This window comes from Lygodium microphyllum, chromosome 23 (assembly GCF_053477565.2).
Source record: "Lygodium microphyllum isolate KBCC chromosome 23, Lygodium_microphyllum_v1.1.10, whole genome shotgun sequence".
In the NCBI taxonomy this organism is placed as follows: domain Eukaryota; kingdom Viridiplantae; phylum Streptophyta; class Polypodiopsida; order Schizaeales; family Lygodiaceae; genus Lygodium; species Lygodium microphyllum.
This window is the reverse complement of record NC_141157.1, coordinates 30,875,387-31,019,565: the sequence shown is the minus strand read 5'-3', so window position 1 is coordinate 31,019,565 and position 144,179 is coordinate 30,875,387. Positions and strand designations below refer to the sequence as shown.

Sequence of the window (144,179 nt, the reverse complement as noted above, 5' to 3'; positions counted from 1 at the left end):
GCCCTATGATTCCACAAAAGCATTTTGATATATGCAATGGTATCACTATTTAAAAGATCTAACTTTTACTTGAACCTTGTGTTTTTCTAGGCATGTTGTTATCTAAGATAGGGACGATGCAATTATATCAGCTTGTAGATGTTGACATTGTTCATGTATGGATGTGCTATTATCATATAGATAGGATTCATGAAATAGTATCATGTTGAAATGTTGTGATTGAAAGTTGGTTATGGAAATGGAACTACTATTTGGTAGACATGCTTGTGCCTCAATATGGCTAATCATGGATGTGATTGAAGAGTTGTGGATGTGATTAAAGAGGAATTGGATTATGTAAATGAAGAAGAAGGGAGATTGACATTGTACTCCCCCCTTAAGTCTTGGCAAGGTTGACTTTATCATCCAACCTATTATTATCGTCTAGAGTGTGAGATCACTAGCTAGAGAATGACATCAAATGTTATGAGTAAGGTTCCCTCCTACAATAGCACTGGACTAGATGGGGGCTTTGTTTGTGTTGATGTTACCCCACTTGCCTAAGATGGGAGAATAAATCCTTAATAGGCATGGTATATGGGTGCCAAAGAGACCTTGATTCTAGAAAGGTGTAAGGATGAGGAACTCCAAAGGTGGCCATAATATCCAATGGAAAATATTAGTCTCAAACTCGAGCTTTGCTAACTTACACAAAAATTACTTAAATGTTTTGAAATTATTCTTTTCAAATGTTTTTGTATTGTGCCTAAAGGTATCCAATGAACCTTGTGTAACGAGCTAATTTACAAATATGCTTTTATGCGTCTTTGCAATGTGGTAGGGTCTTAACTAAATAACTAAAAATATCAAGTGCATGGGTGAAAAGTGGATGGATAGTCATCATGACAACATTGTCCTACGAATGGGTGGACTTGATCAGTTAGGTGGTTTCTTAATAGAAATTATAGGAAGAGCTAAACGTGACTGTCTAAGGTTAATGTGTAGAACCCAACTTGTTTTAGGGGACTGAAGTGAGATTATTCCAAGGCAAAGGGGTCGATGCTTAGCCCCCCTCATCTCTCACTCTATTTGAACCAAGTGCCACACTATCTTTTTCTTGGTCTTAATCAATTGCAAAGTGACATTTAGGCACTAGAGACTAATAGGTCATAGATCCCTTCAAGACGATCCTAATGGATCAAGGCCATGATGTTTCACTATGAAGTAGACTCTAAAGTCACCTAACCAACTATTTTTGTGAACCCAAAGGGGTCTAAAAGGTGCTACTCATCAGGAAAGATATCTAAGTGACTACTAAACATCCAAACCATGGCTAGGTACATCACATATAGTTATCAAAGTGAAGACTATTGGTGCATTGGCTAATACCAAAGAACTTGAGTAGATTGAATCATACCTCAAAAAAAAAATTCTTTCAAGATGAGGATATATTGAACTTTCCACCTCTCTCTTAATCATTCTCACCTTTGAAATCAAGTCACCATTGAATAGCAACCCCCTCCCCCAAAATCCTCATCCTTGTTTATGCTTCAATAGACTACCCACCTATACCACACAAGAGTCTCCCCCCTTGCTCAATGTGGTTAACCTCCTCATCTACTATTTCACAAATACACCTTACCCCATCCTCATGAAGAGCACATAGTCTTAAACAAGACCCCCCTCCCAAATTTGATTGATTTAAAATAATAATGTTATTAGATGTGTTCTCCACTTTATAAAGAGAATACCCCCTCTGAAAGACATGGTCATCCTAGAACAACCGTGAGGCTAGAGGAGGGTAGGGGGAAAGGGGGGGGGGGGGGGGGGGGGGGGGGGGGGCGCTAGAGGCATAGAAATAAAGAACGGATAAAGAAGAGAAGAGATGATGAGTCTATAACTTGAAGTTCCATGTGCAATGGTAGTCCTCTTTCCCATCATCTCCACCACTCTCTTAATCATTCTCACCTTTCCACCCAACTTTCCACTCAATCCAATGGCCCTAGTAACCCCCATCAATTCTTATGCATGTGAGACGAAGTGTTTATAGCAACCTTGTGCCAAGAGATGCCTAACATCCAACAACTTAAGTATGATCATTTATCATAATTATAGGTACTATCCTACATATTACTACTATTTGGACATTAGATAGAATGAATACTTTTTTAATGTAAATTGACATACCATAGACATGTTTAGAGTAGGGATTAAAAGGATGCATATGGAAAATTAAGTCAAATGATAGGCAAAAGTAAGATCATTTCTAGATAATGATAATAATACCACCATAAGGTGTAATCCTAAGATAAAAAAGTGTACTCCTTAGGTATATCGATAACAACCCTAGAGAGTAGATGGTCCCCCCCAACATTATCTCTAGGAAAAGCCTTCAAATTTTCCAGAGTAGGGCTAAAATGAGGGAAAGAGACCAAGGAGACTTATGTTGGGTCCCTTATTTCCAACCAAATCATCTTGATAGACTATTAAGAGATCACTCATAATTATAGACGGTTTTCTTGACAAGTTCCTTGTGCTAGCTTGATGGAATCCTATGCAAATATAGGGATCATGCAATGGTATCCTTGGAATAATTGAGATAGGGAGATGTAATGATTTCTTAAACTGTATCCTATGATTATATGAAAGGATTAACGCAATGGTGTCACTATTTAAAAGATATAATGTTTACTCGAATCATACCTTGTGCTTATCTAGGTGTGTTCTTATCTAAGATAGGAATAGTGGATGTGATTAAAGAAGAATTGGATTTTGTAAACAAAGAAGTTGGGGGTAAAGGCACATGTGCTGTAGTGGGAGCTCATGCTCAACCGCCAAGACCCACGGACCGCTTATTGCTTCAAGCGTTTCAAGCGAGCTCTAATGGCTATCTCTCACCTAGTTGACGCACCGTCGATCCTACGAGTGTAGTGATCTTACCTTGATGTCGATGTGAGTAGCCTCCTCCCTCGCACACCTCGGTAGCTCCACGATTCTTGATGCTAGCTCAAGCATCCTCAAGCCTCCTCCATCTCCAAGCTCCATCCTCCATAGTCGTGCGAGCGAAAAAAGAGAAGAGATGAGAAGAAGAGAAGAGGAGATGGTGAAGAGCTTCACCCTCTTGATCCCTCACTCCCACACACTCACTCCCTCACACTCTCACACTCCCTCTCTCAAGAGCACACACAAGCAAGAAGAAGAGAAGAAGAGAAGAAGAAGAGAGCTCTTGTTAGCCACACACCAAAGAATGAGCTTCCATTCACTTTTTGAACTTTATATACAAACCCTAAAATCCCATGGACACCCATCCCCTTTTTTACATGACCGGCCATTGTGGCAATGTCTTTTTTCCATTTTCCTCTTCTAGCCTTATGCCTCTAGTCTATGCCCGTCTAATATTTTACAATTGGCATAGGAGGGAGCCTGGCACTCTTTTACAAGAGTTTTCTAAGTTTTTTGAGGCGCCTTTCATTTAAGATTGCGCCTTTGGTCTCGGCTTAGCTTCTAGAGGTCGCCTACATGTCTTTGCTCTTCTTCCATGCTTTTTTCGCTTTTTCCTTCATTTTCTGCCATTTTTTGCCATCTCGACTTGGGGTTAACATTACCCCCCTCCAAGACGAGTGCTAGTCCCATAGCACTTCTGTGTTGTTGTAGGGTGGTAGGCACTTGGGCAATGATGGTATAAAGGGAAGGGCCACATGTAGATTCAGGTGCGTGTGGAAGCTGATGTTTATCAAGGAAGCCGGATGGATAGCGAGTGGTTGACAAGGGCCTCCAAAGTTGGTGGTTTGCCACTTGTGTGATGCCTGAAAGGAGAAGGTGCAGTGCTCTTCCTAAGGGGAGTGTCTACTTTACTGTTGTAGTGCAGTGTGCTCGTGCTAGTGGAATGGGGAGGTGGGTCTACTAACCGCAGTCAAGCCTGCGTGATGTCCCACACTTGAGGATCCCATTTGTGTTAAGGGAGGTGCGGTGCAAGTGGCTTAGGGTGACAGGTCTAACCATAGGCGAGTGTTAGATCCCTAGGTATGTCCTGCCCTTGATATGCCCTAAGCATGAAGTGGGAAAGAAAAAAGGGCTAGGGGGTTAGGAGCGGAGCCGGCCGACCGAAGCCACAGGGCATGCCTAACTTGAGAACCCCTAGGTATAGTGATAGTGCTCTATGTGGTGTTTAAGTGCTTCTGCAACAAGTGAGTGCTCGTGTGCTTTTCCTTTCCTGTTATTCTTTTTTTTTTTAAAGTTGCAGTTGTGAAATGACAGCCAGGCCTAATTGTCTTCATCTGAATGAGGAGGGGAAGGGGGTCGGATAGATTTGCTCAAAAACTGGTAGCTCTGCATGTATCCTTTCAGATTCATGCGGACGTGGAGAGAAGTGGTGGAGAGGAAAGGGTGATTGCATCTAGTGAATTGGCTTTCATTCATATCTTCTAGGAGGGCTAGGCAAAAAGAGGGGAGGAGACTAGCCCTCATCATAAGACGAGCCATGGAGTCAATAGCGTTAGGGTCAAAGAAGAGGGGAGGTAGGCCGCACTCTTATGGAGTCGGGTCCTGCTTAAGGAGAAGCTTAAGTAACCTAAGATAATTACATGTTGTTACAAAGGCGGGGTCAGGGCATGAGGAGAAATCCACAAGAAAGTGTGTCATAGAATCATCTAGGCTTTCAGAGGTAAAGAGAAGGGCATGCTCGAAGGATACTACATTAGAGTTATAAATAATAGGGAAGTCATACTGCCCGTGGAGGGTGGCATCAAAATCCACACCTACCCTTCGAGGGTATGCCATGTAGGTGGGGTTGTTCCACTCGAATGGCAGGGTGTTACAAAACGCCATCCAGGCAAGCATACTGATGTTGCATACTCACCTCCTCCATAGGGGTTGGCTTTTGTAGCCCTGTACAGTGTGTGGGACTTCAAAAACTTTGTTCTACCAGTAATCAGCCACTTCTGTGCCCCAGGAGGTCGGGGTTTTTTCTCGCTCTTCTAGCCATCTTTGCCCCAACCGGCCACCAATCGTGATCACCTCATCCATCACCTTGAGCGGCAAGACCCTCCGCATACTATTGGGTAGGAGAAAACTAAAGGTGAATGAATCCTTTCCTTGTTCTTGTATCTCCCACAGCACCAATTCTGCGTGGAATCCCACGGGGATATCATCAAGGCAAGGTGGGAGGGGTGCGGATGGCAGCACGACTGATTTGGCTCTCAACTGTTTCCTGGCTTCCTCTACTAGCTTTCTGCCTCTTTCCCTAGATGCGGCTTGTCTTTCCGCAGATGGGTCCTCTTGTGGTGGCTCTTAAGATTGCGGCGAGGGGGGTTGTGGGACTACATCCTCCCTGAATCGGTTCATGTCGATCTCAAGTTCTGCTTCCTCCCCCTGCCATTCTCCCTGTGGTGCTTCCTCTTAGAATCCGAAGGCGTCGATTTCCTGGGGGGTTAGGCCGGCTAGCAATAGGTATTTCTGTTGCTCATCCAAGCTCAGCCTAACCTCCGCAGGTAGGGGTGGCATCTGCAATCCAGCATGTAAGGCTCTGCGTGCGATGCTGAGCTTTCTTTGCGTCACCTCCAACAACTCTTCTTGTGCTGAGTGGGTGATGTCCATGATGGTGTCGAGGAAGGCTTTTTGTTGGGCACCGAAGGCCACTTGGGCAGCTTCTGCCTTGCTCTCTACAATGATTTTCTCCTTCTCTACCAGAGCAAGGTACTGTGCCAGTGTCTTCACCCTCTTTTCATTGTGCACAGCCCACTTCTCTACTCTTTTGTTCATTTCTTCCATGCTCTCTCCTTGCTTTAGGGTTAGTATCATGAGTTTCTGCTCTTGGTCCTCCAACTCCCCGACCAGCCTCCCTTGCTCTTCTTTTTCAGAGTTTAGTTGATCTGTCAAGCGCTCAATTTCCTCTTGCTGCTCCTCTATGTCTTGTTTTCTCTCCTCATCTCTGGCATTCAGCTCAGCCACAAGCACATCAACCTGAGCAGATTTCGTAACGAGCTCCTGGTATTGCACTATCAGGAGCTTGTGCTCTCTTTGCATCTTTACTAGCTCCTGTGTTTCGTTTTCAAGCTGCTGTCTCCAGTGCTCCTCCCTATCATCCTTAGCCTTCATTTCTTGTTTGAGATCTGCGATCTCCCTTTGTTGCATGGCTATCATCCTCATTTTATCCAACTAGAAGGCGGCTACTGATTCCTTCTCACCTCCCAACTTAGCCACGGCTATCTTGCGCTCCTCCTTAGCTTTCTCCAATTGGGAGAGTATCTCGACGACATACTCGTCGTAGTTAGCCGATGGCATCATCGTTGTGTGGACGGGTGAGGTTGAGGCTTCTACCTTCTGCCTTTTAGGATCTTGCCTAGATTCCGCATCAGTAGCTGGCCTCTTTTGTCCTATGGCCGTGGTTCCTGTGCTCTGTCCCTGGGCCATCTCTTTGTTGATGAAGTATTGCATCCATACCACAAAATTTGACACGTCGGCACTGGTCAGGATGCTAGGGGTGATGGCAGTGGGTTCAGTGGAAGGCACCAGGAGGGTAGGAATTGGATGAATTGGGGCCTTGCCCTTGCCCTCAGTGACTGCAGGCGGTATGATCTCTGGCACATGTGTGCTAGACCCTAGCCTTTCTTCTCTCTGTGGGCTCCAGTTCCCCAATTCATTAGCTCGGCTTTGTTGCTCAATGGACCAGCATGTGGCTTCAGCCAGGTCCTCTTCCTCCTTCCTTCTTAGTTCTTCCTCTTCCTCATCCGCCTTTCTTCTCTTTTCCTTCTCCGCTTTTCTCTGCTCTTCCTTCTTTTTCTATTTTTCTTCTTTTTCCTTTCTTTTCTTCTCCTCTACTTCCTGTTTCGATGCCTTCTTTGCTTTCTGTAATTCTTCTTTTTCCTTCTCTTCCTCCTGTCTCTTCTTCCTCTCTCTCTCCTTGGCCTCTTTTAGGGACTCTTTCTTTGCCCTTTCCAAGTCTTCTCTCTCCTTCTTTCTACCTTCGTCATCCTTCTTCTTTCTCTGTGTTGTCTTCTTCTTGGGCTTCTTGGTTGTCTTTTTGCTTGTCTGTCCTTCCCCTTCTTCCTCTGTCTCAGTTCTATCGGTGGACCTATCCTTGTCCTGGTGAGGAGGTGACCTCTCTGGCGTTTCTCCTTCTCCTTCTTCTGCATCCTGTGCTTCCTTCACTGCCTCCTGGATGAGCGCAGTCAAGACACCTCCATACCTGATGAAGGAGGCTTTGGAGGAGGCTTTCTTTCTTTTTGTAGCTTTAGAGGCTGGAGATTCTCCTCCTACTGGCACACTTCCTAGGGCCAATGCTTTGGTTGCCTAGTCGATCATTTTTTGCACGTACCCGTTCTAGCCTACTTCGTCTAGGGTATGGGCTGCTACATTCTCCAGCACAGGTACGCTAATTCGATGCATCAATGAATTGTAGCGCTGGCTGGAGAAGAGCACATGTATCAGCTTAGCTTGCATCCTGGCTTCTGCGTTGGGGATATCTTGGATGCTTATGGTGTCATTTGTGAGCACATCTTCCTTCTTCATTTTAAGCATGGCATAAACATCCCTTTTCTGTTTCCTCTCCGTCTTTGGCTCCAACCCCAAAGCCTTCTCCACCAAGGTTGGGTCTAAGTGGACCTGTACCTACTTTTCATCTTCTCCTCTACCCACCATCATAGTACCACATTCTCGATCTAGGTTGTACGTTCTGAGGAACTCCATGTACTTCAGGTGGTCCGGCTCCTATGAGAACTTTTCAAGATACTTCATGAGGTTGCATTGTTCAACCACCCTCCTAGCTGCTTCCTCCTTGGCCACCACAACCTCTATGTTGTGGATGGTTCAAAATTTAAGCTGGCTGAAGACGCGGTTCTCTAGATGGATGTGGTATTGCTCCCTTTCCTCGTTTGTGAACGGGAGTCGATGGGCGCGGTCTTACTGCAACATTTTATGCTCCTGCCATAAATCGTAACTTTTATTAGTGCTTTCCACATATTAATTCGCTGATTGCTGGAAAAAAAAAACTCTATGCTTTTTGAATGAATTCATTAAGAAGCAATGTAGATTTTCCTTTTTAAACTTGGACTTTTTGCCCTTTACTTCAAAGTTTTCATGCCCATTTTCCTACCCCATCCGTTTTTTCATAATACATGTTTATGTTTTTCACTGATTTTACTTTGATTTATCCCCTTTGATTCATTTCTCATCTGATTCATTTCACCTTACCCCCTCCCCTTCCTACTTGAGAAGAATCCTTCCTAGGATTGAGGGTCAAAAGGTCAAGGGCTTTCGGCATGGTGGTGTAGGAGTTACTTGTGAAGGAGCCAAGTATAGAAATTTGGATTGTATTCCAATTGAGCTTCGCGGTCCAAATCAAAGGGTTGAATTCCCACGTGCGTGATGTATGTGAGAATATCTGTGAGGAAGTCACCAGAGTCGACACGGCTAGCAATGTGTAACTCTTCCTCAGTCAACAAGCGATCGAGGTAGGGGTGTCCTTTGATGTGTTCTTCCATGGGTCAGCCACGAAGAGTGGTTAACACTCTATACGAGGTGGGCCCGACGTAAGTGGGATCATACTCTATTGTTTTGATGGTGTGGCGTTGCTCAGCGTTGGTCATTATGCGACATCTTTCAACTTCCCATTACAACCTAAGAGCATACCATTGCCTCAAGAAGGGTGATCCAGTATCAGCGAGTTACGATAACTCTGTGATTTATTGGTTGGTGATAGCAGAAGTGGTTCGTGGATCGTATGACATGATAAGGCGTTGTTTGATGGCTTGCTCCTTGGAGATTTCACTGTTAAGCAACTCAGCAGCGGAGCGAGAAGCTTTTGTGAACGCGAATTCAAAGGTTTCCCAAGAGCAATGCATATTTTGCACTTCAGTTGCAAAGGGTTCTTCTAATAGACCTAAGTCTAAGTGGTCGTAGCTTAGCGCGTGTGACACAAAAGTATCATCTAGTCTTTTAATACAATCCACCACGTCATCCCCGGTGTCCTCAGCGAGGTCAGCGGCTAGCTCTAAAAAGGATTTTCGTTCATAGGAGGGCGTAAGGCCAACAGGTGGTTGAGGTTTGACAGAACAAGAACTTTTGACAACGAAGATGGGCGGTTGGGAGGGTTCGTGATTTTGTGGTTGGGCCACTTGGATGTTGAGTGGATTAGGAGCAGCCACGATGGATGGGCTGCTGCATTCAGGTTGGAGTTGGGGAGGTGGATTGACTTCGGTGGGTGATGACTCTTGTGACGGAGCCTGCGGTTCGGGCCGGTAGGCTTGTGGGACTCTCTTGGGCTTAGTCATGGATGAGGCGAATGGTTGTGGTTCAGGAGAGCACTGCGGCTTGTGGTTTTGAGGGTTTAGGGAATGTGGTTTGATCAAGTTTGAGGGCGGTGTATGAATGGTGCCTTTGGCTGTGTGGGCCTTAGTGATCTAGAGCCAAGTATTTCCCTCATAGTAGCCTTGCGCATGTAAGAGGGCTTTAGGGACCCATCTTTGCTTGATCATGCCGCGCTTTCTGTGACTGCGTCTTGGCTTCCTAGGGTTAGAGTTTTTGGTCTTATGAGGATAGAAGTATCGACTCCTAGGTGGCGGTTGTGGCTACTTGGGCTTCCATTGAAATCTAGGCTATTGAGCCTAATGCTTTGCTACTGTGGGCTATGATTCCTGAATTCTGGGAGGTGGTAGCCACACACTACCCCCCTCCGTAGATTTGGTCATGGAGAATTCAATCGGTGGCTTTGCGGACGGTGATGAAGTCGCACAGCCCTTGCTGAAAGCTGTGACAATGCGAACGTTGCCTATTGCGAGGTGGATGCGCTGCAACTCATAATCAACATTGCAATGAGTCTGCTTTTTGAAAGTGTGCCCCAACAACGACTCCGTGCCTGCGTCTTTAGCATTTGGCAACACGTAAAAAATCATTGTGACAGTCTAATACTCAATAGAAATGTCTACTTTGCACTTGCCGAGGAGTGCGTAGGAATGGGCCCCATAGGGGCTTAATTTAGCATTCGTGGGCTGAAGTGGTGGTCTGCCAAGTTTGGTCTGATGATCGTGGGTTAGGACATTGAAGTCTGCTCCCTCACATCGATCAGAGCATTGAAAGCGAAGGTTTGTTTTGCAGTGACCGTTATATGGAGGTATGTGGGCTATACGACTTCCTCATCCTCATCATCAATCTTCATGATTGTGGCCACTCGTACTTTGATAGGCGGTTCTAACATCGGGGGCTCGTGTAAAGGATGGGTGGGAGGGTAGTACTTCTTGACACAACTGCCATTAAAGAAGCCTATTCCCTCATCGTCTAAGGTTTCGAGTTCGACATTGCCTGTGCGGCTAATCGCACGAACTTTGAAGGGTCCAAGGCCTCGAAATTTCATTTTTTGTTTATGTCCCTTAACGGAGTAGAGGAGCACTAAGTCACCCTGTTCAAAGTCATGCTGCTTGACATGCTTCTCAAACCAACTCTTGCGACGGGCCTTCTCACATATAAGTGCATGGGTGGCTAGAAGACGGGTCTCTAATAGGCGTTCAAGCTCAACCAGGCATTGCGTCCATGCCTCCTTCCCTTCCCATCGTTCTTGAAGGGCTATTCTCAGGCTAGGAACAAAGAATTCTAAGGGTAGGATTGTTTTTGTTCCATAGGTCAGCCAGAACGGGGTTTGGGATCGATAGCCGTTTTATAAGCTGTAGGGTAAGCCCACAAAACCGCCATAAGTTTGTTGTCCCAGTCGCTACATGAGGCTGAGACTACTTTGGTCAGGACATTGACGAGAATCTTATTCGTGGATTCTACCTAACCGTTCGCCTGAGGATAGTATGGTGATGATTTACGATGGATAATGAGAAAGGTGGACATGAGATGCACTATCACTTCGTTGATGAAGTGTGTGCCTTGGTCACTGACCAGTTCGATGGGGCAGCCAAATCACGAGATCACTTGCTCCCATAAGAACTTGGCAGTCGTCCTAACGTCATTTTTATGTGTGTCTCTTGCCTCTACCCATTTTGTGAAGTAATCCGTGGCCACAATGATGTACTTGGCTTGTGAGTACTGCGCTGCAGGACTAATGGGTCCTATGAAGTCGATTCCCCATTTTTCGAAGGGTTGTCGAGCAATAATTGGGGTCAGCTCCATCTGATCCTTGCGAATCAGGACTTTTGTCTGCTGGCACTCATCACAATGCTTGACGAATCACGTGGCATCGTGGAAAAGCATGGGCCACCATAGTTGAGACTGCAACACCTTCCGTGCTGTCGTGTCTCCGCTAAAATGTCCTCCCCCAATGCCATTGTGTGCCTCTGAGAGCACATCGTGCATCTCATGCTCACATACGTATCTATGCAACAATCCGTCTTGCCCCATCCTATAGAGTTGTCCTACAATCAGCTGATAGGACTGGATCTTAAGGATCAAGTGCCTAAGTCGGGCTTTTTCTATTGATCGCTCAGGTAGTCCATGCTCAAGCACTTGGACTATGTCATCCGCCCAATATGGCGTTAGATTAGACTTAAATAAATCTCTCTCGCTGGACAGGTGGAATAGATGGGCATCGGGTAATTCATCAACGATGCCTTGTCCAGCGGTTTCTCCCGTGGAAATGCGTGACATATGGTCAGCCATGTAGTGCTGTTTTCCTTTCCGCACAACCACGGAGAAATCGAATTCCAAGAGTAGAAGGAGCCATCGAGCTATGCATCCTGTAGCACAAGGTTTGTTTACTAGATAGAGCAGGGCTTGATGGTCCACGAAAAAGATGAAGGGTGTGGCCAATAGATAATGTCGGAATTTCTTCACAGCGAACACCATGGCAATTTACTCTCTTTCTGTTGTCGAGTAGTTCATTTTCGTCTTAGTGAGTTGTCTGCTAGCAAAGCTCATTGGATAATCTAAGTTGTGCTCACCAAGTTGGCACAACATTGCCCCCACAGCAAACTTAGAAGCATCAATGTGCACGTGGAAGGTAATGGTCCAATCTGGGGCTCGTAGAATTGGTGCTGTGGTTAGAGCCTTTTTCAATACTTCGTATGCTCATTGGCATGCCTCGGTCCAATCAACATCTTATACAATGGTCTGGCGATCAACACATAGTTCAGTACAAACCGCCGATAGTACCCCGTATGGCCTAAGAAGCATTGAACTCCCTTGTAATTAATTGGGGGTGGAAGGTCAACAATAACCCTGACTTTTGAGAAGTCAGTGGCAATGCCGTTCTTCAACACTACGTGCCCTAAGATGCATCCGTGCTTTACCCAAAGCTGGCACTTTAAGGGGTTCAAGGAGAGACGATATAAGTGACACCTTCAAAGTCTATGCAGAGGTTGTCTAAGTGTCCGATCCATGTTGAATGGACACACAGGTCATTGACAAAGACTTCTAAATCCTTACAAAGCATGTCCTTAAAGATGGTGCACAGGAGGCGTTGGAAAGTGGCAGGGGCATTAGTTAACCCGAAGGGCATGACTATGTAAGCAAAGACGCCCCACTCAGTAGCAAAGGCGGTCTTGTGCCGTCCGCAGGATGCACTTGCACCTGGTTGTACCCTGAGAAGCCGTCCAGAAAACTGTAGGCTTCCTTGCCTGCCACCCTCTCAAGCATGTGCTCGGTGTACGGAAATGGATAGTTATCCCTCTTCGTAACAGCGTTCACCTTCTTGTAATTGACATACACTCAGATTTTTCCATTCTTTTTCATCACGATGACTATGGGTGATATCCAGTCTATGTGCTCAATTTCGTAAATGAATCCCGCTCTCATCAGCTTGTCAATTTCCTCTTTGACAGCATGAGCGTGTTTTGGATTCATAGGGTACAGTCACTACTTGACTAATGTTGCATCTGGCATCATGGGTATGTTGTGAGTCACGACACTTGGATCTACCCCCTTAAGCTCTTCCAAGGACCAGGCGAATACGTCTATGTACTCTTGCAAGAGAGCAACAAGACTAATTTCTTCTTCCTCAGTCAAGTAGTCAGCAATGAAGGCTGGTCGGGGTGTTTCCCCTTCCTAGACCAAATTCACCTCCTTGACCTTGGCTGATCCCTCGATCGGTTCGTTGGTTTGTCCTTGACATTTGGCACCTAATAGAACTACTACCCTATCCCCTTTTTTGAATTTCGTAAAGTGCTTAGGGAGGTCCTGCGGTTTTCGTTGTTCTTTCGTTCGCGTATCCCTGGGTTGTTTTACCTTTTTCTGCCTTAACCGTCTGTGCCTCAGGTGGACGGGTAGGTCCCCTGGCGGCCTAGGGATTTTTGGATCACTATCCAAACTAACCTCCGACTCAGAGTCAAACTCCCCATCCTCGCTAGAAGAGGTAGTCTCCCCTGGTGGATGCAGTTCAGATGGTGATTCTGTCCTAAGGACTCATGTCATCCCTGGCTGGGCTAAGCCTGCTTGTTCAAGGTCTATTGCTCCTATGTGTTCCAACCAGGCGCGGTCACATTCCCTGTGCATGACCCCTCGCTCTATCCTAAAGATATTTCTTTTCTGCAGCTTGGAGTCTGATCGTATTTGCTCTATTTCTTATCCTTCAGTGTCGTATTCTACAGTATCTACTTCACCCTCAGTTCCATCACTGAAGGATTGGCAGTCTTCGTATTCGTCATTAGAATCCCCTTCATCAGACTGCTCAGCATCTCTTAGGGCTTGGTACACCTCTTGTCGTTGGTCAGGGAGTAGGGCTCAGTTATACATGAGGTTTAAGTCATGCACCCTGGTCTATTGCCACTTGGATTCACCTAAGAGATCCCGTAGTGGTTTGAAGTTTGTAGCTGAATTGCCAGCGAGCTTGTCTGTCAAGTATTCCAACATCTCCTTGAGTTCCCTTTTGTTAGTTGGGACTTGGAAGTTGACACGCTTAGGCTTTCCCCGAAGGGTTCCTGCCATCATGCAGACTGGTACGGAGAGTGTGTCACTAGGCTTGCCGATCATTTTGATGGCTTGCTCATACGCCTCATGATCTGAGAATGGCAGGTCGATTGTAGCAAGAACGTGCATCCAATCCCGCTCATTCTCTGGGCATGGGATATACTTGGTCAAGGGCCCGTAGGACTCCTTGATCTGAGTGTCACCCTTGAGCATAGCAGAGATGGCGTCTAGGTCGACTGGTGAGGTCTTCCAAGTATCCATCTCTATCCTTACAGCATCCGTTCTATTGCCAAGGAAGATCAAGCCATTACCCCAATCTTCGATGACTCTAGCGTTGCGCATCCAGGGTTGGCCTAGTAGGATATCGTAGTCCACTCCTTCATGACTATAAAGTCAACAGAGAACTGGATGCCTGCAATCTTCACTATCCAATTCTTAAGTACCCCGAATGGATTTACTCTCATACCATTTGCTAGTGTGACATTAAACCTAGTAGTTTCAACAGGCGGGTTTCCCCAAGTCTGAAGCACTGCGTGGCTAAGCACACTAACCCCAGCTCCCGTGTCTACGATTCCCTTTATTGTTGTGTCACCTAGGGCTAGGACCGATAAGACTGCGTGCGTCTCAAAACCTTCCTAGAAGGCATTGACGTGCAAGGATTTAGGCACAGAGTGCAGCGTCAAACTCGGTATTTGTGTTTCTGTGTCATGGTCTTGAGGGTCTGTCGTGACCTACCCTCGTGACCCTTCGACCCACTGCTTAAGATCTTGCCATAGGGTAGGATGGTGCCTAAGCAGATCTCCCAGGCTAAGTGTCACAGGGGTAGTCACTAGCGTGGTCAGGAGATCGTTGGATACTCGTCTCTCCCCTAGCCTGGATTATCCTGGCCAATGGCCGTAACTGATCTGCGGCTCTGCAGCATCAAGGCTTGGTCTTAGCGGCACTACTTGTGGTGCGATTGCTTCTGTCGACTTAGGTTGAGGCAGTGATATTGGCGTGATTACACTGGAGAGATCATTGATCTCGTCCTCTATGATGGGCTCAACGTCCTTGAGATGCTCTTGAGCCTCCTTCACCTTTTCTATGGCCTCTAACTGTCACTTCGAATGCGGGTATTCCCCTACCTTAGCGCTTCCCTTTTCGGCCGTCTTAGGGGCTGAAGTCTCTGACTCTACGTCTGAAACCTTCTTTCCAGCAAGAAGAGTCGCAGCACTCTCGATTTTTAGTGCGACCTTAGCTTCCAATCTCTTCTTTTTCCACCTGTGGATTTTCTTCCTTGTCGAGGCTGCGTCAAGATTGCTAGGTCCTGGCAAAGAGATGCCGGCCTGTTTCATTTGGGCTCAGGTCATGACCCGCAATGGGATAGGTGTGGCCTCCCCATCGAGGTTTTCGACACCAAACAACCCCAATGGGACAGATGGTACGTTGGCTGAGCTAGACGATGGCTTTCGCTTTGGGCAATCTATGAAGAGATGGGTAATTTTGCACTCTGCGCACCTTTTGTCAACCTTGTCTGTGTTTTGCTGCTCTCTTTCAGGGCAGCGTGATGAGACATGACCAAGTTGACCACAAGTCCAACAGATGATTGGATCATGCGTCTGCCCTCCTAGGCCTCTACCTCGTCCTCTTCCTAACGCCATCACTGGCACGGGTCGATAGTCCATGAGGACAGCGTTGCCCTCTGTTGAGATGACAAGCTTTACAGATGTGGACATTGATGATGGACCGCCTGGTTAGATGGATCCACACGTCAACACTTAGCACGTCGGTGGTCATTATGACTCTCACATGGCCATTGACTCATTACTTATTATATTCAGGTTGTTACATCTATTTACAGCTGGCATAGTTATAGCGTCAGTCGACTAGTGTAGTCGGTTATGCATTGTTTGACTTAATAGGCCACTTTCCTTTATGTTGTATCTTATCTATACTTTGTGTACATTGTAAAGTGTGTGGAAGAAGAAGAAGAAATCAGCAAGAAAACGTTTTGGCATCCATCTCTCTTCTTGTCTCTTGAGTGAACTTCTCCTTGTGCATTCTGTGTGTGTTCGGTGCAGCATCTTGAGTAAGTCTCCCCACCACGCGATTCTTGACACCCTCTTCGTCATGCGAGACGTAAGGGTATATGTAAGTTTCTTCCTCACTTGGCTCTTCCATGTAGTGGACTGGAGCATCACTCGGTGCATGGGTCACGTAAGGACCATGCGGTCTAGGGATGCCCATAGGATTTATTTCCATCCTAGGAACAGCTGGCTTCATATCGTTAGGCGCGGGAAGGGCCAATGGGGCTCCCCTTCCAAAGAATGTCTGCGGCCTGTTCGTTAGGTAAGATTGGCCGTAGGGTTGCGAGTACGGAAGTCTTCTTGGTAATCTACAATGTGCGACGTCATGGCCAAACCTACCGCAGTTAGCACAAGGTCTTGACCTAGGGTCTTGACACTCGGCCGATAAGTGGTTTCTACCACAGTACATGCATTGGACATGCGGGCACGTTGGTCGTCTCAACATGTCTTGCAACTTGGCTGATTCCATCTTGACATCAGCCAAGCCTTGGTTTGTCTCGGTGGCCTTCCCCTTATCTTGGAATGATGGGATTGATCACTCACTAGAGGCTGACGCTCTCTCTGAACCTCGCGAGTTGGCCTCCTCTACGTTCGAGCTCCTAGAGCTCCGCTCTTTCAGCTGATCATCGACTCTGATGGCTTCCTCAAACACTCTAGCTACCGCATCTCGCTGTAAGCTTGAATTGCCTGCCAAAGCCTTAAATAACTCCTCGTCTCGAATTCCGCTGATGAATACAGTCGAAACTGCTCTTTCAGTCGGTCGCTCGCCTAGAGGGATTCTCTTGAAGAGACTCCTCACATGGGTTATGTAGTCACGGATATCCTCCTTCTCTTTCTGCTTGACGTTCATCAAGTGTACCAGTAGGTTATCAGAGTATTCGGGCTCGGCGAATCTCTTGATGAAGAGATCCTTGAGGCCATTGAAGTTGGCTTGCTCTACAGCATCCAGGCTCGTATACCATGTCCTACCCTTGCCGCCTAGGCAAATCCCGAACGCTTGCGAGTGTTGAGTTAGGTCGTTGAGGCCATTGGCTTCGCAGACTTGCTCAAACTGCTCAGCAAAGCTGTATGGGTCGTCATGGGGCTGGTACTTGTCGAGTTGCTTGGCAACGATCGGTATTTTGGACTGGCTCTTTGAGCCTTGGTTCACCCCTAGTCCTGCGAGTAGCGATGTCGCTAGTGCCGCGGCACTTTGTTCTACAGCCGTGTTATCTAGCAGTCACTTCATGAGAAGCTCGCTCAACGTCAAGTCGCCCTCTAGGGCTCTCTCGTGATCTGTTCAGTTCCTACCTGCTAAGTTTAACACTCGCTACACCTCACGCAACTCCGTACTTTGCCTTTGCTTCTAGCCTGCTGATCCCTATTGTATTCGACTATGCCTTGCAATGCTTTATGGGCTAGCTTTCTCTCCTCTTCTAGATCTGTGATGATAGCATCTGCTATCCTACCGCGGTGCTCATACCGGGCGTGTGCGTCGTAACTACTTAGCAACTCTACTGAATAGCATCTGGGAAGACATTCAAATTGAGTTCCTCATTAGACCAGCGGTCTGAGCTTTCCTCTGCCATTGTCGAGTTGTCTTGCTCCACCAAGCTGTTGATCAAGTTCAGTAGACTCGTTAAATCCACGTCGTCGGCGCCCCTTGCTTGGTCCTAATCTACGCTTTGATGGTTTGTCTATGTCTTGGGTCCTCTCCTATTGGTGGGTTCCTTGAGTGGTTTATCTAAGTGAGTTCCTTTAGTTATTGAATACAAACCTCAATTTATGATTACTCAGTGCCTGTGTCGTTTCTCGTGCACTTGTGCTCAATCAGGCTTTCAGCTTTCTTAAGTGTACTTCAAGTGTGTAAATTCAATGTGAGTGCAACAAGCAATTCCTCAGTGTCTTACGCACTCTCGCTTGTTTCGGGCCTGATAGCCTTGTAGATCGATTTTCTGGCCATTTTGTTAGGGTTTAGGGTTTTTCTCGCATGTCGCCTTGTTCGTTTTCGGTCAGTTAGGTTTTGCAGCTCAGCGGTTCACGTCTAAGTCCTTGGGTCTTGCAACTGCCTACTTCTAGCCGCTAAGCGGCTGTGCGCTACGATTTTTTCCTATTACGTGTGCCAGAATCAAGTTCTGAGCAGCCGAAGGGTCTCGACAGTTTGCGCTGTTGGGTATTAGCCGGGTCAGATTAAATTTCTGAAAATTTTGATAAAAAGTTGCACTTGGACCAACCGGTCCGAATTGCAGGGTCTGAGTAGGTCACTCGGACGAGCCGAGGCCGAGGGCCGAGGGCCGAGGGCCGAATTTCAAGGTTTGACTCGAAAAATTTTGATTCAGACGACCGAATGGCAAATTCAGACAAGGTGATTCGGACAGGCCGAGGGCCGAATTTGAGGCTCGAACGGGTCGTTCGGATGGGCTGAGCCCAAATGTACCACGTGGCCAAAAGTTTGACTCGAACAGTTTGGGCCGACTAGGGTTTGGGCCGAGTGGGCCAAGGGCCGATTCTGGGACTCGGCCCAGAAAAGGCCAGTCAGAAGGGCCGAGTGCGGCACGTGTAAATAGCGCGAACACAAATCTGATCGATTCACAAGATATAAGTAAGCACAATGGCCATGCACTTCCAAATCCTATCTAGGGGAGTAGAGGGAGAGATTCATATACTTGAATGGGCCGGTAAGCGCGTCGGTGATGCGATCGAATCGATGCGGGCTAGAGCTCTCTCTCTCTCTCTCTCTCTCTCTCTCTCTCTCTCTCTCTCTCTCTCTCTCTCTCTCTCTCTCTCTCTCTCTCTCTCTCTCTCTCTCTCTCTCTCTCTCTCTCTCTCTCTCTCTCTCTCTCTCTCTCTCTCTCTCTCTCTCTCTCTCTCACATTGAAATGGCACAAATGAGCTCTCCCTTGGCCTCCTGGCTCTTATACCCCTTCCCAAGTGTGGTGTTGATGCCTCCAATCACTCACTTGCTGATCTTAGGCATCACTAGCGAGCATTTTACCCATTTTTGCACGATTTTTGCCATGTTTTGCCCTGTTTTGAAACATTAAACCCTATCCTTATCCAATTCGATTTCCTAATTCTAACCTACGCTAAATGCAACAAAAATCGAAGGCAAAAAACTGAAATAAAATCTCCATGTTTTTCAATCATCAAACAACCAAAATATCCCAAAATGCTTACTTGTTTTGAAGATCAAAAATACCCAACTTCCTACCTATCTCAAGCTCCGTTTCGGGGATGAATCCCCTACTTCGATGCTCGATATGAGGCACACAAGTGCTCAAGCTTAAATCCGTTGGTCCCGGCACAACGGAACCAAAATGTAGTGGGAGCTCATGCTCAACCGCCAAGACCCACGGACCGCTTATTGCTTCAAGCGTTTCAAGCGAGCTCTAATGGCTATCTCTCACCTAGCCAACGCACCGTCGATCCTACGAGTGTAGTGAGCTTACCTTGATGTCGATGTGAGTAGCCTCCTCCCTTGCACGCCTCGGTAGCTCCACGATTCTTGATGCTAGCTCAAGCATCCTCAAGCCTCTTCCATCTCCAAGCTCCATCCTCCATAGCCGTGCGAACAAGAAAAGAGAAGAGATGAGAAGAAGAGAAGAGGAGATGGTGAAGAGCTTCACCCTCTTGATCCCTCACTCCCACACACTCACTTCCTCACACTCTCACACTCCCTCTCTCAAGAGCACACACAAGCAAGAAGAAGAGAAGAAGAGAAGAAGAAGAGAGCTCTTGTTAGCCACACACCAAAGAATGAGCTTCCATTCAATTTTTGAACTTTATATACAAACCCTAAGATCCCATGGGCACCCATTCTCTTTTTTACATGACCGGCCATTGGGGCAAGGTCTTTTTTCCATTTCCCTCTTCTAGCCTCATGCCTCTAGCCCATGCCCATCTAATATTTTACAATTGGCACAGGAGGGAGCCTGGCGTTCTTTTACAAGAATTTTCCAAGTTTTTTGAGGTGCCTTTCATTTAAGATTGCGCCTTTGGTCTCGGCTTAGCTTTTAGAGATCGCATGCGTGTCTTTGCTCTTCTTCCATGTTTTTTCCGCTTTTTCCTTCTTTTTCCACCATCTCGACTTGGGGTTAACATGTGCCTACACTGCCCTGTATTTACTATACACATCATGATCGCACACATGTACACTATAGTTGGTGGGTGCCCATCATTATCTCTTTATTCTTTATTCTTTCAATTACTATTGAATAAGGGTAGATCAATCACACATTGTGACTATTGAACCTCCCACATATTGTCTCCCCCTCTCTCTCTCTCTTGCTCTTTGCTCCATCTATAATAACTCTTGCTTTTGCTTGTGTGTTTCCACTCGGGCTCTACCTTTTAGCTAGTTTTAGAACAAGCATTCGAGAAGCTTATTCATCACTTGCTTTGGCTCGATTTCAAAGCTTTAGCTCAAGGTTTCATGGCAACCATTGTTTCTTCCTCTCGAGGTGTACATTAAGTCTTCCCTTCTCCTAGCTTATTCGAGATTGCTCTCGACTTGTCAAAGAGCTTTCTAGGCTTATATGATCCTTCTCCCAGCTTATTCGAGATTGCTCTCGGCTTGTCAAAGAGCTTTCTAGGCTTAGATGATCCTTGATGAGTGCTTATTGAGCTGAGAAGTAGCCATGCTATCCATTTTGAGTGGACACAGAGCAGGCTATGGAAGTTTCACCATACTTTCATATTTTTTCTATAACTTTTGCATATGATATTAAATTTAGGTATCTATAGCTAGAAACGAAGAGTACAATGAGAGCTACAAATCTAAGTACTCACAAAGTTGATTCACTGCAATTTCCAAATCTCTATTTTACACAAAATAGAAAAACTTTCGTTTGGATAGGAAGTATTTGATTGGTTTATGTTCTATTGATGCTTATGGGGAATGTTTGCAATGCTTGAATGATGAAGGCTTTTGGCCTGAATAGAGCTTAATTAGCTAAGACATTGAAGTGTTTATTACTGTAATAACAGTTTGGACAGCAAGCATACAACAATGAGCTTCATGCTTTGAATGTCTATTATACATACATTGTATTTCAAGTATGCTACATGTCCATGGCGATGTCTAACTTTGATGTATGAGCCCGGATATGGTTATGACATGCTTTGGAACTTGGATTTGAGCTACATTTGATCTACTTGGGGTTTGGTCAATTGCTTTGAGCTTTTGTACTTACTCACTTATAGGTATTAAAGCTTCATTGGATACGTATGCTCTCTGATGCATTTGTAAGTGCTTGGGCTTCCTAGATGCTTTGATGTATATGTCTTGAGATTTGCTTGCTTAGTTTGCATTTTGAGATTTGCCAATGATAGTCGTTGGTATCGATGATCGATGCTTAGGTACTACTAGTTGCATTCTTTGTATCTTGGTTGCTACTCGAGTATCTCTAGCAATGGGAGCCTTCTTTCTTGGCTATTTTCCCATAGCTGGCTTGATGCACTACTATAATGACAATTTTCAACTTGGAGAGCAAACATTGTACTTTAATAGAGTTGATGGACAGCTTTATACTTTGGTATTCCCACCTATTTTGGTTGAGTTTTGGGGGCTGATTTGCTATCATTTACAACATCCCATTCTCTTGGATTTTGCATTGGTATACTATCATTATGGCTAGTTCTTTGAATGATAGTACTATTTTGAATATTGAATATCTTAATGGCACAAATTTCACCTATTTGAAGACACAAATAGAGCAGGTAATGTTCAAAAGAAGCAAGTTAGGCCATTGAAAACTAAGAGTATAAATCTCAAAGGCATGGATCACGATTGTTGGGATGAGTTGGATGAGCTATGTAAATCCACCCTTATACTATCATTGTCTAAACATGTTTATTTCAATGTTGTTGCACCTAAGGATAATGCCTAGCAATGATGGGAAAAGATATGCAATCTTTATGATAAGCAAAGTCGTTCATCGCAAATGTATTGGTTGAAACAACTTATGAGCCTTCGCATGAAGGAAGGGACTAATGTATCCACACTTTTGAATGAAATTCATTTGATTTTCAACCAATTGACCTCATAGAGCATTGAGTTCAAGGATAATCTACATCCCTTGTTCTTGCTTGTGACACTTCCTAATTCATATGGGACACTTTTCATGCAGCCATGTGTGTTAATATCCCTAAGGATGGCTTGAAACTCTAGGATGTTGAGGGTGCTTTATTCATAGACAAGATAAACATAAAGAATGTGGATGTAGTCCACACTTCTCACACATTGACTGTTAGGGGTAGACATGATGGTAAGAGCGGTAATGGCCACCATGGTAGAGACTCACAAAGGTCTCAATCTCGAGGGTAGTCTTACAATAAGTCCTGTGGTTGTAAGTCCTCTCTGATATGTCATTATTGTGGGAAGCATGGTCATATTCAATCGCAATGTCATAATATGTGCAATGATAATACAAAGAGAAATGCAAGAGTAAAGCATAGGAAAAGTTTGAGGGATCACAACATTGTCCCTAGCAAGTCCAATGTAAAGATTGAAGAGTGCAGCTTGAGTCAGATGATATATACATCTTGGTAGCTTCCTCTCTTGACACTTCTCAATTAACTTATACTTTGTTCACATATTCTCAGTGTTGGTTGCTTGATTATGAGGCTTCCTTTCATGTTACCTTGCATATGGATTGGTTTCAGTCCTATTGCACCATGACAGGTTCTATGAGATACGCTACCTTGCATAGGGATCGATTTCAATCCTATTGTAGAATGATAGGTTCTATGAAACTGGGAAATGAGTCCTATCATAGTATGATAGGTTTTGTGATATAGATTACCTTGCATAGGGATTAGTTTTAGTCCTATCATAGCATGACAAGTTCTGTGAGACTCGGATTGGATATTATTGGCATTGCATGTCTTGCTCTAGGTGCCAAGGCTAGTAGCCTCTATCTTTTATTTGTATCCAGATCTCTTGTTTTGGATGTGGTTAATATACCACATGTATCTTTATGGCATCATTGCCTTGGTCACATGTTTCGAAAGGAAATGAAAACGCTTACTCGTTTGCAACATCTTCCACCTCTTGATTCCAAATGTTTTTATTCTTGTGATCATTGTCTTTATGGCAAGAAGACTTGCAATTCTCATAAGAAGTTTGGCGTTACGCACTTGGGTGAGCCTCTGGATCTTGTGCATTCTGATGTATGTGGTCCCATGTCCTATCCATCATTGGGTGGCACGAAGTACTTTGTTAAGTTCATTAATGATTATTTGCATAAGGTCTGGGCATATCCTATTAAGAAAAATTAAATCTCTTAATATCTATCTTTTAGCATTGGCTTGCTCTTGTTGAGAACCACTCTAGGTATAGGCTAAAATGCCTAAGGCCTAACAATGGGAGTGAGTATGTGTCTAAAGCAGTTAAGCAATTTTATGAGAGGGATATTAATTATTAGTTGACTTCCATGTACATCCCACCCTAGAATGGTATTGCAAAGCACATGAACAAGACCATTCAGGAAAGAGTCCGCAATACACTTAGTCAGGTAGGCCTACTGTAGCATTTTTGGACTGAGGCAATTATTGATGCCATGCATTTAATAAATAGATACCGATGCACTACTATTGTTGTTAGGTTCTAGAGAAGGTGTGGTCTAGAAACCTTCCTCATATGTGCATCTTAAAGACTTTGGATGTGAGGCTTTCTACCATGTATCCTAGGACAAATGCAATAAGTTGGATCATAAGTCAGTGAAATGCATCTTTCTTGGTTATAGAGATGCAAATGAGATGGGGTATTACATATGGAAACCACAAGCTTAAATCTTATCCACGCAATCATAATGTTTTTTTCCATGAGAAGAAAATGCATGAGCAACATGAGCATGTAATCAAGGTATGCATGTTGGTCTTTCAAGAGCGGCCTTCTATTATTGTATTGCCACCTAGATAGCATGTACCTAGTGTTCCAATGGCCCATGATCATGACGTTAGATAGGATGTACAAGCCCCACTACTTTTTTTGAGATTGTCTACTAGAGGTAGACGTTAGCCTAATCGCTTTGTGCCCTTGATGGACTATGTTATGGTAACAAATTCCAATGAATCCCTTATGAGGAGGCCATGCATAGAGGTGATAGTCACTCTTAGGAGAGGACCATGCAGTTTTAGTTTGATTCACTGCAAAAAAAACATACATGGGATTTGGTTCCTTTGCCTAGTGGGACACATGCATTGCCATGCAAGTGGGTGTACAAGTTGGAGAGTACCCCTGGATGCCCTAAGCCAACATACAAGGCTAGATTGGTTACTAAGGTTTAAGCAAGAGCATGGTGTTGACTTTGATGAATTCTTTTCTCATGTAGTCAAGATGACTACACTACGATTAGTTTTGGCTTTGGTTATGCAGTTAGATCTAGACCTTTATCACATGGATGTCAAAAAGACTTTTATGTATGTGGTCTTGCATGACGATATCTATATGCAATAGCCTGAGGGCTTCATGGAGAAGGACAAAAAACATGTAGTGTGCAAGTTGAGAAAGAGCCTTTACAGCCTCAAGTAGGCACCTAAAGAATGGTACCATAAGTTCAATGCTTTCATGTATTCACATGGATATACTCGTAGTGATATGGATCCATGTTTATACACAAAGAGAAGGCCCATGATGGTAGCCTTGTTATCTTGGTATTTTATGTTGATGATATGTTGATTGCTAGGAGAGCTCACGATGAGCTAGATGCTTTGAGACTCAGCTGAAGAAGAGCTTTGAGATGAAGGACATGGCGCAAGCCTCATGTATTCTTGATATGCACATCATGTGTGATCGCTCTAAGGGATTCCTTTACGTGTCATACTAGTCGTGCATAGAGAAGCTACTTGAAGGATTCCATATATGGGATGTTAAGCCTATTGGATGTCCTTTACCTTCCAAAGTGAAGGTTAGTCATGTTGATTATCCACAATCACATGAGCAGAAGGCCAAGATGGCCAAGATCCCTTCTACATCTATAGTGGACAATTTGATGTATGCCATGATAGCCGCTAGCTGTGACATAGCATTTGTAATGGGACTTGTGCACACTATATGGCTACATCTAGCTGGCAACATTGGGACGTTGAGAAGGATATCATGAGGTACCCGAAAGACACTGCAAATATGTACATTTGCTATGGTGACCAAGATACTACAATCATGGGTCACACTGACTCCAACTATGCAGACCATGCAGGCAGTACGAAGTTGACCTCTGGATATGTCTTCATCTTTGATGGACGTATTATTTCTTGGATGTCTAGGGTATAGAAATGCATGGCCTTGTTTAGTAATACTGAGGCAAAGTATATTGCATCCCCATTGATGCTTGCAAGCCCTATAGTTAGGCCCAGACAGTGGTATTACTATTACTCCTAAACTACATTTGGATTCTATAAGTGCTATTCTATTGGCCAAGAATCCAGCCTTCCATATGCGAAGACAAAGCACATTGAGATGCACTATCACTTCATCACGGAGGTGGACAAGGATAAGTCTACTAAGCTTGTCAAGATCTCAATCAATGAGAATCTTGCATATCTACTCACTAAAAGTCTCTCAACATAACCTTCTGCCTTCCTTAGGAAGATAATGGGTGTAGGATGAGATGATGTCTATTCCTCATCCTATTGTACTTTATGTACATTTGGACTTTGTCACTTTTCTTGTTCTCTTCTCACTCGAGGTGCATTCGTCTTTAAGTGGGAGGTTGTTGGGGAAAAAGATGCATGTGCCTACGCCACCCTGTATTTACTACACGTACCATGACTGCACAACTGTACACTACAAGTGGTAGGCGCCCATCACTGACACCTTTTTGTTTATTCTTTCAGTGACTATTGAATAAGGGAAGGTCATTCACACATTGTGACTGTTGGAGTTCCCATATACGGTGTCTCTCTCTTGCTCTCTTGCTCCATCTGCCATAGCTCTTGCTTTGCTCTTCCTTCTGCATGTGTGCTTTCACTCAAGCTCTACCTTTCAAAAAAATATGTGAGACTAGCATTGTACTCTCCCCTTGAGTCTTTCTAGGATTTGCTTTATCATCTAATCATTTATTACTATCAAAAGTTTGAGATTGTTACCTAGAGGATGAGGTCAAATGTTACAAATGAAGGTTCCCTCCTACATTTGCATGGGGCTAGATGGGGGCTTTGGTCACATTAACATTAAACCCCGCTTGCCTAAGATAAGAGAAGAAATCCTCGACGAGTACAATGTATGGACACCAAATATACATGTTTTCATTACTAGATGAGCTAACCCAAGAGAAACAACCTTGCATAAAGTGTTTGTAGAATTAATCCCATGCAAATACCCTTTTGTCCAAAGTTTTCAATTAAAACCAAAACTACTCGAGCTCAAATACACAAGAAAATTACCATACAAAATCGATAACCTAATACTTTTTTCAACTTTTGCAACTCCCACAAACCAAAAACTTCATATAACTCTACCATCATAATAGCTTACTATGTCAACAAAACTTTCCATGATAAAGAAATTGCCTTAGATGAAGTATACAAAAGCATGCAATGTCACTTTTCTAATCCATAGCTCAATATTCACAACACTATCCCAAGTATGAATAATATTATATGCATATTTGTTTGCAATTAAACAAGCACAATTTTCAACATGACATAAGAGTTGAAAATGAAAAGCAATAACTAAAACAATTTGTAAATAAGCAATTATAACCAAACATAAATCACATCCAAATGCATTGTGCACTCATTACACTAAGCACATGAATATTACAACCATACAAGATTTTCTTAAAACAATAGCTATCTAAACTTTCCAATTCTAAATGAGACACACATGCTAAAACTCAAGCACCGGCTCTCACAACAACAGAATTCTAATATTCAAGCAACCATGTGGCATACATCTTCTTACACAATAAAATAATCATTCTAACCCAATACATCACAACAAACACTTCTATAAATAATAGCCACTACATTCAAGCACCATAAGAATGAAAGAAACACGGTAATAAGAGTTTCTTATAGTAAATCTCATTGACTTTAACTTTTATTTCTCACAAGAACTACAAAAAGAACTAGCAACCAAAGAAAGAAAAAAAGTCCCATGTTGGTAGTAGGAGATTTCAACAAGCAAACCCTGCACAAAGTATACATGAACTCATGTTCCATTTGAAAATAAATAATCTTACTACCATACCAAACACTAAACAAAAACTAGAATGTACATAGTCAATAACAACCACACAACAAAAACTAGAAACATACATGCCCAATGACAAAATAGTAAAAGTTATGTAAAACCTCGAACACAAAAAATAACACGCAACAAATGAACCAGATACAATACCACAAGCTACATTCAAACAAACAAGCATCCAAGATACCTACCAAACTTTGCTACATAGCATACAAGTAATGTCAGGGTCTAGACATAAATGGCACAAGTCCACATGAGTTCATGTGAACCAAGTCTAAACAACAAGAAACAAGCACCCTAAAATTTCCAACCATACAGCCTATATAAAACCTTCAACAAGAAGAAACACCCTGAAAGGGCAATGCTCATGTGGACTTGTGAACTCTTATTTGTGGAACCTAAGGTGCCCTAGACATAAATGGCTCTAGAGATTAATGTGTACATTGTTAGGGAGTCTTCCATGCCTTTCATTTGCATATCTGAAAACTATGGTAACTACTTCAATGAAACTAAGTCACCCCTTTATCCTTAATATTCAAGTGTGCACCAACCAATGTTCTTTGATATTAGGATGGTGATGTTGGTAACCATGATGGTGATAATGGTAATGACAATAATGACAACTATAGAATAAGTTTCTATATACCTATTTACCAATTGATAACTGTTGAATTACAATGTGGGCACAAATGCCACATAGATTTTGTATGATATGTGTCATTTACATTTAAATGTGAATAGCAAAGGTAAGCATGGCCAATATTATGGTTGCACCAACTATTTTAGATGCCATGATGGCCAATTATCATCAATCAAGCATTGACAAGTTTGCAAGTGATTATTTTAGTAACATAGGTTTCAAAAGATGAGAGCCATCTCCTTCCATACAAAAATTAATGTTAGTATGACAATGGAAGACTCGTTGGACAACCTAATAAATCCAAAGAAGTTACCTAGGAATGGAGAATGGTTTCGACATGAACATAATCAAATGACATGAGGCCCCCCCTCCCCTCTATGTTTGAGCCTATGCCCAAAGCCAAGAGTCCCCATATATGCATGTCATGTTTCTACCATAGTTATGGAGCTTTGGACAATATTAAACAGTAGTTGTGTATGACATTACTTTCATTATACATGTATTGAGCTTGTTTAAGATGGATACACATTATAACTATATGTTCCATATATGTTGTATGGCCCTGCTAAATAAATGTTTGGGATGTAGAAGTGGAGCCATAATCCATCATCATGCTTAAAAAGATTATCACTAAAGACGAAGTCACAAAGTTATCTTTATGTTGCTATCCTTTAAAGCAATTATGTTTTTAACTTTGCTAGAGCAATTAAATGAATCAATGGAAATTATTGATTCACCAAATATTATACGACTCATAACCCAAACTTCATATTTTTCTAATAGAATTGCAAATTAGATTCAATAGTTCACCATCCAATACTATCCTCTTAGCCAACAAGCCCTTGCATACCTTTTGTATAAACAAGAGGACCATGGATGCTTCTTGTTCAGCCTATGTCAAACACTATAACTAATTCAAATCGGCATTTCATTGAACATGAATACTCATCATCTAACCCAATTTTCAAGATTTTGATTTGTCAATCTTGTCAATTTGGCAAAAACAAATTGGGAGTTCATAGTCATTTCTTTATTATTACTTTTGATTTATGAATGTAAATATTTGTTAATCGTTAATAAGCCTCTTTTATCCATTTTTTCAAGGTTTCAATTTGTTATTTATTGTTGGGTTGCCAAAAATAGATTGGGTGTCATCTCTTTATTCATTCCTTCTAGTTTATCCATACAAGATGGCTCTTTGTCCATGCAATGCTTAAATGCCTTTGTTTTATTATCTTCAACTTTAACTTTTCACAAAATATCCCTTTTACACTTCAAAAGGTCTAATCCATGTTATATTCTTTTCCTTTTGTGATGTTTCATGTATGAGAAGTGCATCAAGTGTATGGAAGGCCTTTTGACTAGGATACAAGGTTAAGCCCTATATATATCATATTAGCACATCTTAAAGTAGAAAATGTGGTTTTAAAGGACTCACTTGCCAAAGCATTTACACACTTGGCAAGCATCAAAGAGTGAAACCTACTAATGGAGATGACTGCAATTAACACAAAGATTGAATATGAAATCATTTTGGTCCTCTTGTTTATCTACAAACGAGCTAATATCCGTTGTTGAGCCGTCGAGGACCACACACAGGAAAGAAGACACCCACCTCTCTCTCTCTCTCTCTCTCTCTCTCTCTCTCTCTCTCTCTCTCTCTCTCAACCAAAAAGAGAAAAAAAACTAGGACAAAGAAAGAGCACATGCCAACCTTATCATTTTGGTTATAAACTCAAAGCTAAGAAAATAATCTATGAAAAATGGTTAAACTTCATGCCTTCCAAATAGTTGATTGGAAGAACACGAGGAAATAGAAGATCGAGAGCATCAAAAATGTCTTATAAGCTTGAGATCAAGCTATGTGATGTACCACTATCACATAGATTTGATAGGGTATTTCCATGCTCTAGTTAGGAAAAGAGGAACAATCAGACAATCCTAGGATATGCTGATAAGGAAAGATTTCAACTCCCAGATAAGCAGAGTGCTTCAAAAGAGCCATTATAGATAGCAAACAAGATGAAACCAGCTGGAGTTCAAACAAAAGTGACAAACAAATGACAAGTCTGAAATATGGTGACAAGAAAGATAAAATCTCAGCTATGTGACAATCAATGTGTTTCAAAAGAAAAAAAACCATAGAAAGCAAACGAGCTGAAACCAGCTCAACTCAAAGCCAAATGAAATTGCAAACACAAAGCAGAACCAATGTTCCATTCCGCAAGCAAGTTCCAGATGAAGCAAGCTTTGTGATGCTAGATATGAACAAGTTTACTAATAGTGAAACCTCTTGCAACATTTGAAAGTCAAACATCAATAGTTTCAGATAGTCTAATGTAGATTCAGCTACAACAAGATGCTTGTTCATAACTCCTCTCCATGCCCCATGTATGAAAAAAAACTCCTTTCACTTTTTCACTTTTGATGAATGCTGGTCTTCTCTCTGACTGCAATTGCTCGAACTTTCGCATATAGCATGTTCTTGTTCTGGATTCTATATTACACTACTTGACCACTGAACTTAAAAAATTGAGGTCAATTTTTGGACTCAGACTCACATACAATCTTTTGATCTTCCTACCCTGTGGCAGTCTATATGATCTACTAACTTTGAATAGGATATATGAGCCTTGAACACACTTCACACCTCCACTATGTTAGTTTTTAAACTGAAGCTAACTTCACAGAGAAACTAGTGTTACAAAACCCAGAAAAAGCACTGGCAGAAGGAATGTGCACGTTCCCACTTGCCATTGGCAGCAACTGGCACCTGCCTGCTTGTAACATCAGATGCATCAGCCAAATCTAGCAGGAGTGAGTATACATTACTCAGAAGTCAAATCTGGCATAAAGAATACACGGCACTCCTGTTCTAATCTGCAAAAGGTTCCCCGTATATCATTGCAGTTGAAAAAATCTGGTATGGATAACCTTTGATATAGGACTGTTATAAAGATTCCTACATATCATCAGTCAGATCCGGCATGAAGAACATACTAAATCCTTTGATAGAGGACTGATGGAAAGAATCCCCATACACCATCACAGGTTGAAAAATTGGCAGTCAATGGTCCACATGTAAAGATGTGTGAAGTTACTTTTGATTTTGGACAACAGCAAAGAAGAGGAGCAGCTCTTACTGATACAATGTAAAAACCTAGTCCAATATAAATTAGATGAAATGAGGGGACAATACTTGGTGAAAATATGTCTTCATCTACAAGTCCTCCTTGCAATTGCAAAGAGTCTTTGGTGCATTTCAGCCGAGCAGCGAGTGAGAGTTCGGGGACTCTCCTGATCTGAAGCGTCATTCCAATTAGCTCTTCAACCAGTCAAAAAAGCTGAGACTTGGAGATAATCTTGTTAAGGGAATGTCTTTTGAACATCTTTGCAACCAGTTTGACACAGCCTCAGAGAAAGTATGGTACACCAGCTCGCGGTGCCATCATTGCAGTGTTCTCCTCTGTTTCATTAAAGAACTTGATATTCCTTTCCTGCATCATTAGGGATTCACAAGCAACTCAAGATCTATACAGAACACCCTTCAAACAAAAGCTACCATGGATTTTACATAGCAACAACACTGACCATCTTTTCATCGAAACTCAATATTGAGGCAACATTTCCACACCTATAGCAATAATTTGGGGCTGACCACACCTAGAACAATGGAAAAAGGCACAATTAAAATAAGAGACCTAGGCAGCTTTGTTTGGAATACTATAAAGCAGTATCTTAGGAGGCATCATACCGTTACAAGTCCTTTATCAGGAAACATGTACTTTAAGCCTTCCTGCACAAGCTGGTGTGCGCGGCAAATGAGATCTAGCCCATTGATGTGGTTGAACTGCAAGCATTTAAACCTCAATGTCATGTCCATGAGACTGAAAGCATACCATTGGCAAAAATTTCATCACCTCAAAATCACCTCTGAAGTTACTCTTGCCCCAAAAAGCCATCCAGCACCGCGAGGACTAACAGCCCAAGTCTCAATGTCCTCAGGATCACTCCACATAAGGTCACAAAATGGACCCTCATGGGGTATCTCACACTGCCGTTCTATTACCCTAATCTGTGCCAGAACAAAAACAGCCCTTAGGTTTTCGTTTCATAAGATATAAAGCACCAAAAACAATGTGCACATAGATCAACAGATAGACAAGACAGACAGAGAACATTACCTGATCAATGGTACGAATATCAGGTGAAAGACCTCCATGAACACACAGAACCTGCACAGCAGTTAATCCTTAGAGTGCAGTATATACTTCAATCACCAACTACTGATGTCACCTACCAACTTGCAATAATTCATGAAAGAACAATGATAACAGATCGTTGAATCACCCAGTTATGGCCCCCCGCTAATTTGATTTTTTGAAAACAACGATAGAACGGATTCACCATTGACTGCTTGAACTGTAAGCTCACTGAAGGACATCACAACCCATACAAGGCTCTTATGCTCTATTTGATTCACTAAACTTGAGAAACTAATACTACATTTTGTGTGGCATGTTTCGCGAGTGCAGCTGATCAAAAATCTTGTAGCTCAACAAGGTGTTTGAAACCCAAAGTAAAGTCCAAATTCTCGTTATGCATTTTATGTGCTTCCTGCAAAAAATACTGTCCATGTTTTGGAGTATGGAATCAGCTCCTGATTGTCATAAATGACAACAAGCAGAACTAAACAGGGGCATAATGAGCTGAACACAAGCTGAATGTAAAACATGTGTGCAAGACAGAAATGAGGCAAAATGATGTAGCACAAACTTAGCTCACTCACAAAAATGACAAGGTGCCTCCTCTCCTCCCAAAAAGACAAAAGTGCAAGGACCCAGTAACTATGTGTCATTCTCTCAGAGCATCAAGCTCCTCCTGTAAAACATGCCTCCATTGGTCATGCACAAGAGCCTCCCCAATAGTAGCAGGCTCTCTATCCTCCACAATATGGCCCATCATTCCATAAATACACAGTCAATCCAAACAATCTCCTAGCTGCTCTAGAGAATGCCACAATGCACCTTACAGTTTCTTAGGAATAGATAATACACAAGGATACTTAAACCACCTGTTCATTCTGATACTTGTATGTACTGTCTTATAACTCACAATCCTCAATCAGCTGCTCCAAACACAATGACAGTGGAAAAGGTAGGCACAATGGTGAAGGAGGCCTCTACATTACAGAACACAAAGGCAGGGTGTGGGGTGCAAAGGGGGATGACCCAAAAGAATCCAAAGATGCTTCTGTGGAACTAGATCCCATAAAGAATGACTGGTAGAAGGGGCACCCATAAATTATAATCCTCATGGAATACAGTATTCCTACTGTCAAAAATGTTACCTCTATCCATATCATCAAATCTATTATCCTTGGTTACAAGGAGGGTTCTCATGGAACATAGCATCCATACTAGCAAGAATATAACATCTAACCATTTCAGAAGTCAGCTTACATGGTTGTGCAACTGTAACCACTTTGGACAAATTTCTCCATCTTAACCTTCAGTCCAGCATCACATCCAAAGCATTGAAAATGCAACCAAAGAGCAAACTCCCTTTGGGACTAAGGATATCACCAAAATCATGAAAAGTAGACTTACCACCAAGATCACATCCAGTTACCTTTAAGTTGATGGGCAATCTATCTCTCCACCTGTCATGAGGACATGAAATTTTATTGCTTTGATGGACACATTTGCACATGTAAGATGCAAGTTAATTGTTCTGGTGTGGGACCCAAGACCCCAAGATATCAGTAGGTGTCAAAGACAAAAGTTGTAATAAGTTATGCCTAACAGGTACTAGGTGGTACCTGCTATCAGATTTGGGCGTAGACCAATTTATTGGCCACTAATGTCAGTGGTAATATTAGAGATTAGGCATTAATTAATTAATTAATTAATTAATGCTAATCTAAGGGTCAATAATTGCTCAAGATACTTGGAAGACAAATTGCCTAGCCAATTTAATTATTGGGCTAGTTAAATTAATTTTTTGAATACTAAAATCATTATTAAATCAGTTTTCAGAATTAATGTTTTGAAAATTAATTTAATAAGCTGGACAATGTTGAAAATGGGATTAGAAAACTGCCACTTGGCAAAACTTGCCCATGCAAGTGGAAAAAACGTTTTAAGGGGCTGGTGGAAGTCTGTTCCAACCATTTTGAGAGAGGAGGATGCTGTTAGAGAGCAAGGCAAGGCTATTGATGTAATTTGCAACCACCAAGGATCAGTCCTACAGCATATAACAGCAATTTGGAACCCTCCAAGGGCAATTAACAACAGCCCAAGGTCCTTCTGGTGTACATAATAGGGACAATCTTTCTGGTGGTCCTACGCTCTAGGTGACAGCTTTCATGGCTGTTTGAGCAGGGCAGCAGTAGTTTTTCTGCATTTCTCATGATGATACTCTAAAATTTCTCTCTCTACAACATTCTCTCTCATCCCTTAACCATCTCTCAAGTTATCTCAGCACTTTTCAACAATTTGAATCATCAAAGGTAGAGATATTGAAAAATCTTTGTTGTAGATCCTAATTTACCGTAGAAATTAGGATTTGATGACCACCTTGGGAAGCATGCTCAGAATTGAAGGCCTAGGACTTGAATTCCAACAACTAAAATTGAGGAATTTCAAGTAAATTCAAGAGGAAGGTGTTAGAGATCATAGCCTGCTTTGGAGGGCAACTGCACAGTCAGTCGGACTGCCACGTGGCAGTCCGACTGCCTGCAGCCCAGTCGGCTGCATTTAATGCAGCCGACTTATTCCAGGCTGCGCCCTATTTTCTGGCGCCCCAGTTCATGGCAGTTTTCGACTATTTATAGTCGACGTTTCCAGCAGTCTGGTGACTCTTCTCTGTCGCAGATTACAGACCGGTGCCGTGCAGATTTCTGTCTCTGTTCACAAATTTCAGACAGCAGACAGTGCAGACTGCAGCAGACTTCGAAGTGGACAGCAGGTCGCATCGTCGAGGTGGAGACACGCAGTCCAGCGCACTGCGCCCGTGTATATCTTTGTATTCAGCATTCTATATACAGCAGATCTTCATCGTCCACTGTCTCTTTCTCTCCCTTCTCTCTCTGCGTTCTCTCTCTCTCAGTCCTACGCTTCCGCACCGCTGCACTCTAACATGGTATCAGAGCAGTGTTTGAGGGCTGACTGAGCGCAGAATCAACCTGAAGAGGAGTTTCCATCGCGACACAAATTTGCGTTTTTTGCGTTTAAGGGCAAACAGGAGGGCTGCGCCTTGGAACAAGGCTGAAACGAGTGTGGGCGCACAGGAAAGGAGTACAGGTGGTGGATTTGCTGCTGTTTACTGCTGTTTGACGCGGAGGAAGTTTGAGTTTTCAACCTAAAAGTGCAGGTTTTGCTTTTTCATCGCCTCCGGCGGGTGAAGAAGCTTCGGGACGCGGAAGAGCCTTAGCAGGCTGAGTTTACCCAGTCAGAGGGGGCTGCTTTTGCGTTTGAGAAGGCATTGCAGGTGAAGATGTCTACAGAGATGGACTTGGAGTTCCAGACGATTATGGACCGGAAGGTGCCTATCTTACCGGCTCTTCCTTCAAATCAGAAGCTCGACGGAGATAACTACCGCATTTGGCGCGTAATGATGTTGGCCATCCTGGAGTCCTATGATCTGGCAGAGTTGGTACAGGAGGATATTGACCGGCCTTCGGTAAGAGATGAGTCCAAACTCTCTTCCGATGCTCGTACGGAGTTGGCCAGGGCCCAGTCTCATTGGGACAAACTGAATGCCAGGATTCGATCCTTTCTCTTTCTATCATGCACTACAGTCGTGATCGCTCACATCGAGCACTTGACGGAGGCTCGTGAGATATGGCTGGAGCTTGATCAAATGTACAATCGGATGACCCTGATGAAGAGGGTTTCTTTGGAGGTACAGATACGGACCTTGTCCGTAAATAAGTCTTCTTCGCTAAGGGAACACATTAACAAGCTAAAGCAGCTACAGATGCAGGTTCAGAATGCGGGGAAGCCGATTTCCTCCGAAGACATGGCGATTACACTATTGTCCCAGTTGCCGCCACGATTCGGTACATTTTACTCTGCCCTTATTGCTTCGGGGCGAGAGTCTACTCTTCGCTGGGAAGAGTTGGTTCCTATGGTCTTGGACCAAGAGGAATAGTTAAAGGGACAGAATGCTTCCAAGACGGAGGCGTTGACAGGTCAAGCCTCTCAGAAGAAGGGGAAGGACCAAAAGAAGAAGAAGGGGGATAACAAATCCAAGAAGGACAAGGAGAAGGACAAGGACAAAGACTCCACATGTTATATTTGTGGAAAGACTGGCCATTGGAAGAAGGATTGCCCTGACAAAGACACGAAGGACACCAAGAAGAAGGATACCAAGGATTCTGGAGCGGTGGCTGCACCCTCATCAGCTGCATTTCTACATCTAGTTGTCATTGAGGGCGCTTCACCAAATGCTTCTGATGCTGCGATGACGGCTCCCCAAGCTCGAGAGTGGATTGTTGATAGTGGTGCCTCACGGCACATGACTCCTTCATCAGATGGTGTTGCCCAGCTGCGACCTTCGCGTGGGCAGGTTCTCATTGGGGACAACTCTTCAGTTTCTATTGCAGGTCGGGGTAAGATGCAGCTTATTCCGGATGGACGAGGTGGCACCCATACCTCAGAGGTTTTGCATGTACCAGGATTAGGGTACCATCTCCTTTCAGTTCATAAGATTTGCTCCCTTGGTCTTTTGGTGGAGTTTGACAATTCTACTGTGCGAGTCCTTGATCGTGAATCGAGGAAGGTTCTATCATCTGGATATGAGGAGAACGGCATTTACAAACTGAAGTCTTCCACTGCCCTCTCTACTCTTCTTCTTACTTCACAATCACAGTCTGAGTTATGGCATGCTCGGTTTGGTCACCTGAACTATGACTATCTTCGGAGGGCGTCACGTGGACAACTTGTTCGAGGGTTGCCGGATATAGTGGTGAGCCAGCAGCCATGTGTCTCCTGCATACGGGGGAAGCAGGATAGAGATGCCATTCCCCACACCGCTTCGCGGCGGTCTACTTCACCGATGGAGCTAGTATCTACGGATCTATGTGGCCCTATGAGGAATGAGTCCCTGCGTGGGAGCTCGTACTTCATGTTGATCGTGGATGACTACAGCAGGATGATATGGGCCTACTTTTTGGCACTAAAGTCAGAAGCTTTCTCGCACTTCAAGGATTGGCTTCTCTTTGAGGAGAACCGATCAGGCCGGAAGTTGAAGACCTTGCGATCCGACAAGGGAGGTGAATTTGTGTCTAATGAATTTGCTCGGTTTTGTGCAGATAGAGGAATTCACCAGGAGTTTGCCAATACCAATACTCCTCAAGAAAATGGTATTCTAGAACGGAAGAACTGCAGTGTGATCGAGATGGCGCGCACCATGATGGAGCACCGACAGACCCCTCAAGTTCTGTGGACCAAGGTTGTGGCTACTGCAGTCCACATCCTTAATCGATCCCCTACTTCGGCCGTGGAAGGGATGACTCCATTTGAGGCTTATTTTGGGACAAAGCCAGATGTTTCTTACTTTCGAGTCTTTGGGTGTGATGCCTATGTTCACATTCCCAAGGCTCACCGTGATAAATTTGAAGCGGCTTCCCGAAAACAGGTATTTGTTGGCTACAGCTCCCAGTCCCAAGGCTACCGACTGTATGATCCCGTCAAGCGGGATGTCTATACTAGCCGTGATGTGCGGTTTGTAGAGGTTCCGGCTACTTTAACGGGTGAGGAGCATCCCGTTCTTGGAGATCCAGGGGAGAGTTGGGCTCCTTCTACAGTTCCACTGGAGCCCGTGCCTTTTGATTATGATTCTGTTTCTGACACAGAGTCTACTGTTCCACCGGACCCTTCTGAGGAACTATCCCCGGTGGACATTCCAGAGTCTTCTGCTGATGGAGAACGACGAGGGGAGGTTTGGCCTCCTCCTCGCTGGGCCCGTGACACACTCCGTGATTCAGGGATCGAGGGGGTTCCTGAGGAGTGGGGACCGCAGGATGGTCCGCGGCGGTCACGGAGACACCAGGCGCATTCTTCGGAGCTTGTTTGCTCCAATTATTGTTTGATGTCCCGTGTTATGCAAGACCGAGAGCCCACCTCCGTGAAGGAGGCTTTACAGTCCGCCCCATGGAAGAAAGCTATGGAAGCTGAGTTGGAGGCTATTGAGAGAAATGGCACTTGGTCACTTGTGCCACGCCCCCCGAAGAAGAAGGTGATTGGAGTCAAGTGGGTCTTCAAGACCAAATATCTCAGTGATGGTACTTTGGATAAGCACAAGGCTCGCCTTGTTGCTAAGGGTTTTGCCCAACGCCCAGGGATTGACTATCATGACACCTTTGCCCCCACAGCTCGTATGGCAACCATTAGAGCTGTTCTTGCTTTGGCTGGCCATAGGAGATGGCCTGTTTATCAGTTGGATGTGAAGTCGGCCTTCCTGAATGGTGATTTGAAGGAGGAGATCTACGTTGAGCAGCCTCTTGGCTTTGGTTCTTCAGATGGGAAATTCTACAGGTTGCAGAAGGCCCTGTATGGCCTCAAGCAAGCCCCGCGAGCTTGGAACGAGAAGATTGATTCGTTCCTCCAGTCTCAGTTGGGATATCGGCGGTCCAAGGCCGATCCGCAGCTGTATGTTCACACTTCCGAGGATGGTTGTGTGCTGTTTGTATTATATGTTGATGATTTGATTGTCACAGGTGATGATGCACAGCAGGTCCAGGAGACAAAGTCAGCTTTACATCGGACATTCGAGATGATGGATTTGGGGCTACTCCATTTCTTTTTAGGCCATGAGATTTATCAGTCTCAGAGGGGGATTTTTCTCTCCCAACAGAGATATGTACAGGAGCTCTTGGTGTCTTTTGAGATGGAAGATTGTCGGGCCCTCTCTACTCCTATGGATCCGAACTGGAAGGCCACTTCCCATCCAGCTTCTCCTTTGGCGGATGCGTCCCGCTATCAACAATTGATAGGGTCCTTGATTTGGCTTCTCAACACCAGGGTTGATCTATGTTTTGTTGTTGGGCTCTTGGCAGGGTTCATGAGTGAACCTAAGACGGTGCATTGGCAGGCTGCTCAGAGGATACTTCGGTATCTGAGGGGGACGTCTGATTTAGGGATTCATTACCCCGCAGGGACAGATGGGTCAGATCTTGTACTTGCCGGTTGGAGTGACTCGGATTGGGCCGGTGACGTGGACCACAGGCGGTCTACAACAGGTTACTGCTTTACTTTGGGTGCAGGTGTTATTTCATGGAGTAGCAAGAAGCAGCCCACGGTAGCCCTTTCGTCTATTGAGGCGGAGTATCGGGCCGCGTCTTCCACCACATGCGAGGTTGTGTGGCTTTGGAGATTGTTGGAGAAGCTTGGGTGCCCCCAGACTCGTCCTACATTGCTGCGATGTGACAATGAGAGTTGCATTGCCTTGCCAAGGAACCCTGTTTTTCATGCCCGGACGAAGCACATTGAGATTCAGTACCACTTCATCCGAGAAAAGCTTTTGGATGAGACCATCACTGTGGAGTATTGCAAGACGGAGGACAATCTTGCGGATTTGTTTACGAAGGCGCTTCCTCAGGCTCTACTTCGACAACATTCCAGATCCCTCAGGCTTCTGCCCTGTCCAGGCTCTGAGAGGGGTGTTAGAGATCATAGCCTGCTTTGGAGGGCAGCTGCACAGTCAGTCGGACTGTACAGTCGGACTGCCACGTGGCAGTCCGACTGCCTGCAGCCCAGTTGGCTGCATTTAATGCAGCCGACTTATTCCAGGCTGCGCCCTATTTTCTGGCACCCCAGTTCATGGCAGTTTTCGACTATTTATAGTCGACGTTTCCAGCAGTCAGGTGACTCTTCTCTGTCGCAGATTACAGACCGGTGCCGTGCAGATTTCTGTCTCTGTTCACAGATTTCAGACAGCAGACAGTGCAGACTGCAGCAAACTTCGAGGTGGACAACAGGTCGCATCGTCGAGGTGGAGACACGCAGTCCAGCGCACTGCGCCCGTGTATATCTTTGTATTCAGCATTCTATATACAGCAGATCTTCATCGTCCACTGTCTCTTTCTCTCCCTTCTCTCTCTGCGTTCTCTCTCTCTCAGTCCTACGCTTCCGCACCGCTGCACTCTGACAGAAGGCCAGCCAATATTAGACTTGAGGCTAAATTTGTCTTTCAAGGAGCAAGGTAAAGCCAATTCCCGAGCAAACCAAGGAGTAAATTGGTTTGGAGGCTTGCTCATTAGTTTTGACGGCAATGAGCTCTTGGATTAGCACAGGAGATCAAAGGATCTCAATCGTACTCCATCCATTTGCAATAAAAGTTGAATAAATACTACAAGAGACACCAATTTTCGGACCAACAAGCTATCTATTATCCAAGATTAAGTGGTAACCTTTGTATTTTCAATTTACATGAATTTTATGCTTGCTGTAATTAGTGCTTAATCAAGTTATTTACCATCCTATCCGAGGAGAAAAGCTGGTTTCATGGTTCCGTTGTCGGGATAACATTAATACCCTCAAATTGATGGGCCCAAGCCACCCGATTGAAGGTTAGAAGCATTGCTCTAGTGTTGAAATTGTATTCAATTGAGCATTACAACAAGAATGTATATAGATACTGAGATGAGATCAAGCAAAAATAATGTCTCTCAATCTGAAAATTCACAAAGTGTTGGGAAAAATGCAATGCCTCATCTTAGACAAGGCACGTAGCATGGGCAACAAGCTGAGAATGGGGGAATTGGACAAGAGATGGGTCCTTCTAGGTCTCTTGAAGATGATGACCAGCAAAAGGAAGAGGAATTTGATGACTAGTTTAAAGATCGGCTAAGGACAGCACCTAAAATGCTTATGCAATTGACAAATGCTTCTTAGTTCATGTGCTTTTTGAACCCTTAAAGAAGGATAGCAAAAGGCAAGAAGAGGAAATCGACTTCAATAGCTTTAGGACAGCAAGATGCACCGAAGGAAGAGTCAATACAATAGCATGGTGTTCCAAACGTGGGTAGTGAGCATAAGTAAATGATGCTAGTGGGGCACCTGATGCATATGCAAGGCCGACTTGGAAGTGCCGATCCAATGTTTTTTGGACAACAAGGAATGCATGCAATTATGGAACAACCATGTTACTTTGGTGGTGGCACTAGTTTCAACGCTATGGTGGATCAGGACCGCATATGAGGATATATAACACAACTCCTTATGGTATGCAGCTACCAATGCATGTTTTGAAAGGACCAATGGATAGGAGTATGGCTGGTAATATGCATAATCCCATGTAAAGCAATGTTGGCATGATGTTAGGGCACAATGTGGCAAGTTTGGCAATGCATATATGCAGCCCACTGTGTTTGGGACTCATCGTATTAATGTTGGTCATGCAAATGCTCCATATAGTGCTGGTCATTAGGAAAAAATGCAGCTAGTAATGCATGCAATGTATGGAAAAATGTATTTTGATATGGTTGGTAGTATGCAAATTTCCATGCACGATCACATTGCAATGGTTCAAAGTATACAAACAAGAATGTTTCCTAATGCATCCGGTGCTCCTAGCATGTCAGGTACACGAGGGGCTAGTCAACCAGATGCAATGTTGCATATTAGTTAAGTTGGAATTGCAACAATATGAAAGTACAAAGCATCACAATGCTTAAGGGGAAGAAAAGCCTACAACCTAGTGAGGTTTGAGGCAAGTAAAGTTAGAGGTAAAGTTTCCATATGCTTCTTGGTGAGTTCACATCTTTCAATTAGAGCCGACTTTGGTTCACGCTCAATCAGGTTCAACAGAGCAGCATTACCTGATACTCAAGCGGAAGGTAGCACTTCCACTCCACCAGTTTTGGACAACTCTCATATCCATTGGATCTCAAATGTATTCAGCATGCATCCAAGATACTGTGCTGACAATATATCTGCCATCAAATCACTACTCAATGTAGTAGTCACTGTGAGATGTATATAGATAAGTATGAGTTTCACATGGGCACTAAAACTATACTTTTGCATCAATTTATGATCAATTTGACATAAGTTTTTGCTTCAGTTTTGAGACAAAAATTCTATCAATTTCAACTCAATTTTTTATCAGTTTAAGAACCATTTATGGTCATATTTGGAATCAGTTGCGCATCAGTTTTTGCATTACTTACTAATCAAATTTTGCAATCAATTTGTGATCAGCTTGGGATCGCATTTGCAATAGTTTGTGATCACTTCTCAAATCAGCAAGTGATCAGTCTATGCTCAGTTTTCAATGGTTTACAACTAGTTCCACGGACAGCAACATATTAGTAAATGCCATTGATAGTTTCAGTCATGGTTTATGCTGAATTAATGCTTTTCTATGGTTGATACTCAAAACGGTTGAGAAACATGAGTTATGGATACATCCAATGGGTTTCTAGCAACACTTTTGGACTGATTTTCACTTTTATGTTATGTATATGCTGGCTGGAAATTTTCAGCAAGTTTCGGGCTTATGGCATAGTTGGACAACATTGATCAATGTTGTGACCATGATGCCTTAATGGAAATTCCAGTACAGTATGCTTTTCCTTTGGCACAATGCAATGCAACCAAGGAAGATTGCAAAGATTTCAAGGGGGTGGTTTGTCACGAGGACATGAAATTTTATTGCTTTGCTTAGCATTTGATTAAAAGTTGATTAAATATGCAAATATGCTAATGTGACTTGCACATGTAAGGTGCAAGTTAATTATTTCACGGTGTGGGACCCAAGACCCTGAGATATCAATAGGTATCAAAGACAAAAGTTGTAAAAAGTTATGCTTAACAAGCACTAGGTAGTACTCCACATCAAAATTAGGACTAGACCAATTTATTGGTCACTAATGTCAATGGTGATATTAAAGATTAGGTATTAATTAATTAATTAATGTTAGTCTAAAGGTCAATAATTGCTCAAGAATGCTTGAAAGACAAATTGGCTAGGCCAATTCAATTATTGGCTAGTGAAATTTAATTTTTGAGCACTAGAATAATTATTAAATCAATTTTTAAAATTACTAGTTTAAAAATAAATTTAATAAGCTGAATAATACTCGAAAATGGAATTAGAAGGCTGCCACTTGACAAAACTTACCATGCAAGTGGAAAAAACGTTTTTTGAGACTGATGGAAGTTTATTCTAGCCATTGTGAGAGAAAAAAAGACTACTAGAGAATAAGAAGAGACTGCTGATGTGATTTGTAACCACCAAGGATCAATTCTACAATATGTGACGACAACTTGGAGCCCTCTAGGAGCAGGTGACAAGAGCCCAACGTCCTTCTGGTGCAAGTGGCAATATACAAGAAGAGGCAACAGTCTTTCTGCTGGTCTTAAGCTATAGATGACAACTTTCATGGCTATTTGAGCAAGGCAACAACAATTTTTCAACATTTCTCGCAATGATTCTCTAAAATTTCTCTCTCTATAGCATTCTCTCATCCCCCAACCATCTCTCAAGTTATCTCAACATTTTCCAACAATTTGAGTCATCAAAGATAAAAATATTGAAAAATCCTTACTATAAATTCTAATTCATAGCAAAAATAAGGGTTTGATAGCCACCTCGTGATACATGCTCAAAATTGAGGGCCTAGAACTTAAAATCCAGCAATCGAAAATGAGAAATTTCAAGGAGATTCAAGAAGCCAACTAACTAATATTAAATTTAGGGCTGAATTTGTCTTTCAAGGAGCAGGGTGAAGGCCAATCCCCGAGAAAACCAAGGGGCAAATTAGTTTGGAGGCTTACTAGTCAGTTTTGAGAGCAAGGGGCACTTGGATTAGAGAAGAAGATCAGAGAATCTCAGTCGTACTCTATCCATTTGCAATAAAGTTAAGAAAATACCGCAAGGGGTGTCAAAAGATGACGTACCAGCGAGACAGTAGGGTTTGCGGGGAGGAACACAAAGTGAACTCGGCAAACATGGAAAAGGGAAGGGAAGAGAGAAGAAACTATAATGAAAGGAATGGTAAAGGCCTAAATCATGGAGTGAATGTGATACAAGGGAACAAAGGTGCTGTAGCACAAGGAAGATGATGAAGACAGCCACGAACCACGAACCGCAATGTCCTCCTAAAGGGGTGTGAGGACAATGGAGAGACTGGAGAGGAGAGGTGACAGACTGAATGAATCAGCCGTGGCGAATGAATGAGAGAGTGGCCTATAAATAGGCATAGTCAGTCTAGGATGGCGCCCCTTTTTGGGTTTGCGAACCCTAAACGCAGAAACGCAAAAACGCAAAAACTGCGGGTAAAGGGTGAAGGGTTTCTCAACAAGGGGTGTCAATTTTGGGACCAAGAGGTTGTTTATTGTCCAAGATTAAGTGGTAGCCATTGTATTTTCAGTTTATGTGAATTTTATGCTTGCTGTAATTAGTGCTTAATCAAGTTATTTACCACCCTATCTGAGGAGGAAGGCTGGTTTCACTACCAATCTCGTCCACTTCTAGAATCTCTAAAATTTTGATGCTTGAACCTCAAAAACTAAGCCCAAGTGCACCTACAGAAATAATCAACAGTGAGCACAAGATAAATGCCCTTGCCCAACGACAGCGTAAGTACAGTATCACACAAACCCATGTGAACAAGCACTAGCTCTGCAGGAGGCATTCTGAGGAGAAAGCTCAAAATACCAGTTGGCCATAGCCAACAAGGACTATTTTAAGTTATCAAAAGTATTCTATGATGATACTGGCTGCTCTCCTCAACCCAACTAAAAATCCACTCATGGAAAAGGGTAAAATGACAGAGAACTGAAGTCCAAAAGTGAGGTCATTTTTCTGTGTCAATTTTGCAAATTGTGCTGAGTTACAAAGTGAAAGCCCACATATTATATATTATCCTCGAATACCAACACGTCCTACAGAAGATTGGCTAAATCCGAACTACCAACTGCCAATCTGAGCCTAAAATGCCTGAAGTTAGAAAGAACCACTGTAACTGAACTCAGAAATGGCATTGCAAAGTAAAATAAAAGAGACTTGTCTGCATATCTACTTCTGCCTAAGATAGCATATCACAATACAGTGTGTCTGTTCATTATGGTGGTGCCCATCTCAACAACATTAACTTAGCCTTTTCAAATCCCCTACAATCCTCCCCTAAATTGCTATTATATGTTTCTGTCCAAAATTATCACATCAGTCCAAATTAAATGCATAACAGAGCTAAGAGATGAACAGGAGATACAGAAAGAAATTGGAGAAAAGAGAAGAAAACAGTTATCATACTTTTCCAAAGAAATTGGAGAAAAGAGAAGAAACAGTTATCATACTTTTCCATCAATGATAGCAGAAAGAGTTAAGTAATCAAACACGTCCGTGCAGTACCGCCAGGCATTTGGATTTCCGTATTTACGTTGACATTCATCATAGAATCCATAAACCTGAACTCACAAGAAACATACATTAATGGCATTCCTAGTTGACTGGATCTAAGACACAATATAGCAAGCTGTTTTGATTGAAAGCACGCAGTAAATAATTTTGACTGGAAACAAGGTAAAATCAGAGCTCCCAAGCCATAAACTAACAGCCAAAGAAGATTGTCATATTCCAAAGCAAACCCTGGCAGCTTTATCAGTATCCTTTGGTATGAAAACAGCTACAGCCTAACTGTCAAACTAACTTTACAGCATGGGAAAAACCCAGAGTCAGAAACACCAAAATTTCCTTAACAGATGCATGCCTTTCCCCCACATTATAAAACAACAAAAACAGCACCCATTTAATAAACATAGAATGCCTGAGTGCATGAACCCCTGAATCCTGCACCTGTAACACCGTACTAGTCCAAGAGTTTATTCTGGACAACCACTTGACTAATCATGCCTCACTTTGTTTTTCAACAAGAATCTTCAAAGGAAGCTGCAGCCTACAAAGTGCATCTTGAATCTGTAAATGTTTATGAAGACTACATAGAACCAGACAAAGGGAACAAGACCAATAAAAAGTTGCATATTTCAGGTCCTAAAGCATATTAAATTATTAGGGAAGTCTATGAACAGAAATACCTGTGTAATTTGTCTACTCTCATGATTGCCCCTCAGAAGTGTCATATTTGCTGGATATCTGCATTACATTAGAAACAAGCATCACTGTTAACTAGAGAGAACATTTTAAGAAAACCATGTTACTATAAACTAGCTTGAGAAATGCATGCAATTTTAGAAACAAGAGTTACTTGTTATCAGAGTTGTGCAAGACCTAAACAATTCACTACACATAACATTGGAAGTTTGCTAACAATGCAAAACCAACAAAACAGCAAGAATAACATTGCTCATCTGTTGAGCCTTTGAATGTGGTTAAACTGAATGTGATGTCTTTCTCAAGTTGTTAAAAGCACATATGGGAAATATAATTCTTGTATGGAGACAATCAATGTGGAGCCATATAAAGTTTTCAAAATTAGAATACAACCATGTAAATTGGACCCTTTGAATTTGTTAGGAAAAGAATCTAGGATTTTAGACACTCTGATGCTTGAAAAAAACCTAGCAAGTTACAGAGGGAAAGAAAATGAGCCAGAGCCATCCTGACATCACAGTGAGGCTTAATCTGGACATCTTTCAGATTTACACCGGAATTTATGCAAATCTTCTGAACAGGAAATATAGAAGTTCAAATGCCCAAATTGAATCTCACTTGGAGTGTAAATGTGAAATGATATCAATTCAAGCATTTCTGTAGATTAAAACCTGACTTAGACATTTTTGCACATCAACCTTTTAAAATTGAAAAAGGCCTGACATAAAAGTACCACTGAATTCCAAGCATACTGATAAGAAGTATGCATCTCATTGAGCTAACCACACATGAGCATCCTGCTCACATCAGTCCCCAAGCAATGTCCCCCTACAGTTCTGTCAACTCCATACCCCTACATACCTGTTCACCATTAATCTCCACCTACGGTTCTATCACCTCCATACACATACATACCTGTTCACCATTACTTCATCATCAACACCCTTGCAGGTGACTTTGTACATGCTCTCTGCTTTGTGAATTGTGAGCTAACCATCCCTTTTCCCCAATGGGCAAACACTTATCCTCAAGTCTTTCCCCTTGAGTAGCTGCCATCTTCCCCAATCAGCTCCTGCCCTTCATATCCAGCTTCTGTCCATACTACAGCTACCCTTTATCATCCGGTGAACCTACATTTGTTGCCAGCCTGCCCTGACACCATCAATTTGCTATTGTTGAAGCTGCCCATCTGCTGCCAGTCAGCTCTGGTGGAGTTTTCGTCCTCTTTAACCTGCATTTTCTGCATCATCTCCTCCCTCCAACAGCTGCTGCCCAATCAGCCTCGGCTGTTGCCAGCTCCTCCAGCCCATCACCATCGACACTAGACTGTCTTTTGCTGTTCAAGCTATCACCTAACTGCAGTTCATCACATGCATTATTACCTGAAACAAGTCGTTTTTCAGTTTTCAGCACTTTTCTACATCATCCTCTACTCCATCTGGTGGTTACTGCACTTGGAAAGGGTGGACGACACACATCAACACCCCCTCAGCCCACTCCCATGAGAACAATTGACTGTTGAACTGCTCTGCCCTTGAGCATTGTGTACATTCACTACTCTTTTGCATATTTTGCATTTTGCGTTTTTGTCTGAGCTATTGTGTTTTTGTTGTGTTCGTACATTTGTGTTTTCTCAGAGAAAACCCCAACATATCTCCACAAAGCATTTATATAAAGCATTCCAATTGTTAACAAATACTTGGGGCATATTATCTTGAAAGAACAAATTAAGATGGTTCTAGAAAAAATTAGACCATGAAGAGTTGGCATCTCCACCAAACCTGAATGGACTACAAATCTTCTTAGATTTATCTAAGTTTTATAGTAGATCCATTCAGGATTACACCTACATAGGTGTTTCCATGACCAGTCAGCTTAAAGGGAAAGGGAAAGACTTTAAATGGGGAACGGGGACCACAAAAAAGGACATGAAAAGTTTAATGTAGCCATTATTACAACTCCAAGTATAAATATAGTGGATATTGACAAACCATGTGTTTAAACTGATGCAAGCAATTTTAGGCCTTGCTACAAGAGGATCAACAAATAGTCTTTAAAAGCAAGAAACTTAGTCACAACACACAGCAGACTTACAATGTTCATGAGAGGGAGTTGAGCGAAATAGTCATGCTTTCAAAAATGGTGTCACTATTTGTATGGTGTCAAAGCAACAATTGTGTTTGATCAAGAAAGCATTAAGTGGCTTGACAATCAAATTGATCTTAAGGGATGAAGACAAGTGTAACCAGCCTTCCTTTCGTGGATGGGTGGTAAATCCCTGATTACAACTTAATTACAACAGCAAACAATTAACGCAAATCTGAAAATACAAATTTACCTACTGATCTTGGACAATTTAGACTCGATTGGCCCCAAAATTGGCGCCTCTTTCGGTATTTCGTTAGCTTTATTGAAGAAAAAGTTGATTTACAATGGGATTCTCCCAATCCCCTTCGAAATCCAAACTCCCCTTGCTGTCCAAAGTGACCAACAAGTCTTCAATCCGATTTGCCCCTTGATTCGGGCACTTAATTGGCCTTCACCCACTTCATAGACGATGGAAATGCCACAAATTCAATGGCCGGCTAGTCCTCCACCTGAATTTAGCTGAAATTCCCCTTCAGCCCTGAAAAATCCAAGTCTTGGAGCTTCCAATTTCTGGCACGCTTCTCGAGGCTGTTGCTAAACCCTAATTTCTGTTGTAAATTAGGGTTTATAGCAAAGAAATTTGCAATTTCTCAACCTCCAAGGCTCCAAATGCTAAGATCTTCAGAGCAAGGCTATGAAATGGCTATGAGATGAGAGAGAAAGCTGTGGAGAGAGAAAATTCAGAGTTTTGTCAAGAAGAATGACTGTAAAATCACTCAAATGCAACTGTTCCCTTACCACAACAGCTTATACATGCAAAGAGCTGAAGAAAATCAGTATTTTGTTGTTGTTGCCCTGTCTCAACAACCTGTAGATACTATCACCTGCTGTTGATTGGTCTTCTCCAACCCCTGGCTGCCTCAAACGGTCCTCCAATGGCTGCAAATCAGACCAGTATCATCTCCTCACTCTCTCTTACAGGCTAAATACACTAAAAATGCCTCTCTCCAGTCTCTAAAGATGTTTTTCAGTCTTGCATGGGCATTTTTGACAAGTAAAAGGTTTCCCAAATGGTTTTTCCACTATTATCCATAACTAAATATTAATTTTTAGTATTTAAATACTGAAAATTAATCTAATAATTATTTTCATATCCCGAAAAATAATCTGACTGGCTAATAATTAAATTGGCTAGGCAATTTCCATTCCCAAGTGTCTCTATGTCATCTTTGACTATCATATTGGCATTAGGTATCATTAAACGCCACTTCTCTAATGTCACCAACTGACACTTATAGCCAAATGAGTGACCTAGGCCAACAATTGGCACCAAATACCACCAAGTACATGTGCAACATAACTTATAGCAACTTTTGCCTTTGACATCCCGTGATTTTCTCGGGTCCCGGACTTGTAAATTTACTTTAACCCCAATTGCACCTCACATACACAACATTTACTTAATCATGTGATTAAAAGTTAATCCACATGTTAAGTGAGGTTTCAAAAATGCATATCCTCATGACAACCCTCCCCCTTAAAATCCTTACAATCGTCCTCGATTGCACTGCCAAATGCATCAAAAGCAAAGTACTACACTGGAATTTTCCATAGGGCATCATAGTCAACACAACATTGCGCACTGTTGTTCAACCATTCCATATGTCCAACATATCCTGAAAATTATCAACCAACATATACACTCCCATGTATCTACTTGTAGCACATTGTGTACAAGGTTTTGCCTTCATACCCCCATGTATTCATCCTATTAGCTCAAGTGAGATTGCTATTTTAGCTCTAAACATGTGTTCTCTATCATTTGCAGTCCAAAATAGCCAAGTTTTTTTTCCATACTCATATCGTACCATACCTTATAAAATCTCAAGGTACCAATTAGTACTATATTTTATCGTACTGTAGCGTATCACACCTTTCGTACCTGACAACCCTGCAAGATGACCTACCATATAAAGGGATCTCACCCCAAATGGACCAAAACCTGCAAAACACAGCCTAGATGGAATAGTAGGTGCCATCGTAGGTGGAACCATGCTATAAATGGAATCCAAAATAGGAATGAAGGGGAGGGGGGGGGAAGGTGGGGGGGAGAGGAAATATATTGAATGACTTGGTTTCTCAACAGAGGCAACATGATAATTGGTATGCTTGTTGAAAAGTCATTTTTCTAACTTGATTTTTGAGAATATTGTCGAGAACAAAACTTCTTCATAAGGGGGAAAGTATTACATCCTTGAACATCCAAGATGAGCGCGTATTGGTCACAGCCTTGGGTCACTAGTGACTAGGTGTGAACACATCCAATTAGAACAACTAAAGGGTCTTGTGGTGGAAACGCACGTGGGGCACTTTTAAGGTCAGGGTGTTTGAGTTCCATAAATAGAACAAGGCCCATTTGTGTGGCCCTATGGCCACGAGGTGAGTTTGATAGCCATTTTCTTATGGTTCTTTCTACATGAGGTATGGCTTGTGCTGTGTCTCACATGTAGTGAGATTCTACAAGGATGTTTCAGGCCCCAACATAACTTTGTCCATATGGTTAGATTTGACTCTATTCTTACCATAAAAATGATAACAAATCACATCAAGATCCTCATGCATTACCTTGCTCAAATCTTTTATTCCATCTCATGAACAAGAGGATGCAACAGACACCAGGTATTATCACTAGATTCTGTAAGGAAAAGCACTCACACAAATAGCAAAAACCATAGAAGCATCTGCTGTTCATTATAGTGAAGAATATGTAAAAATGTCCCTTTAACTAGCAGACTAAAAATCAATTGAACACCAAGCTTTGAAAAATGTGTTCCACTCAATGCCCAGTACCTTGCCTTCAGTAACAGCAATATTGTAAAGACCTCAAGACTGTTGTAACCACGATCTACGAAATCGCCCTGCCATCACATGAAAGGAGCTCTGAGATTAATATAGCAGTCCCAACCTTCATACAACCACCTTGAAGAACATATATTCTCACCATAAAGATGTAATTTGTGCTGGGTACATGACCACCTGTTTGGAACAGCTTCATTAAATCATGAAATTGCCCGTGTATATCACCACAGACAGTGACAGGGCTATTTACAGGCTGTACATTCGACTCTTCTACTAGAATCTCCTTAACCTGCATCAGTGTAAGTCACATGAATCAATCATCTGCCCACATGTGATGGGTAATTTACATTATCCACTCACTGCATTTTTCCTTGCTCCATTTTTTCTCTTCCCTTCCCTTACATCCTCCTCCATTTCTTCTCCTCTCACTATTCTTTGTCCTCTTTACTTCTTTCTTCCTCTACTTGTCTTAAAATCTTTTGCATATTATAATGATCATGAGACAAGAAAATATATAATCATACTCCAAATTTGGTCCATTTTTACTCATGCAGTCATTCCCATTAATGGGTGTCTTTGTTTCCCCATTTCCCGGATATTAAGAGAGGTATTCTTACAACAAAAGAAAAAGTACATGAAGAAAACAAGTTGGAAAACACAAACAAAAAAAGCTGAAAAGAAAGCACTTCGCACAATGGCATTGCACAACAGTTCTCTATCAACATCAACCAAAACTATATTCAGCTAATTGGCAAAAGTTGAGAGCATTCAAGCAATTAAGTAGTGAGCCTCGTCTCCTATGTGCCATCTCTGAATTCTATGCAGTATATGGCTAAGGACATTAGTACAGGTCTACTTTGATGGACTGAGAAACACTAACAACAAGCATCAGCAGCTTTGTCTCAAAACAAGTAGAACAAAAAGCATGGAATCACACCATTGTGTATGCAAACAGCTTCATAACCACCTTGTTGTTTAAGCAGAGAGCAATGCATAGTACAAATATGGCAGCACTTGATCCTAACAGTTAACTATAATAGTTAAGTCATGAAACCCAGAAAACATGTGAACAGTTAAAGGATAAGAGACACACATATTCACAGAGTTGCTTGAGTTCATCTTCCAGTAAACGCTCCCCTTGTTTCACCCTTTCAATCCACCGATCCAGGTCCATGAGAGCAGACCAGGCTATATTCTGTTCTGAGGCCTTTTCAAACTATCTTTTGCAGCAACTTGCAACACAAAAGCAGCGTTGAGTCTATTACACCATGTAACTGTTCTTGAAGCGCTCACCCTGGGTGTTGAAATAAGCTGTGCAAAGCAAGACCAAACCAGAGGAGATCAGCGGATATCTAGCTCTTCTTTGCTCAGTGCACAAGAATGTAAGTTCATGTATACAAGTGATTGAAGACCAATACAGCAACTTGTAGGAATTGCATAACATGTGTTGGCATGCTCTGCACATGCACAGTGATAAGCATCATTAGCACATAGTTACACACACACACAAGAAAAAAGAAAGCTCTACAGGCAGAATTGGCTGCCCTGATGTGATTGTATGATGAAACACTAAGTTATGAACATGCAGTTGCCAAAGTCAAGTTAAACAAATACATAAACACAATGTCAGAATCTTCTCAGATTATTTATGCTGGATGATAAAATAGCCTTGCCAAAACGGATTGCATTACACAAACACAAATGCTCTGCACATGCACAGTGATAAGCACAATTAGCACATAGGGTAGACACCCACAAAAAATAAAATTCTCTCACCTTCTCCAGTAATTTCTCAAAAGTTCCCAGCATTTCTCGGCAAATCTCAGCCACCTTGGGACTTGTGCCAACAGGAATAGGCATGGTACATTGAAATCAGCACCTGAAATTCGTGGAATTGACAAGGATTTCAGATGCCAAGCCATCCAATGTAAATTAGGGTAGCATTTGGCCAATTGGTGGTTCCATTTGTGCAATTCTTGGGTGAAAATCAAGGGGCAATTGGCCCAACTTGCTTGCTGATTGTATGCACAGTAAGCGGCTTTTCAATCAACAAAGGAGATTGTGGAATCTCAACTTGTACATTGTCTATTAGACATTAAAGATAAAGAAATACCGAAAGGGGCGCCACTTTTGGGGCCAACCAAGTGTCTATTGTCCAAGATTGTTAAGGTAATGTATTCATTTTAGTTTATGCTTAATTATTAATTGTTGTAATTAAGTGTTTAATCAAGTTTTACCACCCTATCCGAGGAGGAAGGCTAGTTTCATGGTTCCATTGCCGAGATACCACTCAATCCTTTTATTTGTGGGCCCGCAGCACCAAATTGCAAGCCAAAGCTTTGTGCTAGTGTTGATTTTTGCTCTTAGCTAAGAAATTACAGCAATATGTCTTCATGTAGTGAGATGGAATCAAGCAGTGATGATGCCTCTCAAAATGAACATTCACATGGAAAATGAAAGAAATGTAATGCCTAATCTTAGACAAGGCTCAAACCATGGACAGCAAGCTGAAAATGTCATTGTTGGGCAAGCTGCATGGCCTTCAAGGTATAATCAGGCTAACGACTAGCAAAGTGAAGAGGAATTTGATTACCAATTCAAAAATCGAATGACAACCACAGCAAATCTCTTTGCTGAATTGGCAAAAGCAAGGACAAGAAGAAGAAGTCATCTTCTACACCTTTGGGAGAACAAGGTGCATTGAAGGAAATGCCAAAGCCTTCATTTGAAGCTCCCAAAGACTCTATGGAAGCAAAACTATTAGTACCTACAGGGCAAGAAATGCACATGCAAGGCCATCATGGAAGTGCCAATCCAATGGATTTTGGACAAATGAGCACGCATGCTATGATGGGGCAGTCAAGATACTTTGGTGGTAGCAGGATATTTCATGCTATGGTTGGAGAGGGACTGCATGCAGGAATGGATGGCACAAATCCCTATGGTATGCAACGGCCAATGTATGGTGTGCAAGGCCCAATGTATTCAGGTATGCCCGAAAATATGCAAAACCCTATGTATGGCAATATTGGCTTGATGCTTGTGGCACAAAGTAGCATATTCGGTAATGCATCTACACCCCCGAATGCATATGGGGCTCAATAAATGAGTGTTGGTCATGCAAATTCTCCATTTAGTGTTGGTTTTGATGTAAATTCAGTGAATGCACACTTTTTGTTGCAGCAAGTGTACGACAACTTGACACCCAAAGGGGCAGCAAAAGACTATGATAAGGGTGGAAAAGCAGTGAAGTTTCACTGCTTCAATGGTGCACAAGATAGACTAAAAGCTTTGACTTTCATTCAGCAGTTTGATACAACCTATTCAAGGGGAAACTTCACTGAGTCCTCGAAGATTCGAAAGGCAACCATTTTCTTGAAGGGAAATGCATTGTAATGGTGGTCCACTCTTTTGATGCAAGATAGATCAACCAATGATGATGCTACTGAGTTGTGCAGAGGATGGGGCAAAATTAGAAATCAACATGCATTGATTTTCTTTGATAATGGTGCATGAGCCAACTCCATCTCTGTTGACATGACATCCCATCTAGGCATCAAAGAGGATGAGATGGGACCCACAGGGGAATTTGGAATGGCATGTAAATGTGAAGATATCCTAGGTTGTGCAATAAGAAAACACAATATGTATAACCAAGACTGAAACACAAAACCTCAGATAGAGACACGCAAAACTCAAACCCTAAACACAAAACGCAAAACGCAAAAACTCAAAACTCAAACACAGAGACAAATACGGAGAAAAGAAACTCTGAAGTGAATGAATGTTGTAAATGAATGTAAGTGTACAAAATGCCCAAGGCAGAGCAATGCAATGTCAAAGAGTCACGTCCACCAGAGATGGATCCCAAGCATTGTGACTACCAATAAAAGTGTGGAAGTTCGGAAAAACACCAAACGCCGATTACCAAAGGATCAAATGACTAGGGCAACAGCAAGGAAGGCGCCTGGAGCAGAGGGTGGCAGCAGGAAGCTGTGAATGCAGCTGTGGGATGGCTACCCACAGGGAGAAGATGGTCACTAACAGGGAGAAGATGGTCGTCAGCTGCCACTTGGGGGTGAAAAGGCCAAATGCAAACTATATATAGGGCTGACACTTCATGACGAAGGAGGGATGCCACCTGCAACCAGCCTTCCTCCTTAGATAGAGTGGTAAATAACATGATTAAGCACTAATTACAGCAAGCATAAAATTCACATGAATTGAAAGTATACACTTTACCACTTTAATCTCGAACATTATTGGACACCTGCTTGGCCCCAAAACTCGGCACCCCTTGCGATATTTCTTTATCTTATATTGCAAATGGAAGAAGTACAACTGAGATCCTCTGATCTCCACTACTAATCCAAGTGCCTCTTGCTATCAAAATTGACCAGCAAGCCTCCGAACCAATTTGCCCCTTGGTTTGCTTGGGGATTAGCCTTCCCCCTACTCCTTGAAAGACAAATTCAACCCCAAATCTGATATTGGATGGTTGGCCTCTTAAATCTCCTCAATTTTAGCTACTGGAATTCAAGTCCTAGGCCCTCAATTCTGAGCATGCATCCCGAGGCGGCTATCAAAACCCTGATTTTTGCTATAAATTAGGGTTTGCAGCAGAGATTAATTGGAATCTCTTCCTCTGATAGCTCAAACTACTGAAAAATGCTGAGATAACTTGAGAGATGGCTCGGGGTTGAGAGAGAATTCTATAGAGAGAGCAATTTTAGTTTCATTGCGAGAAATGCTAAAAAATTGTTGTTATCTTCCTCAAGCAGCCATGGAAGTTATCGCCTACAAATTAGGATCACCAGCAAAGATTGATTGGAATCTCTTCCTCTGATGGCTCAAACTATTGGAAGATACTGAGATAACTTAAGAGAGAGCTGGGGATTGAGAGAGAATTCTGTAGAGAGAGAAATTTTAGTTTCATAGCGAGAAATGCTGAAAAACTACTATTACCCTGCTCAAGAAGCCATGGATGTTGTCGCCTATAGCTTAGGATCACCACAAAGACTGTCGCTCCCTCCTATCTACTATCACCTACATAAGAAGGACTTTGGACTACTATCACCTACTCCTAGAGGACTTCAAATTGTTATCACATGCTGTAGGACTAATCCTTGGTGGCTACAAATCACATCAGCAACCTCTCCTTGCTCTCTAACAGCTTCCTTCTCACAACAATGATTGGAATAGACTTTTACTAGGCCCTAAAACGTTTTTTCACTTACATGGGCAAATTTTGCCAAGTGGCAACCTTCTAATTTCATTTTTTGACTTATTAAATTAATTTTTAAATTATTAACTTTAAAAATTAATTTAATAATTATTCTAGTGCTCAAAAAATTAATTTCACCAACCAATAATTAAATTGGCTAAGCCAATTTGTCTTCCAAGTATCCTCGTGCAATTATTAGCCCTTCGATCAGCATTAATTAATTAATTAATGCCTAGTCTCTAACGTCACCATTGACATTTGTGGCCAATAAATTAGTCTAAGCACAAATCTAACATTGAATACACCTAATACCTGTCAAGCATAACTTATTACAACTTTTACATTTGACACCCATTGCATTGTCGAGATCCTTGGTCTGTTACCATGAAATAACTGACATGTGCATCACATGTGCTAAACAACCTTGCACATTTGATTAATATCTTAATCAAATGTTATCCGCAATATTAGAGCATCTTAAAATTTCACATCCCTCTGACAGCACCTGTCGTCTAGCTGATAAAGGGTCCATTGCACAAAGGAGGCAATTTGTGCGGTGGACCCTCCATGAAATAACTGCCATATGCATCACGTGCTAAACAACCTTGCACATTTGATTAATATCTTAATCAAATGTTATCCACAAGATTAGAGAATCTCAAAATTTCACATCCCTGTGATAGCACCTGTCGCCTAGCTGATGGAGGATCCACCACACAAAGGAGGCAATTTTAGGCTGGCGATGATAGATGAACAAATGCAACAGAGGAGTGAGAACTTGCACTAAAGGAATAAGGATGAATCGTGGGCGACCTGTAAATTTATAGATATTTAAGGATGCCCCAAAAAATTAAGGTTTTGGAAGACCATTGAAACTTTCTCAAACTACGCATAAAATTTGTTTTTTTATTAATTAAGCATATTTTGGGACTGTTTAAAAATGCTAATTAGCTGCAAAGCATGTTTTAGCTCATCAATAAAGTCCATGCAAAGCCTGTCACACCAATGATTGGAAAGCTTCAGTTGTATATACAAGGACATGTAGACAACGAAGAGTTCTTCATTACTCCACTTGAAGATTGTGGCATATTGCTTGGAATGCCATGGTGTCATTGTATGTATGCAGTGATTGATTCTTGTGTGAAAGAGATTACTATTCAACATAAGGAAAAGACACTCACACTTAATGTAAAATTGAAAGATTAATATATCCATGTTGTATCTGTAGGTATCATTTCTAAAGTAATGAAAAATCACATTTTAGTGTATTTGATTTTTACTAGTCTTTTTTGAAAAAATTTAAAGCAACATATGATTCAGCCCCAAGGTTTGAATCATACTTCAGTCATACTTTCATACCCATACACATATGGAAGTATGAGATGTATGTTGTTAACTATGCCAACATCTCCCTTTCTTCACCAGGATGCAACTGAAGCGAATAACTCAGAAAGAAGCCTACCTATAAATAGACAAAAACAATGCCCAACTGGAGGACCACTTGCCCAACCCAAAATAGGTGCCCAAAATACATGTCAGCCGATTGAGAACTAGCATCCAAAATCAAGACAGCCAACCTTAAACATACTCCAACATAGAACACAAGATGCCCAATAATTACACAACTCTAAACCATGAGATACAATCTATTAACATGTTTTCACTTCAACATTTCAATTTCTAGGTGCAAAAACAGCAATTTGGGTAATATATGTGGAATCGTATAGTTAGTGGCCCCACTATCCACCAACCAAGGCTTCAACTCTAAGCCCAAAGCCATCTCCTCATCTACATCATAAAAAGATAACAAACACAAGCTTTAAAGCTAGTGCCGTAGAGGTGGGATCCTTTGAAGTTATATTAAATGCCTTGGCATCCTTAAAAGGACACAAGTGGAGATACTTCTGCCAACACTAATCCTTCATGACTATACATTTTGTCATGAGGACATATATTTTTAAAACATCACTTAACATGTGGATTAATTTTTAATCACATGGTTAAGTGAATGTTACACATGTAAAGTGTAACTGGGATTAGAGTAAATTTACGAGCCTAAGACCCAAGGAAATCACGAGATGTCAAAGGCAAAAGTTGCTATATGTTATGCCACACATGTACTTTGTAGTATCTGGTACTAGTTGATGGCCTAGGTCATTCAGTTGGCCATAAGTATCAATTGGTAACACTTGAGAAGTGGCGTTTAATGGTACTTAACACCGATCTAATCATCAAAGATGGTGTAGAGATACTCAAAAATGAAAGTTGCCTAGCCAATTTAATTATTGGCCAGTTAGATTTTTTTTAAAGCACCGAAATAATTATTAGATTAATTTTCAATATTTAAAGATTGAAAATTAATATTTAATTATGGATAATACTGAGAAAACCATTTGGAAACGCTGCCACTTGTCAAAAATGCCCATGCAAGACTGAAAAAGGTCTTTGGAGAATGAAGAGAGGCATTTTAGTGTATTCAACCTACAAGAGAGGAGGAGGAGATGATGTTGGTCTGATTTGCAGCCATTGGAGGACCTTCTGAGACAGCTAGGGGTAGGAGAAGACCAATCAATAACAGATAACAGCATCTACACGCTATTGAGACGGGGCAATAGCGATAAATGACTTATTTTCTTCAGTTCTTTGCATCTACAAGCTATTGAGAAAGGGCAGCAACACTACATAACAGATTTTCTTCAGTTCTTCGTGAAGAAAGTCTGAATTTTCTCTCTCCTCAGCATTCACTCTCATCTCCTAACCTTTCTACAGCCTTGCTCCGAAGATTACAGCATTGAAATCACCAGAGGCTAAGCAATTTCAGATTTATTTGTTATAAACCCTAATATGTAGCAGAAATTAAGATTTAGCAGCAGCCTCAAGAAGCGTGCCAAAAATTGGAAGCCCCAAGACTTGGACTCAATAGGGCTGAAGCTATTTTCAGTCGAATTCAAGTGGAAGGACCAACAAATCAATGAATTTGGGGAATTTTCCATCTCCATCAAAGTAGGTGAAGGCCAATTGACTGCGTGAATCAAGGGGCAAATCAGATTGAAGACTTGCTAGTCATTTTGGACGGCAAGGAAGTTGGAATACTGAAGGGAATTGGGAGAATCTCATTGCACATCAACTTCTTCTTCAATTGAGTTAAATAAATACCAAAAAGGGTGCTAGTTTTGGGGCCAATAGGGTGTCCAAAGTCCAAGATTATATGGTAAAGTGTGCATTTCAGTTTTGTGAATTTGTTAATAGCTGTAAATAGTGCTTAATCAGGTTATTTACCACCCTATCCAAGGAGAAAGGCTGGTTTCATGGTTCCATTGCCGTGACACCACTCAATCCCTTGATTTGGTGGACCAAAGGCACTTTAATTGCAAGTCAAAGCTTTGTGCTACTGCTGATTTTTACTCCCAGCTAAGAAATTAGAGCAATATGTCTACATACAGTGAGATGGACTCAAGCTCAATCTACCCAATTTTTTAATGCTCCAAAGAAGGACAGCAAAGGCAAGAAGAAGATGCCTTCTACACCTTCGGGACAGCAAGATGCACCAAAGATAATACCAAACTCTTCATTTGAAGCTCCCAAAGATGCTAATGAAATAAAACAGTTGATACCTACGGGGCAAGGAATGCAAATGCAAGGCCATCATGGAAGTGTCAATTCAATGGATTTTGGATAGTCGGGCGTACATGCTATGATGGGGCAACCAGGATATTTTGGTGAGAGGACAATTTTTCATGCTACGGTTAGACAAGGACCACATATGGCAATGTATGGTATAAATCCCTATGGTATGCAACAACCAATGCATGGTGAGCAAGGCCCAATGTATTCGGGTATAGCTGAAAATATGCAAAACCCTATGTATAGCAGCATTGGCTTGATGCCTAGGGCACAAAGTAGCATGTTTGGTATTACACCTACATCCCAAATGCTTATGGGGCTCAAGGAATGAATGCTGGTCATGCAAATGCTCCATTTGGCATTGATATACAGCAACCAATGCATGGTGTGCAAGGCCCAATGTATTCAGGTATAGCTGAAAATATGCAAAACCCTACGTAAAGCAGCATTGGCTTGATGCCTGGGGCACAAAGTAGCATGTTTGGTACTGCATCTACACCCCGAATGCTTAAAGGGCTCAAGGAATGAATGTTGATCATGCAAATGTTCCATTTGGCGTTGGTTCTAATGTAAATTCCACAAATGCACCCTTTTTGCAACAGCCAATGTATGACAACTTGACACCCAAAGGGGCAGCAAAAGACTATGATGAGGGTGGAAAAGCAGTGAAGTTTGAGTCCTTCAATAGTGTACAAGATAGGTTGAAATCTTTGACTTTCATTCAACAGTTTGATGCAACCTAATCAAGGGGAAACTTCACGGAGACCTCGAAGATTCGAAAGGCAACCACTTTCTTGAAAGGGAATGCATTACAATGGTGGTCCACTCTTTTGATACAAGGTAGAGCACCGTCAACGTGGGTACAATTCAAGCAAATGTTTGCATCGAATTGGTTGACAAGTACCTTTGAGGTGGACATCATGACAGCTTGGAATAAGCTAGAAGCTAAGGAATATAAGAATTTGGAGCAATATAATAAGAAGTTTTGGGATGCATTGTTGCCTATTACTTCTTATTGCACCGTATCCCTTCATGAGCAAGTGGAAAAATATATTTGTGGACTGCCCAAAGGAATCAAGAACTTTTGTATTAAATCCACCATGTCTAGCATGTCTCAACTCATAGAGATTGCTGCTACAGCCAATACTTTGCTGCGTGGGAAGAATTCGGGCTTCCTAGAGAGTGGGAAAAAACCAAATAAAAAGTTGTTTAAGACTGAGAAAAGGGGTAAATCTGAAAAACAGTCTGAAAAGTGGCCAAAACAGCAAAGAAAGGGCTCGAAAACATTGGCACAACGTACAGAATTGATGGCTGCAAATAGATGCTTTATTTGTGATGAATAGGAGGGTCACATTGCAAGGGACTGTCCCAATAGGCAACAAGCTGGAAAATCAAAAACTCATACTTCATGTAAAGTTGAAAGGTGAATTTGTTCCTGTATCTGTCCCTGTTGTATCTGCAACTACCATTTTTAAAGTAATAAAAAATCATCTTTCAACATACTTGGTTTTTACTAAGGATAAAGATGATAGTGTGAATGTTGGGAACATGTGTAAGTTAGAAAAGGATCGTATGTCATTTCTGAAAATGTATGCTCATTGCTTCTCTCGGTCACTTCCAGGGCAGCCACCGCCTGAAAGGCCAGAAGATCATGGCATAGATCTTATCCCTCGAAGTAGCCTATCTAATAAGCCACCATACAAAGTCCATGCAACCCAACAAGAGGTTGAGTCAGATAAATGAGCTATTAGAAACAGGACTGATTCAGCCAGCTTATCTCCTTTTTGTTCTCCGGTGCTTTTGGTGCAGAAAAAGGATAGTTCATGACGTATATGCATTGATTATCATGCTTTGAACAAGATCACAATAAAGAATCGCTTTCCGATTTCTCGGATCGATGACATTATGGATAGATTGCAAGGGGCAACCATATTTAGCCGTATCCATTTGAAAAGTGGGTATCATCAGATACACATTAGACCAAAAGATATGCCTAAGATTTTAGAACATCTTTTGAATTGTATGAGTTTCTTGTTATGCCTTTTGGACTTACGAATGCTCCTACCACTTTTAGTCGGATGATGGATCGTATCTTCAGGCCACATAGAGGATTTGTTGTTAGAGTGCAGCGATGCGGAAGTGTAGGACAAAGACTGAGAGAGAGTGAACACAGAGAGAAGAGAGAGAGAGAGAGAGAGAGAAAGAAAAGGAGACAATGTAAACGGACAAAATCTGCGGTGTAGTATGCTGTATAAGAGTGCAGAAATACACAAGGGGACAGAGGAAATATCTGCGTATGTCTCCGACTTGATGACCTCAATCTCCGTCAACCCAAACATAGTCTGTCTCAGCCAATAGATCTCAAGATCAGAATCTGAAATAATGAATACTAGAGTGTGCCACAAAACCAACTATAAATAGCCAAAAAATAGGAATTCCCAGCACAGAAAAACTGCCCGACTGCCCAGAACTGCAGTCCGACTGTACCTGTGCCACGTGACACTTGTCTGCCCTGCTGATGTGGCATCCACTTTGCCGTACTGCTCTGCTGTCCAACTGGCATACTGTCCAGGAAATAACACTGTCTAACACCCCCTCTCAGATCCTGGATGGATTAAAAGACAGAGGGATCTGGAATGCTGGCAAAGAAGAGCCTGGGGAAGCGCCTTCATTAATAAATCTGCAAGATTATACTCCGTCTTGCGATATTCCACATCAACAGTCCCATCCAAAAGCTTCTCTCGAATGAAATGATGTTGGATCTCAATGTGCTTCGTCCAGGCATGAAATACGAGATTCCGTACCAAGGCAATGCAACTCTCATTGTCGCACCGCAGAAGAGTAGGACGAGGCTGAGGGCAGCCAAGCTCCTCCAACAATCTCCGAAGCCACACAACCTCACATGTAGTGGAAGACGTAGCCCGATACTCCACCTCAGTAGAAGAAAGGGCTACCTGGGCTGCTTCTTGCTACTCCAAGAGATAACACATGTACCCAAGGTAAAACAGTAGCATGTAGTAGACCGCTGGTGGTCCACATCGCCAGCCCAATCCGAGACACTTCAACCGGCAAGAACCAAATCTGAAGCATCTGTACCTGCAGGATAAGAAATCCCTAAGTCAAAGATCCCCCTCAAATACCGAAGAATCCTCAGGACAGCCTACCAATGCACTTGTTTGGATTTTGTCATGAACCCTGCCAAAAGACCCACAGCAGAACAAAGATCAACACGAGTATTGAGAAGCCAAATCAAGGATCCAATCAACTGACGGTAGCACGAAGCATCCATCACGGGAGAATCTGAGTGTGAAGTGGCCTTCCAATTGGGATCCATAGGAGTAGTAATGGGCCGACAAGTCTCCATCTCAAAAGTCACCAAGAGCTCCTGAATGGACCTCTACTGAGAGATGAAAATCCCCCTCTGAGACTGATAAAGCTCATGACCCAAGAAGAAATGAAGAAGCCCGAAATCCATCATCTCGAATGCCTGATGTAAAGCTTTCTTAGTCTCTCGGACCTTCTGTGCATGATCCCCTATCAAAATCAAATCATCAACATATAACACAAACGTGCACATAAAGCTGCGGATCCGCCTTGGAGCACCGATATCCCAACTTCGACTGAAGAAACGAGTCAATCTTCTCGTTCCATGCACACGAAGCCTGCTTGAGGCCATACAAGGCCTTCTTCAACCTGTAAACTTTCCCATCCGAGGATCCAAAGCCAGGAGGCTGCTCAACATAGATCTCCTCCTACAAGTCACCATTAAGAAAGGCCAACTTCACATCCAACTCATAAACAGGCCAACCAAGGCAAAAACACCTTGAATAGTCGCCATACGAGCAGTGGGGGCAAAAGTATCATGGAAATCAATGCCTGGGCGCTGAGTAAAACCTTTAGCAACAAGGCGAGCCTTGTGCTTGTCTAAAGAACCATCGCTAAGGTACTTGGTCTTGAAGACCCACTTGACACCAATCACCTTCTTGTGAGAGGAATGAGGCACAAGAGACTAAGTGCCATTCCTCTCAATAGCCTCCAACTCAGCTTCCATGGCCTTCTGCCAATGATGAGACTGCAAAGCCTCCTTCACTGAAGTGGGCTCTCGATCCTGCATAACACGGGTCAGCAAACAATAGTTGGAGCAGACAAGCTCCGAAGAATGTGCATGGTTCCTCCGTGACCTCTGCGGTCCATCCTGCAATTCCCACTCCTCAAGGACCCCCTTGATCCCTAAATCTTGGAGTGTGTCACAGGCCCAACGAGGAGGAGGACGAACCTCTCCCCGTCGCTCTCCATCTGCTGAAGACTCAGGAACATCCACCGGCGGAAGCTCCTCGGGGGTGGCTGGTGGAAGAGAAGACTCTGAATCAGAAGAAGAATCTTCATCAAGAGGCTCCGGCTCCAAAGGAACTGTCTCGGGAGCCGAGCTCTCCCCTGGATCTCCAAGGATGGGGTGCTCCTCACCCCCCTCTGTGGCCGGAACTTCCACGAACCGCACATCTCGGCTCGTGTGGACATCCCACTTGACAGGATCAAACAAACGATAACCTTGGGACTGGGAGCTATAGCCAACAAAAACCTGTCGTCGGAAAGCCGCCTCGAACTTATCACGCTACGTCTTCGGAATGTGCACATAAGCGTCACACCCAAAGATCCTGAAATACGAGACACCAGGCTTAGTCCCGAAGTAAGCCTCAAAAGGTATCATCCTGTCTACGGCCGAAGTGGGAGATTGATTAAGGACGTGACTTGCGGTAGCCACTGCCTCGGCCCATAGAAACTAAGATGTCTGTCGGTGCTCCATCATGGTACATGCCATCTCGATTACACTTCGGTTCTTCCGCTCCAAAATGCCATTCTCTTGGGGAGTATTGGTGTTAGCAAACTCCTGGTGAATGCCCCTATCTGCACAAAAACAAGCAAACTCACTAGACATAAATTCACCTTCCTTATATGAATGCAAGGTCTTTAGTCCGCTCGCCGGAACGGTTCTCCTCAAAGAGAAGCCAATCCTTGAAGTGAGAGAAAGCCTCTGACTTCAAAGTCAAGAAATAGGCCCAAGTCATCCTGCTGTAGTCATCTACGATCAACATGAAGTACAACCTCCCCTTCAGGGACTCGGTCCTCATCAAGCCACAAAGATTCGTAGATACAAGCTCCATAGGTGAAGTAGACAGCCTAGAAGCTTTGTTGGGAATCGCATCCCGATGCAGTTTTCCACGAATGCAAGACACATGGCTGATGGCTCACCACTATGTCCGCCAAGCCTCGGACAAACGACCCTCGCGACGCCTTCCAAAGGTACTTGTAATTCAGGTGGCCAAACCGACCATACCATAGCTCGAACTGTGTCTGAGAAGTAAGAAGAAGTGAAGTAAAGAGCTAAAGAAGACTTCAATTTGTAGATGCCATTCTCCTCATATCCTGCAGAGAGAACCTTCCGCAATCCACGATCAAGGACTCAAACAGTATCACTGTCAAACTCCACCAAGAGGCCAAGAGCACAAATCTTATGGACCGAAAGTAAATGATACCCCAATCCTGGCACATGCAACACCTCAGAGGTGTGGGTACCACCGCGTCCATCTGGAATAAGCTGCATCTCACCCCGCACAGCAATAGACACAAAAAAGCTGTCTCCAATGAGAATCTGCCCACGCGAAGGTCGTAAGTGGGCAATACCAACGGAAGAAGTCATGTGCCGTGAGGCACCACTGTCCACAATCCACTCTCGGGCCTGGGGAGCTGTCACCGCAGCATCAGAAGTCTTCGGTGTAGAGTCTTCAAAGACTGCGAAGTGTAGAAAAGCCACTGATGAGGGTGCAGCTACCGCTCCAAAGTCCTTCATATCCTTCTTGTCTTTGTCGGGGCAATCCTTCTTCCAGTGACCGATCCTTCCACAAATATGGCAAGTCAATTCCTTGTCCTTCTTGGATTTGTTATCCTCCTTCTTCTTCTTTAGGTCCTTTCTGGTCCTTTCCCTTCTTTTGAGAGGCTTGACCAACCAATGTCTCCGTTTTGGAAGCATTCTGTCCCTTCACTTGTTCCTCCTGGTCCAAGACCATAGGAACCAACTCTTCCCACCGAAGAGTCAACTCCTGCCCTGATGCAATAAGAGCGGAATAAAAAGTACCGAATCGTTGTAGCAACTCGGATAGTAAAGTGATCGCCATATCTTCGAAGGAAATAGGCTTCCCCGCATTTTGAACCTACATCTGAAGCTGCCGAAGCTTGTTGATATGTTCCCGAAGCAAAGAAGACTTATTCATGGACAAAGTCTGCAGCTGCATCTCCAAAAGAAACCCTCTTCATCAGGGTCATCCGGTTATACATCTGGTCAAGCTCCAACCATATCTCACAAGCCACTGTCAAGTGGTCGATGTGAGCTATCATGACTGTGGTGCAAGACAGAAACAGAAAAGAACGAATCCTGGCATTCAGTTTGTCTCAATGAGACTGGGCCTTGGTTAACTCCGCACGAGCATTGGAAGAGAGTTTGGACTCATCCCTCACCGAGGGCCTGTTAATCTTCTCCATCACCAATTCTGCCAAATCATAAGACTCTAAAATGGCCAGCATCATCACCCGCCAGATGCAGTAATTGTCACCATCAAGCTCTTGATCTGATGGAACACCTGGTAGGACAGGCACCTTCCTGTCCATGATCGCCTGGAACTCCAAATCAGTCTCTGTAGACATGTTAACCTGCAATACCTGCACAAACGCAAAATCAGCCCCCTTTGACTGTGAAAACGGAACCTTCTAGGGCTGATTCCTCCGCTGCCCAAACCTTCTTTTCCCTCCGGAGGTGACGAAAAGGTAAAATCTGCAATGGAAGGCCTCAAGCGCAACCTTCCTCCCCATCAAACAGCAATAACCTGCAACAAATTCACCGATTAGACTCCTTTCCCGCACGCCCACGCTCGCTTCAGTCTTGATCCAATGCGCAACCCTCCCACTCACCCTCGAATCCTGGAAACGCAGCCTTGTGTCGCGCTGAAATCTCCTCCTTACATAGGTTCAGTCCTCAATAAGTCCATCTTCACCGTTCTGATACCATATTAGAGTACAGCGATGCGGAATCCTAGGACAAAGACTGAGAGAGAGTGAACACACAGAGGAGAGAGAGAGAGAAAAAAGGAAACATTGTAAACACAGAAAATCTGTGGTGTAGTATGCTGTATAAGAGTGCAGAAATACACAAGGGGGCAGAGGAAATATCTGAGTATGTCTCCGACTTGATGACCTCGATCTCCGTCAGCCTGAGCACAGTCTATCTCAGCCAACAAATCTCAAGATCACAATCTGAAATAATGAATACTGGAGTGTGCCACAAAACTGGCTATAAATAGCCGAAAAATAGGAATTCCCAGCACTAGGTCGGCTGCATTTAATGCAGCCCACTGCAGAAAAACTGGCCGATTGCACAGAACTGCTGTCCGACTATACATGTGCCACGTGGCACTTGACTGCCCTACTGACGTGGCATCCACTATGGCCGTACTGCTCTGCTATCCGACTCGCCGACTGTCCAGGAAATGACATTGTCTAACATTTGTGGGCTTTTTTTTTTATGACATGACTGTCTATTCAAAGAACGAGGCAAAGCATAGAAAACACTTGGACATTGTGTTCAATGGACTGTGTGAGCAGAGGCTGGTTATCAATGACAAGAAAAGTGAATTCTTCTTGCATGAAACCCACTTTTTGGGGCATATTGTATCGATTGACGGTATTCGCATGGACCCTACAAAAGGTTGAGGCAATACAATCATGGCCACCTTTAAGGAATGTGTATGAGATCTCCAGCTTCTTGGGTTTATGTTCTTACTACAGGAAGTATGTACGCGAGTTTGCTGAAATTGCATCTCCATTGCATGCCTTGCAGAAGAAGGATGTGCCATTTAGATGGACAGCAATGAAAATTCCAGCGCTTGAAAAGTTGAAGGAAAAGATGACTTCAGATCCTGTGCTTGCGTTGCCCGATGTAAGGAAGTCATTCATAGTTCAATGCGATGCATGTGGTAAAAACATTGGAGCTGCTCTTATGTAAAATGGCAGAGTTGTGGCTTATGAGAGCCAAATTCTCCACGATGCAAAAAAGAATTTGCAATCTACAAGAAAGAGCTCTTGGTTGTAATTCATGCACTGTCTACGTGGAAACATTATTTGTTGGGGGCTGATTTTACAGTATAGACAAACCATCAAACTTTTGAGGTAATTTCTAACACAAACAAGGTTGTTAGAGACGCATATGAGATGGGCAAATTTTCTCTCTATGTTTCATTTTCAGATTGTGCATATTGATGGTAAAAAGAATGTTGTGGCTGATGCACTGTCACATAAGCCACAAATTTCAGCCATCAACATGGCTTATCACACTAAGTTGGATGCCATGAAAGAGTAATATGTTCCTGATTCGGACTTTGCTAATGTTTATGATCAGCTTTGCAATGGCCAAAGGCATGAACACGTGCTAAGAGATGGATTTTTTATAAAGCATGGACGACTGTGTGACATAAAGCAGTTAAGGCCTAGAGTTATCACTAAAAGTCATGCTCCTCTGTATGCAAGACACAGAGGTATCGATGCCACAGTCAAGGCAACGGTGCATTTCTTTTATTGGCCAGCTTTGAGGCATGATGTAGAACAGATTGTTAAGATATCCATTGTATGCCAGAAGTTTAAGCATGATAGGCAAAAGATGCCAGGTTTGTTGCAGCTCTTGCCTATTCCAAATAGACCCTAGCAGAGCATTGCAATGGACTTTATTTTTGAGCTTCCTAAGACACCTACATGGAATGATGGGATATGGAATATCATTTGCAAGTTTAGCAAACAAGCCCATTTCATTCTGGTGAGGAAGAAAACAAAGATCGATCATATGGCACGATTATTTTTGTAGCACATCTTTAAGTATCATGGTATGCCAGAGTCAAACATTAGTGATCGAGACCCCCAGATGACCAGTTTCTTTTGACAGGGGTTGTTTGAGAATATGGGTACCACGCTGAAATTCTCATCCTTCCATCCACAGACAAATGGTCAGTTTGAGGAAGCAAATTCCATAGTGTTAGATCTTTTGAGGTGCTATGTTTCAGACCACAAGACACAATGGAAGCACTGTTTGCCCTTGGTTGAGTTTACTTACAACAACATAGTGCATAGTTCTATGGGCAAAGCTCCATTTGAGGTGGTTGAGGGTGGCAAGAAGGTACCACCTATTCTGCAAACTAAGGATAAGATCTTTGAGACTGATCATTATGTGGAAAACTTGGATGTAGCCTATGTAAAAATAAAATATGTACTTCAGAGATCGAAAGAAAAGCAAAAGAGGGCAGCTAATCGCCACAGACATGCTTTGCAGTTTGCAAAGGGTGATTATGTATTGCTGCGTTTTGAAAAGGCAAGGCTAAAAAAGATGAACGGAAGAGAAAGATTGTATCCGAAGTTGAGTATGAGATACTATGGGCCCTTCAAAGTATTGAAAAAGATCAGCGATCTGGCATATCGGCTGAAATTACCTCCACATTGGCAGATACACAATGCCTTTCGTGTCAATTTGTTAAGGCCCTTTCATGGTGATGTGCCAGAGGATATGTCTACCGAAATTCAGCCTAGGTTAAGGAGCTGGATGAGATTTTAGTACCCAAGCAGATTTTTGGCACATAAGGAAAGAAAGGTGAAAGGTAAAGTTTCCAGGAGATACTTGGTGAAATTTCAGAATTATTCACCAATGGATGCCAAATGGATGGAAGAGGATGGCTTGGCAGACCATCCTCAGTTGTTGCAGCTTTACCTAGATACCTTTCAGTTAGAATCGACTTTAGTTCGGGCTCCCTCAGGTTCAGCAGAGCAAGAGTCCGAGGTATTGCCTAATGCTCAAGCGGGAGATAGCACTTCCACTCCTCCAATTATGGACACCTCTCGTATGTAGTGGATCTCGAATGTATTCAGCATGCATCCAAGGTACTGTGTTGACAGTATGTTTGCCATGAGGTCACTACTTCATATACTAGTCACCGTGAGATGTATACAGAGAAATATGAGTTTCACCCGAGCACTAGAACTATACTTTTGCATCAACTTATGATCAATTTGGTATGAATTTTGCCTCAATTTTGAGATAAAATTCTGATCGGTTTCAGCTTAGTTTTTTATCAGCTTGAGAACCGTTTATAATCACTTTTGGTATCAGCTTTACCTCAACTTTTGCATTGATTGCTGGTCAATTTTTACAATAAGTTTGTGATCAGTTTGGAGTCACATCTACAACAGTTTGTGATCAATTCTCAGATCAGCAAGTGATCAATTTATAATCAAATTATGATCAGTTTTCAATGGTTTACATCTGGATCCATAGACAAAAGCATATATTATGTTGTCATTGATGTTTTAGGCATGGTTTATGCTCGGTTATGCTATGCTATGGTTTGGTTTTGCCAGATGAGTTGAGCTCATGAGAAATAGACATGTCACATGATAATCTAACAATGTTTTTTGAGATTCTTTGTGAGTCTTATGTTATGTTATGACTGGCTGGTAATTTTCAGCATGTGTTGGGCATATGGAATGGTTGAGCAATAGTGTGCAATGTTGTGTTAACTATGATGTACCTTATGGAAATTTCAGTCCACTATTTTGCTTTCGATACATCTAGTGGTGCAATCAAGGACGATTGCAAGGAATTTAAGGGAAAAGGATATCAAGAGAACATGTATTTTTGAAACCTCACTTAACATGTGGATTAATTTTTAATCACATGGTTGAGTGAATGTTGCACATGTGAGGTGTAACTAGCGTTAGAGTAAATTTACGAGCCCTGAACATGATGAAATCACAGGATGTCAAAGGCAAAAGTTGCTATAAGTTATACTGCACAAGTACTTGGCAGTATCTGGTGCCAGTTGTTGGCCTAAGTCCTTCATTTGGCCATAAGTGTCAATTGGTGATACTCGAAAAGTGGCATTTAATGATACTTAACGCCAATTTAATGGTCAAAAATGGCGCAAAGACACTCAGGAATCGAAGTTGCCTAGCCAATTTGCACCGAAATAATTATTAGATTAATTTTTAATATTTAAAGATTGAAATTTAATATTTAATTATGAATAATGCTGAGAAAACCATTTGGGAACGCTGCTACTTGTAAAAAATGCCTATGCAAGACTGAAAAAGGTCTTTAGAGAATGAAGAGAGGCATTTTAGTGTATTCAGCCTACAAGAGAGGAGAAGGAGATGCTGTTGGTCTGATTTGCAGCCATTGGAGGACCTTCTGAGGCAGTTAGGGGTAGGAGAAGACCAACCAACAACAAGTAACAGCATCTACAGGCTATTGAGACAAGGCAATAGCAATAAATGACTCATTTTCTTCAGTTCTGCATCTACAAGTTGTTGAGACATGGCAATAGCAGTGAATGACAGATTTTCTTCAGTTCTTTCTCTCTCCTCAGCATTCTCTCTCATCTCCCAACCTTTCTACAGCCTTGCTCCAAAGATTACAACATTGAGATCACCAAAGGCTGAGAAATTTCAGATTTCTCTACTGTAGACCCTAATTTGCAGCAAAAATTAGGGTTTAGCAATAGCCTCGAGAAGCGTGTCAGAAATTGGAAGCTCCAAGACTTGGATTCAATAGGATTGAAGTTGTTTTCAACCAAATTCAGGTGGAGGGACCGGCAAATCAATGAATTTGGGGTATTTTCCATCTCCATCAAAGCATTGAAGGCCAATTGACTGCACAAATCAAGGGGCAAATCAAATTGAAGACTTGCTGGTCATTTTGGACAGCAAGGGGAGTTGGAATACCGAAGGAGATTGGGAGAATCCCATTGCACATCAACTTCTTCTTCAATTGAGAGGGGCACTAGTTTTGGGGCGAACAGGGCGTCCAATGTCCAAGATTATATAATAAAGTGAGCATTTCAGTTTTGTGAATTTGTTAATTGCTATAAATAGTGCTTAATCAAGTTATTTACCACCCTATCCGAGGAAGGCTAATTTCACCTTTCCTACAATGAGGAGCCCTCTTAAAAGATTCTTCCTCCCCTTTCTTTTACCTTGCGCCCTCCTTTTCTTTCTTATCCTTCCCTTTCTACTTTTCTTCTCCACTGGGATTCGCAATGATAGCACAAAGCAATCACTCCAATCTGTTAGGTGTCTCTAAAAGCCAAGCGGTGTCCCACAAATTAGCCTAATCCTATGAATCTTCAAGGTCAAATGCATATTTTGAGGGGAGAATAGGTTGGGGAGACAAATGTTTGCATCTCATGTGTCAAAAATGTGACATGCATTAACCCTCCACAAGGAGTAGTTGGAATCATCCAACTCATGAACCTTTGGGAGATTGGGGACCACAAGAACATGCACGTTGATGCAAGCAAAGAGAAGCAAGGTTGAGACACTTGTGGCCTACAAGAAGAAGATGCATCAACAATATCTATGCAAAGAAAAGCTCAAAGTAATAAGTATCGCACAAACACCAAACACCTGAAGACAAAGGGGAGTATCCAACAAACGCAATCGTGCCACCCAAGGGGATGTTCACCTCGGCCCACATGGTCAAGAACTGCACAAATTGCAACCTCCAACTCTCCCAAAAAGTGAAATCGTAGTACAGCAGTGCCTAAGAGAAAACGCAGCACCAACAGACCCTTAGAGGGAAAACACAGCACCAGCAGGCAATGAACAGCAAAAAGGCAGCACCAGCAAGTTTGGAAAAGGTAAGACACAGCACCAGCAGGATTGAACCACCAAAATGCAGCTGGAAGAAGAGTGAGACAGGCTGGGAATGCGACAAAACCTCCAGAAAAAATGCTGCCTGATCAGGTACAGCAGGTAGAAGCTGTTGCCAATGCTGAAAGGGGCATCAGCAGCTGAGAAGGGGGTGTAAAAACACCTAACCAGTAGCAGTACAGAATGAAGACATGCTAGTAATGTCTGATGTTGCAGAATGCCAAAGCAAACACAAAGCTGGTAGGCAGGGAGACAGCTAAAAAAGATATTGGGCAGCAAGCTTGCAATGAAGTAATAGTGATGATACTATGTGAGAGGTGCAGCAGAAGAGGATGCACGAGAGTAAGAAAAGCAACTCTGAAGGCAAGAAAGCTGAAGAAGAGAAACTCAGCTGAATGATTAAAGGAAGCTGACACAAAACTCAGCACCTAAATGTGCTGAGCGCTAGGAGAGAGAAGGCAGGAGACAGAAGTCTAACTGAAGGATGTTGACCAATTGACAGGTGAGGCCTATAAATAGGCAAGACTGATCTAAAATCCTCTAGGACATGATCAACTCCCCTAGGACAGCATCCTGGGCCAAAAAGATGTACATGGCCCAAAATAGGGGCAAAGGACAAAATGACCAAAAGCAACCAAAATGATTGGACCGGACTAAGCTCTTAATGTCCCTCACTAACTCAATATATTGAACCAAGGTATGGCCATGACCATTAATAGTTTCTCCCATATGCCACATTAACCAACCAATACACAAAATTCCTAATTCGTCTACTATGAACATCTAAAATACTTTCAGACTCATGTGGAAGTGATTGTTTCCGAAGGGTTCTGCTATCTCATACCCCAAAACAAGATTATGAAGTTCACCTAGCTTTTTGTTAGCTTAATTATATGAAAATTTGGATGTATCTTACCTATGGCAAGAAAGTGGAGACTATAAGTCATTTCCCCTATTTCCTTTAAGTATTGTGAATGGACCACAATACCTAGTGCATGAGCCTTTGCACCTTCAAACAACCCCTTTCCTAGCCCATATTCCTATTCATGAACATCTCGAGTTTAGACAACAATACTACAAGGAGCCTCATCCACAAGGCATAAGGACATGTTGAAGTCCAGTAGGATAGTGACTTACTTTTGGATCATAAGGTTTTGTAACGAGGGGAAGAAAATGCCAACGACTCTTTTCAATCTCTTGAAAGAGAATGCCAATCAATCCAAAAGAAAGCTAAAGTTACAGTATGGAAAACACAAGCAGCAAGGCGTATTGTTAATGCTGGGCAGCACCCAAGAGCACAAAGGAAGATCAGCACCAAGAGAGAGGACACCAACCCATGGTTTACCCTGATAAACCAACAAGTAGATGCTCGTGTATAATAACCACCGATCCATGAGTTGACCCACGCCGTGTTTATGGTCGTCTAGAGACTAAGAACAGATTTTCCCAAGCACACTTGATGGCAATTTACGAGCACGGAGATTCACTGTCCCAATAAGATTATACACAGGTTTATGCTCCCATCTGTTGCTGCCACTCCAGCTGTGCTGTGATGTCTGTCTTGTTTCAGCTCTCCTGGAAATGTAATTGAGGTCATCGTGCCTGTTGCTGACAATTTCGGATGTGATGCCAACAATCAGATGTGCTCTCTGCCAGCATGACGGCTTCTGTGTACGTGTCCCTTTTGAGCGGTTTTAGGACGCTGAATTCGTATCACAAAAGGCACGATCTGCTTGAGAGAAAGGCAGTTCCATGGCAGATCTATGCAGCGTCCGGAGCGACCATATCCAAAAGGCACACCTCGCTACGATTTGCAAAGTAAAAAAACTGCGTCTAAGCTATGTAAACAGATGCCACATCAGGCCTGTAAAGTCAGGAAACCAGGGAAAGGGTGATTAGGTTACCTGAGAGCGAAGACGACTGAGGTATCTGTGGTGCTGCTTCTGATGTGTCCAAGACGGAATACAGGCTTGCCCTAGGCGTGAGATAGGCTCTGCACGCTGACTTCTGAAGTACTGACAGATTCCAAGGCCGCCTCTCACTCCAGAGCCACGTTACAACTGGTCATACAGGAGTCCTATCGAATTAGTATTCGGATTAATTCAATCCTAATGCTGGGGTTCAACATAACAGACATGATGAGACGCACACGTGAAAAGATTCAAAGCCTACCCTTCACTCAGCCACGTTATAACTCTGCAGGGATACCATTGATATAGTGTTCTCATTAATTCGATCCAAATGCTAAGGCTAAATAGTGAGAGTTTTTTTTTTGGTGCATGTAGCGCGCTCATATTTCCATTCCATTAAAAGTAAATATTTACAGTATCACAAGGATACAACTTAGCCCCTAGGCCAAAGTACTTAATTTCTTCTAAAAAAGTCTAAAGACCCAATTTCTACTTTGGATTACACTGAGCGTTATCATCGGCAAAAAACTACACTACCATCTAAGAACTATCGAGGAGAGGTAGACCCTTTATGCGGCTTGTTTGAATGGCTTTGTCTACCCTTCTCAATAGAGGGTCTGTGATTATAGCAAAGAGAAGGCGTGCTAGTGGGCAACCTTGCCTTATGGATCTATGTAACTCAAAGGTAGAGGTCACATAACTATTAATGGTAATAGCAACAGAGGCATTGTTGAACATGGATGCTACCCTGTTTTCAAAGATAGGACCAAATTTCATAATTCTAAGTATATCCAATATGAAATCCCAATTGACCATGTCATATGCTTTGTCCCAATCCATATTAATAAGAACAAAATCCTTACTAAAGGACAATGCATAATCCATGGAGAGCACCAAATTCAACATAGCATCACGGATTTTCCTCCCATTGACAAACCCAAACTGCATCCTATGTATCGTGGTTCCCATCAGCATCTTGATCCTAGTGGCCAAGGTCTTGGCTAGCACCTTGTAATGGAAATTTCAACATTGTCAAGGGTCTCCAGTTTGAGAGCTAGGTTCTGTCCTAAGCTTTCAGAGCTAATTTGATTAATCCCTTATTCATGGAAGATGGCATAAATCCTGAGCATCTTATATGATTAAGCAACGCCACCAATTCATCTCAATCCCATATTTCTTGATAAACCTCCTCAGAGATCCCATCAATGCCTGGTGACTTCCCTTTCTTCATTGAAAAAACAACATCCTTGACCTCCTCAATAGTAAAGGGTCCATCAAGAGATAACGCTTGATCAAAGCCAATTTGAACTACTGAGTCTCTCAAAAAATCACATATCCTTCTTTTGTAATTTGGAATGGGAGGGGTTTGTCTCTAACTATCGATACTAGATGTTGCTTGAAGGCTTAGATAATTGAGGTTTGATCATAAACTAAGGTCCCCTCTTGATTCACAATGCTCATGACTGTCTCCTTTTTCTTTTTAGCCTTCAATCTTGCAAAATAGAAGGCATTAGGATCATCACCTAATAGCTCCCATTGCCCTCTAAGTTGGACCTTCACTGCTTGGATAGCCTGGTTCTCATGTTCCTTCAGGTATTCCTCAACATTCCTAAGAACCCACTGCATAATCACATCGTCTGGATCAGCCTATAGAGCCTCAAGAGTTGCCATCATGGTCCTAGATGCTTGCTTATTGATGTATCTTCTACTGGCTACTTTTTGTCTAACGTGTGCCATCAAGGTTTTCGTGATCACCTTTTGGTACCTAAGCCACATGAACTCAGCCGTTGCATCAAGATATCTAGCTCTGGTCCATTGTTGTCTTAGTTTGTTAACAAAGGCATCCTACTGCAATAATGAAACATTCATCCCAAAAGGTGGTGGTTTGCAGAATTGAGGATTACCCTGCATGTAGCCAGTATTGGGAGTGGTCGAAGGAAACCCATTCCTCAATAATAGTATACTTTATACCACCACCAAGCCACCAAGCACCATCAGTAGCATACGACCTATCCAATTGACTTCCCCTCCATGCCAAATCAACTTGCTTACTGTGCCAAGTTATTCTCTTAGACCAATTACCAGTTGCTAGTATTGCCATATCCTCTAGATCAGAGAAGCCACCAACATCTGCCAAGCATCTTTTTCCTCAAAGATCATGCTCCCACTACCATGTGACCTGTCCTCTACCCGCTCTGTCATATTCGTCATATTCCAATCCCCACCTATAAGAGCATTCTTTCCGTGGAGGTGTTGTTTCAAAAATTGCCACAATTGGGCTCTTGCAACAAAACAATTATCAGCATAAACTAAGCATGGATAGTTTTCCTCACCTCCTACCTCAATCCTGACACCAATAAATCTACCTTTGTCATCTGCAAAAGCAAAGGTTGGACTGAAGGTATCCTTGACAAGGAGAATGGTTCCTCCCTTTCCCATTCTCTCAGTGCTAAAGAAAGTCTCATATCCTAGCACAATAAATGCCTTATATCCATCAGCATCTAACTTCACTTCTTGAAGAGCCAAGCTGCTAGGTTTGATTCTTTTTATTAGAGTACAAGTGCTCCACTTGCATGCATCCGAGGAGAGCCCATGGACATTCCGTGATCCAAATTTTAGCTTACTTGAGAGTGCCTTCCCCTCAACACAGTTCAATTGGTCAATCCAACAATTCATAATCTTTGATAGGGGTGAAAAAAAATTTGATCCACCAAGGGGTTCCTCGCTAGGCACTCGAGTGATTGCTTCCCTCCACTCTTCTTACCTCCTCCTCTCCATTCTTAATTTTTAGGTAGGACATTCTCCTTATCCTGGTTATTATTGTTAGACAAGGCCTCCTTCACAAAGGGCACTTTGATTCTTCGAGATAGGGCCCTATTTCACATGCCTATTAGCCTTTTGCACCTCCTTCCATCCTTTTTCTTCCTTCTATAGCATTCCCTCCTCGACCAGCTTGCTCGAACCTTGTGGTTCTTCATGTTTTTTCCTCTTCTCCTTGTCTTTTTCGATCTCCACTGATTCAAGGTGGGCATTCTTAGTCCCTTTACTAGGGCAGTTTTTGGTGAAATGCCCTCTCAACTTGCATAACTAACATGAGTTAGGAAATGCAATCAATTTAACAGCAAGAATGACCTCCGAACCCTTGGGATCTTGTAAATATAGATATTCAGGCATGTCATTCCTCCTGTCCCACAAGACACATGCCTTGTTAGTTGCTTTGATAAGCCCCCATAGGGTTGTTGCAAAAGGCACACACTGATTCCCCATTATCACAGCAATAGTCGGCACTTCATCAACCAACCACGATTGTATTTTAGTGAATTCCACCCAGTTTGGGCATTCATCATTAAGTACACCTTCAAGTGAGAAAGATCATGACCATGGAAGGACATACACCAGATTCCCATTATGACCAATAGCAGAGGCCAGCAAACCAATCTCTCTCAAGCTTTGAGCCCAAGATTGCCAGGTAGAAACCCCTACCCACAAATTTGTATTGCACCAGGGTGCCTTTCCCTTGGTAGGTGAGATCAAATCAACGACAGAAGTCATCTTTCGTAAGGGGCCTGCCCATGAGATAAAGATACATGCTAGTAACGCTAAGAGTAGCATACCTCTTCTTGACCCTCTCATAGGAGAAGGAGATCAACACTTGAAGAATCCTCGATCCTTCATTGAACTTGGATTTGGAGGATTCATTGTGCTTAGTCACATGTTAGTGCTTCATTGATCTCAGACATGTCATGCCCATTGAGCTGCAAAGCTTGCTTGTAATTTCTTGATTCTCCCACATGACATATTGACATCCCCTTGGTTTTGTCTTCTCTTTGCCTGAGCCAGTACCATGCATTCACCACGTGGGTCTGTAAATGCCCCTAACCCCATGCCGTGTCATGATTCTTGAGTTAATGAAGTAGCTATTAAAATACTGAGAATGCATGCTATGGAGGATCATTGATGAGCAAATAGACAATCATAATGAGGTAGAAGCATTGACAAAGAAGAACAACTAATATTATCCAAGCATAATGCAAGTACAACTGATTGATAATGACTGATAGAATGAGTGTAGGCTTATAGCAGGTGGTATTGGTAGTTAAAGGTAGGTGAGAAGGGACCATGGTATTCAACAATCGTGATTTTAATAAACCGTGCATGCATGACCTAGCCTAAGGCTTTATTTGCAGTTTGTTATTTTGCCTTGTTTGTCCCATACGAAGAGGATATGGTGGATGTGATTGCACATTTCTCAACACCCCTCCTCAATCACAGTCGTAAAAGACGCTAAGTATACAGAGGCTGTTGTGAGTAGAACCTTGCTAAGTGTAGACATGGAAGAAACAAAAACAACCATACAAAGCTAGAGGTTGTTACAAGGTCTCACTAAGTGTGTAGAGGCTATAGTGTGCAAAGGCTATAGTGTGCCCAGGTTTCTTACAAAAGTCACAGACTACGCTATTCTTCCCTTTCACATAGAGGAGTTGTCGATCTCCTCTTGGGATGCTTGTTTCTCTTTTGTTCTTGATCTTCTTTTTCTTCTTCTAGGAGAGAGGCTTTGATGTCCAAAAGTTTTGGCTTTGGTATGTTGATTAATGTGGTAGACATATTATCAAATTCAGGTGGAAGACTTTTGAGAAGCACTCCAATGCAAATGTCTTCATCCATCTTCAAGTTGATTCCTGCAAGCTGTGTCAACAAGCTTTCCATATAATTCAAATGAGTTGCAAGTGAGGTATTAGTTTGCATGTTGAGCCTAAAAAATTCAATTAGTAAACCATATTTTGAGGATTTAGAATGAGCTTCAAATAAGGTTTCTAATCTATCCCATGTCGCGTAAGAGGTTTCACAATCATCAACATGATGAATGTAGCTATCATCAAGTTTGAGCTTGATAATTGCTTGAGCCTTGTCATCATTTTTATCCCATACAACTATAAGTGCAGCTTCCCTTGGTTTCTTCTCTTGACCACTTGTGATTGACCACAAGCCTTTCTTCATTAGGATCAAATTGATCCTAGTTTGCCATGTGTGGAATCCAACATCATTGAATCGGGATGTCAGTGAATCCTTGCCCATTTTGAGATTGCAAGATCAGCAGGAAATCAGCTCCAAACAATTCCAGTTCCAGTTGAGGACAAGTGCTAAAGAATCAGTAGGTGATTAGTATCAAGAGATACTAGGCAATTTAGTGACTATGATGCCCTTGAAGTTGGAATCTTCAAGATCTGATGAAAGTCTGAGTCTTCCCTTCCTTGATTTGATGTTGGAGTTGCAAAAAAAATCAGTTTTGATTAGAGGCAAAGCTGATTGTGTTAACTGACATTAGTGCTAAAAGCACTAGATGGGTGTCAAGGATAATGTTGCTTGAAATGCTTGATACTCTTGTCAAGATCTCCCCTCCTTGCTGGTAAGTAACTTGAATGCTTGCTGAAGACTGAGTGCTGGAGCAGATTAGAGAGTCAGTGACTTGATTTGAGCCACAAGAGTGAGAGAAGGAAGTAAAACAAGAGTTTGAAGCTTGATAGCTATGGAGTTTGCATTAGAGTTTCAAGGGGCAGCTTGGTTTTTTCACCTCTTGTGACTTGAAAACTTGATCATTTCCAAAACTTTTTTGCTAGAAATGAAGCTTAGGAAGTAAGCTATCAAAGCCCTATGATGCTCGTTAGCATCGTGAAGCGTGTAGGCAAAATCGATTGTACAAACAACACAGGGCGCATAAAACGTAGCGACTGAATGATGGCGCAATGCTGGAGCATGGAGTCAACAATGTCATGGCTTGAGGTAACACCGAGGAGCGTCCTGAGTCAAAGAAGGTTTGCCCAGAAGCAAACACGAGCTGAAATGGCCTGGATTGGGAGCTACAAGTCCTCCACTGAAGGTGGGTAGCTATGGAGGTAGGTGAGAGATCCAAGGAAAAGTGGAGGGAGCTAGAAATTCAAACTAAAGTGGCTCAATTAGTGGCCTGATCACTCACTGACTTAAAACCGGCTCTAATACCATGTTAAAATACTGAGAATGCATGATATGGAGGATCACTGATGAGCAAATAGACAATCATAATGAGGTAGAAGCATTGACAAAGAAGAACAACTAATATTATCCAATCATAATGCAAGTACAACTGATTGATAATGATTGATAGAATGAGTGTGCGGATGAGTGCCTTTTATAGGATTACAGTAGGTGGTATGGGTAGGTGAAGGTAGGTGAAAAGGGACCATGTTATTCAACAACCGTGGTTTTAATAAACCATGCATACATGACCTAGTCTAAGGCTTTATTTGCAGTTTGTTTCTTTGCCTTGTTTGTCCCATACAAAGAGGCTATGGTGGATGTGATTGCATATTTCTCAACAGTAGCCACATCACCCAACGCTAACTTTCACACATCTTTGCTTCTCCTTCCGGTCGTCTATAATGAGAGTTTACTTGGCCCAAAACTATAATCACAAACCTTTCTCACACCCTTCTAGCAACTTACCTTACCTTTGGCAAGTTGTTCTTGAGTATTCAAAACCTTATGTCACTATGTCACTTTGATTGGCAATCTTCTCTATTTAATGTGAAATCAATCATAGGCATATTAATAGAACATTTACATAAGTATCTATAAGCAAACATGTGCCAAAAGCCTTTCTTAACACTTAGATAAGTGCTTGAAAACTATTCTAAAAATTGGATTTTTTTTTATAAGGGCTCAAAAGCACATTATGTTACAATTTTGCATCTTTTGAATATTGTGTCTCCAAAGCAATTTTACTATCTTTTGTGATAATGATAACTTTCTTGTTGGTCCATTGGTTTTTGAACACCATAGCTCTTGTCATGTTACAAAGCTTTAGATTTTCATCATCCAACAATCCCTCGTCTCCAAACAAGATTGTCCTCATCTTAATTGAGATGTTAAAACTAGCTACTTGAAACTAGCATCTCCTTTGGCCCTAGATTATTTTGGCATCATTGTAGCTCCAAAGAAGGTGGCTTATTGTCTGTCTCTTCTAAACATACACATTGGACAACAGATGTTAATCGTCTTGAACTTGCTAAATTTGTCCTTGGTAGGTAGCTTCTTGGTCACTACCACAATAGATGACAATGCTAGCTCAATGTTATAGCCCAACAATTGACTATTCTCCTTTACCATGTTTGTTCTAAAGTCTAAGCATAAGTATTTTTCCATTTGTATTTAATTGCACCAAAAACCTCTAGTGATGGGGTTTGAAAGTCATTTCTCTTCTTCACTTTAAATGTCAGAATGCTTTTATGATTTCCCACCTATCTCCATGAGGCATTCGTTCTAGTTAGAGAGGATGACAGTCAATTTTCATTTTCCATTTCAATAGACATCCGAATTATTCCTATTGCTTTGTTTTTAGAGAGAACTTGATTGTTTTTTCATTGAGCTCCATGACCCTCTCATTGTGTTCATCTCATATATCCTTGCATCAAGCCAAGCATTTGTTTGCAATCTTTTTGGATAGTTTAGGCTTTACGTTGATTGGTGAGAATGAATTGGAGTAGGCTTCTAGGAAATTATAGCAATACCACATCTCCTTTCCAGTTGTCAACATTCTTCCACTGAATCTCCTTAATCACCTCTCTCCACAGATTAACCATAGCATTTGCCAACAATCCTAACTTTTCATTCGATAGCCACAATCTCATCCTCCCAAGTAAGGTGACCTGCTGGCATAGGAGGTGTACTAATTGCATGCCTAGTGATAATAATTCATGGTGCATTGTCTCCAACATACATAAAAAGCTAAAAAATCTACTTTAATGAAAGTTTTCCAAGTCCCAATCCACCTCCCGATCTTATATTCATGATCACATCCTAGGAGATCAAATGCCATATTCCTATCGTACCATAGTTCCATAAAAAACTTTTAAGCATCTTATCAATTTTATCCCACTATGAATTGGAGAAAGGGGTAGCCATTGCCACAAATATAAGAGTTCCGAATAACATCTTTTCTAATATCACCAGGTTTGGACCAAGGCTAAGAGGTGAGGGCCTAGACTTTACAATCCATTGTTCCACCTTTTTTACAATCCATTGGAGCTTTTGCAAATTGGATATCTCTAGGCCCTAGGGATATAGGTTAGGTATTAGAATACATCCCAAATTTTGACAACACTTAATCCAAGCTACACCAACTACTCAAGTGCATCACCTAGACCTAAAGAAAGATTCTATGTTTCAAGTTTGCTTATCATGGCACCAAATAGGTGAGCATATCGCTTGTATACCTCAAGAAGTCTAGTAACATTTTCTTGGTTTTCCTTTACTATATTGGAGTTGTCATCAATAAATAGCTAGGTACATGTTTGAGACTTATTAGAGAGGGAACACCCAATAATTGAGCCTCTTTGCAACTTATAGTCAATCAATTTTAGCAATAGATTTGTGGCAACAAGGAGAAGTGGGGCTAGGGGGCAACCTTACCTCGCTAATCTCTACAATGCAAATGGATGATATATGCACCCATGTATTCCTACTTTAGTTGTGGCATTTGTAAAAGAGTGTGTTGACATAAATCACAATCCATTAGCAAAACCTAAATAGCATATGACTGTAGTTATGAAATCCCAACCAAAATTTCTCGTAAGCCTTGTCTAGGTCCATGTTTATGAGCAGAAATTGACCTTATCTCTCAACTTGATATTCCATGGTAACCCTCAATTTTAGTATGGCATTATGGATCTTCATCCATCAAAGCCATATACGAGCATTGTGCATATTTTTGGGAAGTAGGTGCTTGACTTTTAGAGCTAAGGCCTTAATTATAAATTTATTAATAACTGAAGGGGAGCTACGGAGCTCTACCCCGAGACCTATGGACCGCTTATTGATCAAGTGTTTCAAGCCGAGTGGCCATGGCTACCTCTCACATAGCCGACGCACAATGACTACCTTACGGGTGTAGTGAGCTTACCTTGTTGCTCGATCGAGTTCCCTCCTCTCTCTTGCACTCCGGTAGCTCCATGATCCTTGCGGCAAGCTCAAGCAAGCTCAAGCCCTCTCCGTCAAGCTTCATCCTCCATAGCCGCACGAGAAAAGAGAAGAGAAGAGAAGAAGAGAAGATGAAGAGAGAAGATGGGGAGCTTCTTCCCCACGATCCCTCACTCTCACACACTCACTCCCTCACTCCCTCACACTCCCTCAATCCCTCACTCAAGCACAAGCAAGAAGGCAAGAAATAAGAGAAGAAGAAGAAGAAGCTTTGGCCACATACAAGAATGGTCTTCTCATTCACTTTTGAACTTTATATACATGCCCTACTTTTTGGGCAGTCATCCCCACTTTTTACATGGCCGGCCATTAGCCTAGGCCCTCTTTTCCTATTTCCCACCGTTCTAACTTATCCCATTCCCAACTAGTGCATACAATTTGCACAAGAGTGCGCTTGGCACTCTTTTACAAGGATTCACGAGTGCTTTCACAATTAATGGTGTGCTTTTACTCTTTTCTTTTCTCGAGGCGACATTGAGGCCTTCTGGAGAGGTCGTCATTCAAATTTTCCAGGGTTTGACTTCCATCCGAGGTGCCTTTTCCTTCCTTTGTCTTGTGCCCTTTTAGTTATCTCCTTTTTCCATTTTCCCGCTCCTCTGCTTCATTTTCTCACTCCTCTATGCTACGGTAAACATTACCCCCCTCCTAGTTGAGTGCCAATCCCATTGCGCTGTGGTGGGGAGTAGTAGGGTAGTTGGGGTTGTTGCTAAGTGGAACTGGTGGGTAGATGACCATAATCAAAAGGTACTGTTGTGAATGAGAGGTGATGGAGTTTGATTAACGATGACGGGGAGAGATTTCGGCGTGCTTTAGACTTCATAAAGATGCTCAGCATTTCTCACATAGTTGTAGCTCCCATTCTGCGACGACAGTTGATAAAGGTTTTGCATGGGCATCTCTAATCCTATTCATTGCCAGCCGGCTGTTGAGAACCATAGTAGCCGTGCATCCCGTGCTGATTTGAAAGCACTTAATCAATAAGCGATCTGCAGGTCTAGGGGATTGAACATACATTTGGAGAATATGAGGTTCCAAAATCTATGCTAATGGTGGGTCCATCATTGAGTTTTCCTTCTGCTTGATTTGGTTCAGTCATGGTAGCCATTAATAGGCAGATGGTCGGCTACATCAAGCATGTTGGTCCATCCAACCATCGGAGTATGCAAATGCTCCTGAAGCTGCTGTAGTGGTGTCACGTCCGACTCAGGGAAAAATTCGTGGTCATTAGCAGATGTTGTGGATGATCTTCTCTACCTGGGTAGCCATTCACTGAGTCACAATCATAGCCTGCAAGAGAAAGTTGTGCACTCCCTAAGGGGTGTGTCTGTCTCACGGTGTGGTATAAGTGCATGTGTAGTGGAACTGGGAGATGGGTCTAACCTTGGGTAAGCCCTTGGTAATGTCCCACACTTGAGGACCCAGTTTGTGTGTTGTTGGAGGTGCAATGCAAAACTTAGGGTGACAGGTCTGGAAGTCCTACCCTTGATGTGCCCTAAGCGTGAAGTGGGGGAGGGGCTAGGTGTAAACCCTAGGTGTAGTGAGTGAAGTGAGCCCTCGTGCATTTTTCTTTTCTCTGTTTCTTTTTTCTCTTAAAAAAAAAAAGAATTGCATACAAGGAAGATGTCATGGCTAATGCCTATCACCTTCAGCTGGATTACGAGGCGATCGCAAGCATTGGGATAGGAATGCGCGACTTTGTAGATATTCTTTAATACCGGCCCGGGCCTTCAGAGGTGTTAACCCCAAATCGAGATGGCCCAGGTCGAGATGGCGGAAAAAGGAAGAAAAAACAAAAAAAGAAGATAAACATGGAAAAAAAGCAAAGACACGCAAGCGACCTCCAAAACCAAGCCAGGGCAAAAAAGCGCAATTTTAAATGAAAGGCACCTCAACAAACTCGGAAAACTCTTGTAAAAGAGCACCAGGCTCCCTCCTATGCCAATTGTAAAATACTAGACGGGCGTAGGCTAGAGGCATAAGGCTAGAAGAGGGACATGGAAAAAAAGACATTGCCACAAGGGCCAGTCATGTAAAAAAGGGATGGGTGCCCATGGGATTTTAGGGTTTGTATACATAAAGTTTAAAAAGTAAATGAGAGCTTATTCTTTTTGGTGTGTGGCAACAAGAGCCTTCTTCTTCTTTTCTCCTTCTCACCTTCTTGCTTGTGTGTGCTCTTGAGAGAGGGAGTGTGAGAGTGTGAGGGAGTGAGTGTGTGAGAGTGAGGGATCAAGAGGGTGAAGCTCTTCACCATCTCCTCTCCTCTTCTTCTTCTCTTCTCTCCTATTTTCTTGCGCGCGCGGCTATGGAGGATGGAGCTTGGAGGTGGAGGAGGCTTGAGGATGCTTGAGCTCGCATCTAGGATCGTAGAGCTACCAGACTGTGTGAGAGAGGAGGCAACTCGTATCGGCATCAAGGTAAGCTCACTACACTCATAGGATCGACGGCGCGTCGGCTAGGTGAGAGATAGCCATTAGAGCTCGCTTGGAACGCTTGAAACAATAAGCGGTCCGTGGGTCTTGGTGGTAGAGTGAAAGCTCTCACATTTTGATTCCGTTGCCAGGACCAACGAATTCAAGCTTGAGCACTTGCGCGCCTTATATCAAGCAGCATCGAAGTAAGGGATTCATCCCCGAAATGGAGCTTGAGATAGGTAGGAAGTTTGGGTGTTTTTGATCTTCGAAACAAGTAAGTATTTTGGTATATTTTGTTTGTTTGAAGATTGGAAAACATGGAGAAATTAGTTCAGTTCTTTGCTTTCGATTCTTGTTGCATTTAGAGTAGGCTAGGAAATCGCACAGAGAAGGGTAGGGTTTACTGTTGCAAAGCAGGGCAAAATAGGGCAAAAATCGTGCAAAACTTGGCAAAAATATTGCTTGTGATGCCTAAGATTGGCAAGTGAGTGATTGGGGACATCAACACCATATTCGGAAAGGGGCATAAGAGCCAAGAGGCCAAGGTAGAGCTCATTTGTGACCATTTCACATAAAGAGAGAGAGAGAGAGAGAGAGAGAGAGAGAGAGAGAGAGAGAGAGAGAGAGAGAGAGAGAGAGAGAGAGAGAGAGAGAGAGAGAGAGAGAGTGAGTGAGAGAGAGCTACTGCCCAATTCGATCCGCTCACCAATGACGAGCCCACCGCTCTATTCAGGTATATGAATCCCTTTCCCTATCCCCCTAGATAGGATCTGGAGGTTATTGCTTACTATGATTGCCTAAATCGCACGAATCGACCAAAATCATCCCTTCCTTGCTGTCGTCCCACCGCACTCGACCCGTCCAAGTGGCCTTTTCTGGGCCGAGTCCCAGAATCAGCCCTCAGCCCCTTACCATTCGGCCCACTTGACCTGAAACCCTAATCGGCCCTCGGCCCCATCCGAGTCCATTATTCGGCCCGTCCGAGTCAAACCGTCCGAGCCTATTGATTCGGCCCGTCCGAGCCAATAATTCAGCCCTCGGCCCGTCCGAGTTCAACATTCAGCCCTTGGCCACATGCCACATTCAGCCCTCGGCCCAAGTGCCTCGGCCCGTCCGAGTAACCTCGTTCGAGTCTGCTCTGTTCGAGTCACCCACTTGGCTCGTCCGAGTTTGCTCTGTCCGAGTCAGGAATTCGGCCCTCGGCCCTGTGCCTTGGCCTATCCGAGTGACCCACTCGGACCCTGCAATTTGAACCAGTTGGGCCGAGTGTAGATTTTTATCGAAATTTTAGAAATTTGACCTGACTCGGCTAGAACTTAGCAGCGCAAACTGTCGAAAGCCCTTAGGACGCTCAGAACTTGATTCTGGCATATGGAATAGGCAAAATCGTAGGGCGCAGTCGCTTAGCAGCTAGAAGTAGGCAGTTGCGAGACCCAGAGACTTAGACGCAAACCGCTGAGTTGTAAAGCCTGATTCGACAAAAAACGAACAAGGCAACATATTAAAGAAACCGTAAACCCTGCCAAGATGGCCAAAAAATTGACCAACAAGCCTATCAGGCCCGAAACAATGCGAGAGTGCGTAAGGCGCCTAGAAATTGGTTGTTGCACTTGCCCTGAATTCCCGCACTTGAAGTACACTTAAGGAAACTGAAAGCGTGATTGAGCACAAGTGCACAAGAAAAGACACACACATTGAGTGGCCATAAATTGAGGATTGTATTCAATAACTAAAGGAACTCGCCCAAATAAACCACGCAAGGAACCCACCAGTAGGAGAGGACCCAAGACATAGACAAACCATCAATGCGCAAAGTAGGACCAAGCAAGGGGCGTCGACGAAGTGGATTTGACAAGTCTACTGAACCTGATCAATAGCTTGGTGGAGCACGAGAACTCGACAATGATAGAAGAAAGTTCAGATCGCAGATCTAACGAGAAATTCGACTACTTAGGAGTCTTTCCAGATGCTATTCAGCCAGCTGGTCAGCAGTTACGACGCTCATGCCCGGTATGAGCACTACGGCAGGACAACAGACGCTATCATCGTAGATCTAGAAGAGGAGAGAAAGCTAGCCCGCAAAGTATTGCAAAGTATAGTTGAATACAATAGGGATCAGCAGGCTAGGAGCCAAAGGCAAAGCATGGAGTTGCGAGAGGTGCAGCGAGTGCTAAACCTAGCTGGCAGAAATCGAACGGACCATGAGAGAGCACTAGAAGGAGACTTAACGCTGAGCAAGCTTCTCATGAAGCGGCTGCTCGATAACACGGCTGTGCAGAGCAAAATGCCACGGCACTAGCGACATTGCTGCTCGCAGGATTAGGAGCAAACCAGGGCTCAAAAAGCCAGTCTAAAATCCCTATTGTTGCCAAGCAACTCGATAAGTACCAACCCCATGATGATCCATACAACTTTGTTGAGCAATTCGAGCAAGTTTGCGAAGCCAATGGCCTCAACGACCTAACTCAACGCTCTCAAGCGTTCGGGCTTTGCTTGGGCGACAAGGGTAGGACGTGGTATACGAGCTTAGATACCGCAGAGTGAGCCAACTTCGATGGCCTCAAGGATCTCTTCATTAAGAGATTTACCGAGCCCGGATACTCCGATAATCTGCTAGTACGCTTGATGAACATCAAGCAGAAAGAGAAGGAGGACATTTGCAATTACGTGACCCACGTGAGGAGTCTCTTCAAGAGAATCCCTACTGGAGAGCAGCCGACTGAAAGAGCAGTATCAATTGTATTCATCAGCGGGATTTGGAACGAGGAACTATATAAGGCTTTGGCAGGCAACTCGAGCTTGCAGCAAGACGTGCTAGCTAGGGTCTTTGAGGAAGCCATCCGAGTTGACGATCAGCTGAAGGAACGAAGCTCTAGGAGCTCAAACTCTAAGCAAACCAACTCGCGAAATTCAGAGAGAGCGTCAGCCTCGAGTGAGCGAGGATAAGGGGAAAACCACCAAGATGAACCAAGACTTGGCTGACGTTAATATGGAGCTAACCAAGTTGCAAGATATGTTGAGATGACCAATGTGCCCACACGTCCAATGCATGTATTGTGGCAGAGACCACTTACTAGCCGAGTGTCAAGACCCTAGGTCAAGACCTTGCGCTAACTGCAGTAGGTTTGGTCATGACGTCGTGCATTGTAGATTGCCAAAAAGACTTCCATACTCACAACCATATGGCTAGCCTTACCTAGCGAACAGGCCGTAGCCATTTTTCGGAAGGGGAGCCCCATTGGCCCTCCCTGCGCCTAACGACATTAAGATGGCTATTCCTAGGATGGAAATAAATCCTACAGGCATTCCTAAACCGCCTGGTCCTTATGTAACCCATCCATCGAGTGACGCTCCTGTCTACTACGTGGAAGAACCGATTGAAGAAGAGACCTACATATACCCTTACGTCTTGCATGACGACGAGGGCAACACAGTCCTTATGGATTATCAACCAGTGCCGATGATGGCATTGGGAAGAGGGCGAGGTAGAGGCCTAGGAGGGCAAACGCAGGATCCAATCATTTGTTGGACTTGTGGTCACCCAGGACATGTCTCGTCATGCTGCCCTGAAAGAGAGTAGTAAAACAGAGACAAGGCTGACCAAAGATGTGTAGAGTGCGGAATCACTCATCTCTTCGTTGATTGCCCAAAGCGGAAGCCATCTTCTAGTTCAGCCAACCTGCCATCTATCCCATTGGGGCTGTTTGGTGTCGAGAACCTCGATGGGGAAGCCGCACCTATCCCATTGCGGGTCATGACCCGTGCCCAAATGAAGCAGGCCGGCATCTCTCTGCCAGGACCTAGCAATCTCGATGCAGCCTCGATAGGAAAGAAGAGCCGTGGACGGAGGAGGAAGAGGTCAGAAGCTAAAATCACACTAAAATCGGAGAGTGCTACAACTCTACTTGCTGGAAAGAAGGTCTCTGACGTAGAGGCAGAGACTTCAGCCCCTAAGACGTCCGCAAAGGGAAGTGCTAAGGTAGGGGAATACCTGCATCCAAAGTGACAGTTAGAGGCCATAGAAAAGGTGAAGGAATGGGTGAAGGAAGCTCAAGAGCATCTAAAAGATGCGGAGCCCATCATAGAGGACGAGATCGATGATCTCTCCAACATAAGCACGCCAGTCTCACCTGCTCGACCAAAGTCGGGAGAAGCAACTGCACAACAAGCAATGCCGCTAAGGCCAAGCCTTGATGCTATAGGGCCGCAGATTAGTCACGGCCATTGGCCAGGATAATCTAGGTTAGGAGAGAGACGAGCACCCAACGATCTCTTGACCACGTTGGTGACTACCCCTGTAACACTTAGCCTAGGAGATCTGCTTAGGCAGCATCCCACCCTATGGCAAGATCTTAAGCAGTGGGTTGAAGGGTCAAGAGAGCAGGTCACAGCAAACCCTCATGACTAGGATGCAGAGACGCAAATACTGAGTTTGACGTTGCACTCTATGCCTAAATCCTTACACGTCAATGCCTTCTGGGAAGGTTCCGAGATATATGCAGTCTTACCGGTTCTAGCCTTAGGCGATACAATGAGAAAGGGAATCGTGGACACGGGAGCTGGGGTTAGTGTGCTTAGCCACGCGGTGCTTCAAACTTGGGGAAACCCACCTGTCGAAATTGTTAGGTTTAACGTCATATTAGCAAATGGTATGAGAGTCAAGCCATTTGGGGTGCTTAAGAATTGGCCAACGAAAATCGCAGGTGTCCAGTTCTCAGTTGACTTTATAGTCATGAAGGGAGTGGACTACGACATCCTATTAGGCTGACCCTGGATGCGCAACGCTAGAGTCATTGAAGATTGGGGTAACGGCTTGATCTTCCTTGGCAATAGGATGGACGCCATGAGAGTAGAGATGGATACCTGGAAGACCTCACCAGTCAACTTAGATGCCATCTCCGCTATACTCAAGGGTAATGCTCAGGTCAAGAAGTCCTATGGGCCCTTGACCAAGTATATTCCATGCCCAGAGGATGAGCGGGATTGGATGCACGTCCTCGCTACAATCGACTTGCCATTCTCAGATCATGAGGCATATGAGCAAGCCATCAAAACAATTGGCAATGCAAACGACACACCCTCCGTACCAGTCTGCATGATGGCAGGAAGCCTTCGTGGGAAACCAAAGCCCGTCAACTTTCAAGTCCCAACCAACAAAAGGGAACTCCAGGAGATACTCGAATACCTAACGAACAAGCTAGCTGGCAATCCAACTGCAAATTTCAAACCACTCCAGGATCTCTTAGATGAATCCAAGTGGCCATGGACCAAAGTGCATGACTTAAACCTCATGTATAACTGGGCCCTAGTTCCTGACCAACGACAAGAGATATACCAAGCCCTAGGAGATGACGAGCAGTCTGATGAAGAGGATTCTAACGACGAATACGAAGACTGCCAATCCTTCAGTGATGAAAGTGAGGGTGAGGTAGATACAGTGGAATACGACACTGAATGACAAGAAATAGAGCAAATACGAGCAGACTCCAAGCCGCAAAAAAAGAGCAGACTCCAAGCAGCAGAAAAAGAGTATCTTCAAGATGGAGCGAGGAGTCATGCGCATGGAATGTGATTGCGCCTGGTTGGAACACGTAGGAGCCATAGACCTTGAGCAAGCAGGCCTAGCCTAGCCAGGAACGACATCAGTACTTAGGACTGAATCACCATCTGAACTGCGTCCACCAGGGGAGACCACCTCTTTTAGCGAAGATGGAGGGTTCGACTCTAAATCGGAGGTTAGTTCTGATAGTGATCCAGAAATCCCTAGGCCACCCACAACTAGATGCACCAAGGGGGACCTACCCGTCAACCTGAGGCGCAGACGATTAAGGCAGGAAAAGGCAAAACAACCCAAGGATACACGAACAGAAGAATAGTGAAAACCGCAGGATCTCCCTAAACGCTTTACGAAATTCAAAAAAGGGGATAGTGTAGTAGTTCTGTTAGGTGCCAAACGTCAAGCGCAGACGAGCGAACCAATCGAGGGACTAGCCAAGGTCAAGGAGGTGGACCTAGCCCAGGAAGGCGAAATACCCAGACCAGTCTTCATTGCCGATGACTTGACTAATGAAGAAGAAATGAGTCTTGTCGCTCTTTTGCGAGAGTACATAGACGTGCTCGCTTGGTCCTTAGAAGAGCTTAAGGGGGTAGATCCGAGTGTCGTGACTCACAACATACCCATGACGCCAGACGCAACACCGATCAAGCAGCGACCGTACCCTATGAGTCCAAAACATGCTCATGTTGCCAAAGAAGAGATTGATAAGTTGATGAGAGCGGGATTCATTTACGAAATTGAGCACACAGACTGGGTATGCCCATAGTCATCGTGATGAAGAAGAATGGAAAAATTCGAGTGTGCGTCAATTACAAGAAGGTGAATGCTGCTACCAAGAGGGACAACTATCTGTTGCCGTACACCAAGCATATGCTTGAGAGAGTGGCAGGCAAGAAAGCCTAGAGTTTTCTGGACGGCTTCTCAGGGTACAACCAGGTGCAAGTGCATCCTGCGGACAGGCATAAGACTAGCTTCGCCACTGAGTGGGGCGTCTTTGCTTACATAGTCATGCCCTTCGGGTTGACTAATGCCCCTTCCACTTTCCAATGCCTCATGTGCACCATCTTTAAGGACATGCTTCGCAAGGAGTTAGAAGTCTTTGTCGACGACTTCTATGTCCACTCGACCTCGATCAAACACCTAGACAAAATCCGAGCAGTCTTCGAGTGGTGTCGCTTATATCGTCTCTCCTTGAACCCCTTAAAGTGCTAGTTTTGGGTGAAGCATGGATGCATCCTAGGGCATGTGGTGTCAAAGAATGGCATTGCCACTGACTTCTCGAAGGTCAGGGTTATTGTTGACCTTCCATCCCCAAACAACTATAAGGGAGTTCAATGCTTCCTAGGCTATACTAGATACTATCGGTGGTTTGTACTGAATTATGCGTTGACCGCCAGACCCTTGTACAAGCTGCTTATTGTCTTCGAATGGATCGAAGCATGCCAACGGGCACATGAAGAGTTGAAGAAGGCTCTAACCACAGCACCAATCCTATGAGCCCCAGATTGGACCATTACTTTCCACGTGCATATCAATGCTTCTAAGTTTGCCGTGGGGGTAGTGTTGTGCCAACTTGTTGAACACAATTTAGACTATCCAGTGAGCTTTGCTAGCAGACAACTCACTGAGATAGAGCTGAACTACTCGACGACGGAAAGAGAGGGATTAGCCATGGTATTCGATGTGAAGAAATTCCGGCATTATCTTTTGGCCACGCCCTTTACCTTCTTCGTGGACCATCAAGCCTTACTCTATCTAGTAAACAAACCTTGCGCTACAGGACGTATAGCTTGATGGCTCCTTCTGCTTTTAGAGTTCGACTTCTCTGTGGTGGTATGGAAGGGAAAACAGCATTACATGGTTGATCACATGTCATGCATTCCCACCGGAGAAGTCGCTGGACAAGGTATTGTTGATGAATTACCCGACACCCATTTGTTTAACCTTTCCAGCGAGAGAGATCTAGTTAAGGCTGATCTAACGCCATATTGGGCAGATGACATGGTCCAAGTGCTTGAGCACGGACTGCCTGACTGACCGATAAGAAAAAGCCCGACTTAGGCGATTAATCCTTAAGATCTAGCCCTATCAGCTGATTGCAGGCCAACTCTATAAGCTGGGGAAAGATGGATTGCTACGCAGATGTGTTTGCGAGCATGAGATGCACGATGTGCTCTCAGAGACACACAGTGGCATTGCTAGAGGGAACTTTAGTGGGGATATGACAGCACGAAAGGTGCTGCAATCTCAACTGTGGTGGCCCACGCTTTTTCGCGATGCAACACGATTTGTCAAGCACTGTGACGAGTGCCAGCGGACGAAGGTTTCGATTCGCAAGGATCAAATGGAATTAACCCCAGTTATTGCTTGATAACCCTTCGAAAAATGGAGAATTGACTTCATTGAACCCATTAGTCCTGCGGCACAGTATTCGCAGGCCAAGTACATCATTGTGGCCATGGACTACTCACGAAATGGGCAGAAGCGAGAGTAACACGAAAAAACGACGCTAGAACAACTGCTAAGTTCTTATGGGAGCAAGTGATTTCACGATTCGGTTGCCCCATCTAACTGGTCAATGACCAAGGCACACACTTCATCAATGAAGTGATCGCGCATCTCCTGTCCACCTTCCTCATCATCAATCGCAAATCCTCGCCATACTACCCTTAGGCAAACGGCCAGGCCGAATCAACGAATAAGATTCTTATCAATGTCCTAACCAAGGTTGTCTCTGCTTCACGCAGCGACTGGGAAAACAAGCTGATGGCAACTTTGTGGGCTTAACGCATAGCTTATAAAACGGTTGTCGGTCAAATCCCCTTTAGATTGTGGAACATAAGCGATTCTACCATTAGAATTCTTCGTTCCTAGCCTGAGAATAGCGCTTCAAGAACGATAGGAAGGAAAGGAGGTGTGGACACAATGCCTGGTTGAACTCGAACGCCTCTCGGAGACTCGTCTTCTAGCCACCCATGAGCTGATCTGTGAGAAAACCTGACACAAGACCTGGTTTGACCAGCACGTCAAGCAGTGCGAGTTCGAACAGGGTGACTTAGTGCTCTTCTACTCAGTTAAGGGGCATAAGCAAAAAATGAAATTTAGAGGTCTTGGACCCTTCAAAGTTCGTGCGATCAGCCGAATAGGCAATGTCGAACTTGAGACCCTAGACGGTGAAGGAATAGGCTTCTTCAATGGCAGTCGTGTTAAGAAGTACTACCTTCCTACGCAACCTTTGCATGAGCCACCGATGTTAGAACCGCCTGTCAAAGTACGAGTAGCCACAATCACTGAAATCGACGATGAGGATGAGGAAGCCGTAGAGCCCGCATACCTCCATATTACGATCACTGCCAACCAAACATGCACTTTTAATGCCCTGATCGACGAGGGAGCATACTGCAATGTCTTAACTCATGATCATTGGACCCAACTTGGCAGACCACGACTTCAACCCACCACTACCAAATTAAGCCCATACGGGGCCCACTCATATGCACTTCTAGGCAAGTGCAGAGCCGCCGTATCTATCGAGTCTGCGACTGTACCACTGATTTTTTATGTGTTGCCAGACGTTAAAGACGCGGGCATGGAGTCGTTGCTGGGGCGAACTTTCAAAAAGCAGGCTCACTGCAATGTTGATTATGAGTCGCAATGCATCCACCTCACAATAGACAACATTCGCATTGTTACACCTTTCAACAAGGGCTGCATGACCTCATCCCGGGCCACAAAGCCACCAATAGAAACATATGTAGTCAAGTCTAAGGAGGTGCGCGGCCACCACTCCCTGAATTTCATAAACCGCAACCCATAGCAGCCAAAGCTAAGGCCCAACAACCTTGCCTTCAATGGATGCCTAAACAGCCACAACAACTGCCTAGGAGTCGACGCTCCTACCCTCATAAGACCAGAAACTCTAAACCTAGGAGGCCCAAACACAGTTACAGGAATAGACGTGTCATCAGTCAAAGATGGGTCCCCAAAGCCCTCTTGCACGCACAAGGCTACTATGAGGGCAATGCTTGGATATGGATACCTAAGGCCCACACGGCCAAAGGCACCACTCGTACGCCAGCCTCAAGCTTGATCATCCCAAAAACCGTAAAACCTCAAAACCACAAGCCGCAAAGCTGCCCTGACCCGCAACCATCAAGTTCATCCACATGTGAACCCAAGAGAGTCGCCCAAGCCTATCGACCCAAGCGACAACCACCGTCATAAGATTCATCATCTGCCAAAGTCGATCCGACTTCCCAAATCCATCCTGAAAGCAGCAGGCCGTCACTCGAGGCTGCTGCTAACCCAGCCATAGTCCCAGCAACCCAATCACCAACTCAAGAACACTCACAACTGCAACATTTCATTGCCAAAGGCTCAAGTCCTACCAAACCCCAACCACCTGCAGGCCTTAGACCCTCTTATGAGAGTAAATCCTTTTTCATACTAGCAGCTGATTTAGTTGAAGAAACAGGGGATGACGTGATGGATTGCATTAAGCGACTGGACGCCACTTTTGTGTCGCTAGCTCGACTGGACTTAGGCCTATTAGATGAATCCTTCACAACCGAAGTTCAAATGATACCTTGTTCTTGGGAAACATTTGAATTCGCAAAAGCCGCTACCTCCGCTGCTGAATTGCTCAGCAGTGTGAGATCCCCAAAGAGCAAGCAATCAAACAATGCCTCATCACGTTGTATGATCAGCGAACCACTTCTGCCATCACTGACCAAGAAGTTATAGAGCTGCCAAGACTTGCTGAGACGGAATTCCAGTTCTTAAAGCATTGGTAGACTCTTAGGTTGCAATGGAAAGTTGAAGGATACCAAATAATGACCAACGTTGAGCAGCGCCGCGCTATCAAAACAGCAGAGTACGACCCCACTTACGTTGTGCCAACCTCGTATAGAGTGTTAACCACTCTTCGTGGTCGACCCATGGAAGAGCACATCAAAGGACACCCTTACCTCGATTGCTTGTTGACTGAGGAAGAGTTACACATTGCTAGCCATGTCAACTCTGGTGACTTCCTAACAGATGTTCTCATATACATCACGTATGTGGGGATTCGGCCCTTTGATCTGGACCGCGAAGCTCATTTGGAATACAATCCCAATTTCTATACTTGGCTCCTTCACAAGTAACCCCTACACCTCCATGCCAAAAGCCCTTAACCTTCTGACCCTAAATCCTAGGAAGGATTGTTCTCAAGCTGGAAGGGGAGGGGGTAAGGTGAATCAAATCAGAATCAGTAAATCAAATCAAAGTCAGTGAAACACATAGACATATATTATGAAAAACGGATGGGGTAGAAAAAGGGCATGAAAATTTTGAAGTAAAGGGTAAAAATTCAAAGTCTGAAAAGGAAAATCTACATTGGATCTTAATGAATTCATTCAAAAGCATAGAGTTTTTCTTTCTCAGCAAATTATTATGTCGCAAGTACTAATGAAAATTACGGTTTATGACAGGAACAAAAGATGTCACAGCAAGATCGTGCCCACCGACTCCCGTTCATAGACGAGGAAAGAGAGCAATATAGCATCTACCTAGAAAACCGCGCCTTCAGCCAGCTTAAGTTTCGAACCGTCCACAACATAGAAGTTGTGGTGGCTAGGGAGGAAGCAACTAAGAGGGTGGTCGAGCAATGTAACCTCACCAAGTACCTTGAAAAATTCTCACAAGAGCCGGACCACCTAAAGTGTGTGGAGTTCCTCAGATCATACGACCCAGACCAAGAATGCGGCACAATGACGGTGGGTAGAGGAGAAAGTGCCAAGCAGGTGCAGGTTCGTCTAGATCTAGCCTTGGTGGAGAAGGAGTTGGGATTGGAGCCAAAGACGGAGAGAAAACAGAAGAGGGATGTCTATGCTATGCTGAAAATGAAAAGGGAGGAGGTGCTCACCAATGACAGCATCATCATCCAATATATTCTCGACGCAGAAGCTAGGCTGCAAGCAAAGCTAGTACATGTGCTCTTCTCCAGCCAACGCTACAACTTCCTGATGCATCAAATCAGCGTGCCTATGCTGGAGAACATAGCGGCCCACACTCTGGATGAAGTTGTCTGAACAGGTATGTACGAAAAACTATCGACCAGCAGCTAAAGCATTGGCTTTAGGAAGTGTGCTAGCAGGTGGAGAGTCTCCATCCTCTAAGGCTACAGAAAGGAATAAAGCTTCATCCAAGGCCTCTTACATCGAGTATGGAGGTGTCTTGACTGCACTCATCCAAGAGGCAATAAGAGAGACACAGAATGTAGAGGAGGGAGAAGGAGAAACACCCGATAGGATGCCCCCTCACCAGTACAGAGAAGAATCTACCGATATAACTGAAACAGATGAAGAAGGGGAAGAACAAGAAAGCAGGAAGGCAACCAAGAAACCCAAAAAGAAGACAACTCAAAGGAAGAAAAAGGATGACGAGGGCCGCAGGAAAGAGAAAGAGGACTTAGAGAATGCCAAGAGAGAGTCCCTTAGGGAGGCCAAGGAGAGGGAGAAGAAGAAAAAACAGGAAGAAGAAAAGGAAAAGGAGGAATTACAGAAGGCTAAGAAGGCATCAAAACAGAAGGTAGAGGAGAGAAAAAGAAAGGAAAATGAAGAAAAAGAGAAAAAGAAGGAAGAGAGAGAAAAACAGAAGAGGAAAGGCGAAGAAAGGTTGATGAAGAAAAGGAAGAACTAAGAAGGAAGGAGGAAGAGGACCTGCTTGAAGCTACACGCTGGTCCATCGAACAACAAAGCTGAGCAGATGGATTGGGGAGTTTGAGCCCACATAGAGAATAAGGGCCTAGGTCAAGCACACAGGTTCTGGATATTGTGCCGCCCGCTGTCATTGAGGGCAAGGGCAAAGCCCCAATTCACCCAATTCCTACTCTATTGGTGCCTCCCACCGAGCCAACCACCATCACCCCCAGCATCCCCACCAGTGCAGACATATCAAATTTTGTGGCATGGATGCAGTACTTCATTAACAAGGAGATAGCCCAGGGGAAGAGCACTGAAACTACGACTATAGGGCAAAAGCGGTCGGCCACAGACACAGAGTCTAGGCAAGATCCTAAACGACAGAAGATGGAGGCCTCAACAACACCCATCCAAAAAACAATGACGTCGCCAGCTAATTACGACGAATACGTCGCCGAGCTACTCTCTCAATTGGAGAAAGCTAAGGAGGAACGAAAGATAGCTGTGACTAAGTTGGCAGCTGAGAAGGAATCAATAGCCACCTTTCAGCTTGAGAAAACAAGGATGATAGCCATGCAGCAAAGGGAGATCGCAGATCTCAAGCAGGAAATAAAGGCTAAGGATGATAGGGAAGAGCACTGGAGGCAGCAGCTCGAGAATGAAACACAGGAGCTGGTGAAGATGCAAAGAGAACATAAGCCCCTGATAATGCAATATCAGGAGCTCATTGCAAAAAGTGCTAAAGTTGAAGAGCTCATGGCTGAGCTCAATGCCAGGGATGAGGAAAGAAAGCAGGACATGGAGGAGCAGCAAGAAGAGATTGAGCACCTAACCGATTAGTTGAACTCTAAAAAAGAAGAACAAGAGAGGATGATCAGGGAATTGGAGGACCAAGAGCAAAGGCTCATGATACTGACCCTGAAGCAAGGGGAGAGCATGGAGGAAATGAACAAGAAAGTAGAGGACTGGGCAGTGCATAATGAAAAGAGGGTGAAGACACTGGCACGGCGCCTTGCTCTAGTAGAAAAGGAAGAGATCATTGCAGAGAGCAAGGCAGAAGCCGCCCAAGTGGCCATAGGGAAACCGGCAAGGGGAGGAAGCCAAACTCGAATTCGATATGGGTAGATTCAGAGAAGATGTGATCCCACAACCCCCCTCGTCGCACGATCAGGAACAACAACCACTCGACCCGCCCCTGAACAGACAAGCCACGCTCAAGGAGCGACGGACAAAACTGAGATACATTAGGCCCACACTATGATGCACGAGTATAGGCCATTTCATCTCACATATTCAAAAGATTGAACTTGCAAAGTGCATGTATCAAGTGAAGTTAAGTATACCTAGCTGCATATGGCTTATTTGTTCATAGAGTAATTACAAGGAAGAATTGGTTAGGGGTTATGAATGGCATAATCATGACATTAAAAATTGTGTATACAAGAGTTAAGTAAATTTTACATAGAATCGCTCTTTGATCCCAAGGCGGAGAGTGGATATGCGATGGAAATGTTCTTGCGACTATTCTTGCATTGTTTGGAAATAATAGAATTGGTTTTTTGTTGGTTGATCAAACAACATCCTCAATGCTTTTACATTCAACTGGTTGTTAGTTGTTGTTTGGATGATTATTCCAAGCGCTTGTGATTTATGCTAAATGCATGGCAAGGGTTAGTGATGACAAGTTGCCATGGGGATAAAGGAATGTTTTCCTAGAAAATGATATTAGGGTTGAATGCCTTGTTGTGCTGGATTCTGAAAGGATTTAATTAAGGAAGTATATATTGCACGGGTGGGCCACCTCCATGATCGCACTGCGGATTAACCCAAAGAGGATAGTGCTCGATTTAATTAAGGAAGGATATATTGCACGGGTGGGTCACCTCCATGATTGCATTGCGGATTAACCCAAAGAGGGTAGTGCTCGATTCATGGGCCGAAGGTCAAGTGGTGAAAAGGCCAACCGTGCAAATGATGTTTCACTCCTAGACAGCTTGCATGTTAGGTGGAGCTCTGGACACCCCTTGCTAGGTCTAGAATGGAGTTGAAGACCTCTGTGGCCCCCAACGTCTGGGCATGTTGGGAGATCCTATTCTAGATAAAGAGTTGAATTTGTGGTGCCATGTGATTTGGAACACTTACTTCTGTAGGGTAGAAGGGATACTTCTGTTGGATAGAAGGGATACATAATTTCTCCTGTATGGGCGGGAGACAAAGATTAACTTGAAGATAAGTTAAGGAACTTGTTTGTCAATAGATTGCTTGCTCTGTTTTCATGCTTGTGCTATAAGTTATGCAAACGAACCCTGTTCCCTAAAAGACTTAATTAATGAAGCTGACTTTAAGTGTCATACATAAATGTGATAGGACCTAATTAGAAAACTAAAGCTATTGAGGGAAGTAGGTAGACGGAACCCCCAACGGGTTTGTCCTACGGCAGGGTGGTCCCAGAGAACTGGGAGGCTTCTCACAAGGTTTCATCATCTTTGACCTTAGAAATTGTTAGGATAGAACCTTGATTCATACTGTTTTAGGGGACTGGAATAGGACTATGCCCTATGGGCAGAGATGTCAAGCAGCGCATCTATCTTGTTTCCCATTCTCCTTGAACCAAGTGCAGTATGGGTCAGCTTCGGCTTGGGTATCTGTGTGTAAAGTAGGATATCCATGACCCGATGCTAGAATGCTATCTGGAGAGCTTGGCCACTAGGAGCCCAGATTTCAGGTCGATTCTAGTGGGTCCGGCCATGAACGTTCCATTGCGAGGCAAATTCAGAAAACCCTAGGCCACAAACCTCAAAACATTCAATGGGAGTGTTGGGTAGTGACGCTTAAGATCGTTTCTCAATAGACTGCTAAAAGCGTGCCTGGACAGCTGATAGGCGGGCACCTTACACCTAATTAGAGGGCCTCTTTGCAAGCCTTAGTGGTGCAACAAACTTAGCCTTGGTAGTAGAGAGGGCCATGCATTTCTACACCCTGGACATCCAAGAAACAGTACCTCCAGCAATGGTGAAGACATAGCTAGAGGTGGACTTTCTACTGTCTATATATCCAGCATAATTAGAGTCAATGTACCCCACTACTTATATATCCTGGATACCATAATAGGTGCATATAACTATTGTGCCCTTTAGGTACTTCACAACACCCTTGATAACATGCCAATGTCATCTGCTAGGTATAGCCATATAGCATGCCACAACTCCCACTACAAATGCTATATTAAGAAGAGCGGTTATCATGGCATATATAAATTTGCCCACGGTAAATGCAAAGGGATCTTGGCCATCTTGGACTGTGAACAATCGACTTTAGTAACCTTCATACGAGAAGGTAGAGGACAGCCAATAGGCTTACTATCCTACATATGAAACCGCACAAGGAATTTCTAGATATACTCTGATGATAAGTAAAGGAGCCCCTTGAAGTGATCGCACATGATGCACATCCCAAGAGTATGTGAGGTCTATCCCATGTCCTTTATCTCAAAGCTCTTCTTGAGCTGAGTTTTTAAGGCATCTAGCTCATCATGAGCTCTCCCAGCAATGAGCATATCATTCACATAGAGTATCAAAATCATAAGACTACTGTCACGAGCCTTCTTCTGTATAAACAGGGATCCATAACACTATAGCTATATCCTTGTGAATGCATACCATTCCCTAGGATTCCCATGGATAAGCTTCCATGAGAAATCATTAAAAGAGACAACATAACCTACATCATCCAAGGTGCTAGTAGAGATAAGGCTCTTTGTGAGAGCAGGTACATGACATACATCATGAAAAGTGAACATGCTACCCGAACCAAAATGTAGTTGAATATCACCAACACCAACTATCTCTAATGCTAAAGCCATTATCCAAACAGATAGATCCAGTCATACTGCAATAGGAGTGAAACCACTCTCTATGAGGGGTCACATGAAAGGAAGCCCCTAAATCTATTAACAAACATTGAGTATATCCTGACAAAGCATCAGTCAGTTGTGAAGCATCCAAAGAAGAAGCTGCCAAGTTAAGATCATTAGATATATCAGGCTGCACCATATTAATCTCCTCAATCTTGACATTAGACTTGCAAGGCACAATGGTGCGATCATCATTTTTGTCCTACATTTTACCCTTTACCTTTTCCTTGCGCTTGTCTTCACGCATTTTATGGCATTGTGGCCAAATATGAACTGCTTTTCCATGACAACGATAAGTAAGACGAGTTTTACGATGACAAGACTTACTGTGAGACCATCCATGTATCCTAGATTGACACATGTTAGAGTCTCTGTGAGAGCTATTTCCATCCTGCTCGCCTCACAGTCAATGCATGTGATGTATGGGAAGCATCCACATTTTTTCTGTTCACCTCTTCCTTCACCTCTTCCTTCAAGAGGTGAACACATTCTTTCTGCTCACCTCTTCCTTCAAGAGGACACTCTTAACATCCTACAATTTAGTCCATCCTTAGTATAGAGAGCTGTATAAAAGGTGTCCACAGCTCAGACAGAGTACTAAGCAAAAATAAAGGATGCAAAGTATCCTTGAATTCAATCTCCTACAAAGCTAAATGGTTGATAATGGAGTGAAATTCATTTAAGTGTGCAAACATAGAAGTCTCCTCCTTCATGCGAAGGTCCATCAACTGTTTCAACCAATACATTTGAGATGCATGACCACTTGTCATAACAATTCTTAATCTATATCTAAAGCTCATATGCAGTCTAATTTTCAATTACTACATTCTACTGAACTTGCTTAGAGAGTGATAAAATGATTGTGGACTTGCATAGCTAATCCAATTTATCCTAATCCTTGGCTGCAATATTTTGGGTTTGGCACCCCCATTATTTAATGGTCTATCCTACAATTTTTGCACTAAAACCTATCATATCTATGTCTTCCAATAGCTATTATTAATCTCATCCAGTTTTTCAATATTGAAGATAGCACTGTCATGAGAACCACTAGCCATAATGAGACCAAGCCCCAAAATGCTAGCCATAATTCTTACAGTCAAAACTAAGTGAATGCAAGCTCAATTGAAGCCCAAAATCATTCTAAGACATGTGTCAAGCATTTCCAAGTGTCAAGTGAACATTCAGGCATCAATACCAAGGCCCATAAGCATCAAGTGATAAGAGACATAAACTTTTTTAAAATAAATGACATTTAGTCCTATTATTATAATAATGAAATATCTGAGAAAATTGACCCAAATTTGTGCTCAAATCATCCCAAAAGCATAACCATACCATCCGGGTACCAAAATAACATCCCCAAAGCATCAAATATGCATTATGGAATTTATTGTTTGCTGTCCAAACAAGAATGGTTCTGCTCTATGTGAAACAAAGAATGGAAAACTATATAGAGTTAACTTTGTGAGTGCCTAGATTTGTAGATCTCATTGCAGTCTTCCTAAATCCGATACCATATGCAAAAGCTATGAGCAAAATACGACAGTGTTATCAAGCTACCATAGCTCTCATGACTTCTACAACATGCTCTATATCCACTCAAAAATGGATAAAATGGATGCTCCTCAACTCAATGAGTACTCAATAAGGCTTAGCTAAGCCTTGGGAAGCTTGTCAACAAGTGCGAAGAAAGCTTGAACAAGCCGGAAGAAGGAAAGACTCAATTCATACCTCGAGAGAGAAATAATGGCTACCATGAAACCTTTTGAAGTTTTGAATCTGCCCTGAAGCAAAGGATAAGATACTAGTTAAAGAGAGTGAGCTCAGAGTGGAAGCACGCAAGTGAAAGCAAGATATATATATATATATATATATATATATATATATATATATATATATATATATATATATATATATATATATATATATATATATATATATATATATATATATAGAGAGAGAGAGAGAGAGAGAGAGAGAGAGAGAGAGAGAGAGAGAGAGAGAGAGAATCATACGTGAAGCAGATGAGAGTTGACAAAGTCCAATAGTTGAAGAGCATAATGAGATGAGCCAAAGAAGAGTAGAAGAGCAAAGAGAAGCCAAGAAGAGTCAAGAGAAGAAGAAAGTGATAGGTGAATATGAATTCTAGTTAGAGAAGAAGAGGAAGAAGAATACATGCATCCAACAATTGACTACTACCCTAATAACCAACATGAAGGAGCTGTAATTGCATGGAAGGAAACTATCCTAATATCAATACCCCATTGACTACTACCTAGAAGAAGGAGAATACTACTACCCTGAAGGATACCCCATAGGTTGGGGATTAAAGGTCGTTTGTGCTGCCTACTTTCCTACATATACTTACATATAGACCGACATACATGCACACAACAGGTGGTGGGTGGCTATCACTGTCACTCTATTCTTTATTCTTTTAGTGACAAATAGAATAAGGGGAAGGCACATCACACAATTTGATTGTTTGAGTTCCCACACACTAGTTTTTCTCTTCTTGATTGAACCTTCATAGCTCTTGCACTCTTCTTACTTTCACTTGTGCTTCCACCTTATCGAATACCTTTACAATGACTACTACCTTGAAGGAGAAGAATGCTATCCTGATGACTATCCAAAATTGATGATGAAGATGATGAAAAAGTAGATGAAGAGATAGACTTAGAAGATGAAGATGGTAGGGTGAAAGAACCTTGGGCAAGGAATCCTCTACATGAAGCCAACACTTCATTGTGCAAGGGTGAGATGCCAACCTTAGAAGAGCAGATAGGTGAGGCAATTGAGAATGATGAGGGAGAGAAGAACCCAAAGCTAGAAGAAGAATAATTAGGCAAAGTGGAAGAGAAGAGGGAAGAGTTAGAAGAAGAAGAAGAAGAAGAAGAGAAGGGAGAGGATCTAATCTTGGAATACCTTGTCCCCAACAACTTGAACCCCGACAACAAGCCAAACCAACCAAGTTCAATGATGATAGGCTAGAAAGAGAATTGAGTGAGAGAATCATGAGAATATGGGAATATATAGAAGAAGATGATAGGAAAGAAGAAGAGAAAGGCTTGTTGAATGGAGTCATAGTGAAGACAAAATAACAAATTAGGCAAGAAAAGAGAAAAAAAAGGGATAGAAGAGAAAGTAGAGTTAGCAAGGAAGAAGATGAGTGAGGAAGAAGAGATAGAACAAGATGAGAAGAGTGAGACAAAGAGTAGGCAAGTGGAATAAGGCAACAAGAAAAAAGTTAGGAAGAAGAAGGAGCAAGTAGAAAGAGGTAGAGAAGCCAACTTAGAAGAACGAGTATAGCAAGCTAGAAAGCCAAAGAAGAAGACAAGCAGTGAGAAGAAGTTGTTAGGATAGAGCAAGAAGAGCAAGTCAAAATAGATTTAGGCAAAGAAGGAGGAAAGATAGAGAAAGAGAATGAAGAGAAAGAGAACGAGGAGAAAAAGAATATGAGGGGAAAACCAAATGCCAATAAATTTGGGCAGGTTGCTAGAGCTAAGAAGAGAGACGGGAATGATGATGCCTCCAAAACCCCCCTCAAACCCCCCAAGCTAAGCCTGTGGCTAAGGATAAAGCAAACCTTGCTTTCAATATAAGGTCAAACCCCATCCCAACCAAATCAGATCAAAGTAGGAACCAAGTGCACTTTCAGTAATGGAGTCATTGGCTATGCCTTTTAACTTGAAGAGGCAAAATCTTACGTGCTTGGATAGAATGAGTCAGAGTAAGATGCCTTAGGGAAGGGAGAGCATGAGGGAGTGCTTACAACATGGTTTGACAACTAAGGTGGCATAGTGCCATGGAAGGAAACCTTGCTAGTTGAGCCTTGGAGAACCCTCCAAGTCACTCTTAAGGCAAACATATTTGGACTATGGAACCCGTTGGGACCATACTCAATGCTAGTAAAGATTGAGATCTTAGCTTTTGCAAGGCAATGTCATTTTGATCCTATAGATTTGTGACTTGCTAAGCACTCCAAACATGGGCATCACCTAAAACACCAACTTGATACCTCTAGTTCTGATGCCAAGAATTCGATCTAAGTGTGACAACTTAGTCTAGACTCCCTAAAGAACTTCAACTCCAATGAAGTTAAAAAGAGCCAAAGAGATGCCATGGACCAACATCTCACCTTCCTACAAGAAGGCAAGCTGAACCAACTAGTTTGTCTAAGTTCAAGGCAAGTAAGAAGGATATTGCAAGGAAGCCAACCTACAATTTCTGTACTAAAGTCTATCATATTTGGGACTTCCAATAGCTATAATTGGTTCCATCTAGTTTCTTAATATTGAAGATAGCATTGTCGCGAGAACCATTAGCCAAAATGAGACCAAGCAAGTACAGAGAAGGGCAAGACAAGCTATTTTAATATCTTGTAAATCAGTCCCAAAACCATTGCTAAATCAAGTGGGAGATAGGAGATATTGCTAAAATAAAAAGCTGTTCATAACTTGTAAGGAAAATATTGTCAAGTCTAGGTGATTGCTGTCAAAGAGAATGCATAAAACTGAAATGACAGGTTACTGTAGTAAATGGCGGCAATATGCCGACAACCAACTATGAGCAACCAAGAGAGAAGAGGCGAGGAACAACCAATATTAAAGATTGTCACAACTATGGTGTGTCAAAAACTATACATGCAATAGGCATAGATATCATGCACATGGTAGATCTCAAGGGTAAATGAAGAGAACTGCCATATGCATAACCTAGTGAGAAAAGCTCAATACCTAACCTAGAAGCATATAAATAATGCTGATAGACATAAGTGCCAGGTCCAAGCCAAGAGATTAAATTATCCCATGATAGGATAATTGCATCCAATACATATCAAGAGAGCATGTACAGGTCCTAATGAGTCCCACTGTCTCACTGTAATAAGCTCAAGCTCAACTACATAGAACAAATGCTTTCTAGTACATCCAAGTATCAATGTGGGTCAGTACATAAAGTCGAGTAGCTCCCACTGAAGTAAATTTCAAATTCCACATGAGCAAACAAAGCTCAAAACATAATGTGAATGGCATCCAGACATCCAAGATCCATATACCATACAATCAGAGCATAAAACCTAATATGTATTTTTTAGGCTGTAACTGCATAAGCCACTGAAGCAACCAAGGCTTGAACCACAATCAAGATGAATATTTCCAACCTCAAATCAAAGCTCAAGAGCATCCCATAGCATATTCGAGTGCATAGACCAATGCTAAACTTAAATACATGTATATGAAACACCTGAATGACATTCAAGAGTAATAGGCATTTGGTGTTCCTTGAGAAGAGTTTGCTATCCATTGTATTACAATAGTGAAATCTTTGCTAAAACTAAGCAAATGCAAGCTCAATTATTGAAGCCCAAAAGCATTCCAAGACATATACCAAGCATCCCCAAATGTCAAGATAACATGCAAGCATCAATACCAAGCCTCGAAAGTATCAAATGACAAGAGGCATATACTTTTTCCACATAAATGACATTCGACCTTGTTATCAAAACAATGAAATCTCCAAGAAAATTGAGCCAAAAGTGTGCTCACATTAATTCCATATCATCCTCCAAGTATTTGGCATCAACATGTGCATACATGCATCTTGAGAAGCATGTACGAGGTCCAAACAATGAAGTAAAGCCTTCATAGACCTGTAAGTAGTAGGTCTACTGCTGTATATAATAGGGAAATGAAGTGTATGAGCTCAAATCTCATGTCCAATGCACAATGGCAATGCCAAGGGTGCCTAAGATGATTACCCAAATGCCAAAGGCCACACTGGAGGTGGGAGAGGTGTCAAATCTGACAGGGGGAGGAGCGACCTAAACATATGCAAACATGTAGAGTGCTGATGGAGGGGTTGCTTCAAATGATGGCCTCAATAGGCCTTGTGACAATTCGAAAGACCTATAACAAGGCCTAGATTAAGCCTCAAATAGTCCTACGGAATGCTGAAGCAATGAAAGACCAATACAAACCTCAAGAGATGAAGCTATGGCTACCAATGGGGAAACCTACTATAGGTATTCAAATGGAAGATGAAGCAATGTTAGGTTGAGCTCCTTGATGATGGTGCAATTTCTCTAATACTAGTTGAAGGAAGTGAGTCCAGAGTGGAAGCACGCAAGCGAAATCAAGAGCTATGGTGGAAGAAGCAAGAGAAAGAGAGAGAGACACACACAAGATGTGGGAACTCCAATAGTCATAGAGTGTGAGTGGCCTTCCCTTTATTCAAATGTCATTGAAAGAATAAATAATGAAGTGACAATGATGGGTGTTTACCACCTACATTGTATAAGTGTGTGGGTATTGTCAGTGTAGTAATACATGGGTAGCTAGGTGCATGCATTTTTACCCCCAACATTTTCTAGCCAAATATATGACCTAAATACCCATCTCATCAATCAACACAAGACAATTTGCATATTAGGACACACTGTTTGACCGAATACATAACCAAATACACATTAGATTAAAAACTGCTCTTGCATTGCAAGTTTTTACTAAAGCCACATGTAGGTGAGCACATTTTCTAGTTGAAGTATATGGCTATGTGCTCATCCCATCAAACAATACAAGATGATTCGTATATTAGGACACATTGTTTAACCAGATACATGACCAAATGCCCACCACTCAATTATCGTAGCTATGCTACCATGAAAAAAATCTAACCAAATTCATGACTAAGTGGCCATCTATATCCAAGGAAAAAGGGAGGGTATCACAATCAAAATGACACATTTATGCCAAGTTCACAACACAATGCCAAGTAGATTGTGACATACTTGCCAAAAGATACTTGCTAAATTTACAAAGAATTTATAAGACTGAATGCCTACTTGATAAGCACCTTGTGGCCCAAGAGACACATTGATCACAAGACACATGTATCATGACATGCATATGTTAAATACATGACATAATCCACATATCCCACAATATAAATACACAGATACAAAAACTTCAACATACAAATAATGAGTGATGAAGGAGAACTACCTCATGATATGCATAGCGCATGCCAATTAGTGGGCTCCCCTACCATGTATGTGCATGTGGAGTGTGCATGCATATACATAGTGAGTGACAAAAGAGGATTACCTCATAGCATATGTTGAGTTCATGATGCATGCTAGTTGGACAGTCCCCTATCATGTATGTGCACACACACACACACACACACACACACACACACACACACACACACACACACACACACACACACACACACACACACACACACACACACACACACACACACACACACACACACACACACACACACACACACACACACACACACACACACACACACACACACACACACACACACACACACACACACACACACACACACACACACACACACACACACACACACACACACATGCATAGTAAGTGGCATGGGAGGATTGTCTCATGACATGCATATGCTGAATTCATGGCACCTACCAATTGGCAAGCCTCCCTTGCTACACACGTTGCATACACAGAGAGAGAGAGAGAGAGAGAGAGAGAGAGAGAGAGAGAGAGAGAGAGAGAGAGAGAGAGAGAGAGAGAGAGAGAGAGAGAGAGAGAGAGAGAGAGAGAGAGCTTGATAGGCCCTTGGGACCTCTCTTTTAGAGATTTGAGGCCTATCGAGCTTCTCTAATTTCTAGATGGCCCCACTCACTAGGAAAATCAATAGTAAATAATAAAAAATGTAAACATGCTAATATGGTAATCACACACCTTATTTATAGAAAATTATGAGTATTTATGTAGATTTCAATCTCTATTAGGTAGCCAAGGTAGCTCAACTATAGCAAGTGATTGAGACCATTAAAATTATGTGGGTCAACTATATTAGCATGCATTGATCAGGGTCTTCAACTACAACACATTGCTCATCAATATGAATTAGATCATCTCGTGACTCATCACCAAGCATAGATTGATATCTCAACCAAGAAAAGCAATACTCACCTTGAGATGCAGATTGACATCTTGAGGCACATAAAAAATAGTTCACATCTCAAGTTGTGGATTGACATCTTGACCTAGATTAACAACAATTCACATCTTGAGCTACTTGTAGATTGACATCTCGAGTTGTAGAAGCAATAATCACATTGAGCTAGAAGTAGCAACCATCTCGAGGTGCTCTAGGTTAGTAGAGGCACATTGACTCAAGAAGGTAACATGTCCAATAGGCTTGGGGCAATCAACCAATCAACTTGAGGCACACCAATAACTATAATATATTGTAGGCCCATAGGTGGATGCTCATAAGTGACTTGTAATTGTATATGGGCTAGTTATCATACATGGTAGCTTAAATCATGCATTTGCTTGAGACAAAATTTCGCAATAGATGCCTTGAGTCCCACCCATCATCCATCTCAAGGAGGAAAATCATATTGAGTCCTTTAATGGACTACCTCAAGCTCACCTACTATCATCATGCATTGGTTCCCTTGATTGTCATCAATCATGGACTATGCATAACATGATCATTTTGAGCTTCATTGTTTCGAGTGCCACACCAATACTTCCTTGAGTTGTGCTGCACACATTGTTATTCATTCATACAAGCATCCACACCCACCCACTCACACACACATATACCAACACTCATATACATACTCTCATACACATGGAATCCCACTTGTGCACATAGTCACTTTATGAACACCCATGCCCACATACACAATCATTCACATGCACTCATTACACTAGCACCTACACTTGTGCACTTTGAAAGATTGGACCCTCTAGACAATAGGATAGCAAGGCAACAATTTTGCACATAGTCACAATACTCCCAAAATTCCAAACCATAAGTCTTATTAGGAATCACAAAGTCTTTAGGCCTTCAACCCATTTCATACATGGTCAAAGCTTTGGACCTTCTAAGTAGTTACACACTACAATTTCCTCATAGGCCATTTCCATAGGCATTCAAACTAGGATCATGTTTCCTCAAATTCCACACATGCAATCACACTTTAGGTTAGGCACACTCATTATTGGTAGCATACTTCATCTCCAACGATTAAGTACCACCACATTCATAGGCACATACTTAAACCAACAGTACTATTGGACTAAGCACCATACAATTTGCCATATAGATTGAAATTGTTAGAACTTTGGAACTACATTAGGTCTAGCTATCATCCTTAGAAGTAGCATACTCCATTCTAAGTTGAGAAACATAACCTTTGTGCATTGGAAAAACTCTCTAGACATTTAAGCATGCATATATTATAACATTAGAGCCATCCTACAACTAAAACAATTGACCAAATCATAGAAGTTTATCTAAACCTTAATCACACTCAATCTTAGGTCCAAGTACACTCTAGTTCACTACTCACATCCTATTCATACCACACATACACAACCCATTAGATTAGGAATACATGCTAGCCCATTTCTCACATCTTAGTTGTACACATTCTCTAGCCAATTATATTATTAGCACATCTTCCCTAAGGGAAAGGCTACCATATGCACACTGCCTAGGCACCCTCATCATGTAATCTTGCTTAACTAGCATTAAGCATGTAAGTAGCCCATAGTATAGACACAATCTTTCTCATCTAGGATTTTAATCTTACGCCCTATCCACCTTCCATACGGCTTTCCCTATAGGCACTTGAGCTAGGAATACATCTCATAGGTCTACACACATCCACACCCTAATTTAGTCCAAACACATTATAGGAGCATTAATCATCCCTAATCAACCTAGTTCCATACATTTAGCACCACACTAACCATAAGTACAAGTGCACTCAAGCCTAGAATAAACTCACCACTCCTTTAGTGGATTAGGTCCCTATACATAAATAAATAAGGGCAAAATGATGTAACGTGCTTGTCAAACACTCCATTGATGGCACAATTTGGAAAGTGCATCAAGAGATAATCCTAGGCAATGCCACCTAGAACTCCCTTGGAATATCACAAACATTGTTGCTTAGGATCACTTGAATCTACCTTGTAGTTGAAGCTCTGCTCCATACCCATAAGGATCGACATGAAACAAGGTTCCTAGATAATCCTAAGATCACACCCAACAATTCATACAATGTCAGTCGTGGTAGCTACTTGTGTAAGTCAACCTAAACCAAAGTAGACCTATGTTACACTTGGTTCAAAGAGGGTGAGAAACAAGGGGAAGCTAATGCATTAACCCCTCTATACATAAGGCAAAGTCTCACCTCAACCCCCTAAAACAACACAATGGTTTGTTGGGGTAAAAGGCCCTTGGGCTTGCCCGTGTACACTGACTGCCCATATTCTTTATTCATATATATGAGATAGTGCAATAAGGTTGTCATATCATTCTTGACAGCACCTACATTGTGTGTGCTCTTCTTTCCCGCATCTTCCTCTTCTCCTTCTCCATTGCCATTGCATCCCCTTCAACTAGTATCAGAGCTTTGGATCAGAGTTTGATCGTGGAGCTTGGCCTACCTTGGATTGAAGACCTAGAGCTTGGAGCTTTAATGCCAACCATGGCTTCTTCCCCCTGAGGTAAGATTTCATCTTCCGCCTCTCCTGGGCCCTCATAGGCTCTTTGTAGGTGTTCCTTGGCTTCATTGGGCACATTAAATGCCCCCATTTGCCCCCTTATCCTCAGCATAACCAGTAGGCCCCATAGTAGCAACTCATGTTTTTTTGCGCCTGTTTCAAAATTTGGCTAAAAAATTCCATTTTTTCTTATATCTCAGGCATCCAAAACCCGATTTAGGCAAGATCCGAGTTGATTTACAACAAGAAAATGTCATGCTCTAATTAGCTTATGTGATGCTCTTGAGGCTTGGTATTTGATGCCCAGATGCTTTGGGGATGTTTGCCCAATGTTTTGAGATGCTTTGGGTCTTGGTTTGAGCTTTCATAGCTCGATTTATGTAGGGATTTACTGCTATACATTGTTTAGGTAGCAAGGTTTTATCAGGGACGGCTTATGCATAATGCTCTTTGTTGACATTCGGGTGTCCTGTTGGATGTATTGATGCTTGGTCATCATGGTTTATGCCCGAATATGCTATTTGAGAGCTATTGAGCCTTGATTTGGATGTGGACACTTTGTTTTTGGTTGGGATTTATGCTACCTTGGTTGACAGGTTATTTTACCTCCAGTAAAAAATCTTCTCAAAAATTGATTTAAGGTCAGGGTATTACCAAATCCACAGCAAGGATGAGGATATTCCAAAGACAGCTTTCAACACCAGAAATAGTCGTTTTGAGTTCACAGTAATGTCCTTTGGATTAACTAATGGAATGTTGTTTATCGTATGTTTGATGATTCTATGTCAAAAAAATTAGAATACATAATGCCATAATGCTGAAAATAATTTTCTAAAACTCGAAAAACATGCATTTTACAAAGAAAATGGGATTTTTTGTCATTTCGGGTTTGATAAAAATGCTGCATGAGGGATGAAATGTGGAAAATGAGTAATTTTCAGTTGTCATAATCAAAAAACCCAAAAAAACTAGTAAATACTCTATTTTCTTGATAAATAAGTATGAAAAAATAGCAAAAATGAAAAAATTTAGGTTTTTTGCAACAAGTAAATAAGAAAAAATATGATTAATGTCCGTGGATATTTGGCAAGGTTGAGGCATGAGGTATTGACTAATCTCACCCTTTTTTTGTATGTTTTAGTGCATTTTTATTGTTTATACATTAAAAATGACCAAAAAATAAAACCCTACACCAGTGCAACGATGCAATACATAAGCGGTAGGGGGAGAGAAGGGTTGTGGAAGCATTTAAGTGCTGAAAATGAAGTAAAGCCTGATCTTTTGGTTGTGCACATCATATAGGATGATAAAAATTTAAGTTTTAAGAGGCTAGTAGCATGAGGTAACTCGATGCTAGTCTCTAGCAATGCAGCAGCAGACGAATAGATTGAAAATCATTGAAGGGCTGATTTTTACACTCCATTTTGTTGATTTGTTTTAAAATAAAATGTTTGTGCACAATAATCATACACTTTTGCATTTTGCATGCCACATGGTATAATCTCTTAAATGCATAGCACATGTATGCTAAACATTGACCAACGTTGAGAGTGTGAGAAAGTCCTTACTATGGGTTAGACGAGTGGTTCCTTGGGGTAAGTTCAGTGAGGAAATATCAACTCCTCGATTGTTTGATAAATCAAAGAGTGGAGCTTGTAGTCTCTTCTTTATGTTGAGCAGTGCATCTTGGGGCCAATCCCCTTGATGTAGGAGAGCTGCAGTGAGGCCGCGGTGTTTCAACCAAGAGGTTGCCTCCTATGTATGTGATATGAGGTATTATACCTATATGTTATGGGATCTCCCTTGGAGTAGTAGGGAAAGTCAAACGTTGGATTGTGTCCTATTACAAACATAGAATCAATATTAGAGTTTAGTGTACAGGTTAGAACCCTAGACGCTCCTAGCCCCGAGGCCATGTGGGGTGTCTTAGAGGTCTGGCTAGTGCTAGAGAGCCAGTGCTGGGCCCATTTTAGGTCCCGGCAATGACACCCTGGTCTACTCCAAGGAAGAAGGAGACCATGAACCTCAACTTTGCATTGTCCTTCAAATCATGAGGACACACAAGATTTATGCCAAAAAGAAGAAGTGTGCCTTCCTCAAATGACAAATTGAGTGTCTAGGCTTCATTGTATTAGAAAAGGGAATCTCTCTGGATCTCGCAAAGGTTAAAGATGTATAAGAATGGCCCCCACCAGCCACTATTAAGGAAGTGCGTAGCTGTCTTGGTCTAATAGGATGGTATAGAATCTTCATGAAAGATTACGCCTTAGTTGCGGCACCTCTCATAGATCTACTAAAGAAGCAGGTTGCCATAGTGTGGATAGCCGCTGAATAAGTAAGCTTCAACCAATAGCCACCCTTCATGGAAGTTACAACGTGAACAAGAGTTATGAGCCATATTAATCACTAGTGTTAATGTGTATAGTATGGATGGTCCAAAAATATTAGATTTTGGGCAAAACTAGCATATTTTAGATATTGCTTATTGTAAATATCCTAAAAAGCTATGGAGATTTCTAGAATAGGATGTCATGTAAAAAAAGCAAGTGGGTTTTTCAGTTTGTTTTGGAGATTTAATTAAAAAAAAGAAGGATGGGCAAAATCGCGCGTCACGATTGCAGTTTACGGGCAGTAAACAACACTTCGAATAGGGAGAAGGAGTGATTTGGAAGATTTTTTATCAATTGTCTTGGAGTTTTACCCCCCTTTTGGAGCCAACAGAACTATCAAAATGGTGATTTGAGCATCAGATTGCTGATTTTTCCAAAATCCCCTTCATAAAGAGCTCCTATTCTCAGCCACATCCCTTCTTCTCTTGTTTAACTATAAATATGAGGCATGGGGAGAATTTAGGGAGGACAAGGAGACCTCGAGGGCTATGAGAGAGAGGTAGGGAGAGGGAGGTAGAAGGATACCCCTCCAAGAGATTGCAAGAAGGAGCCTGAGAGAGAGAGAGAGAGAGAGAGAGAGAGAGAGAGAGAGAGAGAGAGAGAGAGAGAGAGAGAGAGAGAGAGAGAGAGAGAGAGAGAGAGAGAGAGAGAGAGAGAGAGAGAGAGAGAGAGAGAGAGAGAGAGAGAGAGAGAGAGAGAGAGAGAGGGGGGGAGGGAGGGAGGGAGGGAGGGAGGGAGAGAGTTAGCTCAATTCCCCCTATCTCGGTCTTCAACTAAGCCATCTTCTCTTAGGCTCTCCCTTCTCAAATCCATTCCTCCTTCTTTATCTCTCAAATCCACTTGCGGACGATGGCCCCCAAGTGAAATATCTCTCTAAATGCTGAAACTCCCACCACAACCAATGGGACCATGAACCCAGGGACTGCAACTACATGAAACACATCTCTTATGAATTAGGCGCACCCGTTGTATTAGGGAAAAGAAATTGGGAGAAAAGAATGTTTACATTAATTATCGCAACTTAATTGAGCATGTTTTGAGATAATGAGCGTACTAGAAAAATTTTATCCATTGCATTCATCTTAGATGATCAATTAAAATTGCACTTAGAAGCCATTAAATTATAAAAAAATTGCATGGAAATTTCATGCTAATATATTTATGAAAAGTTTCAAGAATACACATTAAACTACAATTAAGCCAAATAGATTTTATGCATTTGTATCTGTTTTCTTGGTTGAAATAAAAAGGAAATCCTATTACATCTCACAAAACATAGATTGAACTTGTGAAATGAATACGTAGGGTTCCTAGGAAGTTGAAATAATTTCAAACCCTAAAGAGTTGAAGGATTCTTCTCAAATTTCATCTTGCTTGAAGCTGAAAGGAATTCAAAGTCCTTAAGTAACTATATGAATTACATGACAAACCCTAGTTCAAATGAATATATAGGGTCTCATTGTAGGGAAGCCAATGTCCCAAATTACAATCAACATTGCAAGGATACTCCTTCATTCAAAAGAATGAGGAAATTAAATTAGGTTATCTCTGGAAATCTTGAACGATAAGGGGAATAAAGCCGAGACTAGATGCTATTGCATCAAATCAAAATTTCCTTCAGTGGCAAAGAGAACAAAGAACTATCTAGTACATATTATGCACTTTTGCTTGTGTTTGTACTTTTAGGGAACACTTGTTTGGAAAAGTAGTCATCTAACAAAGGAATTGATAAGATGAAAATCTTTCAAATTGGATTCAGGTTGAAACACCTAAAAAAGGTGTGTTGAGCACCCTCAGCTAGCCGCCAACCCTATCCAAGGGGATTTTTTGGATAACCATGTTGGGAATATGGATCAAACTGGTCGTGAGAGGTCTCTCCATAGAAACATCTGTTCGTAGGAGGATGCTCTAGTGCCAGGGGGAGACTCTGGCTGTAAATCCCCTATCCTCGGATCCTACTCAGATGGTCTACGTGACTTGAGAAGGAATCTCGAGGCCCTGTTACTAGTGCAATGGAAAAAACTTGGAGGAAAATAAGATGCATCCTTACTGATTGCAAAAATCGTCCCATGGATGGGGTTGGTATCTCAATTGAAATTTTAATATAAAGTTTACTTTCAAGAAATTTTTCTGAGATCTATTTTAGTATCAGTGCAGAAATTACGTAAAGGAACATGTGACTAACGGGTTATTAAGTAAGCTGCTTGTATGTGTTACCACTAATGTGCCCTTAGGTAAGTAGGAAACTAAAGCTATCAAGGGAAGCGGGTGGACAGAACCCCCAACAAGTCTGTCCTATGGCAAGGTGGTCCTAGAGAACTGGGAGGCTTCTCAACATTCAAATCATGATGATATATTGACCTTAGATAATGTAGGGTAGAACCCTGGCTCATATCGTTTTAGGGGATCAGAATGAGACTTTACCCTATGGGTAGAGAGGTCAAGTGATGCATCCCTCTCGTTTCCCATTCTCTTTGAACCAAGTGTGATATGAGTCTGCCTGCCTCACTTTAGATGCTCTATGAAAAGTAGATTGGAATGCTAGGAGGCCATAGAATGACTTGACCATTAGAAACCCAGAAATATTCAGGTCGATCCTAATAGGATTGGCTGATATGTTTCGTTGTGGAGTAGAATCGAGAGTCAGTAATAACTGACAAACCCTGTGACATTTCGTGGGAGTGCCATGCAGCATCTTTGAACTACTAAAATGTGTCGCGATCTAGGGATGTTATAGATGGAATGGCTAGGGTATACGGAGGAGCAGGGACCATAAGAGCCAGTGAGAGAAGAAGAGCAGTAGATACCACTCCTTGAAGTGGGGCAGGATTTTGACGTGAGGCAACAAGACGAGGAACAAGTCCCCCAACCACCCTCTCCAAGACTATAAGCTCAGCAAGAAGTTCCACCATAGGATGTAATTGTGGAAAGAAAAGTTGAGGTCAAAAGAAAAGAAGGAAGAAGATGCTAGAACAAACATGAAGACGATGAAGGGCACGATCCCCAGCAATTCCACCGAAAGCTCCCATCCCTCAAAAAGAAGAATGCTTTCATGTCAACTAGAACATGGAACTTGCAGTGTAAGAACAATGGCAAAACAAGTGCAAGCCTTTTAAATTTACCTTCCAATACCCACCCACATTGAGTTGAGTATTATCCCCTCAAGTGGTAGAGGAGCTGATAAGCATGGACAAAAGGCTTGAAGATCAGTGGAATGCAGAAAGAGAGAAGAATCCAACACTATGGGGGATGGAGGCACATGATTATTGGGAAAACAAAGTTATGGAGGTGCCCAAGGTTGTGAAGGGGTACGAGTCACAACCAAAGTGGAGGAGATGAATTTGGGATGGGAACATGGATGCATGGATATCATTTTATAGCACCCTACCCTACGAGAGAAATGACCCAACATAGATGCCATATCCGAGAAGGGTAGAGATGGACTTTAACTTTGACATCCATCGTCGTTATGATTTCCCTAAAATCTATAATGTAAATGCTACTAAGTCAGAGAAAGCCCTTATATTCTTTGAAGATGACCTAGTGCCCTCTATCTCCCATTTCCTTGGTGAATTCTCTTCTTGCCCCGATCTAGCTTTCATCACAACCTGTAACAACCTTACGCTACTTAGAGTTTTTCTTAAGCAAGAGGCTACCTCTCGCAAATGCCACCTATTGCTCTTGTTTTTTTATTTGAATGCTAGCATAGATAGTTGTGTGATGGCCAGGCTCATGATGAGAGCCACCCTCCTTTCATCTTTTTGCATGGCCCTATTAGAGGACACGAATGACAATCGATTTACTAGGTGTAGTCATCCATTTTTGTCAAAAACCCCTCTAAATGTATGTATGAATCTAAAGGACTATATGCACAGTAGGAACTTCCTTAGTAAGTCACTTAAGCTCCCAACCTCCTCCCCTCATGACTAGGAAACCAAGGACTAGCTCCTCATGTACATTTTAAAAAAAGAAAAAAAGAAAAGAAAAAGGAAGCAAGAAAGAGAAAAAGAGAAAGAAAGAAAAAACAAGAGCAAGGAAAGAAAATAAAATCAAGTAGGAAGTGGGAAAACACACCTCATTTGATGAGCACCACAATCATTACACCTAGGGGTCCTTGATTTATGCACGTCCAGTGGCCTTGCCTAACTGGCTCTGTCCCTAACCCCTTGGCCCTTTTGTCCCCACTCCATGCTTAGGGCACATCAAGGGCAAGACACACCTAGGGAGGTCACACTTGCCTATTGTTAGACATGTCTCCCCAAGCTACACCCACCGCACTTTCCCTACATATGAACTAGGTCCTCAAGTGTGGGACAACACCCTGACCGAGCTCCCAATTCCATTGGCACACAAATGCAATACATTGCACGGTGAGGTAGACACACCCCTAGGTAGTGCACTCTATTTTCTCTTTCAGGTGAAGCTGATAACCCACGCCTAACCATGACTTCAGAGGCCCCCATCACCCATTCAAGATACCCTCGTTCTCCACAACCTCAACCATTTTGGCATGCTTCTCTCCCATGTCCAATCCCCACAAAATCCCCATCATCAGCTCACATGACCACCCTTCAATCTTCCTAGCCCTCATCGACAAAGTCCCACAAGTGCCATGGGATCAGCACTCGACTAGGAGGAGGATAATGTTAACCTTAATGTGAGATGACAGAGAAAAAGGAAGCAAAGAAAATTTGAGAAATTTCAAAAATATAGAGCAAAGCGAAAAAAAAGTAAGTTGATAGAAGGATAAGAGGAGAAAATTCCAAAAGAGCAAGAGCAATCTTAAAAGTCAAGGCGAAGGCAAAGGCACATTTTAAAATGTGAAGGCACCGCCAAACTTTTGTAAAAGAGCGCCAGACTCCCTCCTATGCAAGTTGCTAAGAGTAGATGGGCATAGGTGAATACATAATGTAAATAGAAGGGAATAGGAAAAGAGGACCTTGGCAAGATGGCTAGTCATGTAAAAAGGAAATGGGTGCCCAAAGGGATGAGGGCATGCATAAAAGCCAAAAAGTGAATAGAGAAGCTCATTCTTGGTATGTGGCAAAAGTGGCTTTTCTTCTTCTTGCTTTCTTGTGCTTGTGCTTGAGAGAAGGAGTGTGAGAGTGTGAGGGAGTGAGTGTGTGAGAGCGAGGGACCATGGTGGACAAGCTCTCCATGTTCTCCTCTCTTCTTCTCTTCTCTTCTCTTCTCTTGTCTCACACGAATGACTATGGAGCATGGAGCTTGAAGGTGGAGGATTGAGCTTGCTTGAGCTTGCATCTTGGATCGTGGAGCTACTGGTTCGCTTGAGAGAGGAGGGTACTTAATCGGGCATTGGCGTAAGCTCACTACACTCATAGGCTTGAGAGTGTATATGGCTATGTGAGAGGTAGCCATTAGCATTCGACTTGAAATCCTTGAGCAATAAGCAGTCCATGGATCTTGGCGGCGGCTGAGCAAAAGATCCCACACTGTTGAAGTAAGTAAAGCCCCCCAAATTCAATGGCAAGGGTCCCAAAATAGAAACCAATATTGAAACTTGGGTTAAGCAAATGGAAAACTACTTCTCTACTATTGGGAGAAGAGTAGCTAATCAAGTTATGATCGCTTGAGCTAATCTCATCAGAGAATCCCATCTTTGGTGGAAACAATGTACTACGACAAAGAAATCATGGAGACCTCGCAAACCTGGGAGTAAATTAAAGTGGCAATAAAGGGAGGTACTTATTGCCATCTTACCAAATCTAGAAGATGGATGAGTTCTTTAGTTGGAGGTAGCAAGGTTTGAGAGTGGAGCAATACTACTATTTTGTTACCCTCCTAAAGCATCCTGTTCTCTTGGTCTTGATCTTGAGCTGGTGAGAGGATACCCTAAGTTAGCCAATGGCTACTTACCTCTCATGTGGCATTCATACTGCATCTTTACAAACAAGTAGCCTATGTTTCTAAGGTAGCTTTACTAGCTCTATGAAGATTATAGCCATGTCCATTAATGTTCTTCACGTATATACTTTGGTATCCTTAAAATTTACCACCCTTTAGAAGAATGTGTATAAATTCATCCTTTTTATAATTCAAGGTCATATGAATATGACATTGATATCTAGAACTTGAACCCAATAGTAGTTACAATGTGTACAATTTAATCCACTAGTACAATATGATGTAGCATCAATGTGTCCAACTTTGACCTGATAGTAGTAACAAAATTTTTTCTTGACATGGTATGTGAGATTTTTGTAATGTGCACAATTTTAAAGCAACATAAGCTCTTTGTAGTATGTACTCATATGTGAGCCTCATTTAAGTGAGATACAATCCTTAAAATAATATATGAACTCAACTAGTAGATATCTCCCCCACCATCTAAACAAAGGTAGTTATTATTTAGTTACTTCTCAATCTCAACTACCACCTTGAAACCCACAAAGTTTACAAACATCTCAAGTCTTCTCTTTCATAAGCTTTGCATGCAGCATCTACATTATATGATTATTTATGAATGCAATGAACTATTTACCTTAGGAATAGGAATGCAACATAAGTCTTAGTACCATTGATATATATTGTTTGGTAGGTCCACATACATTCAAATGAATCAAGTCCAATGGCATTGACCTTACACATCTCTCTTACCAAAGTAGATGCATGAACACATGCACGTGCGCGTGCACACATACACACACGCACACACACGTGCATGCACGCGCGCACACACACACACACACACACACACACACACACACACACACACACACACACACACACACACACACACACACACACACACACACACACACACACACACACACACGCCCACACACACACACCACACACACACACACACACCACACACACACACACATACATACATACATACATACATACATACATACATACATACATACATATATATATATATATATATATATATATATATATATATATATAGAGAGAGAGAGAGAGAGAGAGAGAGAGAGAGAGAGAGAGAGAGAGAGATTAGTTTAGGAGAAAGGGAAAGAAAAGAGGTAAGAAAGATACATTGAGAGAGAGAGAGAGAGACAGCGAGAGAGAGACAGAGATAGAGACATAGAGAGAATGTGTGTATATGAGTGGGGGGGGCATAGCAATAGAAAGCTAGAAACACAAAAAGAGAGAGGGATCATGAGAGTAAGGGAGGGAGAATAAGGAATAGAAAGAAAGAAGAATGAAAAGGTAGAGGGAGTGAGAGAGATAGAGGCAAGAAGAGATAGGGAGAGGGTTGGATGGAGGGACAAAGAGGAGAGAGACCTATTTGAAATAATACTAGCCTAGTCTATATCAGTGTAACCATGCAAGTCCAGTGGTACACCTGCAACATAGAATAAGACATAGACAAGTGTAGACTTAATATAGTGCAATGTGCACTACACTGCATCCAAATGTGGCTTTATGGAAGTTGCATAAATTGACTCTCCAAACCAACTATGTAGTTTCGATCTAACCTAGTGATCACTAAATAAAGAAGACTACCCACAATCTTTCTATACATAGTGTCATCCTCAATCACATCACCTTGATGTTCACTAAGCTTAACACTAGTATCTAAAGGTATTGAGATTGGCTTACAATTAGCCATACCATATTTTTTCAACATATCCAAAGCATATTATCTTTGTGACAACCATATACCCTCTAGAGTCTTGATTATCTCTATGCCAAGAAAATAGTATAGCTCTCCCAAATCAATTATTTTAAACTTAGCCTTGAGAAGACTCTTCACATGATCAATCTATATCTCACTGTTACCCATGATAATCAAGTCATCTACATATATAGTAATGAACTGAATATCCACATCACTCTCATATACATAAAGTGAGTAATCAGTATGTGTTCTAAATAATCTAATGCTAACAAGATATTTCACAATCCTATCACGCCATGCCTTGGGTGCTTGCTTCGACCCATATAAGACCTTATGAAGCCTGCATACATAATCAAGAATACTATCATCCACATAACCAAGAGGCTACTCTATAAACTTCTTCTTGAAACTCCCCATACAAGAAAGAAAATTTAACATCCATTTGATGCATGATCCATCCCTTTGATGCACCTATTGCTATGATAGCCCCTACAATAGCTATTTTAGCCAATGTGGCAAAGTTTGATCATAATCAATGCCATGAGTTTGCGCATACCTTTTGGCAACTAGCCTTGCCTTATAATGTTTAATTGATCCATCAGACTTATGCTTCACCTTCTAAACCCATTTGCATTCAATAACTTTCTTACCTTTTGGTAAAGGTATCGAATCCCATGTGTCATTTTCCCTAAGTATAGATAATTTTTCATCCATAATATTATTCTAATGCTCATTACCTACTACATCCTCAAAAGTAGTGGGCTCTATATCTTGCAAAACCTTAGCCATGTATACATAGTGATGTGCTAAATAGGTATCATACATCAATCACTGCATGGGATTTCTTAGTATGGTCAACCTACATAGACTTGGATCACAACTTGGTGCCTTAGCATGCTCTTGTGCCTTTCTCACATAGAAGGTGCCTTAATAGATGGAATTCAAAACTCTTCATCTAAGCTTTGCTCAAAACCATTTTAATCCACATCAATATGAGAGAAACTTGAAGATACATCAATCATGATAGGTGAGTCCCCAACCTTTTTCTTGACTTTTCTTGATACTTATGATGTACTTGGCGGAGTAATTTGTGATCATAATCTACCAATTCAAAGTCTATTAACACACCCATGGCTAGGAGACTCTTGTGACCCACTCAATGTTTGTGGCTTTTGACCTATTTTTTGCATAGCTATAGCCTTATCCACACAAACCCGAACTATATCCTACATATTGCTATATTGTCTTCCCATTTCATCAAAGACAATATCTATGCTAACCCTCAACTCACGTATAATAGGTTTATAGCATATGTATCCCTTTTACCCAAGAGAATATCCCACAAATAAACATTTTTCTACTTTGGGATCCAATTTATTACACAATTCATATGCATATAAACAATATCTCCAAATACTTTAAGATGAGATAGATTTGGCTTACATGTATACTTCTCTCAGGTGTCATAATCTAGATTAGATGTGGATGTCTTGTTTATAATATAAATAGTAGTAGCAATTGATTTAGTCTAATAGCAATGAGGCAAATCTCTTTCAAACCTTAATGCTTAAGCCACCTCTCCAACATGCCTATTTTTTTGCTTAGCAAATCCATTTTTTAATCGAGTGTATCTACATGTAAACTACCTCTGAACATAAATTTTCTACAAAAATAAAAAAACTCATTAGAGAAGTACTCTCCCCTCCATTTGACCTTAGTTCTTTAAGATGTAATTTTGTCTCCTTAACCAAAGTTTTAAAGCTTTAAAGTGAGTAGATACCACACTTTTCTCACACATGAAATAAACCCATACTTTTTTAGTATAATTATTAATGAAGGAGACATAATACTTGGAACCACTCATAGTTATAGTCTTTGTAGGAATCCCACACATTAGAATATATCAAATCAAGTTTCTTGTTGCATACATACTTTTTATGTGAAAATGCATGCCTTTATTCTTCCCAAATTCACATGTTGCACATACCTTATGTATCCCATCAACTCTAAACTTTGGTAAACCATCCAAAATTTGTTTTAACTACATATTTTGTAGATATTGCACATTTACATGACCAATCCATTTATGCCAAATTTCAATGTTAGCTACAATACATGAATCTTGTGCAAATATAGTGACATCCATTTCAGATAGATCTTCATCAAGAGTAAGCAATATGCTATAGCATACTTACCTTTTGCAATCTACCTTCAACCATTTCCAGGGTCCTCTACATAACAACTATTAGATGTAGACCAAACTTGTAATCCCTATTCAACATCTAATTGATAGAAATTAGGTTCTTAGTTATGTTTAGTACATGTAGCACATCAACCAAGTACTTTGTTTTACCATTTTGCATACTTAAGGGAACATTTTTAAGGTGAGTAATAGGGCGAGCTGTATCATCCCTTGTGTCTACATAACTTGGAGACTTTGGACTACATATCCCTCTAAACCACTCTCCAAGAAAAGTCGTGTGGTTAGAGGCACCTAAGTTCGCATATCATATATCATTCTTGAATGAATTGTCGGTAGTCATAAATGCTACATGACAAAGAGCTACTCACTTTTGTCATTATTGGTTTGAAGCATAATCATCTTGTTTCTTTTTTGCACTTCTAATTTCAATCTTATTTTTGAAAGAATGTATTAGAAATGCAGCCTTTCTCACCATAACATCATTAGTTATTAGACATTTTGACAAGACAAGCAACCTTGCAAAAACTGCAATCTACAACCAAGACAAGTAGACCACAATTAAAACATGTAGCCCTTTTTATTGATTGCACAATAATAATTGCAATTTGCAATCTGTATACAAATGCTCTCTATGTCTTTACCCTAGGAAATATGTGAAACCTTACAAATTTAAAAGCTATAACATTTACACCTATAAATGACACGTGAAACCTTACAAATTCAAAATGTATAACCTCTACACTTGTAAATGGCAAATAGAGCTAAACTTTGTTTGAATAAAAACTACTTTAAACCAAATTCTAGGACTATAATAAAGGCCAAAATTTACCTTAGATGGAAAAATACAATGTGGGAAAGCCTTAAATGGGTAGTATATAGTATGTATACAACTCTTTGTGCTCATCAAGTTTCACTATAATCAAGACTATAACCCTACCAAACTTAAGAGCCTCATGTGGCTATATTATGAGGTAAATCAAACAATGTGAAAGAGCTTCTTGCCCACTTGCTTACTTAATTCCTTGCTCTATCACCTTTACCTCAATCTTTGATTGAGCTTTGCATGGCCATGGGACTGCATTCATACCATGTAGATAGACAAGGGGAGAAAGAGCTGAAGCAACCATGAGCACATATACAATGAAGACTTAAGCACACAAAGAATTAGTGCTAAAATCTATTTTTTCTTTTTTTCCACATAAAAGAATAATTAGTCTATAACATGATAAAAAGATCATATGAAAGTCTTATTATTGAATTATTGGTATCTCCTTCATGTTGGTCACCTAATGTGCTAGTGAGAAAAGTCTTACCATATTACCAAGGCATCTAGTGGCTCATGTGGAGCTCAGCATTTCAACAAGTAGAGTAGTGGACTCTGAGTTGACTCCCCAAGGTTTTGGGGTTTGGCAAGGGTAGACACATGTAACACATGAGAGAGGCTTGGTAAACTCATGGCTTCAACTTGTTGCTTGTCATGCAATTCTTCTATGTTGCCTTAACCCACTCTTGAACTTTATCAATAACGGCCAAGATTGGGGTACACTCCCACTTATGTTGTGGCAATTTTCTCAATTTATAGTGCCATCATGGTGCTCTCTACATAGAAGAATTTGTGGTTATTTGAAACGTGCTTAATCCTTCACTTTTTAGCTCAAAATCATTGTGATTTCTTCTCTTTTTAGCTTTTTTCTTACCTATGGTTGACCCCTACGGTTGTCAGCCCTTTAATGCTAATCCCTCCTTTCTTGCTTTGCATTCGAGTGATAGTGTTGACTAGAATTGGGATAGCATCCTTATGCTAATCTTTTCAACATCAAAGAGACTCAAAGAAACTGATGGCATAATTTCCTTACTATTGCTCACTTTCCATCTAGAGCAATCTTGATACATGTGTGTGATTTCGCACTCAAGACACCATTGGTCCACTTCATTCTCTTTGGGTTATTCTTGCTTTTGAGGATATCATGAGGCTATGTGTCCTAGATGTTTGTATGTCTAGTAAGATATAGCCTTTTATGGTCCACTTCATTCTCTTTGGGTTGTTCTTACTCTTGAAGATATCATGAGGCTATGTGTTCTAGATGTTTGTATGTCTAGTAAGCTATAGCCTCTTATGGTTGAATCATTCCATGTTCTTGTCCTTGTCCCAACATCTTAATTGAAACTAGTTGACAGTGCATTAGGATGGGATGGCCCTCTTTGTTATAGTAAACAAAGGGGTTGGTATACTTCTTTTTTTCCATTGGTTCTTTAATGTAGTGCATGGGAGGATCATTTAGAGGATGTCCAATGATTGGATTGGAGATTTAGGGATCCTTGAGGGATTGATTTCTACTCTTTGTCCCACTTGTTTATGGTCCAAAGAATTTGATATAGCCAGTTGTGGTGCTAATTGAGGTTGCCTCATATAATTTTTAGGCACAAGACAATGCGTGTTGGTGGTAGGGAAGTATCATTAAGGTGAGGGCATCGGCATAATAATGAAGGCGATAGTGTAGTTGATGATAGTGACAAAATGACTTCAAGGCACCATAGGCAAAAGGCTATACAAGGAGCATGAAGAGATGAGAGTTACATCAACATACATACATAACACTAGCATTACTCAGTTGACACTCAGTTGTTGCATAATGAAGGTACATATAAACACTCAATTGGTACTATCACACTACTGTTGCAACCATGGCTATCTAGTTTGAGCCTTGTATTTTTTAGTAGTACTCTATATGGTCCTTATGGTCAATCCTTGTATGTATTCACTGGTTATCCATTTTTTCTTATTTTCTCCGAAGGAGACTATGGTGCATTGTATGGAACTTGTAAATTGAACTTTTAGAATACATGGACATTCTACTTATTGTTCATTCTATCTATGTTGCCTATTTAGGTATTTTCTATTTGATATGCTATGAGTGATGCATCTACAATGATAGCATATCTATGTATCGAGTTCGAGGACGTTAAGGCTCTACAATCTCATAGAAAGGGTGCAGTCTGATTGCACCTGACGACCATGATCTCCAAACTTGGACTTGATTACACATGGCAACCACACTGATCTTTCTAACATGCATAGTTTTGCAATCAAGTCTAACATCTTTCTAAGATGAGTAAGCTCTCTCTCAGCTCATCTTAACCTTGAGTAAGCTCAGTTCTAGCCCATGACTTCATCTCTCAACTCTACCTTCACTTGAGCTTCCATGGCAGTTATAACCAACAACACCCTGTCAGCTTGAAGCTCTTATATCTCAGTCCACAGGTCAAATCTCTTGGAGCTTCCTTCTGGAAAAGTGTTCCCCTACTTCTAGATCTTCTTCTTAACACATCAATCACTGAAATTGGGCAAGCATAGCTTCGGCATTGTGAAAATTCTCAGTCACACTAACATAGCCCAGAACTGTAAACTGCAGGACATGCCCTCCTTGGAGTCCCTGGATCTCTCGATACAAAGTATATCTTCATGAACTCTCTTCTAGACATCTCTTCTTCCACTTATGGCACTCCCTCTTGGCTCATAAATCATTAACATTAGTACTCTCTACCCCCAGGATTATTCAAAACGTGGAGATCTGTCCAGAATTGCACCTGCTGTCGTCGTCCACTCTACATGCTTGAATCCGCAAGTGATCTTGATCATCATTATGGTGCTTTGATAGAGCATCAAGTCAGCTACATTTCCATTAAAAAAAAATTGAAAATCATCAAGTATAGCTCCTGCAATGTCAAAAAAACCAGCCCCCCTAGAAACCCTAACTGTGACTCCATGGCCATTTTCACACTTGGATCAACCCAATGCTACTATGATCTACTGTCCCATCATCAAATCAAGAAGGGAAAGGACTTGGAAATATTGAAGAAGGATCGATGACCCCGAACTAAGAAGATTCACGTTCGACATCAACTCAAACATAGTCTTTACATAGTGTGTTTTCACATTGTCATTACTTGTGTCTCTTGACACACTGTAATTTGCTCTTCCACTAATAAAATTTAAGAATTTTGAAGTTGATTTGTTGCTGTCCCTCCAAATCCAACATGGGAAAATACTCTCCACATCAGCTCGCTTCAAAGGAGTTGGGTTTCACACCTAGTAAACCCACATCAAACTCATCCTGATGAAGAGGGGCTTTTGGGCCATTACCACTAGAAAAGAAAAGAAGACTCGTGATGCAGACCTTGCAGTCACTTGGCAAAAGAATGATGATAAGGCTCAGGCCATTATCAAACTTGTGATGCAGACCTCGCAGTCACTTGGCAAAAGAATGATGATAAGGCTCAGGCCATTATCAAACTGGAGCTAGACAACAGCTATATCCACCATGTGGATAACTGTGATACTTCACAGGATACATGGAAGACTTGACACCTTGTTTGGTGCACAGTCTAAGTCATCAAAGTACGGTCTCTTGATTGGGCTTGAAATGAAGTCTAGCACATCACTTGCCACACATCTAAATTACATGGAAGGACTTCTAACCCAGCTTGCAGAAATCAACATTAAAATGGAAGAAGATATTTGCATTGGTGTTCTACTTAAAAGTTTTCCTCCTGAATATAATAATGTGTCAACAAATCTAATCAATATGCCAAACCCTGAGCTTGTTGATATCTAGGCATCACTATTAGAGGAGGAACCAAGCACCTCTAGAGATGAACAAGCATTATATGTTGGCAACAGGTACAAAGGCAAGAAGGATCAGCTCTTTTGTGACTTCTGCAAAAGGACCGGACATAGCAAGAAGTTCTGCCACACCAGAAAGAGGTCCCAAAAGCCTATCTAGTTGTTAAAGAAGAAGAAGAACATGGAGCAAAAGAAGAAGAAGAAGAAGACCACCAGGAGAAGGACAAATCTCATCAGTCCTTCTATTCAGATAGACTCTTTTAGCCTTGTATTGCCTAGCCCTAATGCTTCATACATAAACTTATAAACTCCTCATGTAGCCTTGTACTACAGCCTTTGTACACTTTGTGAGGACCCTATTATAGCCTCTGGATGTCCATCATGTTTATGGTACCCACACTCAGCCTTTTCTGTGACAGCCTCTTGTGTTTTGCCATGTTTATGGTGTGCCCACACTTTGTAGGTGTTGTTTTCATTAAAGCCTCTATACACTTTGTACTTCTAGTTGTGATTGAGGAGGGGTGTTGAAATGTTTGCAATCACACCTACTTCAGTCTTTTTGTAAGGAGCAACGAGGGCTCAGGACTAGAATCCCATATGCACAGTAGGAGAAGTGCTACCATCTAGTTTCCTATAAAGCATTGTACTTGCTCTCTTTTCTAATGCAATGTCATAGTACTTTTGTCCTTTAGTAAAGTCTCTGTGTCATTGTCAATCAATACACAAGATTGTGTTTATGAGTCCAAGCTTCTATCTTGGAACCTAATTCACTTGTGTATCAGTTAGTCATGCTAGTATCTTCACGAACTCACTCTTTCTCTTCCAACATTCATAGCTTTTGCATCTACCATGCTCTATCTTGGAACCTAATTCACTTGTGTATCAGTTAGTCATGATAATATCTTCATGAACTCACTCTTTCTCTTCCAACCTTCATAGCTTCCACATCTGCCATGCTCTAGATCCTGCATATTTAACAAGAAGTCTACTCCGTAGCCCCACAAACACCACTTTTCTCTATTTTCTAATCTCAAGATGTGCTAGCACCTCTACCAATCGCTTGTGTGATGCCTTTGAAGTTAGTAGGGAGGTTGTTTGTGTCAACAAAATTGGTTGTGGTTTTACCATTTCACCTTGTGGTATCCCAAAATTTATGTGGATGGTTGCCTACAAATAGATTCCCATTTCTAGGTTTTTTGGTTCATCAATTGAGGATCTCGATGCTTTTCTTTCACAATTTGATGTGGCATATACCATCAATTTTCCCACCCAAGTGGATCCCACCCATAAGGTGTCCATATTTGAGTCATCAATGTAGAAGAAGGCAGCGGTTTAGCTTATAGGGAAAAATAATTGGGCAACTTTGATGTTGTGAAGACATCATTTCTCTTGTGGTTTCAACTAGATCAAAATGATGTAGCAAAAGTTGGAGAGATTCTGTAATCTCAAGTAAGGAGCTGTTACAGTCTAGAGTTATACAACTCAATTTAAGAAGGTCCTAAAAGGAAGAATGTCTCCAAACATACAACCTATTGGTGAACATTACACTCATTATATGTTGCAAGGGATTAATTAGGATACTCGTAAAGCTTTGGTTTGAAAAGATCTGTCTAGTCTTGATTTGGATTAGTTATATTAATGTGTTGTCTTTGTGTTGAAATGTTTTTGGCTAAGGAGAAGCTAGAAAAAGGGAATAAATTGGCTAAAAAAAGACATAATCAAGAATCTAGTGACTCAACTTCAAATTTGGACAGAGGAGAAGAGTAGCAATGAGGAAGAGGACTTTGAGGATGAGGGATGGTGGAAGTCTACAAAGTCCAAGAGGAAGGAGAAGGGCTACAAACCCTCAAAGGACAAGGACTTTGAGGATGAGGGATGGTGGAAGCCTGCAAAAGTCCAAGAGGAAGGACAAGGGCTACAACCCTCAAAAGGCACTCGAAATTGCAATCAAAACTCTTTGGTGTACCAAGTGTAACAATCCACCATGTCACAACCGATCAAGGTCTCAATCAGTGATGGTGTAGTATTTGCCATATGGCTACTCAGAATACAAAGGTTTGTTAGTTCCAAGAGACAAATGAGACATGCTACGACATGGCAAGGTGTGGGAGCATAACTTGCAAACTGGAAAGGTGCAAGCGGAGCGTAGCCTACCAACTGGAATACCCCCAAACCATCTACAAGAATCGCATTGACATCTCTTACACCTAACATGATAACCCCATCTCCTGGCATGGCTGTAGAGGACAAGAAGGAAATTGCTACCCCTCATACAAACAATGTTTCTTTTGCATGCAAAAAGGACACTAGAGATTGGAGTGTCTAAAAGGCCAAACAATGTTTCTTTTGCATGCAAAAAGGACACTAGAGATTGGAGTGTCTAAATTGCTACCCCTCATACAAACAATGTTTCTTTTGCATGCAAAAATGACACTAGAGATTGGAGTGTCTAGGAATATGATGCTCAAAAGATGCAAAATTAAGATCAAAATCCGTTGCCTTTGGCAAATATGGTGGAAATCAAAGAGCTACCTAAGCAAGAAGTAAATATGGTTATATGCTCAGGCAAAAAGCTCAAAGCAATGGATAGAGAAGCCTTCAATAATTTTGTGGATAGAACATGAGAAAGCCCGCTACCAAGTGTGGATGAGTGGAGCATGGTGGTGATGTAGAATCCATCTCGGACTCTTGGTCCAAAGTAAATGTCTACAAGGGTGAAAGGGAATCTACCAACACCAGAAGTTGAGGCCGTTTTAACTAATTCTGAAACACAAACCACATGGGGATTGGTCTTTCTTACTATTCCTTTGGTGGATTAGCTAAATTTGGTCCCAATATTCAAGGATCATTTATTAAAAATGATTCAATTGGATCGGCTCATACTACCAAAACAAGAAAAAGCAACAGCTTTGATTGCAATCACATTGGAGGAGGAAGTGCATAAGGTGTAGTAGGAGTTGGTTCTAATAGAACCATTGTCAGACCCCATTATTTGGATGATTTCTCTTCGATTTAAGAGTTGAGTAATGAATAATGCTTTTCTCAACAGTGACTCATGATTCAACTTGATCATAGTGGAAACTTGTTAGGATTTTGGTTTGATGAATTGAGAATTAGCCCCCTTTTTGGTTTGCATGACAAATCAACAAAGAGTGTGGCCTCTTGGAATTATCCATTCAATCTTGATGGAACTAGCAAGTGTTCCATTTTTTATTTCTTTTGTAGTTTTGAATATGGAGCATGCAGATAGGATTACTACCTCTTGCTTAGATGGCAGCTGCCTTTATCCCCAACAAACTCCTACTTAAAGACGAATTTTCCCTAGTGAGGATGAAAAGAAAAAGAAAAGACAATACAATGTGCACATGTACGACATGATGAGAAAAAACGTCGCCTTATCCAATACCCATCAATCTCTTGAGGAAGGCAAAGCGCTCAGTAGTGAGGCTTTTCGTGAGCAAATCTGTAGGATTTTCATTAGTGGAGATCTTGACAAGGTCAACAAACTTGTCCTCCACGACCCCACGTATGAAGTGATACCTCACCTCAATGTGTTTCATCTTCGCATGGAAGACCGTATTCTTGGCTAGCTGAATAGCACTCATAGAATCCGAATGTAGCGTAGGTATAGAATCAATCCCAAGGTCATGAACCAAATGGCCCAACCATATGGCCTCCTTGCAAGCCTCTGTGGCATCTGTGAGGACCACGACATATCAACCATTCAACATCTAAGTGAAGATCCCAATCTCACATATCCGAATGCTCAAGTAGCATAAATTTCCTGCTCAATGTCTGTCAAGCATGTCAAGACGCTCCCATTGGCACAAAAGCCATAAATAAAGCAAAAAAGCTCAACAAGGGCATATGATAGCACCAATGCCAGAAGATCCAAGATCAAGCATCAATAAGACCTCATGAGCATATAGGCTGTGTAGCATTTGTACATAGCATCCATAGATATCAAGTACATCCAAACTGTAACTCTGGAAAGCCAAGAAATAGCCAAAGTAAGCTTTGGGCAATCAAATGTAAAGCCAAAGCAAGGCTCAGTAGCATCCAACTCCAAACAATGTAACTGGCATGTAGTAGTGGCATAGGCCAAGTATGTCAAGAACAATCAGACATAAGCAAAGTACATGCTATAAGTACATTAGATATGAAGATTCAAATGCTATGCGAAGCGAGCTCAAGGTCAACCAATGATTCAAGAGAAAATCCAATCTCTATGTCGATCCCCGAGAGTCACTACATCAATGAATTCATCCAAGATATAGGCCAAATGCAATAGGCATATCCAAACACAAGAAAATAAGCTTCAGTCCTAAATATTCCAACAGCAAATAAACATCCAAAATTGAGCAAACAGTGGCTCAATACAGAGACAAACCATAGGCATACTTCCCCATATGTATAGGCACCAACCAAGCATATCGGGCATCAAATGACTATGTAGTATGAGCATAAAGTGTAATGACAGAGGGTTGCCCTATTTTGGGCTTCCTATGGACTATGTAAAACAGTCAACAATTGAGTAAATTCAGCCCCAAAAGCATCTCACATCGTAGGCATACATTCCCCTAGCATTTGGGGCGCATTCAGGATCCCAACCGAGCAACCATTATCAATGCCAACCAAGCATAAACATAAAGTGCTGATGTAACACTATTTGTGGTTGCCTATGGACTATGGGAAAAATTCTTGGACTAAGGTAAATCAATCCACAAATCAATGCCAATGATAACCACTAATGTCGAGCATCAAGGGGGTTCCAAGTGCCAAATGAAGTGTTTTCAAGCTGCCAATGAGTGCCAAGGGAGGGCTGAAGTAAAAAAAGAATTTTTTGTAGGTCTTCAAGCTCACCCAAACTGATCTGGGGCCTGTGGAAGGGATGGACAAGGTCAAGGAAAGGTTGGGGGAGTAGTCAAGGACCCCCAGGAGCTCCTTCTTGAAGGGCAAAGTCACCGATAGAGTGTAGGCATCACAAGAAGCAAGAGGACATGGCTGTCCTGCTTCACAAAACCTATGGAGTGAAGTAAAATAACAAAAGAGAGCTCCAATACCTCTGAAGGAATTCCGTGAGGGTGCCCAAATGGGTCGGGTAGGTGCTCGGGAAGCCGGGGAATGATGGGAGCTCAGGAGAGTTGGCTATGACTGCCGAGAAGGAGACCCAATGAGTGTAGGTAATCGATAGGAAGTTGAAGGAGTTAAGAACCAAGTCGGAAAGCTATTTGTCCTCCTAATTAAATTTAAGGATGTATTTGCATCGGATTATTTAGAAATGAAAGGATTAGATCCTAGGTTCTCTCAACATTGGATTTCACTCAAACCAGATGCTCTTCCAATTCATATGTAGAGGTATCGCATGAATCTACACATAGCAAAATTGGTCAAGGAGGAGATGGATTGACTCATTGGAGTCAAAATTATTGCTCTAGTAGATTGAGCAGAATAGATTTCCCAAATTTTCATTTTCTAAAAGGAAATAGGAAATTACGAATCTATCTGGATTATAGGAAATCGAATGTTGCCACTATCCCAAATCTATTTTCCATTCCATACCTCGATAGAATTTTAGATGATGTAGCTAGCCACAAAATATATTATTTTTTGGGTGGCTTCAGTGGATACAATTAGGTCTAGCTTACTCTTGAAGATCAATCCAAGACTACCTTCATTATGACATGGGGTGTATTTGTCTGTATTATGATGTGGTTTGGATTGAAGAATGCTCAATCTCTTTCCAAAGGGACATGCAAGAAATATTTGGGCCCTGCTTGATTGACTTCATGAAAGTATTTCTAGATGACTTTAATATCTTTGGCACGCCACTCCTAGATTTGCATCATCTTCAACTATGCTTCACCAGATGCTAAGAAGTAAGTCTTAGTCTTAACCCTTGAAGCGTGTTTTTGCTGTAAAAGGTGGTGTTTTGATGGGCCATATCATTTTAGGAGATGGGATTACTGTCAACCCCGCAAGGTGGATGCTATTATGCAAGCTACAGTTCCAAATTTCCCATCCATTGTGTTGCAGTGTCTTGGGCAAGTTTGCTAGCATGGATGTCATCTATGCCTCCTAACACATGTTCTATTCCACCTCTAAATCAGCTCACCCACATTCCCAAATTGGTCTTCACATGGAATGAGGTAGTGGATCTGGCATTCCAAAATCTTTGGCTATTACTTTCAAAGGCCCCAATTATGGTCCCTCTAGATTGGACCAATCCATTCCATGTATTCATGGATACATCAGCTATTGTAATTGGTAGTGTGATCATGTAGCAAGATTCTAATAGATGGTTTTGACCTGTCTTTTATGCCAACCACGTGACTCTTTCCTATTGAGAAACACTATTTTGTCAACATTGAATGAGAATGCCTTGGAATGATTTATTTTGTTAGGAATTTTTGGCATTATTTTCTTGGGCATTCATTTGTTTTTTGTGTGGATCATTTTGCCTTGTTTTACTTGGTCAAACAATAGAATGTCACAGGATGCTTGGCTAAATGGATACTATCGCTCCAAGAGTTTGACTCTAAAGTGGTGTGTAGATGGAAGCTCATCATGACATTGCAAATTTCCTCTCTTGGCTAGATTCTAGAGAATTTCCTTTAGGAGTTGATGATGATTTTTAGGACACTCAAATTTTTTTTATATAGCAGCTGATAGTCCAACACCTTATCCACCTAACCCACCTTGGACTTGGTATAAGAAAGTGATGGTCTTCTTGGACTCAGGAAAAGTCCCAAGCCACATTCTAATGGACTAGTGCAAATGACTGGCTCTCTGTGAATTTGTCTTGGGCTAGTTTTACCATCGAACCTTGTTTGGAGTATGACAATGTGTGGTTCTCCCCATGGCGAAAGATGCTATGTTGGAAGAAGCTCATCAACAAATTGCAAGAGGTCACTTTGCACAGTTGATGTCACTACTGTTAGAAATGCGAGATCTAGAGCATGACATAACCGGAAGCTATGGAGGATGGAAGGAGAAGTGTAGACTCATGATGGAATGGACACTGTTTGTTACACAAGTGAATTAGGTTCCAAGATTGAGACTTGGACTCATAAACACAATCTTGTGTATGTGGACAATGACATTGACACTTTACTGAAATGAAAAGAGTACTATCATTGCATTAAGAAAGGAAGCAAGTACAATGCTTTATAGGAAAGTAGGAAACTGCAGTAGGCACCATTGTGCATATGGGATAAGTTAGCCTGCATGTCCTTGACCCTGAGACTCCATACAAAGAGGCTGTTTGAGTGTGATTGCTGATTCTCAACACCCCTCCTCAATCACAACTAGGAAAGGCACAAAGTGTGTATAGGCTGTAATGAGGACCACCTGCAAAGTGTGGGTATACCACAGACATGGCAAAACACCAGAGGCTGTCGCAGAAAAAGCTAAGTGTGGGTACCATAAACATGGTGGACATCCAGAGGCTGTAACAGGGGCCTCACAAAGTGTACAGGGACTGTAATGCCAAGTTACATAAGGAGTTTACATAGCTTATGGCAAGAAGCATTAGGGCAAGGAAAAATACAAGGCTATTAAAATAGTCTATCAGAATTATGAGAGTACAAGGACTGATGAGTCTTGTCCTTCCAATCCTGGTGATCTTCATCTTCTTCTTCCTTTGCTTCATTTTCTTCTTCTTCTTTGACTGCGACTAGATAGGCCTTTTGGGATCTCTTTCTTGCGTGGCAGAACTTCTCGGTGTGTCCGGTCCTTTTGCAGAAGTCACAAAAGAGCTGATCTTTCTTGCCTTTGTACCTGTTGCCAACATATAATGCATGCTCATCTCTAGAGGTACTTGGTTCTTCTTTAGTTTTTAGCTTCTTTTCTTCTTCTAACAGTGATGCCTGGATATCAACAAGTTCAGGATTTGGCATGTTGATTAGAGTTGTTGATACATTATTATATTCAGGAGGCAAGCTCTTAAGTAGAACACCGATGCGAACATCTTCATCCATTTTAATGTTGATTCCTGCAAGTTGGGTTAGGAGTCCTTCCATGTAATTAAGATGTGTGGCAAGTGATGTGCTGGACTTCATTTCAAGCCTGAAGAACTCAATCAGGAGACCATACTTTGATGATTTAGATTGTGCACCGAACAGGGTGTCAAGTCTTTTCCATGTATCCTGTGAGGTCTCACAGTTATCCACATGATGAATATAACTGTCGTCTAGCTCCAATTTGATAATGGCCTGGGCTCTGTCATCATTCTTTTGCCAAGTAGTTGCAAGGTCCGCGTCCCGAGGTTTCTTCTCTTTGCCATTTGTGATGGCCCAGAGACCCTTCTTCATCAGGATGAGCTTGATGCGGGTTTGCTAAGTGTGGAATCCGACTCCTTTGAATCGAGCATTTGGCGAGTCTTTGCCCATGTTAGATTTACGGGAACAGTAGCAAATCAACTTCAGACTTTATTAGATTTGAGCAACAGAAGAATTGATTGAGAGACACAAGTGCTAAAAAGCACTAACTGAGTGTCAATGAATACCAAATCTGCAAAAGTCTTTTACTCCAAGTGATCTTCCCCTTCTTGATTTGATGCTGATGCCTTCAGATCTGAGTGACAGTACTTTAACGAACTTCAGAGAGTATTGCTCAGTGATTAAAATCACTGTTGATAACTTCAGTGAGAGAAACAGTGAAAAATGTCAAGATTTTGAAGCTTTTGGCTATGGTGGAATTAGGGTTTCTGAGACAGGGGCCTGGTTTTTTGCTGATTATAGGAGCTACAGTGCATCATTTTCAAAACTTTTTACATATCTAGGAAGCTTATGTCATGGGCTACCAAAGCCCCATGGAGATTGTCAACATCGTGGTCAGTATGCAGTGCGCAGGTGCCGCGAACAGAATCGGCGCAGATCTGGACAGCGAGGTCGAATTTGAGCAATGCTGGAGCTGTAGATCATCAATGTTGGTGTTTAAAGTGACAGCGAGCTGCGCCCTGAGCCAAGGAACATTTCTCCAGAAGAAATCGTGTTGAAATTCTGCCTGGTTGAAGAGTTATGGAAGCTCCAAGCAAGGTAGGTCTTGTCTGGCTATGGCAGACACAGAACAGAGATTGGGGATTTTCACAATGCTGAGCTCCAGATGGTCCAATGTCCTGGATTGATGTGATACAGGGAAGCTTTATGAGTTGAGGAATACTTTTCCAGAAGGAATCTCCAAGAGATTTGACCTGTGGAGTGAGATATAAGCAGTTCAATCTGACAAGGTGCTGCTGGCTATGGTTGCCATGGAAGCTTCAGTGAGAGTAGAGTTGGGAGATGAAGTCATGAGCTGACATTGAGCTGGATGGAGGTTCAGAAGAATCAAGAGAGGCTAGACAAGCAATGCCATGCCCAACTGGGCTCTGATACCATGTTAGAAATGCGAGATCTAGAGCATGACATAACCGGAAGCTATGGAGGATGGAAGGAGAAGTGTAGACTCATGATGGAATGGACACTGTTTGTTACACAAGTGAATTAGGTTCCAAGATTGAGACTTGGACTCATAAACACAATCTTGTGTATGTGGACAATGACATTGACACTTTACTGAAATGAAAAGAGTACTATCATTGCATTAAGAAAGGAAGCAAGTACAATGCTTTATAGGAAAGTAGGAAACTGCAGTAGGCACCATTGTGCATATGGGATAAGTTAGCCTGCATGTCCTTGACCCTGAGACTCCATACAAAGAGGCTGTTTGAGTGTGATTGCTGATTCTCAACAACTACTAGGAAAATCCAGCAAGAAAGATTATGATGGCCTAATATGCATGGTGATTTCGTAAGTTTATCCGATATAGTGTGATTCTTGCTAGTGGCTCTCAATCATCCCCCCTTCCTCAGGATCAGTTATACCAATTCATTTGACCTTGCCATTGAAACCCTTTCAAAAACAGGGGTTAGATTTTTTGGGTCCCATTAAATTGGCAGCATCCTACACTAGGAATAGATATATCCTTACCACAATGAATTACTACACTAAGTGGGTCAAAGCTTGGGCACTTTTGAACAATTCAGCTTAAATAGTGGCTAAGTTCTTATTCAAGGATTCTCACATGCTATGGTTTCCTAGTGGAATTAGTAAGCGATCACAATAGCCACTTTATCAATAAGGTCATTAAGCACATGTCTATCTTATTCATGGTTATTCATAAGAAATCCTCTCCATACTACCCACAAGAAAATGGCATGGCTAAATCAACCAACAAGACCCTATGCAAAAGTTGGTAGACCAACTGGGAAAAGATTGGGATACAAAGCTCCTAGTAGCATTATGGGCTTATTGTAGATCCTTTAAGGTGGCAATATGCCTTACCTCTTATAAGCTTCCTTTTAACATTGAGGCAACCATGCCTCTAGAGTTGAATGTTCCCTAGATTGCTATGGAAGATTGACTTCTTTGTAGGAGTCCCTCTCATTCCAGATTGAGAAACTAGCAGAATAGGATGAAGACTGGATTTGGAGTCCCTACTTATTGTCAAAAGTCTAGTCTTGGTAGAAACTCTAAGCAAACTGCCTCTTCAAAAGTGGCTCTTCGAGGAAGGACAAGTGGTCCTGATCTTCAAGACTCGGATTGGCAAGATATCTGAAAAATTAAAGATGCGATGGAGTGGCCCTTTTTGGATCTTTCATGCAACTCTATCTAATTATTTTTACCTTAATGGATTGAGAAACTAGAAAACTAGATGCGTCAAGACTGGATTTGGAGTTCCTACCTATTGTTAGAAGTCCAGCTTCGATAGAAAGACCAAGCATATTTCCTCTCCAAGGAGTGGCTCTTCGAGTAAGGATAGGTAGTGCTGCTCTTTAAGACTCAGATGGGCATGATTCCCAGAAAAATGAAGATGCAATGGAGCAGCCCTTTTTGGATTTTTCATGTAACTTTTTCTAAATCTTTAACCTTATCAATTTATAGGAAAATCTCATTTCACATCCAGTCAATGGATTTTGATTGTGGCATTATTGTGTAGATGGATTGAGATGCCCTTTTTTTATCACTCCGGAGTCCCCTCAAGACCCAAAAGTGGCCCCATTAAGGGAAATATGGACTCAAAAAGGGCCTCATAAAGATATTAGGAAAGGATTACTTTTTTTGATCCAAACTGGAGGGTGAGCCTAAATGTGATTATGACTCTGAAGACCAGTTTCAACAAAACCACAATGGTATTGAATCAAGAAATTGCAGAAAAAATGGCTCACGATTTGTTTATATTTAAAATGTACTTGTGTCTTTTCAAGATTGGCCCTTTAGCCTAATGGTTAGGTAAGGGCCCCATTAGCTAACAGGCCCATAGACCAAATCCTACTTGTGAGAGTATCATGGTCCTAGTAATTTGCAAGCATTTTTGGCCCCTTTTGAGATGTGGTAAATGTGGCAAGCAATATGCGCTTCCTGGCGCAAGGGGGCTATGTGAAATCCAAGGTATGTCAGGAGCTAGCTAATGTGGCATGCAATGCACACGTCTTGAGTCTAACTAAAACCAATATTTTGGTAAAAGGTGCTAGAATTGAAATTTTAAATTTTGAAATTTACCCATTCACCTGTACATGTGGTGGCTGTGGAGCACATCAATGCCTTTTTAAATTTGAAAATAAAGCTTTATAATGAAAATACCACTCATTGTGTAAGAGAAACCATAGTGGTGGCCAAAGGTGAAAAGACAAGTGGATAGAATGTGCACACCACCCCCTCTCCAATCAGTTCACCTTAAATATTTCTTGATTAGAAAAGCCATTAACTCCTAATCTTAAGTGCCCTTTTGGAGTCCATCTTCCCCCTAATGCTTCCACACTCGATTTTGATCACTCCTAGTCTGGATTCGAAATTTCGATACATTAGCGAGAGTTTGAGGTCACTTTTTGACCTTTGAGCATGTAGAGAGAGTGTGCTCCACCGATGAGGAGAAGGATTTTGTGATGAAACCTTTTTTCCAAAAATCATTTTCATATTATTGAAAAATAAATTTGGCATTTTTGATATTGTTAGTTTTATTGAAATGAGTAGAGTAATTGTTGCTTTCCAGTAGTAAAGCAGAGTGACTGCCTCTTTCCAATAGCAATGTTTTGCCATCATATTTGAGTTGTTTCTCTTATCAAGGGATTAAAAGGTGGCAAAAGCCTCCCCCCTCATTTGAAATATTTGAGTATTCAATGCTTATTTCCTCTCTCTTGCCTCCAGTCTACACCCTTTGGAGTATTTGTTTGTTTTCTCTCCACTCAACCGCACATTTTTGCCACTCAAAAATTCATCATGACACTTTTCTATAGAAGATGGCACCATGTTTGTAGAAAATTGGTATCCCTAGACCAAGACACGAGGGAGTTTTCCAAAAATTCATTACAAGATATTGATGTTTGACTGGATGGTGAACTTTTCATCATTATGAAGGTAGGGTCAATGTGCACATTACAACAATTGAGGATGGACTTGCACAATGAAGATATCCAACTTCCTACTTTTTTTAGCTTCTATGTTGTTGATAAAAAGGTGCATTCCCATTTGCATTGTTTATCTTGCTTTACATTCACATTATTAAAGGAATTATATGCACCACATTATCTCTAGCTATTCTCTCAATGTTTGCGAGGTCCCAATAGGAAAAGAAAAGAGCTTCACATGTAAAGAGATAATAAGCAATGCAATGCATATGCATTGCCATTAGCAAACCCGATAGAGTTACCTATGAGGACTGCAAAATTACAGGACAATAGGTGCCTGCTTATAAGATTCAAGGAGATACACCTAAAATCAAGGCTTGGACTATGAAAGAAAGATACATGTCATTGTCACCTAAGAAGTCCATCTACATTGAGTAATCACAAAATGAATCTAGCCTAACTCCTATAAAGAGATGCAGTTGCTGCAATGATTGATAGAGATAAACATAGACAAAGAGTGAGAACATAGAAATAGAACAGAAGTTGTACATACATAAAGTAGAATAGGCTAAAGTTTGAGCATCATAATTAGTAGTTGGATAACACATTTCCTAGCTCTCAACACTTATTTTATATTCTGGAATCATTCCATACTTTTGTCCAAGACTATCTTTACTTGTAGTTTTCTCTATCCCAAGGTGTCAAAATTGGTAGTTTTTGATATTTCCTTAGTACCATTATTATTAGTCTCATTGTACCATTATTGGTAGTCTTGATACTTTAGACTACCAAATTTGATAGTCCCATAATACCTTCTTGTGGCATCTACGTACTTTTTGTACATGTAATTAGGTTCATAAAGGTATGTTCACTATGCCTCATTTGAGTAATCTCTCATATCACTGTATATTGGTTTACTTTGGGTTGTGAGAAAATCACATTAGAGCTAACTATAATTGAGAATGTCACCAAATTTGAGTAGCCTACACTTGGATTATCATGACCAAGCGATATGGGGGCCATTGCCCTAGAGAGGTCCCTCTCTCTCGCTGGGTGGTGACCAATATGGCATTCAGTATACACAAGGGCCAATATCAAGTGAAGTGAGGGCCATTCAGCCTAGGGAGGTGCCTCCTTTGCTTGGTAATGACCTTCATGGGGTTCACGACACACTATATCCACTTCAATCAGTCCAACTATAATCAAAATAAATGAGCCTTTTCATAGTTGTAGACACATGCATTTCCATAAAAGAAAGGCAAATGTTTCATAGGGCTTTTGTACTCAAGAAAGACCATACCATCAAATAAATGTAAACAACAAGTTTAGCAATACATATGAGAACCTTTTTTTTTCTTTTTATATTTTCACTTTCATTTATAAAGTGGCAAACGAGCACTAAAAAATTAAAACAAAGAGGACTTAAAGGCCACATTCAAGAGTCTCATTGAGGGTAGGGACCGAATCTTTGAGAGAGCTAGCTCGATCGCGAGGGCATTGAGGTTGCCCATGAAGGCAATGAGGTTATCTTGGGGGTTGTCATTAGGATGGGGGGTGAGGTTGTGGTTGGTGTGGGAGATTTGACATGCCTCCTCCACATCATGCCAAAGAGATTCCAATCTTTGCGATCCCCTCTCCACTACTTGCAACCCACTCTCTCTATAGCTTCTCTCGATTCAGCCCATTGATGAACATCTTCCATGGCGGCCTCATGATCTCATATGGCATCTCAACCTCTTGCAAAGCCCTTATCTACTCTTGTTTTTGCTCATGCCTCCTTTGCATTCTCTCTCTCTCTCTCTCTCTCTCATGCCTTTGGTTTAGGCTTGATGCCTCCATCTCGCTCAAGTTGCATAAGATACCAGGCTCACTAGGTAGTGCTTGGAGAGCTTTGCATGATAGAAAATTATGTGCAGCCTACAATACATGTAATCCTATCTCTTTAGGAGATTGCAGAGGACTTCCTCATGAAGTTTTTTTAGGACACATATTTTATTGTATCCCATGCTCATAAGGTGACAATCATGCCCAAATATTTCCATAGCTTGCACTACTTGCGACTATATTATGATAGACTACTCAATCCTATTGATATCTCTGATCGACACATGTAAGAAATTCTTACCATCCAATCTCTTCATTGTCAATGAACCATGTCAAGATCCCCCATTCCACATGAGAGGGACACATGCTTATAAAGAGCAAAAGCAATGGCCCAACATGTGGCCGAGATGATGCAGCCCCACTGACCCGAGTGCCTCTAGACCCTACCCCACTACCTTGATTCCCATTATGCTGAGCTCCTATAAATGAGACCCTTTAGGCCCTCTAGGACAAGTGCCTCACCACCATGATCCCCTCCATGTCCTACCCCTCAAGGCCCTCTAGGATGAGCCCCACCACTCTTAGCCCCTTTAGGTCTGGGTCCTTGAGGTTCTCTAGGAGGAGCCCCTCCAAGAGGAACCCCTCAAGGATGAGATATCTAGGCCAAGGCCATGGCCCTTTAGGTCGAGCCCCTTTGGATAAAGCCCCATCATGCTAAGTTCCTCTAAGATGAGCCCCAATGTTAACCATCAGACGACCAAGGTGAAAAATCTGGAAAAGCTAAAGCAAAAGACAAAGGCCAAGGCAAAGTGAAATGGAAGACGAAGGTGCACAAAGAAAAA

The 144,179-nt window shown here is 42.2% G+C and overlaps 1 protein-coding gene across 1 annotated transcript; it reads right to left on the bottom strand.

Annotated features, from left to right (window-relative positions):
• Positions 1-30,395: 30,395 nt before the first annotated feature.
• Positions 30,396-74,453, bottom strand: LOC148016019 (phytochrome-associated serine/threonine-protein phosphatase). Its single transcript, XM_087664133.1, has 11 exons — positions 74,192-74,453; positions 51,798-52,015; positions 50,847-50,993; positions 50,696-50,763; positions 45,742-45,799; positions 45,004-45,114; positions 31,879-31,929; positions 31,626-31,769; positions 31,449-31,544; positions 31,286-31,357; positions 30,396-31,191 (listed from the first exon to the last, which is right to left on the bottom strand). Exons 2-11 carry the CDS (start codon positions 51,876-51,878, stop codon positions 31,108-31,110), a joined length of 912 nt encoding a protein of 303 aa, XP_087520259.1. The 5' UTR covers positions 51,879-52,015; positions 74,192-74,453; the 3' UTR covers positions 30,396-31,107.
• Positions 74,454-144,179: the final 69,726 nt, after the last annotated feature.

Excerpts from the sequence above, each read along its gene's own strand:
- LOC148016019 (XM_087664133.1), bottom strand. The coding sequence starts at position 51,878 with ATGGACCTGGATCGGTGGATTGAAAGGGTGAAACAAGGGGAGCGTTTA. Across the intron at positions 31,358-31,448 it reads CTGATAAAGGACTTGTAACG|GTGTGGTCAGCCCCAAATTA; the intron begins GTATGATGCCTC and ends CCATTGTTCTAG. Across the intron at positions 31,192-31,285 it reads TGAGTTTCGATGAAAAGATG|GAAAGGAATATCAAGTTCTT; the intron begins GTCAGTGTTGTT and ends CTAATGATGCAG.